The sequence below is a fragment of the Chinchilla lanigera genome, unplaced genomic scaffold, assembly GCF_000276665.1.
Source record: "Chinchilla lanigera isolate Chin_1 unplaced genomic scaffold, ChiLan1.0 scaffold00007, whole genome shotgun sequence".
Lineage (NCBI taxonomy): Eukaryota > Metazoa > Chordata > Mammalia > Rodentia > Chinchillidae > Chinchilla > Chinchilla lanigera.
Genome location: NW_004955408.1, coordinates 2,329,969 through 2,453,561, shown reverse-complemented (window position 1 = coordinate 2,453,561; position 123,593 = coordinate 2,329,969). Strand labels below are relative to the sequence as shown.

The 123,593-nt window shown below is 50.4% G+C and overlaps 5 protein-coding genes and 1 pseudogene across 13 annotated transcripts in view; 2 read left to right on the top strand and 4 right to left on the bottom strand.

Annotated features, from left to right (window-relative positions):
- Positions 1-4,135: 4,135 nt before the first annotated feature.
- Gm2a (GM2 ganglioside activator) lies at positions 4,136-11,156 on the top strand (the record flags this gene model as incomplete). The annotated part of the gene is given in 3 exon segments (XM_013508167.1): positions 4,136-4,297; positions 9,221-9,403; positions 9,737-11,156. Coding segments are annotated over 3 exon segments (501 nt in total), but the record flags the coding sequence as incomplete, so codon positions are not given.
- A 14,399-nt stretch (positions 11,157-25,555) lies between these two features.
- Positions 25,556-26,427, bottom strand: LOC102013388 (annotated as a pseudogene).
- Positions 26,428-29,764: 3,337 nt separating this feature from the next.
- Slc36a3 (solute carrier family 36, member 3) lies at positions 29,765-58,517 on the bottom strand. The gene is given in 11 exon segments (XM_005376056.2): positions 29,765-30,675; positions 34,167-34,336; positions 38,182-38,348; positions 38,737-38,835; positions 43,585-43,803; positions 44,637-44,692; positions 44,695-44,720; positions 47,433-47,528; positions 50,250-50,338; positions 52,656-52,746; positions 57,786-58,517. Coding segments are annotated over 11 exon segments (1,530 nt in total). The 5' UTR covers positions 58,034-58,517; the 3' UTR covers positions 29,765-30,406.
- Positions 58,518-61,351: 2,834 nt separating this feature from the next.
- Slc36a2 (solute carrier family 36 (proton/amino acid symporter), member 2) lies at positions 61,352-90,146 on the bottom strand. Of its 4 annotated transcripts, XM_005376052.2 has the most exons (10): positions 89,340-90,144; positions 86,591-86,681; positions 85,954-86,042; positions 85,245-85,340; positions 83,335-83,419; positions 79,829-80,047; positions 78,420-78,518; positions 66,559-66,725; positions 64,060-64,229; positions 61,352-62,872 (listed from the first exon to the last, which is right to left on the bottom strand). In XM_005376052.2, the coding sequence occupies exons 1-10, from the start codon at positions 89,501-89,503 to the stop codon at positions 62,601-62,603; spliced, it is 1,452 nt and encodes a 483-aa protein (XP_005376109.1). In that variant the 5' UTR covers positions 89,504-90,144; the 3' UTR covers positions 61,352-62,600. The 4 variants fall into 4 exon arrangements, with proteins under 4 accessions (XP_005376109.1, XP_005376110.1, XP_005376111.1 ...); XM_005376053.2 differs by lacking the exon at positions 85,245-85,340; XM_005376054.2 differs by lacking the exons at positions 85,954-86,042; positions 86,591-86,681 and having other exon boundaries at positions 89,340-90,146.
- An 18,849-nt stretch (positions 90,147-108,995) lies between these two features.
- Positions 108,996-115,052, bottom strand: Irgm (immunity-related GTPase family, M). 5 transcript variants are annotated; one of them, XM_013508143.1, is made up of 4 exons: positions 114,523-115,052; positions 113,289-113,480; positions 112,125-112,377; positions 108,996-110,408 (listed from the first exon to the last, which is right to left on the bottom strand). In XM_013508143.1, the coding sequence occupies exons 3-4, from the start codon at positions 112,161-112,163 to the stop codon at positions 109,200-109,202; spliced, it is 1,248 nt and encodes a 415-aa protein (XP_013363597.1). In that variant the 5' UTR covers positions 112,164-112,377; positions 113,289-113,480; positions 114,523-115,052; the 3' UTR covers positions 108,996-109,199. The 5 variants fall into 5 exon arrangements, with proteins under 5 accessions (XP_013363597.1, XP_013363598.1, XP_005376106.1 ...); XM_013508144.1 differs by having other exon boundaries at positions 112,125-112,374; XM_005376049.2 differs by lacking the exon at positions 113,289-113,480.
- Positions 115,053-121,463: 6,411 nt separating this feature from the next.
- The window catches only part of LOC102013908 (interferon-inducible GTPase 1-like), a 12,522-nt gene continuing 10,392 nt past the window's right edge, over positions 121,464-123,593 (top strand). The window contains exons 1-2 of one of the 2 annotated variants that reach the window (XM_013508135.1): positions 121,464-121,857; positions 122,360-122,507. The gene's annotated coding sequence lies outside the window, so the exon portion shown is untranslated. The remainder of the gene's footprint in view (positions 121,858-122,359; positions 122,508-123,593) is intronic. The other variant, XM_005376045.2, reaches the window with a different exon arrangement.

The following is a 123,593-nucleotide window of genomic DNA, read 5'->3' as shown; positions in this document are numbered from 1 at the left end:
GGGGAGGGTCTGCGCTGCGGGGAGGGTCGGTGCAGCGGGGAGGGTCGCTTCGCTCCCTGGAGGGGAGCCCTCTGCGCTCCCGGAGACGAGGCGCGTTCCCCGAAAGCGCTCCCTTCCCCGCGTGGAGTCTCTCCGCTCGCAGCCCGGCCCCCCCTGGAGGCCTAACGCCCGGCCCTGCGTGCGAGGACAGCTCCCTCGGCAGGGACGGGGCGCCTCCAGACCCCGCCTTGGGGGGGCTGTGCGCCGAGGAGGGGGACAACGGACGGGACGGGGTCTCCCTGGTCTCCCCCTCTGGGCTTCCGGCCTGATCCCTCCTGTTCGGATGCAGCGGCTCCCCAAGCCTGTTATTCCTCATCTGTAAGGTGCTCAGTGAAGGCGCCTGAGAAAGCTCCGAAATCTCGACCCGGTATAGCCCCAGTACAGCGGTGCCAGCCAGTGGGGCGGGCCTCACTTCCTGCCTCGGCAAAGGCAGGCACGCTTGACCTGGTGCAGGAAGGAGCGTGGACCTGTCCCCCGCACCGAGGGCGGGGATGTCGTCCCTGAGCGCAGTTTGGAACTGCTGCCGCTGGCTCTGGGCTTGGCCTGCGGCGCAGTCTGGCCAGGGCCCTGCCTTGCCTTTCGACCTGTTGTCCTGTGTGCCTCATCCACGAGCGTGTAGCCGGGGCACTGCTGATCCTATCTGCTGTTCCCTCGGCTTTCCTTGGGCTCCGTGATCCGGAGCCTGACCCAGTGATCGCGGCCCGATGAAAGCTGTGGGGTGGCAAGTGGCGTGCTTTAGCTCGGGAGCCCTGACTGCTGGTTCCTGTCCTAGTTCCTCTTCTGGTTTCTCCCGCGGTTCCTCCTCTAGTGCTGACTGGTCCGGTGACTGGCTGTGGTGACTGTCAGCTAACCGGAGATCGGTTAGCACTGCGGCTGGCATATGGTAGGTGTGGCGGAGTCTTTGGTGTTGTGTGGCGGCTGCCACTTTTGTACACACACTATGTGCTGTGTGTTGAGCCTTGTCCTATTTTTCCTAATAAACTTCATGGAAAAATTTTAGATTTACAGAAAAGCTACAAACATGGTAAGTATCGAGTTCCACTAAGAAACCAACCTGGGTGCTTTGCTGTTAGCTAAACTCCAGACTAGTTGGGCCCCGCCAGTTTCCCATGCATGCCTGCTTTCTGTTCCGGGGTACCATGTTGCGTGGCTGCCCCATCTCCCCCAAAGCTCGTTGGCCTGTGACGGTTTCTTAGTCTTCCCAATTGTTCGTGAATTTGACAGCCTTGAGTTGAGCCCTGTAATCAGGCTTCCTACTGTCACAATAGCTCTGTGAGAAGATGCATAAGGCCATTTAATAGATGAGATTGAGTCTCAAGGGGTTACCTTACCCATGACCTCAGCTAGTGAGAGCACCCAGGATACAGGGTTAACCCAATCTGACTGCCCGTAGATCTGTCCCCAGAGCCACGTCTTCCCCTCTGCCATGAGCCTCTTTTTGCATGTGTTGGTATGGACTGGCGTGGGAGATGCCTGGTGCCAGGCCTGACCCTTTGTGGACACTGCCAACCCCTTGTGTCCCCTTCCCAGGGAGGCTGGACTCAGCTGCAGGACCTTTCACCGTCGAGGCAGCCAGCCAGGAGCTACCTTGTCCATCTTCCCCAGCACCTCGGGAGAAGGGTGCTTGGTGGCTTCCCAAAGGGCATGCTGGGAGTGTCCCTCGGCCTGGATCCTTCCTTGTGCATCTGGCGACTTTGGCCCTGGGGAAGGCAGCTTGGGAAGTGGCTCGTCTCCTCTCCATCCCTTCAGCCTGATCCCAAACTCCAGACACTCCCAGCCCTGTCTCTTTCAGTGTGTGCACAGATCTTAGTGTGGTCTTAGTGTGGTCCCGTTGCCTCCTGGTTGTGACCCTTGAGGTCCTGCCGTGCCTCCGGCCTCCTCTGGGGACCTGGTCCAGCACCCTGAGCTTGTCGGCCTTTCCGTAATGCCTGGAGAGTGCCTGCTGCCTCCGCCCAGGTCAAATGCACTGCACTCGGCAGTGACTCCTCGTCCTGTGCTGTTGAAGGGAGTCTTTGCTACTCTCCGCATCTTCTGGGGGATGAGCAGGGGATGTTTGTTTACATCGGACTGTAAGCTCCACGAGGCAGAGCAGGAACAGTGTCTAATTGCTTGCCTTGACACATCCTGCAATACCCGTCCTTGTCGCTCCCTAAATATTTGCAGAATGAATGCTGAAGGAAATACCTGCTGGTTCCTACCCCAGCGTGCCTTAACCTTAGTCATGGTGTGACCTGTCATTCCGAGGATGAGAAACCCATTCCAGCAAGCTCCGTAAATGGAAGCGTAACCGGTGTGCAGGGACTCCTGGAACTGATGACAGAGAGTGGACGCTGGAGGCCGGGACAGGAACGTTTCTGGCTGTCTTCGTGAGCCAGCTCGCAGTTTGTGCGTGGCGCAGTGTCACGAGCTTTGCATATATGCTCGGACTCCCGTGACGGCCCCTAGAGGAAGGCAGAGATGCCGCCCCTTGAAAGATGTGGATGAGCAGGGGCGGTGCGCACACCTATAACTGCAGCACAGAGGGAGGCTGAGGTGGGAGGGTCACAAGTCTGAATTTCACCTGGGCAGCTTAGCGAGACTGTATCTCAAAATACAAAGTGAAAAGGGCTGGGGATATGGCTCAGGTATAGAGCACGCCAGGGTTTAATCCCCAGTACCAAAAAAAAAATTGATGTTAGCTGGAAATGTAGCTCAGTGATAGAACACTTGGCCAGCATATGTGAGGCTGTGGGTTTCATCTCCAGCACTGAAAAAGATGCAGAGATAGGCAGGGTGGCATACATGTGTAATCCCAGCACGTAGGAGGCTGAGGCAGGAGGAGTGCAGTGAGTTTGAGGATAGCCTGGGGTACGTACCAGTGGTGAGTTGGAAGTTGGCCTGAACCACGTAGTTAGACCTTGTATCACAAGAAAAAAAAAGAAAAGTGGACGTGGAGGCTCCAAATGGGTCCCTTCCTCTAGAATCACATGGTAAGTGTGGCTGAGCTGTGACTTCAGCCCAGGGCTGTTTGATTTCCACCCAGAGCCAGGCCTTTCCCTGCCGCCCTGTGCGGCTTTTGTACACAGGGTGAGCGACTCCATGGCCTGCCTTTCTATGGAAGGGCAGAGCACTTAGTTCTGGTTCCTTTTCCAGCTTTGAGTTGGTCCCAGGTCGCAAGTCCAGGTGCTTCAGCACCAACCCCAACTTCTGACTCTGGGTGGCCCCAAGCCCCAAGTCCGGGGTGCTGCAGCCGCTGATGTCTTAGTACCCACACGGGAGGGAGAAGCTCCGTCTGCCCTTTGCTCCTCCTCCTCTTCCTCTTGCTCTCTTCGGTGGGGGGTGTTGGGGCCGAGCGGGGTTTGTCTCCTTTGGGCCTGCTGAAGGTGGAGCTCACTGGGGGTGTGCGTCGCAGGTTTCTCTGTAAGACTGGGTATGGGTGGTGGGAGTGCTGACCATCTCTGAGGGCTGGAAGAGGGCTGAGGGGCTGGGCAGAGTCGCGTGTGGTGTTGAGGGTTACGAGGGCCTGTGGGAATGAGTGGATGGCTCCGCGGGGCTGGACAAGGTGGTGATGGACAGAGGGGCCTCCTCAGGGAGGAGAGGGGGATGTGGCATGCCTGCTGGGGTGAGGCTGCGAGACCCCACTGGAGATCTCTGGGCGTGTCCTGTCCCCTCAAGGGCAGGGTTTGGGGTGCCATTGTTTCCCACTGTGCTTTGTGCTCCCCGTTATTCCTGGCCCTGGATTGGGGCCGTGGACGTGGCCGTGAAGGGGGTTCCCCCAGGAGCTGGTTCCCCAGGGGGATCCCAGGCTGCAGGGAGAGGAGTGGGCAGATCAGGGGCGGCACCCCGAGACCGATGAGCTCAGCCCCTGTGATGTACTTCACAGTGTACGCATACTTTTGGGGATGTGATGACTTCTGTCTTTCACTAAAGCCCTGTCTATAAAACAGGCAGGACAGGTGCGGTCTCAAATATAAGGTGGAGTGAGCGTTCCAGGGGGATGGGGAGGGGCCTGTGACACCGCCGTAACCTGTCGATTCTTGGGAGGGTTGATTCTTGAGGTGGCTCCTTTTGTGAAACTTGTGCTTTGTTCCTCCCCTCGCTGCTTGGTTGCCTTCAGCTTTCCCGGCTCGGCGGCTTCTCCTGGGATAACTGTGATGAAGGGAAGGACCCTGCGGTGATCAAAGGCCTGACTGTGGAGCCTGACCCCATTGTCATCCCTGGGGACATGATCGTCAGCGCGGAGGGCAAGACCAGCGTCCCGCTCACGTCTCCTCTGAAGGTAAGGTCGGGGGAGGTGGCGTGGGGAGCAGCAGGCGCTCCGAGAAGCCCAGAAGACGTTGGAATCTTAAGGTCCCCTGGCAGCGCAAGATGGGTAGATCCAGAGCCCCGTGCAGGCTCAAAGTGACGGGATCACAGGATTACAGGAATTCCTGATGTCAGCCTCAACGATGCCCAGATCAGGGCACGAAGGACTGATGCTGGGTGCCTGCCAAGGCCGCCCCAGCCTTTTGTTTTCCTTGGTCTTTTTGAAGCAGGGTTTCACTGTGCTGTTCAGGCTGGCCTCGAACTCGCTATGTAGCCCAGGCTGGCCTCGAACTTGACGCGATCCCCCTGCCTCATCCTCCCGAGTGCTGGGCCCAGTCTGGTTGGTAACGGTCTTGCATCATTGTTAATTATAAAATAGACGCATCAATTAGCCAGTGATGTGTCACCTTAGAAAGCACAGGTGGTCAAAAGGGAAGGAAATAAATCGCCTGAGACCCTGCCGTCTGGTGAGGAGAGACAGGCCCTTTGCACACCCTGTAGGGTATTCTCTGCAGCTTTCCTTCAGACAAGCTCACCCAGGATGCACGTACTTATTTTAATAGCTGTCCGTGTGTGAAGGTAAGCAGTGCTCCTGTAGCCTTCTCTGAGAGGTAGTCATTGTTACCTGTGTATCCTGTCAGAATTTTTATGTGCTTGTAAATATAGTATATGTTCTTACATTCATGGGATTATATGACATGTGCTGTTAAACTTGCCATTTATGTTTTATTTATTTAGCATCATACTTGATATTTGGTACCTCTTTCCTTGACGTTTGGCATAGAACCACCTAGTAATTTTTAATGGCAGAAGTATCCTCTCGCGAATCTTTTATATTTTATGCAACAAATCTGTTGCTGGCCATTTCGTTTGTTTCCAGGGTAGTTTTTGTTAGTTTATTTTGGTCTTGGGAGGTTTTTCTGACTACTGAAATCACCTTGGTAGAAATTGTCCTTATTATGCATGTTTATATACTTTTCTGATTATCTAGGTACAGATTTTTTAGGTTTGTTAGTTTTGGTCTTGCTCTAGGGATTGAACCCAGGGCCTTGTGCATGCCAGGCAGGCGCTGTACCCCTGAGCACCTTTACATGCACATTGCAAGGGTGCCTGCCGGTGTTCTAGGCAGCCTGCCTCCTAACAACGGATTTTCCGTTTTTCCACACATTCGGCAACTCTGAGCATGTTCTAAAAACCTTTGCCGGTCTCTTGTGCTATCCTAGTGAACTTAAGTGTCTTTGTGAGTTTAGCCTTCTGTATTCACTTGGCAATCACCGGTTTTTGTCTGTGGCCCATTCTTCACAGAACAATAAGGGCTTTTATTGCAAAGGGTGGGCCCATTGCATCATCGCTTACTGCCTTCCTCGTGCTCTGGTCAGGATCCCCACGCTCCTAGGATGTTCTTACCTGCCCTGCAGCCTGCTCCTCCTCCCCACTGCCTCTGGAACCACCTTTCTCTGACTTGAAACCTGCGTCCCAGTGACCAGCCTCGACTTGGCGCAATCCCAATCCCTGCCTCCTGGGTCTGGCTTGAACGTGCCTGAGTTAGTCATATTGCAGAGTGCCCCGCGCAGGACCTGCCAGTTCCTGCCAGCCCTTGCCGGCATTCCGAGTGGCATCAGCCTTTGCCTGGAGCCCCTGGGACCCAAACACAGGTGTTGTCTGTGCGCCAGCTTGCTACTTCCCGTCCTCCTCAGGCCCTCTCTGGGCTGGATGGCCGCAGGTTTTTAGCTGTTACCCAGCGTGGGGGCAAGCTGGGGCCCTCTGATTCGGGACTGACTGGCTGGCAGGCCGCATGCACCGCACTCGGTGCCCTTTGCTGAGGCGGAGCAGCGCTGCCGTCTCTCCCAGAGGCCCGCAGGTTTCCAGGAGAGCCAGTCCCGAGACTGGCGAGGAAGCTGGAGGCAGCCCATCCTCCGCCCAGCCTGCCCCCCGCCCCCCCACCTGTGTTTGGGTGGGCTTGGTGGGCCGCTGCAGTGGATTTTACCCCCACTGCTTGGTCACCTGTCGCACATCTGGGCTAAATGTTGTCTTTGCTCTCACTTGTGCTTAGGGCAGATCGGCCTTGGATGATCTCGGCCGTCCCTTCGCGTTTCCAGTTCGTATATGTTTTGGGTTGGTTCTTCCCTCTCCCCTCGCCGCCCGCCCCAGCGCTGTGAGGTCTGCGCCTTCAGCCCCTTGGGCTGCACTGGCGCCTGTGACATCTTCCTCCTCTCAGCTGTTCCAGGGGAGTTGCCTTCCTCAGAAGTGGCCTCTGGGACCCGTGCTGCAGGGTTTTAAAGTTGCAATCCCCAGATCCCAGAGCCACGGACGAGGCCGGGCTTGCTCGGCACGCCTGTCTTCTGGCCCGCTCTGCAGGGTCCGGCGTTGTTTCTACCTCCCGTGCGCCCACTCCTCCTCCAGCTGCAGCCAGCCTGCCCAGCTTCCCGTGCCTGGCCGTTGCCTGCTGTCCCTGGCGTTTACGCTTGCGCATTGGGCGTCCGGCCTGGTGGGCGCCCTCTTCCCTCTCCCCTCACGGAGCTGCAGCGCTCCCTGCCTGGGGCTCTGGCACACGGGGTTGCCCAGAGGCTCCCCTTTTTGTTTCTTTTTATTGTTGAGTTAGAGTTTTAAAATTTATCCTCGCTGTGAGTCCTCTATCAGGTGTATGGTTTGTAGATATTTTCAACCTAAGGAACGTGCAGAGAAGGAGTGTCTGAAGGCTAGCTTGTGTGTTGGGGTGAGGGGCAGGGCAGCGGGCACACAGAGGTGACTGAGGCGTTCAACGGGGCTGAGGCAAAGGAAGGTTTTAAAAGCGGTGTGAGGACCATCACATAGTTTGACCACTGGTCCTCAAGAGATGCAAATTAAAACAACGCTGAGGTTCCCTCTCACCCCAGAAAGAATGGCGGTCATCAAGAAACCAACCAATAACAAATGCTGGCGGGGCTGTGGGGAAAAAGGAACCCTTCTCCACTGTTGGTGGGAGTGTAGACTGGTGCAACCACTGTGGAAATCAGCGTGGAGATTCCTCAGAAAAACTAGGATTAGAGGTCCCATTGGACGCAGCTAGTCCCGTTCTGGGAATCTCCCCTGAAGAATTAAAAGCATTGTACCGCAGCAGTACAGGGCAGGGGATCGTTATCAGGGGCTCTCTGTGTGCCCGGCTCTGTTTAGGCACCAGGAGCAGGAGAAGCCATTGTTTTCCAAACTGCAGGCCCCTTCTGTTCTTAGGCTGTCGTGCTGGTAGGTCGTCCTGCAGTCATGGGATCTGCATACCTCCGTCAGGGTGGGGAAACAGGCCTCGACGGGGTGGGGGGCGGATGCCAGCCTGGGGCTGGGACCTGGACACCTGCCCTGGGTGCTGCTGTCGCCTCCTGGTGGGAGCTGGGCGGTTGATTTCCTTGTGCCGTGAAGTGCGAGCAAGTCCCGGAGCGGAGAGTTCGATGGCACCTTACGGCTGAGCCCTGCTTGCTTCTCGGAGACCCCGTTATGGAGGAGACTGAGAGTGGGGAGTGGGTCACGCTTAGTCCTTCCCACGCGGGAGGCGAGCTGCCCTAGGCTTTCAGCGCAGGAACAGCTGCTGTGGGGTGAGGGTGGGGATGAAGGAGGCACCCCTCTTTCCTGGGGGTTCTCCTGCGAGGGTGTAAGTGGCTCAAGCATTTTCTCTGGGGCACTTGGGAAAGGAGAGGGAGTGTCTGCCAGGGGAGAAGCCGGGCCCCGCGCCCTGTGCCGGGCATTGGACCCTGGGGAGCGGTGGGCATCAGTATACTCCACTCGGGGAGCTGGCGAATGCAGATGGAGGTGGGGTGACTCCCCAGCTACTGTGCCTGGAAGTCGTGGAGCTGACCTTTGACCTTGGCCCTCCGACTGGGCCTCCCAGGCCTGGAGCGTGTGGCGGGCGGGAGGGGGCCGTGGAGGTCTGCGTGGGCTGGGTGGTGGCAAGGCGCCCACACAGGACACGGGTGGTGACTCCTCCCTCCTCCCGGGCCTGGAGTGCCGAACCAGCCCGAGCCCAGCAGCCTCCAGGGGAAGAAGAGTTTGATTTTAGAAACAAAACTTCAAGTAAAGCAAGCCCCAGGGTCCATGGCGCGGTGGACTCTGCCCAGACTCGTGTCTGTGAGAGCTAACTTCATGGCGCCGTCCCGAGGGGCAGCTTACTCTGCAGGCTGCTCCGCCTGCGCCAGGTACGGGGCCGGTCAGCCGTGGGGCCCGGCTCTCCGCCCAGGTCGCTCCCTCCTGCGGAGTGGGAGAGGCTGGGCAGTGCGGGGCTGTGACGCGCCTGCTGCACCTCTTGTGCAGCTTCCCACAGGGTGCGGGGCCCTTCTACAGCATCCCTGACAGCCCAGGGAAGCTGCCGCTTCTGGAGGAAGCCCCATCGGTCTGACCTGGCAGCGATGCGGCCCGCAGACTCATCTCAGCGCGGTTGTCCTTCATTCTGCCTCCCATGCAGAAGACAGGGTTTCAGGCCGGAGCTGGCTCCGGGCAGTGGCTGGCGGTTGCCCCAGGCCAGGGTGGAAGGAAGCTCTGCGGTGAAGACTGGATGGAGAGGGAGCAGAGCCGAGGGATGGCCACAGTTACCCATGAGTGGGACTTCCGTGGGATTTGAACTCATGACCTCACACTTACCAGGCAGGCACTGTGCCACTGAGCTATATCCCCGGCCCCCTGACTTTCTTTTTGTTTGGTTGGTTTTTTGAGACAGGGTCTTGCTATGTAGTTCAGACTGGCCTTGAACTCACTGTGGAGCTCAGGTTGGTCTTGAACTCGCAGTGATCCTCCTGCCTCTGTCTCCCGAGCGCTGGGATTACAGGGCTATGCCACCATGTCTGGCTTCATACTGGCCTTTTAAGGAGGCAGGGGAGCTGGTACATGTGCCCCGGAATTTGCTTTTGTGACTTCAGCACCTCTTTCTCCGCAGGTGGAGCTAACCGTGGAGCGGGAGGTGGCTGGCCTGTGGATCAAGATCCCGTGTGTGGAGCAGCTCGGCAGCTGCACCTACGATGACATCTGCAATGTGCTGGCCACTTACATTCCCCCCGGGGAGCCCTGCCCAGAGCCCCTGCACACCTACGGGCTTCCCTGCCACTGTCCATTCAAAGAAGTACGTCCCGGGCGAGGGCGGCTCGGCCCTGTGGCTAACGAGGGGTGGTGGGAAGAAGGCCTTTGCGCCCCTGCAGGCCCAGCCCACTGTCTGCGGGTCTGTGAGAATTGCTCGTCTTTTGAGCGCCCGTCTGTGAAACGGGGGCTGTGACCCTAGGTGTGACGCAGGGCCCTTCCCAGGGACCCGTCCTCTGTAACAGCCTGTGCTGTGCGGCGCCACGGCCAGTGTCACGCCGTGCTCCTAGGCGGTGGGAGGGGGTCCTTCGCGGCTGCAGTCCCGGGGAGCAGCCCCACGCCCAGCCTGCCCTGACCTGGGCTCCGCTTCCTCCCGCAGGGCACCTACTCCCTGCCCAGAAGTAACTTCACGGTGCCCGACCTGGAGCTGCCCAGCTGGCTCAGCACCGGGAACTACCGCATCCAGAGCGTCCTGAGCCGCCGCGAGAAGCGGCTGGGCTGTGTCAGGATCTCCGCTTCTCTGAAGGGCAAATGACGCGGCTTTCGCCTCAGCCGAGCGAGGGACCGGGCGGGCACTCCTGTTCCTCCGCCTCGGGTTTGCTGAGGCCCGGCTGCAGCCCCCGGCTCTCTCTGCACGGTGCTCCGCGGGTCTCCGCCGCCTCGCTTGTGCCACTGCCCTTCTGTTTCCGGCTGGGGCCAGCAGCCCCACCCCAGGGGATGCGCCCGGCAGCTCCTGAGCGCCCCGCACATCTGCCGGGCTGGACCTGCTCCCCCCACCCGGGGACTTCCTTTCTCTGAGCTTCTTTCATTTCCAGAACCGCCAAGTGTTTCTGACCCCTGACTTAGAAGTAGAGTACCAGTATTAACCCTGGTCTTTTGTCCAAGCTCCTCCTGCAGGAAGGAGCCTGGAGGAGGCCCAAGTAGGTAGCCTGTTCCTCCACTAACCTCTGGATTAATTTTGCATTCACTCTTGGTTTGCCTGGTCAGCGTGGCAGGGAGTGTGCGGGAGAGGCGGGTGTGTGGCGAAGGCAGCCCCACAGGTGCTAATCATCGTAAGAATAGGCGTGCAAGGTCGTTTAGGAACTCGGGCGCCTGCAGGGCCAAGGAAGATTGGGAACAGGGAGAAACAGCTTACTTCAGGTGTGACTCCTTGTTCCTGGGTAAAGACAGTAGATCCCTGAGGATTCCCACCGCTGTGACAATAACCAGGCCATGTGCACTGACGAGACATCTGCAGTCCAGTCCGCGGTGGGCGCGGGGCAGCCGCCGGCTAGATGCGGCCAGTGGGGACCGCGGAAGAACGCGACGGGTTCAGTGTGCCCAGGGTCTCCGCTTCCCTCCCTGGAGAGACCCAAGTCCAGGTTTTATATGAAATCTTACAAGTTTTAAATATTGGCAGCTATGTTTGGTACAGTGCACAGGCTGGAGGCTTGCCTGGGGTGTCCGGCTCGTGTGTGCCTTGTCCCCGGACCACGCCTGCCTTGTCCCTTCGGTTGCCAGGCAGCTCCCCGCTGAGCCTGTCTCCCCGCAGGGTCAGATCCAGCATCGGGGCCCGCAGAAGGCTCTGGCGGGGCTGAGCAGGTCCGAGTGGCCACTCAGGCGCAGGCTGCGGGGCTCGGGGCCGCCGGGAGTGGTCCCCACCAGCGGCTGTGCGGGCAGCAGAGATCCAGGGAGGAGAGGGTGGCTTCCGTGCAACTGCCAGACCGTGCGGCTTCCTGTTGTGTGTGACAACCTCCTGGAGCACAGAGCCCGTGTTCTGGGCTCCTTTGGAGCAATAAACCTTTTTACCACGCTGAGAAGTCCTGCTTGGTCTTGGCTGCAGTGTTCATTGGTCCTGCCTGGGGATGCAGGGCTGGATTTGCGTGGCGGCGCTGTCGGGAGGATTCGGGGCAGTGGCACAGGGACTGGCCCTCCTGCCTGTCTCTGAGGCTGCTGTCCCTTTGCGGCATTGTGCTGGGTTAGCACCCAGCTCCCAAATGCTGTGCTTTCCGTAGGTGACCCCTGCGGCCCACCCCTCCCCAGGCTTTCAGAGCTTCCGGTTCACACCTTGAGAGCAGCCTCACAAGCTTGAGTAACCCTTCCGTGGAAGGCTCAAACGCTGCCCAAGGGCCCTGGGGGTCTGGGGAAAGCAGACTTTTAGTAAGTGGCGCTCAGCCGACCGGAAAGTCACTTGGAGGAAGCTGAAATGAGGCCCATACGAATAAACTCCCAAACGGATGCGACATCTGAAGCTGAGACAACAAAGCCAGCAAATATTAAAACGTACCTGGAGATTCAGCTGCAAGAAAAGCTTAATAAGTTCGATTACATGAAAAGGGGGAAAGTGCTTGGCAAAGAATATCCAATGAAAAAACTGAGGGAAGGTATTTGCAGCATAGATTTTTAGAGGGTTAATACTTCTATTATTAGGGAATTGAAAGCTACAGGGCAAGAGACCAAAAATGTGATAGAAAAGTTGGGAAAAGACAGGGACGTGAAGACTCAAAGGTATAGAAATGATACAGAGCACATTCACCGCAGCACGCTCTGCTAGACAGGGCTACTGAGCCTTGGGTGCTCACGGCCAAGGGGATGCAAATGGGTACCACCCGCTGTGTTTCTTTTTTTGAGGGGCGTGGTGGTACTGGGGAGCAAAACCAGGGCTGCTCTGCCCTTGAGCTACACCCAGTCATTATTTTTATTTTGAGACAGGATCTTGCTAAGTCACTCAGTTGCTCAGGCTGAGCTTGAACTTTCGATCCTCCTGCCTCAGCCTCCCAGAGTTCTGGAATTATAGGTGGGCATCACCGTGCCCGTTGCAATTTCTTTTTTTTTTTTCAGAAAATTTCTGATTTGTGATTGGTTGAATCCGTGAATGCAGAACCTGTGGATACAGAGGGCTGATTGTACCTAAAAACAAAAACAACAACCAAAAAACCCTACAAAAACCTGTGCCTTCCCCTAACAACATCGCCAAAAAACAAGGATAAATGCAGGGATTACCTATTGCAACGTTGTGACCTCAAGTATGGGAAACAGTGTAAATATCCCAGTGCAGGCCGCTGGCTGGAGGAGCCAGGGCATATCCCAGGACGGGTTCTACTTAGCTGCGCAAAGCATGAGAAAGATCTCAGAAGGAACAGGGAGTCCTTGTCAGGGTACGTTGTCACGTGCAAAGCCAGAGTGCAAGAAGTATAATGTTCTACTTCTCATGTTTGAAGGAAGTGGATATAAGAAAAGATGCACGAACCTGCTGCTGTGTGCAAAATAGATACGGGAAGATTTGCCTGATGAGATTAAATTGAATAAGATTAGATAAGGAAGGATTCACCTGATGAGATCTGTTGCCCGTGGAGGGAACAGGTGTCAGTGACGGCGTGGAGGGAGAGGGAGCGGACACGTCTGGGTACATCTTTCTGCGTAACTGAGTCTTAGTGATGTTTTTCATACCCCCCAAATGAACAGGATTTGAGCAGAGTTTAAAATGAAGTTTAGTAAGGAATGAACTGTGTTTTGAATGAGTAATAAACCACATGGAAGGGGCTGGGGAAGAAAAAATTACACTGCAGTATTGTGACAGGTTAGTACACCGTGGAAGACACAGGGGGCTGCAGGTGGTCCATCTGCTTTTCACGGGTTGGGGCTGGACAGCTGGAAGCGTTTTATGCGTATGTGTTAGGAATGAGAAGATGAGTATGTGGTGGGTAATAGAGGATGAGGGAGTTTATTGAGAGGACAGCAACTTTTTTTTGTTTTTCTTTTTTTTGTCCTTTTGAGACAGGGTCTCGCTATGCAGTTCAGGCTGGCCTTGAGCTCACTTTGTAGCCAAGGCTGGCCTTGAACTCAAAATGATCCTCCTGCCTCAGCCTCCCGAGTGCTGGGATTACAGGCGTGCGCCACCACACCTGGCATGGACAGCAACCAATATGAGGGAGCTTTGGATGGGTAACTCTTGGGCGATCTGAGCAATAACATAAATAATGACAGTGTGTTATAAGCCATGAAATAAAAATATACAATAGGACCTATACACAGCAGGCTCTCAATAGTGTAGGAGGAAAAGTAGAAAACAATTATCACTGGGCAACACCAGAGGAATAATTCTTACAAACAAGAATGAAGGATGCTAAATTAGCAGATAAAAGTATGATGAGAAACAAGGTTTTGCATGGTTAACAAATATCTCCTCACAAGACACTAATTATGAAGGGAAAAATAGTCCCTGTATTTATGGTACAGAAACCCTGCACATACAACCTTAACCAAGTGACTAAAGTAACATAATCTGTAACAGGACAGTGACATCGGTAACTCCTCAGATAATACCCCGAGACGGTCACTCTTCGGGATTCTTGTCAAAAGTGCAAGATCTCAGTGTACTCATGAGAAACGATCAAATAAACACAAGTTGAGAGATACTGTACAATATTCTTCTACAGGGTCAAGGCCATGGAATAACGCAAGGCTGAGGGGAAGTCAGATACTGGAAGAGAATAAAGAAATATGACCACAAAATACACCGTGAGATCCTTGCATGCTGGGTTAGAAAAATAACCAGAAACAGCCATTTCACCAGTGACTGTGTTTTCTTGACAATTGAACCATGATCAGGCAAGATGCCGACAGTGAGGTAAAAGGAACATGGAAACTGATGTTTGCCACCCTTTGCAAGTCTAAAAGTTTTTCACAATAAAAAACTAAAGCTATGTTGCCGAGGTTTACCCTTCAGGGGAGGAAGTAGTTATGTCTGATCGTTTCTCATGAGTACACTGAGATCTTGCACTTTTGACAAGAATCCCGAAGAGTGACCGTCTCGGGGTATTATACCAGGAGTTACCCAGGTCCCTGTCTCGTTACTGACTATGCTCCTGCCCCGAAACACAATCGCAGGGCAGGCCGGGAGGCAGCACGGCTGCGGTGTGTTACAACACAGAGGCTGGTGGCGGGACAGGCTCTGGGTGACCGGGCGAGGTCGGAGGGGGTTTTCCTGAGGAAGCGGAGCAGGATCCGAGGAATGAGGAATGAGGAGGGTGGGGAGAGGGGAAGAGGGTTCCAAGTGATGGAACTGAGTAGGCCCACGCCCGGGGAGGGGCGGCAGAGTTTCTGAGGGGAGCTGGACAAAGGCTGGTGTGGCTGGAGGTTCGAGGGCCTGAGGAGGCAGGAAGGGCTGGGAGGCGGCCAGGGACGACTGCCCAGAGCCTTGGTTCAAGTGTGAGTTTCCCTGACCCTCAATCCCAGCTGCCTAAGGCCACCTGGGAGATTTTCCTTGAGGGAGTCAGTGTCAGAGCGATTGGACTTCCCGGTCGAGTTGGCATGTCATTAGGGAAGTTGTTGTTGTTTTTTTTTTTTTTTTACTTTTGAACTAGGATCTGGTACCTGCTTAGGGCTCCCGGGGAGGTTGAATCGGGCACGGCCTGGGTACTGTTTGTCAATAACCTGTCTCATAAACCTGTTAGTTTGGATGAAGCGTCGCCCTAAAGCTCACAGCTCCAGCTCTGGGTGCTGTTGGGAGCTGGCGGAGCCCTAAGAGGTAGGCTTGGTGGAAGGAGTGAGGCCACTGGAGGTGTCCTTGCAGGGGGCACTGGGCCTGGGCAGATGTCTCCTCTCTTCAGTTCTAGGTCTCCACACACGCCCCGCCGTGATGCTCAGCTTCACCGCAGCCCGTGTGGCAGGGCCAAGTGGCCAGGGACTGACACCTCCGGAACTGTGAGCTACGGTAAATATGCCCGCTTTTCCTCTGTTTCTCCCAGGCGTTCGGTCACAGAGAAGGACAGCTGGCTCACGCAAGATGTAGGAGACTGTCAGCTTTGTGCCCAGGGCACCGCGGCTCACTGACCACGGCCTGGTGCTCGCGCTGGTGACTGCCCCCCTTGCGGAGCTGGTGTGAGCTTTCGCTTTTGTGCTTTCAACTCTACTCGCTTTCCTTCCTCTCTCTGGGCCTGTGGAAGAGCCGAACCCAGCTTCTTCCTAGCCGGCTTTTCTGTGTCATTTCTTTATTTTTTTACTTAAAGAGAAAAGAACAAAAACACAATAACAAAAACAAAGACTAAAGCAACACAAAAACAATAAAAACGTTACAGAATTTCAAAACAAGACGATAGGAAATTGACAGTGGCCGTTGTATCGTACATTGTTATCTTCAGAGTAGTGGCCCGGCTTGTGTGTCAGTCACTTCAGTGTAAGCCTCAAGTGTGGCCCAGGGCACGGCGCATTCGTCTGGTAGAGAAGTGCTGTGGGAAATGACTTGGAAGCCTCAGTGTCACAGACCTCTCCCATCTTCTGTATCCCCCAAACTGTCCTGTTTCAACTGCCCAGTCCAAGTTCTAGCCAAAGAGGTGCAGAGCAGCAGAGATTGCCGCAACTGGAGTTTATCAGTGGGAGTCCTACCAGCGACCCCTGGCTACAATCAGAAAGCATTTTCTGTGTGTCACAGAGTGACCCGAGCGCCCTTATCTCGGCTCACTGCCCTTTCCTGATAGCACCCGCTTCCACAAGCAGACCTGGGGGAGGGTGCGCTTGCACCATCTGTGCGTGGCTCAATGCCATGGGAAGCAGAAGCTCTTGCTTGCCTTCTCCAGAGTTCTTTGGGAGCCCGGGGTCTACTGACTCATGGGGCTTGTGGCTGTGCCCAAAACCGCAGGTCAGGTTTAGCACGCTTGCATATATGTGGTTTTTGTGGAAGGAGGAGCCGTAGCTTTGATTAGAACCTCCGCAAGGTGGATGATCCCCACCCCCAAGCTCTTTAACCACGGCCTCACCTCCTGCTGGCTTGTGTGAGGGAGAGTGTGTTCCTCTGCACCTCCGTCCTTTGTGATCCCCAGCCACCGCATGGCTTTCCTCAGGATTGTGGAACTTCTGTTTTTTACTGGCATATATTTGCTGCACATAATAATTATATTTCTCTTGGGGAGCTAGTGCACACATGTGTCACATCTTAATCATGCTGAATCCCCCCCCACACCCAGGGGATCTCTCCTCCTCCTTTCCCCAGATTCCCTTCCCAACTCCACAAAGTCCACCTCTCTTCTGTCATCTCTGTCTTATTTTGTTCTTTAAATTACAGTATTTATATCTTGGATTTCTCATATAAGAGAAAGAATGCAATGTTTAATATTCTGTGCCTGATTTATTTCACTTGGTATTATGGTCTCAAGATGCATCCATTTTCCTATAAATGAGTCAAATTTATCCTTCTTTATGGCTGAATAATACTCCATTACACATAGATATACCACATTTTAAAAAATCCCTGGATATACCACATTTTAAAAAATCCCTCTGTTGGTGGGCATATAGGCTGCTTCCAAAATTTAGCTTACATGAATTGTGCTGCTGTAAACATGGGTATGCGTGTATCACTGTGATGTAATGTCTTTAACTCTTTTGGGAAGATACTCAGAAATAATATAGCTGGGTCAAATGAAATTTTTATTTTTAGTTTTTTGAGAAGTAACACTGATTTCCATAGTGGTTGTATTAGTTTACATTCCCACTAACGTTGTAGAAAGGCTCCTTTTCCCATCCCATCCCACATCCTCTCAGTATTTTTTGTTTGTTGAGTTCTCGATGCCAGCCATTCTTTCTGGAGTGAGATGGAATCTCAGTGTTGTTTTGAATTTACATTTCTCTATTGGCCAAAGATACTGAAATTTTTAATGTATTTATTGGTCACTTGTACTTCTTTTGAGATTTTATTTATTTCAGTTTTTGATTGAATCTTTTATGTTTGGGGCCCTAATTTTTCTGAGTGCTTTATATATTCTGGGTATTAGTCCTTGGTCTGACGGGTAGCTGGTAAATTATTTTCCTATTTGATAAGTTGTTTCTTCGCTTTTGGTTGATTCCTTTACTGTGCAGAAGCTTTTTAATTTTACATCCTATTTGGTGATTCTTGATATTATTTCTTGTGCAATTGCTGTTCTGTTCAGAAGGTACTTGCCTATGCCTTTACCTTCAAGAGTTTTACCTAATTTATCTTCCAGAAGATGTAGTGCTTCTGTTTCAATATCTAGGTCTTTGATCCGTTTGATTTGGTTTTGGTACAGGGTGTAATACAGTACAGGTCTGCAGTCATTCTTCGGCCTGCTGGTCTCCTAACCAGCTTTCCCAGCTTCATTTGTTTTCTTTTGCTTTTTTTTGGGTCTTTTTTGAGACAGGGTCTCACTATGCAGTTCAGGTTGGGCTTGAGCTCAGTTTGCAGCCCAGACTGGCCTCGAACTTGCAACGATCCTCCTGCCTCAGCCTCCTGAGTGCTGAGATTACACGTGTGTGCCACCATACCCGGCCCCAGCTTCCTTTGTTAAAGAGGCAGTCTCTCTGCAAACATATGGTTTTGGTCCCTTTGTCAAAAATCAGATGGCTGAAGGTGCTTGGGGTTGTTTCTCCATTCTCAGTTCGATTCCATTGGTCAGCATCTCTGTTTTCCTGCCAGCACCGTGATTTTTTAAATCCCTGTAGCTTTGTAGCATAGCTCAAAACCTGGAACTGTGATGCCCCTTACTCTGCTCCTCCTGCTCAGCTGGCGTTAGCTCTCCTGGGTCTCTTCTGATTCCGTATGAATTCTAGGAGTGTTTTTTCTAGTTGTGTGAAGGATTCTGATGGCATTTTGATTGGGACTGCGTTAAATCTGTACATCATTTTTGCTAATATGACTATTGTGATGACATTGGTTCTGCCTAACCAGCAAGGTTCTGCCTTGCTATTTTTAAATGTCCTCTTCAATCCCACCCCCAGTATTATAATTTTCACTACAGAGATCTTTCGCTTCTTTGATTAGGTTAATTCCTAGTTATTTATTTTGTTTTGAATCTGTTGTGGGTTTGTTTTCCCGATTTCTTTCTTGGTGATTTCATTGTTAATCCACAGGAATGTGATTGCTTTTTGGACGTTGATTTTGTATACTGCCACTTTACTGAATTTGTTTATTAGTTCTAAGAGTCTTTTGGTGGAGTTTTTCTGACTTCTATACAAAGGATGATGTCACACATGGATAAGGATAGTTTGAGTTTTCCTTTTCTACTTCTATTTGTAGCCCTTTTATTTCTTTTTCTTGCCTTACTGCTCTGGCTAAAGCTTTGAGTTCTATGTTAAACAGGATTGGTGAGAGTAGACGTCCTGGTCTCGTTCCTGGTTGTAGAAGGAATGCTCTCCATTAGCTCAGCTAACGTTAGCTACAACCAATTCCTTCCCCCCATGTAGTGTGATGCTGCCCGTAGGTTTGTCAGAAGTGGCTGCTATCAGTTTGGGGTAAGTTCCTTGTACATTTACTTTCATCAGGGTTTTGCCATGAATGAATGCTGGATTTTGTCAAAGGCTTTTTCCACATTTGTTGATCATCATGTGATTTCTAGCCCTGCTTCTGTTTATGTGTTTTACATAATTTATTTACATATTTACATTTATTGATTTACATATTTGAATCATCATTGAATCCCTGGGATAAAGCCCACTTGGTGGTGGTGTATGACCTTTTATTTTTTATTATTTTGAGACAGAGTTTCACTACATAGTCCAAGCTGACCTTGAGCTTGCTGTGCAGCTCAGGCTGGCCTCAAACGCTTGGTGATCTTCTTGTCTCAGCCTCCCAAGTGCTGGGATTACAGGTGTGTACCAACACACCTGGATGTATGACCTTTTACATGATTAGTTGCATTCTGTTTGCAAGTATCTTGTTGAGAAGTTTTGAATCTCTGTGCATTAAGGACACTGGCCTATAGTTTTTTTTTGAGTAGCTGTTCTGTTTTGGTACAAGGCTTTTTAATATAAACAGTCAGTTTTGGCAGCACTGTTTCCTGAAAAGGCTGTTCTTTCTTCACTGCTTTGCCTCTGTGCATTTGTCAAAATCAGCTGCCCACACACATGTAGAAATTGTTTCTGCGTGTGCTTCAGTCCGTTGATCTATTTGTCCATCTTGGCGTTAATGCCTCTGTTTTCTTGTTTATTTTGCTGTGCTGGGGCCTGAGCCTTGCGCAAGGTGGGCAAGCCCTCTACCATGGAGCCACCACCTCCTCCATTTTACTTATTTATTTTTAATTTTTTTTTTTGGGGAGGACGGTACCGGAAATCAAACTCAGGACCTCGTGCTTGCCAGGCAGGCGCTGTGCCGCTGAGCTTCATCCCCAACCCCCTGACCCCAGTTTTATTTAGTACATCTTGCAACTTTTGAAATGAGAGAACGTTAGCCCTCCAACTCTCTTGTAACTTTTTAAAAGATATCTTGGATATACTAGGTCACTTGCACTTACACATACATTTTAGAATAAGCTGAACTATTTATACAAAGGAAGCCTGCTGGAATTTTAACTGGGATTGTGTTGAACCTGTCGGCAAGTTTGGTGAGAATCGACGTCTTAACAATGATGAGTTTTTGGGCCATGTGCAAAGTGTATCTCTTCATGTATTTGGATCTTAATTTCTTTTAGCAGCTTACCTCGTCTTATTGCACTGCATTGTGCTGAATGTGTGCACCCCGCACTGTTTACACATTGCAGGCTGTGGCAGCTTCTCACGCAGCAAGTCTGTTAGCGCCACTGACCCACCACACATGTTCACTTTTGTCTCCCTTGCATGATCTCAAACTTTTTCATTATGTGGTGATTTGTGATCAGGGATCTTTTATGTTACTGCTTTCATTGTTTATGCCAAATGGTTATCCAAATTGTGAGCACAAAGAAAAAGTTCTTGAAGGAAATAAAAGATTTATTCCATTGGACAAATGAATGACGAGTAAAATAGCCTTCTTGTGAACAGGGAGAAAGTTTTAGTAGTCTGGATAGAAGAGCAAACTGGCCACATTGCTGTAAGCCAAAGCATAATTCCGAGCATCAGAGCAAGGCCCGGTCTGCAATTCTGTGAAGGCAGAGAGTGGTGAGGAAGTTGCAGAGGAAATATTTGAGGTTAGCAGAGGCCGGTTCAGGAAGCTTAAGGAAAGAAGCATCTGAACAACCCAAGAGTTCAGCATGTAGCAACCAGTGCTGCTGGAGAAGCTGCAGCGAGTTATCCTGAGGACCTAGCCAAGGTGAGAGGCGAGGCTGTTGCACGAGACAACAGCTCTTCAGTGTAGATGAAACAGCTTTATATTAAAGAAGATGCCACCTTGGACTGTCATAGCTTGAGAAGAGAAATCAGAGCTTCCCTTCAAAGCTGCAAAGGACAGGCTCCTCCCTCGGAAGGGCTAATGCAGCTGGTGACTTTATGTGGAAGCCAGTGGTCATTTGCCAACCTGAAAACCCTAGGGGCTTAAGAATGATACATCTACCCAGCCTGTGTCCTCCGGAGGGAGTAACAAAGCCCGGAGAACAGCACAGCTGTTTATAACATGGTCTTCTGAATATGTTAAGTCCACTATTAGGACTGATTGCTTAGAAGAAAAGATTACTTTCAAAATGTTACTGCTCCTCAACAATGCCTCTGGCCACCAAGGGCTCTGATGAAGATGTGTAATTTGAGATTAATGTTATTTTCATGGCTGATAGCGTAACAGCTATGCTGCAGCCCCTGGATCAAGGACGAATTTTGACTATGTTTTCTTTAACATTAATATTCACTTTAAACCAATGAAAAGTTCAAAAGTTCTCAAATCTTTTTTTTTTTTTGTCTTTTTGAGACAGAGTCTCACTATGCAGTTCAGGCTACCCTTGAACTTGCAACGATCCTCCTGTCTCAGCCTCCCAAGTGCTGAGATTACAGGCTTGAGATTACCATGCCCAGCTCAAATCATTACTTCTTGAATTTGCCCTTCTAAATGATCCTCAGACTGCAACTCCTAGTTTGCAAATATTGTAAGAGAATGCAAATGCATTATATTTTGAGGAAGGGTGACAACGTTGAGCTAACAGACTTCTGGACCTTTTCCTCTTTCCCTTTCAACCTGCTTTATGCTTCCTGCCACTCTGCATACTGATGAGGTGAGACCCAAAAGACACAACAGATCCAGTATACTCAGGCTCTTACTCTGAAAAATGGTCTGAAATGTAGGAAAGTAAACTAGTGGTTGTCCTAGGATGGATCCAAGGACTGCAGAGCAAACCATTTTATTACTCAGAGTGCAATCTCAAACACAGACTTGGTCTGAGGTCTGGAACTTAGTGCACCAAAAATATCTAAAAACACAAAGCAACAAGTTAATCAAAACTGTTCAAAATCTGAATGACAGATTCAACAAGGATATGGAATCTTTAAAAAGATGTCAGGCAGAAATACCCAAGATGAAAATGCTGTATAGAATTCATACACTGCAGAAATGGCCAATGTGAAGACAGCGTGTCTAATATTCAGGGCAAAAAAAGTGAATTATGATAAAGATCTCAAAGAAGAAGAGGGAAAAAAAAAACACAGAGATAAGTAACTAGAAGACCAGTCTAAGGTGATCAGAGTTAGAGAAACACTAGACGATAGCACAGAGGGATGCACTAGAGGCTTACAGAAATCACAGAATGAAATTTCCCAAATATAAGAAAAGAGTTAAAATACGAGTAAGGGACACTTGTAGAACACCAAACAATTATGATGAAAAAAGAAACTCACCAAGGTGTATGCTTCTTAAATTACCAGACACCCAGCAAACAAACAAACAACCCCAGAATTTCAAAGGTAACCAGAGAAAAACAAAAAATCACATCATAAAAGCAAAGCAATTAGAATCACAACAGACTTCTCAACACAAACCCCAAAGGCCAGAAGAGCTTGGAGCGAAGTATTTCAAGACCTAAGAACAAATAACCCAACCCAAATTAACATACCCAGCAAAGCTACCCTACAAAATAGATGGAGAAATAAGTTATTTGCATGAAAGAGACCAGCCCAGAAGATATATGAGTGCTAAACCAGGTCCAGAAAAAACAGTTTAGAATATCCTTGACAGGAAAAATGAACTGGACACAGATTAAAACACAGGAAAGAGCCGGGTGTGGTGGTGCATGCCTGTAATCTCAGCACTTGGGAGGCTTGAGGCAGGAGGATCATTGCAAATTTGAGACCAGCCTGGGCCACAAAGTGAGCTCAAGGCCAGCCTGAACTACATAGTGAGACCCTGTCTCAAAGACACAAACAAAAAACCTCACAGGAAATTAGTGAGGTCAGTGGACAAACAGCAACAAAAGACATCAGGAAAGGAAAAAAAAGGATACACCAACAGATAAAGAAGGCAATGACAGTAAATAACCAACACAGCGCAGTAATATTTACCAATGTCAACAGCCTCGACTCTCCAACTGAAAGACATGGATTGGAAGTCTGGATCACAAAACAGCATCCAACAATATGCTGCATTCAAGAAACTCATATAATCCAAAAAGATATTCACAGCCTAAAACTTAAAGTATGAAAAAGTGCATTTCATGCACCAGGACCCTGAAAACAAGCAAGGGTAGCAATTCTAGTATCAGACATGGTAAACTTCAATCTAAAACTGATCAGAAGAGACACAGACATCATTACATACTGGTTTAAGGGACAATCCAACAAGAAGAGATAACATTGATAAACATATATGCACCAAATACTGGAGCACCTATTTTCATAAAACAAAAACTGCTAAAATTAAAAGAGCAAATAAACATTGACACAATCATAGTAGGGGATTTTAACACTTTTACAAAGAGATAGATCAACTGAACAAAAAAAAAAACAATGAAAAAATTTCAGAGCTGAACCACACCCTTGAACATACAGATTTATTGGATATATGCAGAGTATTCTACCCCTCTACAACAGAGTATACACTCTTTTCAGCAGCACATTGTAGTTTTTCCAAAATAGATCATGTGCTAGTCCTCAAAGCCTGTTTAAGTAAATATGAAAGAATAGAAATCAGTCTGTGCTGTCAGACCACTGTGCAATGAAAGTGGAAACCAATGCCAGAAGAAATTTCAGAAAAGGTAAAAGTTCCTAGAAAATTAACAATATACTCCTATACAGCTGATGGGTCCCAGAAGACATTTAAACTTTTCTGGAAATTAATGACAATGATGGTACAACTTACAGAAACCTCTAGGACACTGTGAGGGCAGTTCTAAGATGAAAATTCAGCACAATCAGTGCTCCTTAGGAAAACAGGGCAAGCTCAAATAGACAACCCTATGAGAAATCTTAAGGCACTTGAGAAACAACAAACCAGCCCCTAACCAAAATTAAGGAGGGAAATTATAAAAATGAGGGTAAAATCAATGAAATTGAGACTAAAAAAAAAAAAAAACCACAAACACCAAAAAACCAGTAAAAAAAAAAAAAATCAATGAATTGAAGGACTGGTTCTTCAAAAGAATAAATAAAATAGGTAAGGTCCTAGCCAGACTTACCAAGAGAACAGGATAAAAGACTCACATCTATGCAATTAGAAATAAAAAGATAACATCACAACAGATGCTATTTTATCTTTCCAGGCTCTGACCAGAGTCTCCAATGTAGTTTATAGTGCACAGGGGCTGTCTCTTCAGCGAGTCTCTCAAAACCTTTCCAAATTAATTCCTAAGTCACATGGCTAGGCAGCGTCACAGCGATGACCTCACTCCTGGTACCAATTTTGTTGTAGTCAGGGTTTTACTAGAGAAACAGATACAACGTAAGATATACAAATGTATAAGTGATCACAAGCTTGGCTTATGATGGTCAGCCACAGAGGCAGGTGAAGAAGTGTGCAGAGGGTGTCTGCACACTGGTGATCAAAGGATTCAGTCCAGGGTCTGGGGCTCACTGCAGGGTAATGTGCAAGTCTGTATCAGGAGTCCAATGGGTCTGCGACAGAATGCTGAAGGATCTACACAGGAAGGTTGAAGGATCCAAGGTGGAAGTCGAAGAGTCTGTGCTAGAAGCCAGGAGATGACATCCAAGTTGAAGGTGAAGAGAGGAGCTGCTCCCTGAAGAACAGAAGCCATTCTGTCCTCATTTCCCTTTTTATACTGTTCAGGCAACAAGCTGCCCTAGGTTGGGTCCTCTACACCCTGGGGTGCAGACAGATTCTGTTTTAGTTACTTTCCCCATTACTGAGACAAAATACCTGACACCCAAGGGTAAGGAGGAAAGGTTTATTTGGTCACAGTCTGTAGAGGTTTTGGACCATCACCGGCTGGCTCCAAGGCAGGGCAGCATGGCAGAGGGGTATCATAGAAGAGAAACAGTCCATGTGGCAGAAAACAGCAAAAGCAACAAGAGCAAAAGGGAGCGAGGACTCTCTTTCTGTCTCTCATACTGTATGTAGTCTAGGGCAGGTGCAGCACTCATACCCATAATCCCAGCATTGGACTGAGAATCAATCACAAACTATCTTCAGCTGCCTCCACCCCCATGGCACAGGAGGCATTGGGGGACATCTAGACACAAACTATAACAAGAGGGAAGGGGGAAGAAGGGACAAGGGGGCTTAAAAAAAGGGAAGCAAGCTGCTGTATGTACATGTACCCACTCCCCAAGACCACTATAAATGGCACAAACTGCAAATGTGTACTAATAAAATAAAAAATTAAAACTTAAAAAAATACGAACACAAAGCCCGTGAAGGTTATTCTGCCATGTCCAGGTGGTACCACAGCCACGCCAGAAGCAGCCCATGCCCACAAATGATGATAACGGATGACACAAGTGTTTGAAGTATCAAATATTTATTCACAGCGCCACCCTTCCAGTTACAAGGAGGCTTACAGCTGACATCTTTACCCCCGGCTCCACTCTGAGGCTCAGCGCTTCAGGTCCACCCATAATAATATTGATCTACAAAATCTGCCCTTCCCTGGGAATTTGGGGTAAGTTCACTGATCTAGCCAGTGATACTAAAGTTAATGCCTCTGCACTCGTGCTCAGCTGAAATCTAACAAAACGTTGAATGGTGTAAATCCCCTAACCCTCTTCAACAGCAGACAGTGTGGTTTGGAAGTCGTCATCTACCAGGGTCATGCCCGCTGCCTCTTTGCAAGCATCTGTGCCCGTCTGGCCCGCCCACTGTGACTCCAGTGTAGATTTAATTTTCATCTCATGTCCTAAGCTGGCTCTGTAAAACACTGCAACATTTGGTACTATCTGTGAAAGCCGCTGGCCATCCCTGGCATCCATTTCTATTCCTGAGACCGGCTGGGAGGTTTTAGAATATAACCCCAGATGCCTGGCGATGGCAGTCTCCTGTGACTCTCCAGTGATCATGGGTTCTTGCTATGTAGACCAAGCTGTCCTCAAACGTGCAACGATCCTCCTGCCTCAGTCTCCTGGATGCTGGGATTACAGGCGTGCGTCACCACGCCCGGGATCCAGTGATCATTTTTGTAGATACTCCTGAGGCAATGAGTGTTGTAACAACTTCTTTCACACCAGTTCTGGGAGGATGAAAGATTCCCAGGAGCCAAGAAATGTCAGGTTCCTGGTTCAGGACCAGACGCCAGAGCAAGGACTCTGAGCCCTGCTGAGCCTGGGCGCCTTCTCTTGCCGGCAGAGATCTCTGCGCTGTGTAAGGACCGAGGTCTGCCCTTGGCTGTGGTTTGTCGTACCATACTTGGTCATCTGTTCACCCGCACCCTTATCAAACAAACCTCTGGTCTGTCTGGCTGTGTTCGGGTACACACTTAAGAGCCACCCATGTGTGCTCAGAGGTAAGGGGTCTTCAGCTCCTGTGGTATGGTCACGCTGAAGGCCAGCAAGACCCATGTTCATGGCAAGAGCAACTGAGGCTGCTTCTGTGGGCCTCCCCGTGGGAATGCTGCTCTGACTCAGCGCGCACACAGCTGCCTCCACAGCTGTGCCGGCAGCGGGGTTACGGAATCCGCGCACAACGTCACCAGCAGCCACTGCCCCAGCCGGGCTCTAGCCGACGCCGGGCGCCTCAGCGCACAGACCGTCCGAGGTAAATACGCGGGCAGCAGTCCCTGTAGCCTTCATCGGTGTTCCAGGTTTATCCGAACAGACCACACCACAGCAGCCTGGCGTTTCAACCACAGGCGGGTTTCTTCACAGTAGCCCCTTTCTCCGTCATTCTCTAACACCAAGGGCCAACAGTGACCACAGTGAAGACCTGCAGGATTGCAGCTCCTGCCACACTTACGCGAAGAGCACAACCCTCATGCTAACTGTTCCTTGGAAACCAGCCGACCAGCCTGTTCTACGAAAGGAGTAAGAGGGAAGCTGCTTTCCTAACAGCTACTGTGATGGAGATTTAAAAATATAAAAATCAACCAGTAGTCCGACGCCATGCTAGGGCAAAATAAGATCACGCAGCCTGCTATGTAGCCCCTCTGTGAGACTCGCTCAGCCTGGACTCACTGCACCAGAGGTAACCCGACCCTGCTCAGTTTGACCGCACAATCTGTACTTTCCCACCCGAAAACATACCATTTGCTAACCTGTTTCAAGGACTTCCTGCTCAGCAATGAAGAATAATTGCTGCTACCCAATAAAAATTCACCATACTTTAGAAAAAAAAATTTTGGGTACCAGGAATCGAACTCAGGATCTTGTGCTTGCCAGGCAGGCACTTGTGCCACTGAGCTATATGCTCAGCCTAATGCACCATACTGTTAAGCCTTTGTATTTCCCGCTTGCAAACCTATATAAACTAAGCCCAAAGCTAGCTCAGGGCTGATGCTTTGGGAGTGATCCCCCATCTGCCCACTGGTGTAATAACGTTGGTTACCTTTCAGCTCCTTGGTGCACAGCGTTTTTCCATTCAGTTTGGTACTGGCTCCACAATACAGCCAACACTAACAAGAATTTAATTATAGCACGCGAGGATGACTTCATGGGAGGAAGTAACTGCAGATGTGGTAGAAACAGCAGGAGAACTAGAAGTGGACCCTGATGATGTGACTGAACTGTTGCAATTGCATGACACAAATTTAAAAGAAGGTTTTTATTGAGTGATTAAATAAGTGATTTCTTGCCAGGCATGGTGCACGCCTGCAATCCCAGCACTTGGGAGGCTGAGGCAGGAGGATTGTTTTGAGTTCAAGACCAGCCTTGGCTACAAAGTGAGCTCAAGGCCAGCCTGAACTGCGTAGCGAGACCCTATCTCAAAAAAAAAAAAAAAAAAAAGAAGTGATTTCTTGAGTTGGAGTCTATTCCAGGTGAGGAAGCCGCCAACCTTGTTGAAATGACAATAAAAGATGTCTAGTATTACATAAACTTAGTTGACAAAGCAGCATCAGGTTTTCTTAATAGGATCAAGTCCAGTCTTGAGGGAAGTTCTACTATGGGAAAAATGCAATCAAACAGCATTGAGTGCTACAGATCAGTCTTTTGTGAAAGAATCAACCGAAGCAGCAAACTTATATTTGTCTTCCTGAAGGAGATGCCGCAGCCACCCCAGCCGTCAGCCCCCGCTGCCACACAGTCACGGGCAGCCGTCAACATCAAGGCGGGACCCTCCACCAGCAAGGGGACTGGGGCTTGCTGGGGGCACGGATGCTTGTTCATGGTTGGAGTGATAAGATATTTTATTTTAAAAATTAAGATGCATACAATGGGTTTTAGACACAGTGCAACTGCACACCTAATAAACTACCGTATATTGTAAATGTGACGCTTATATGCACTAGAAAATAGGATTACTTTGTTGGAGTGACCTGGAACCAAACCTCCTGCATCTCCACGGTGCGCCCGCGTCACCTTTCACAGCCCTCATCAGATTTGTTCTCACTTAAGGTGTATTTTTGAGGCTGTTGTAAGTGGTATTTAACTATTTTAATTTCGAATAGTTTGCAACTAGTATGTAGAGATTCAAGTAGACTTTTTGTATTGGATTTTTGATATATATCATGAAATTTTGTAAACTCAATTAGCAGCAACTTTTGTGTAGATTCCGAAAGATTTTTCTGCATTTTGACTCTTTCTTTTTCAGCTAGCTGCTTTTGACTTCCTGTTTCCACTCTAATTTCCCTGTCTGTAACATCTACTCTGTCTTGAACAGAAGTAGGGAGCATGGTGGCCTCCCCAGTGTGGTTTCTGGTCTTACTGGAGCAGCATTCAGTATTTAGTTGCTGTAACAAAATACAAGAGGCAAACTGACTTTGTGAAGACAAATAGATGATTTAACTCAAAATGTGGGGATGCTGAAAGTCCAAATGACTTGGTGTATGTTCTGGTGAAAGCTACCTTCGGGCTGTGGCAGCTGGTAGCTGATGGTAATAACAGGAGTGCATGTTAGAGGAAGCGGTCACCTTTAAAACAGGAAGCCAAAGAGTCACAAGGGTCAGGATCAGGCTTTTATAAAAACTAGAATATCTGTGTTGACACAGGACCTTGGTCTTTAGCTTTATTTTCTTATGGTTTTGCTCCATAGGTCTGTAACTGGCTTTTGTCCACTAATAAATCACAAATGTATATACTTATGTGTCAATTGATATTTTGAGGATATTTTGAGACTATTTGAAGAGGATGCTAGTATTTTCTGGATTAATTATAATTAATTTTATCATTTTATCTAAATGTGGGATGCATATGTCTAAATTTTCTATTTCTTTTTTTTGAAATTTTTTCTATTTCATTCAGTACAAACACTTTGGGTGAGTCTTTTCAAACACAAAGGAGTCTTAGGATGTATTTCCAGAAGTGCAATTGGTGAGTCAGAGTGCTACACATTTTAAGACTTCTGTATTGGGAAATTGTCCTCGAAAAACCCCCGTAATAATGTACCCTCTTGATTACAGAGCATGAGCTTGTCTTTTCAGATCCTTTTCTCAGACTAAACACTGCAGATCAGGAGTCTTTGCACATGATGAATCCTCTTCCCCACAAAAACAGTTCATCCTCAACAGCCTAAACACTGACTGGCTTTAGAATATCAGGGAGAAAAACGTGAAAACAAAAACAAAAACGGTGACCTCCTTCTAGGCAGGGAAGTCACACCTTCTGAGGTATTAACAGGAATGTAAATTTTTGCTGAAAGAAAATAGTATGATGAAATACTGCTAAAAACAGGTTTTTACTCCTTAACCTATTCATATCTCCAGGGCAGTAGATTAAGTTGGCTTATGAGGCTGCAGGAAACAGATCAAACACAGGAAGAACGGCCCTGAGAAGGTTAGGAGGCAGTTTATTACACTGGTGGGCTTCTGACTAGGATCTCTCCCAAAGAGTCAGCCCCACCCAGCTGGGTTTCAGGGCTTTTAAAGGGAAAGTGAACAGAGAGGTTCAAAGGCAGATTTGGTGCACATGATCAGAGGTTTGGGTGACATCGTGGGTTGCTAAAGGAGTTTAAACATTTCAGGTTACATCACAAGGCCATCAGTTATACAAAGAATGGGTTATACAGAGGAGGAAATGTCCTGTTACATTTTAAGTTACATTGCAAAGCCATCAGTCACACAAAGGCATCAAAGACAGGAGTTTACACAAAGGGAGAAGTGTTCTGTTATTGGGCCTGCCGGCTATGTACACCTGGTTCTGGTGGGCATTCTTGAGAGGCATTTTGGCAAGCCTTTAGGCAGGCCTTTATTTAAAATTTTAATTTTCCCTCCAATGAGAAATAATTTTCACACACACATTTGGAGGATAAATTGTAAGTGTATTTTTTTCACTTTCAGAACATCAGCATTGGAAGAGCCCCTGATGACCAATTAGTCCAACCCCGCATTTCACACAGTGGGAAACCAAGGCTGAGGGGAGGGGAATCTGCCCAAGGCCTCGTGGGAAAGCAGTGGCTTAGTTTGTGGCTAGAAGGAAAAAGTGTGAAGTTCTGTTATTTTCTGTCTGCGACCTTTCCATTTAGAACATCTGATTAGAAGGCTCCCTTCCCCCAGTCTATGCTTTCGTAAAACTGACAGGGCAGCTTCTGCAGTATATGGAAAATATTTCCTTTGTATTTATGTGTGGTTTTCTTTTCCAAGGGGGAAAGGTGTTGCTTCCCCATTAAATGAGAGTGATAATATAAACTATTGGATGTGATTGAATCAGCGGTACAAAAGACCGCCAAATAAATCCAAAACCAGAAGCCCGAGCGGCCTCAGTACTACCTGTGTTATCTACGTTTATCTTGGAAAGATAGAGAGACTGCTGATGAGCATAGAGACGTTGGGGTTTGAGGAGAGGTGTACGACGTCTGCGTGGAAATGGACATGGGGCAGGGAGGGGCAGTCACTGGCATGAAAACAGACAGTCACACGTAAACACCTGTGAAGTTGGCCGTGGAGTGGCTGGTGGGTTGGGTCAACTCGTAGAGGGCTTGGTAGACTCCCAGGAAGCACCCCAAGAGGCCCAGGGTGCTGATCACGATGTCCTTTGCAATGGTCACGCAGCTCATGTCCTCGGGGTAGAAGGTGATGATCTCCAGGAGTGGCGGGATGATGAGGGCCAGGGCGCTGCTGCTCACGGAGCCCACCAGGGAGAGGACCAGGTCCAGGCGCGGGACGAGGATGGGGAAGACACCTGTGTGTAGAGGGAAGACTTAGGCTTCCGTGTGAGAAGGGATCTGGAAAACAAACCACTGCATTGGAGCCCAGGAGCTCTGCGGAGCCCGAGAAGCTCTTCGGGGAGGTCTGAATGGCCGTTCGCCAGGCACCAGACTCTGGATCCGCACTCCTGTCCCAACAGTCAGTGCAGAGGCTTCCTTTTGTGTTTCATCTACAGGCTTCTTCACACGTGTTTACAAGGTCTCCTCTACCACGTATATAGACCATCTTCTCCTGGCAGGGAAAGGTAGCGCTCTCGAGCAAACTCTTCCCAGGGCACACAGAGTGGGGCTAAGAGTCCATCTACGAGGTGTGATAAAAATGCCTACTTAAGGTTTAAAAATTTTTTACGGTAAAAGATATATTACCACTTCCCCTCTCACAGTCCTGCCCCGCACTTGGAACACCCAGGCGGTTGTTTGTGCCTCTTCCCGACGCAGCTCTGCAGTCCTCGCCAGTGAGGTGAGCTGCGGAGGCTGCCTCGAGGTCCTGGGTCAGTTCAAAAGATTCCTCCTGCACGGCCATTTTGACTTTGGAGAAGAGCCAGGGTCAGCGAGAGCCAGCGCCAGTGAGGAGGATGGGCACACGCTGAGGCTTCCCACCTGCTCCCCACTGGACGGCCCTCAGCGGCCGCGTTCACTGGGCTTCCTGTCACGCCCTGTAAAGACCCTCACGGACCAGGACTTCCAGAACTGCTTCAGCAATGGCAAGAACCTCGGGCTGAGTGCATGGGAAGCGAAGGGGGGTCCCTGAGGGGAATTAACGGCAATATGTCTTCACTGTAATACATCTGAAACATTTAAGCTTTCACTCTAAGCAGGCATTGTGCCGCACACCGGTCATTCCAGTACTGTGGGAGGTTCCCAGGTTCGAGCCCAGCCTGAGCAGTTATTAACTTAGTGAAACCCTATCTCAAAATAAAAATGGGGCTCAGTGCAAAAGCCCTGAGTTCAATCCCCGGTACTGCAAAACAAAACAAACAACAACAACAAAACCACTCACCGCCTATTTCAGTCACACTTTGTAGATGTCACAGCTAAAGGCCGCCCTGCTCTACTGGGTGTGTAGATGCCTGACTTGTAAACCCAGACCTGGAATTAAACTTTGTACTGTCTACTAATACAGCTTCTGTCTAGAAGCAGGGATGAATTGAGAGGGGGAGAGAGAGAGAGAGAGGGAGGGAGGAAGGGAGGAAGGGAGGGAGAGAGAGAGACAGAGAGCGATCTGTTGTCATCCCAATCTCAGCCGCTTGCCTTCCTATGTGTAAGAGGATTCTGGCAACTGAGCGGGACATGTAACTGAAGACTGCTTTGGGCTGGCCGGCCTCCATCTCTTTCCTCCGTTTCTTTCTCCGAGCACTCTTACATCTCCATCTCTTCTACGTACAATGAACATATATCGCGGATTTCCCCGAAGGAGTCTCATTTTGATAATGCTTGAGTAGATACACAATTTATATGACAATTTTATATATTGTGTGGTTTTGTAGGGCTTTTCTGTACAATATCATGTTGGAAGCATCTATCCATGGTTGCTGGATTCATTTTCTTTTGTGGTGCTGGGGGCCAAACGCAGGGCTTCACGTTTCCTGGCAAGCGCTCTGCCACCGAGCTACCGCCCCAGCCACCTGTGTCTGAGGTGGCTCCGCGTTCAAGGGTCGCACAGTGGGGGCTCCATCTCCCCCATGCCGGGGGGCTCCCTCCTCACAGCTTTCCTGTGTCAGATGTCCAGTAAGCTGCTGACCACAGAGGGGCAGAGCCAGTAGGCCCGTGCTCCCGGAGTGCTCCCCCTGACCGCGGGGGAGGCTGCGCTCAGAGGGCTGTCAAGCACGCCGGACCGGAGGAGAGCCCAAGGCCTAGCGCCACTGAGGGAGCCGGGAGCTCGGCCCGGGCCTGCGCATGCTCAGAGCTCACCTCTCCCGCTCCCTGCTGCTTCGGGCTCTGCCCAGGGCGCGATGCCCGTCCTTGCCTCAGGACGGCACGTGGCCTGCTCCCTGCACATATGCCTTCTTCACTCTGCCATCTGCCTCCTACCTAACTTCTAGGCCTTCCCTGAAGTACCCTGCCATGGAAAGGACCCCGCGCCAGCCCAGGCCAAGCGATGGGACCCTTCAGAGCAGAGGGTGTCCTGTCCAGACAGCCCGAGCTGGGACACGGTGCTCTGTGACGCACATCGTGACCTTCATCGCAGAGCGCTCTCGTTCTTTGCACGCATTTGTCCATCAGCTGTGGTCTAGGGAGGCGGGAGCTGTGTCTTCATCATTATCCATGCTTTATCCCTGGTGCCCAGGCTTGCAGGAGGCGCTCCACAAGTGATCGTGCAAGGACGAAAGTCACCAGAAGGGACGGATGGGTAGAGGAGGAGGTGGTGGTCACTCAGGAAGCACCAGAAACAGAGCACGCCATTGGAGGGTCAGCTCTCTCTAGCCACTCTCTCCCTGATCTTGAAGGGCCAGAACTACACAGTCTTTCTCTTCAACTTATGCTCTTCCTAGGAGGAATGACTCCAGAACATCACACGTGCAGGTTCCTGGACGTCTCAGGGTAGACTGGGAACTCTCTCTAACCCCTCAGCCTCGCAGGGGTGCTGTTTCTGCTTGAACTCTGGTGTCTCAGACTGCTGCTCTGCTGCCCTGTGCTCTGCTGGACAGCTCCAGGAGGCACGGCTTCTCCCGACCCTCCACTGAGACTGGGTGGCTCTGGCTTAAGCGCTGACTCCTGGAGCTTTTCAGACTGCGGCTCTCTCCCTTGTGTGTTCGGGGCACATACAGAAATTCCCTGAGCTTGTGGTTGTCTAGGGAAACACTCCCAGTTCTGCTCACGGGGAACCTTTTCTGATTTCTCTGGCTGTGCTCCAGAGAAACAATTCTCAGCTCTGTTTGTAAAGTTTCCTAAAGACCGCAGCAGTGCCCAGTGGGAATGAACGGGCAGACAGTGAGAAAGGAGGGAGGGACGGAAAGATGCCCCTCAGAAAGACCCTCGAGAATTTCTCAGATCAGCCCTTGGGGCTTTCTTTACAATTAAGCACAGCTTTACGGTGGAGGACTTGACTCACCTATGGTGGAAACAGTTCAGCACAGCGGAGCCGGGCTTTGGTGCCACATAACCTGTGCTCGTGCCCCAGCTCGCGTCCTGTAGCGGGGCAGGACCCGGTCAAGACTCCTTGACCGGCCGGGTTACCGGGCTGGCGGGAGTACTAGGTAACGTCAGGACAACACCTCGCATGCAAGAGTGATTGGACGAGTGATACTTCACCCTCCCATAAGTCAGCCCGACTCCAGAGATCACGATAACATCTACTATGTGGTAGTTTTTGAAGCACACATTTTTAGGTGGAAAAGTAGGGGTCCCAGAGAGATGAAGTCTCCTGCCCTAGGAAACAATCAAGACCGAACCAGTGGGGGCAGCAGGGTGGGCGCCAGCATGGCACCTCGCAGTAGATTTGGGCAGTGCCCTGTGTCCTACTCACATGTCAGACAGACCAAGGCTGTTCGGACAGACAGGTCCACAAGCAGCGCCCAGCTCTCTGACGCCTGGGAGATGGCGAATGGGATGGTGATCTCGGCTGGGACGTGGAGCTGCAGGGCGTAGGTGAAGAAGATGCCAACAGAATACATCACCTTGGCCGACTGGTACAACCTGCAGGCAGATCACCCAGGGGACGTGAGATGTGGTGGCTCCTAGGAGTGGCGGTTAGGACTCACGCGGGCTTGGGAGCTGGCGCTTGTCCTGGAGTTACAGACTTGGCTAACGTCCCGAGACTCAGGCCGGTCTGCTTGTCAGAGCTCGGGAAGCTGGTTACGCGCATTCCTGGAGGCCCTGAGTCACACGTGTGCCTTGAGCGTCTACGCCGTTAATGTCTTAAGAGCTCATGTCTGCACAGAGCAAACTTCTCAGTATGGAAGTCGCACCGGCCAAAGGACCTTTCCTACCTTCCAGTTTTCCTCCCACAGGCAGCCGCTCTACGCTTTCTTGTGGCCTTCCAGACACCCTGTGTGCATACACGCTTACACAGGACACAAAACCCACATGTGCGCACACGTGCACACACGCACACGCATGCTGACATGCATGGTGGCCCACTCACCACACTTCTGGCCCCTTTCTCTTAGCGAATATTTCTTGGGGATTGACCTTTATCAGTACACATAGATGTCTCTTCTATTTAACAGCTGCTTGACATTCTAATTGTGTGGGTATAGTACAACTTTTACGCTAGTCACTGATGCAGATATTTAGATAATTCTGTCTCTTGCCAAGGAGACAGTGCTGCAAAGGATGCCTTTGTTTCGTATTTGTGCATATGTAATATACAACTCCAGAAGGCCACGTGCTGGCTAAGAGGACAGTGTGTGATTGTACATTTTGATGGCGACTGACCTATTGCTCCTTTGTGGTCCTAGCCAGGTGTACAAAAGTCCCTGCGTGTCAAAAACAGTGTGTGAGATGTGGTCTTTTTGTACAATTGGAGTACTACTCAGCTATAAAGAAAGATAAACTCAAGGATTTTATAGGTAAATGGATGCAACTAGAGACCATACTCATGAGGAAAATAAATCAGACCCGCATGTGTAAACACTGTATCGTCCCTCTAGTGTAAGAAACTAAAAGAGTAAATAAGATCCAAAAGGTACAATAGATACTGTGAAAGGGAAAGAAACTGCTCAGAAGGAAAGAACTGGGATGGGTGAAGGGAGAAAAGATAGCTAAGATAATTGCACTACTAACTGCTATTAGTTTATTGGAAGGAACAGTTACTGCTTATATTGTTTGGTAAATGTTACATGCCTATGTCTGGTAATCCAAGGAATTGCTTTGAAGATAGCAATACACAGTATACTAACCATTGTTAATTTCCTCTCATCTTGTTTTGAAATTCTGTATCTTTTTGTTGTTTTTTCTATTCTCTTCAAAAAAAGTGTGTTGTTGCGTGCAGGTTCCTACCATTGTGTTTTTTCAAATGGACTTTTCTACTGTTTTTTAAAGCTTCTTTGCAAATATAGAACGGTCATTTTTCCTTGCCTGTGACCTGTCTGCTCACATTCCCCCTCTCCCATCTTTCTGAGTTGTTGGCGCTTTTCTCATTGCGAAGGGCTGTTTGCTTATGGCTGCCATGGAGACGCGGCCGGGTTCACATTCGCAGGTGCAGAGTCTGGTTGGAACTCCGGTCATGTTTTGTAGCTGAGGTCCAAGAAAGGAGATTAGCTAATGGAGCCCAATTTTCTCAAGGAATATTAGGATGAGATCTTACTTATGAAAAATAGAGCGCCGCTTCAAAGAGATTCCACACTGACCACCTCACTTGGTCATTAGCACGTGGGGGCTGTGCGCCTGGCAACATCTTCCTCATTTTACATTGCTGGCTTTTGGGAAACACACACTTCATTCCCCTACTAAGCCCAGAAGCAACAAGGCTGTGGGGACACATGACATGGCAACACTAACACTTCACGTGGGCCTACTATGTGCTGAGAACTTTTCTGTGCATCTTTGGAATATTAAATCGGTTCATGCTCATAATCGCTCCCTGAGGGAGGATGGTGGTCATATGAGCCACTCACCAAAGCCCTCTACGCACTTTCTTGGCTCCTGGAGAACATGGAGGGCGGAAATGTGAACGAGAGAGATGCCCCCAACCCTGGGGGAAGCTCTGTGGCCACTGTGCTCTCTGCCATGGCAACCAGCAACCCCTTGGAGAGTAGCTGTTCCGCCAGTGTTGCCTTGGCTGCCCTGGTGTGGACAGTGACGAATGCAGACTTCTGTGAACAGCCATGGAGCAAGTTTGCCCCTGGAGCAGGACTTTGTCTATCCTATTGTTAGGGGACAAAGGGAGGGGGTGTAAGGAGAGCAGAGGGGGCATGGATGGCACTGACATGTGTCATGTGCACGTGCAGAGAAGTCACATTGAAAACTGGTATTTTATACAAAAAATAGTCGCAGTGGGCTACCTAGTGAGTTCGAGGCCAGCCTGGACTGTATAACAAGACCCTGCCTCAAAAAAATGGTAGGCTCTAGTAAAATATATCGTAAAAAAAATGAAGCCAGATGAATAAAAAAGAATGCAAAAGTGTTGACTGACTATTTGCCAAATTAAAGCATACTTCTTTCTTTTTTTTTGTCTTTTTGAGACAGGGTCTCGCTATGCGGTTCAGGCTGGCCTTGAGCTCACTTTGTAACCAGGCTGGTCTCGAACTCTCAACGATCCTCCTGCCTCAGCCTCCCTAATGCTGGGATTACAGGCGTGCGCCACCACGCCTGGCATTAAAATATACTTATTTCAAAAGTCAAAATTTTGCACATAAAAATGGATTATTCTGATTGAATTTTTAAATATATACGAAAACACTTGGAGAAGCTCGGATCTAGAACTTTTGTATAGAAGAGAGTAGTTTGTGCATTATTTGGTAAGAATATTTAAATAAGTAAAAACAAACACCTTCACATGCCTAAAATAAATAAATAAACTTAACTGCTGACATTAAAAAATAACCTGTTCTATGCAGACACGCCCTGTGTACATACAAGCTTATACAGAACACAAAACCCACACGTGTGCCCACGTGCGCACACGCACACACGTGCTTACATGCATGGTGGCATTCTCAGCACACTGTTGACCCCTTTCTCTTAGCAGATATTTCCTGGAGATTGACATTAATCAGTACACATAGATCTGTCTCTTCTATTTAACAACTGCTTGACATTCTAATTGTAATTGCCTGATACAAACAGGTACTAGAGTCATCCTCATTTTATGGAGGGTGGGTAAGGTATCCTGCCCAAAGTCTCACATGAACCAGGATGCAAACTCACTGATTCGCTTCAGAGCCTGTGCTCCTGAACGCGTGGCCGTCCCGACCCCTTCGTCACTACACGCCCAGTGCTGCCATCACAATAGCAGCTACCACGTGACACACGCCTACTACGTGCCAGCCCCTAGAGTCCTTCCGGGGCGTACGGATGAGGGAATGAGCGAATGAATGAGCTGACCAGGCTCCGCCTGGCTCATGGCAGTGAAGCTTCACGCTAGAACTGGGGCCGGAAGAGCTGTCTACCTCCGAGACTCCGGTCACTGCTTTGAGTTAGACTTTTGTCTAACTTGTCAGCCTCACATCATTCCTGTTTTAGGGACTTTATACTTTAGGTCAAATTGGATACAAGTTTCAGCTTCTCACAGACAATGTGGCTGGGAAAGTTACACGCAGTCTCTCAAAATGTCAGTTTCCAAGTCTATGCCATGGAGATGATAATGATAATGATAATAATAATAATAATAATGATAATGTTAACTCATAGGAGTGAGGTTAGAAATTAAAGGCAAAAGCGCATATTGCCGGGATCATCAAACTGACCTATTATTATACTAGTAAACTCTAATTAATTAATCCTCACATTAACACTTAGCACTTGCTAATGATAACCAAGGCATTGCCATTCTGTAACCCTTGGATCCTACGCTTCTTCTGATGCCCAGAGGGCCGTACCAGCAATTAGGCAAGTTGAGGGTGATGCTGGCCTGGGTGTCCGACCCAAACCTCATGTAGCCCGGTGTCCCCAGGCAGATGTAGAGGGCAGTGACAAGGGACATCCCCAGGTACAGGACAAAGGAAAACTTCTGTGGATTCTTCATCTGGTTTTTCAGAGGCAGAACCTGGGGGCAGAAAGTGTGGGAAAGAAAAGGTGGAAAGACGTGGGACATCGTGAAGATGCAGCTGCCCGCACAAGCACGGATGTCCTCCTCTGGGTTGGCTCAGGCTCAGGAACGGGCCTCCCAGGCCACGCTGCTTTCATTTTCTCTCATGCTCGCTCCTGTCAGGGATGCCACACTTGGCCCTGGCTGGTTAGTAAATTCTCACTTGGCCTTCAGGGCTTACCGTGGTACCTGGACCTGCAGGCACGCTGTGCACATATGCTAACTTTTCCTTCCTCGGGCAGTGATACGCTTCACTTTTCATAAATTCTACTAGACACCTGGAAGTAAAAACTGGCCTCCCCAAAGAGCAGCAGGGACTACTCACATTCAGACTCATGAATCTTACCATGCCAATGCTTTCAAATGTGAAGATGGTTGTACCAAAGAATAGAAGCAAGGTTTTCCAGTTTGCCATCAGGGGTAGGTTGCTGGGATATGGAATTCCCTGAAAAAACACAAGAGAAAGTCATTGGCTTTGCCATGGTGTAGGAGTCATCCCAAACCTTTCCTCCTAGAAGCTGGGTTAGACCCGCCTCACGAGCACTGGAGTCCCCACTGGGTACCTAGAACCAGGCTGAGCTGCGGAGATCATGATAAATCAAGGGCTTGCAGACTCCTGTCAAAATGTCATCAGTGAGCGGCACGTGACAATTAAGCTGCATCTGGTGGCAGGCTTTAAACCAGAATCCAACACTTATTTTAATCTGTGCGCGGTTTACCCATTATTTTATTTACCACGTCTGCCCATGTCTCTTTCTTGCTCTATGCGCTTATCTCAGCCACAGTTTTGCTAAGTCCACGAGTAACCCAAGCTCAAATGAATGAAAAACAAACATCACTGGACAACTTCTTTGAATGGGGTGGGCGGAGAAATCCAGTGATGAGATAGCAGAAGACGCTAAGACTGCCGACAGAAAGAAAGCGGCATTTAAATGAATACCAAGAGCGCTGCTTAAATTACAGGTTCACTGCAACAGATGATTCACATTCTCCAAGCCCGCTCTGTAAAATGTGATGACTGCTACGCAACGAAGCCACAAAACCTTCTAAACTGCTTTTCCACATGGAGACCAAGCACCCTGTATTAAAAGACAAGCGTTTGGAAATTTTAAAAAGATAAAAACATGAACATGAGAAACAGAAGCAACTGTTGAATGCCACCACTTCACCAAGTGTGCCTGCACTGAGCGCAGCACTTTTGTGTTTTTGTTTTTGGTTTTTTTTTGGTACCGGGAATTGAACTCAGGATTTTGCACTTACCAGGCAGGTGCTTGTACCGCTGAACTACATCCCCAGCCCCGAGTAGCATTCTTAGTGTTTAACTGCTTTGCTAAAGCTAAGAAGCCCTTTACTGTTGGTGAAGAGTTGCTCCTGCTTGCTGCTGAGGACATTTGTCATGAATGTTTCAGAGAGGTTGCAGTTGGAAGAGAGGCGTAAATTGACGAAATAGCAGTGGACCTGAGGCACAATTGCTTGAGAGGATTGGTGAGTCACTGTGGTTGGTGATTCTGTCCGTGTTGATGAGTCTATCTGTGCTGACAACCGGCAGCAATGCTGATTTTCATGTGATACATTTTTCAGGAAGATGTGCAAGAGGATACGTTATGCGCACCCCTGTTGCCAAACAATAACCACAGTTGTAGGGTTATCCAAGTACTTGAATGATTACATAGCAGGAACACCGAATGGGTTGTTCTGCGGCAGTATATACACAGGCAGAGTGGTTCCCTTGCATGCATGGCTTGCTGGTTTCACTAATGTGGTCAGAGAAGCAGCTTCTGAATGCGAGTTTATGCTTGGTGTCATCCAGGGGAAAATGCTGCTTAGCCAAAAAATGTCACCAGAACTCAACAATGTTTTACAGGGTGTGATTATCAACTGCATAAGTACCTGCCCTTAACTCACATCTGTTCACACAGCTCTGTGGGGAGCGGATGCAGACTACACCTGTCCTCTTGTACACAGGAGCAAGATGACTTTTTAATTGTGGATCCCAGGCCTGAGTTTTGAGTTATGAGAGCCACTCTAGAAATTTCTTTTAGGAAAACACAACTGGGAGCACATTTTGGTGACACGGAATGGGTTATAAAAAACGCTTACTCACGTGACATACTCAACCTGCTCAGCAAACACATCCTGTCACTTTGGAGGGGAACAGCAACTGTGTTCAAGTTGGCAGATAAAGTGGATGCATTCAAAGCCAAACTGAAATTAGGAGGGTGACAAGAGAACACTGGGATTTGTGATGAGTTTCAAACATTAGCAGAGATTTCAAGAGAGATTGAACCAGAGCCTTCTTTCTCCCAGGTGATGTATGATCACCTGTCTCAGCTTTCAGAAGAGTTTGTGCACATTATTTCCCAACCATAAAAGACCCCTGAACTGGAAAGAAATGGATCTGTGACCCCTTTGTGAATAAGCCAAGTGAATTGATTTTAGTTTTTTTTTCTGGTACTGGGGATTGAACTCATGACCTTGCACTTGCCGGGCAGGCGCTGTGCCGCTGAGGTAAATCCCGAGCCCCTTAAGCCAAGTGAATTGAGTTTGTCTGTGTTAGAGGAGGAGCAACTGCTTGAGGTCATAACTGATGGTGACCTTAAAGTATGTTTGAGGCAACTTCAAATCTCCATATATTCTGGATTAAAGTCAAGGGGGAATGTCCTACTATTGCCACAAAAGCACTGAAAAGCCTGCTTCTATTTCCAACATCCTGTCTTTGTGAAGCAGGGTTTTCTGCAGTGACAGCCACCAGAAAGAGACTACAAGACAGTTGGATATAAGTAACACACTGGGTGTCACTGCCCACTCCCCCAGGTGGGATGCTCTAGAGGCAGGAGAACAAGCTCAGGGCTTCTGAGTGTGCATTACGGGGCACTGTGTAATTATTTCATTATATGTTCAATGTCATAATGATAGAAATAAAGTGCACAATAAATGAAACACGCTTGAATCATCCCAAAGACATCATCCTGCCTCTGTCTGTGGAAGAATCGGCTTCCACGAAACTGGCCCCTGGAACCAGAAAAGCTGGGGCTGCCGGTTTAAGTGAAGGGCTGACTCATGAAGCACCAGGTAATGAGAGGAATGCAGCTCCAAGCTCATGTCGGGGCAGAAACTGGTCCAGGTGGGAACGGGAATCAGTGGTGCTGAGTAGGGTACCTTCAGGGAGAAAGGGATTCTGAATAACATCGTGGTCACTGAGCATGAGGGATAATGAAATGGCATCTGTATGATTATTATGGGACGTGGACAGTAAAGACTGCTCAGGAGGTTTCGCGGGGGATAGGGACTCTTTCAGGAACTGACTAGAGCCCATGCTTGTATGTACCTACACCTGCAACCACTCATTTACATTTTGTCTATGCCCTGAGGCTGCATGTTTATCTGGCAGAGGAGATCCCAAGGCAGCACAGCTTCCAGACTTTGAAGCTGTCTGGTGCACAGGGAGTGGAGGACACTGTGTCCATGGATCTGGACAATGACGGTACAGATGTGCAGGAGCTTAATGAGAACCCTAGGAGGAGCTGATGATGGAAGAATCGCTGAACTCCAGAACGAGCAGCAAAGCCGCTTGTGGAGGAGTGGAAGAGGAAGAGGAAGATAGGGAGGAGGTTGGCAGTGGTGTGATGAAATCCACTGTGGGAACATGGAAGGAGCACCAGGATTTCTTTGGGAAGCACTACGAAGCAGACCTGAGCAGGACTTAAATTAATCAATTGGCTTTTCATGTTCACTTGTGAATCTGTCCAAGGCCTAGGTTCCTTATCTGGAAATAGTGGACTCACAGTAAATGAACCTCTGTGAGAACCTGCAGTGGTGGATGAAGCCAGAAAGCCTCAAAGGACAAGCCTAGATCACAGCCAAGGACACCTGGATCAGATCTCAACTGGATAAAGACCATAGCCTCAGGCACCTCATTCTTCAGTAGATTAATTTAATACCTTACTTAGAGAAGTCCTTGAGTGGTTCCGCCTTTCTTGAGTACTCCCCTCCCTTCCTCTGATAACCAAATAAATACAGGCCATCCAGAGAAGGTCTTGGTCTTAGCCCTGAGAGAATCTTGAATTGTGTGGGAGGGCTTTGATTCTCCTGGAGACCTGAAATCATTTCATTTGTCTCTTTTTATTTTGTCTTCCCAGTACACTCATTCAGGAGATTGCAGACCAGATCAGCCTGCAATAACTAATGGATATTATTAACCTGATAAGCACCACTCCAACATAACTGTAATGCACAGAGTGTTGAGTCTGATGAATGATAATGTGGTCTTTCCTTTCCAGAGGGTCATTCGGCATAGGAAAAAGTAAGTGATAGTAGACAGATTTTTTTTTGTCAAGATTGACTCTGCAGCTAAGGGACAAAGAAGAGAGGATTGCCCTGCAGGAGACCTTTCTATGTCCTTATGGAGAGGACTCTCCCTGCAAACAGTAACCCTTCCCACCCACCTTCCCGTCCTCCACCCCAGAAGTCACCTCTAGCAAGGTTAGTGTTCGTGAACCGAGGCACCACTGTATTTGTCACAGTGGCAATAGGGAACTAATCTACCATAAAAACTTTCAGACCCAAAGAAATGACACTGTGAAGGCAGAATTCAGGACCTGTGAGGATAGGAGAGCACAGGCCTGGGAGGCAAACTGACTGGAATTAGTGGGAAAACCTCTTTGTATTTATTGAGCTCCTTGTCTGGAAAGGAGATGAGGATAGCCCTCCCCAAAAAGTATCACCGTGAAGATCCAATGGGATAAAGCACTTGGCAGCAAGAAGATGAAGTCCTTTTATCATCTAGGTATCCCTGTCCAACTGCTACTGTTACAGTTTTGGGTGGTTATTCCCTAAGTGTGACTCTCCCCATGTGAATGTGACATCTGTGACAGTAGACACTTAGCTATTTTTTCACTTGCCGTTGAATTCTAGTCATCCCTTGCACAACACCAGGTTACAGAAGGTATTCAGAAACTGTGAGCTGTGGAGTGACACATTGTTGTCCGATATGACAATGAGGAGGAGGAGGAGGAGGAGGAGGAGAGAAGGACGCTGATGATTAGTTTGACAGCTCAGGGGACAGAGGTGTTCTTAGATATACCCTTGGCAGGGACTTCTCAGAGCAAGGGCCACCTTCCTCACCTTCACCTGCCCATTATGAGCTCAACCCTCCCCGAGCCTGACCCCCTTCCTCCATGGCTTCAGACAAGACCTGGATGATGTACTCGAAGATCAGGGCCATGCTCCCCAGGGTGGTGATGTTGGCCAGCATTGAGAATATGGACAGCAACCTGAGGTTCTGGATAAACGCCAGTATGATCAGGAAGGGCAGGATTGTCAGCATGTAGAAGCGCATGTCCAGGATAGGGGTCAGCATCGGGATCTCCCTGGGCTGGCAGGTGTTGGAGGTGATGTGAGCTTCTTCCATGACCTGAGTGAGAGCATAATGAAAGGTGGGGTGGTGGTGATCAGCAGAGGATGCCCAGTGCAATTAGAATTTCAGATGATCAGCAGATAACTTTTTAGTACAAACACACTCCAAATATTGCATAGGTCGCACTTAAAGTGAAAAGAAAATAGTACTGTTTATCTGAAGTTCCATTTTAACTGGGTGCCATGTGTTTTTATTTTCCAAATCTGGGTACCTTAACTGCGGTGCCCATGAGTGTGATAACCAGAAACACTTAGAATCATAAAATCTCAAGGCTGAAAGTTCCTTTTGTCATCTCGCCCAATCTTTTCCTCCCCACCTAGTGGTTTTCTTCTGTATAACTAGGTGAAGGGAGCTCATCACACATACACATCCTCTCCAACCTTAGCGCTATCAGTTGGAAATCTGCTTGAACTGCCCTTCTCTAGAGCTGATCGGAGGTCTTTCTGGCTGTGTGGACATGCAAAAACAGGTGTGCTCCTCTGTCCCACAAAGCTGAGGAAGAATGCTAGGACCAATTTGCAGAGTACATTAGAGATGCAAGGAGGGAAGGTTGCAATTGATTTGCCTCATATTTAGTTAGTTCCGCATCTTTTACATGACATCATGGGATAGCCAAAGTGCTTTTCAGGCTGAACATCAAGTTAACTTGGCTCCTCTCTCATCCCTTCAGAATGTGATTCTCAGGACTGATAGAACTCCAATTGTGGTCTAATCAGGGGGTAGAAGTGAAGCTGTCACCTCCCTTGACATAAATGTTATGCTTTTTCTAGTGTAACTCTAGCAGTGAGGAGTCTGCTTTCCCCCAGGCTGGTGAGAAGAGGCCTCTTTACCTGTTGTAAACTGTCTGCGATAAACATAAAATAAACACTGCAGAAACCCAGCTGGTAATGATTAATAAGAAGCTGACAGTGTACCTGAAAAAGAAAAGAGGCAGAGAGAGAAAACAAACATTAAAGTTATTTTTAAGAGTGCTTTTTATATTTTTTTAACAATTACTATAGTTTTTTTTTTTTCTTTTGACTGCTTCATGTGGTTCTGGGGATGGAAACCAGTGCCTCTTGCATGTTAAGCAAGTGCTCTACTATTGAGCAATGTCTCCAGTTTTATACATAGCATTATATTAAAACCCTTAAAAATTTTAAGTTGCTATATTCTCCTTGCTCTGTTTTTTTCTTCTGTGCAGACTTTTACTTTGTGGTTGCTCTGAAGACCTCAGGTGTCTGTCTTGTAGTACATCCTGCTTCCTGGATTTGGTTGATGACTTCCTCATGCCATCATCTGTCTTGTTCCTCTATCCCCTGTACTTCTTGTAAACTGGTATTAGAGCCCATGATTTGATTTGATGACATCTCTTCATTTATTTTTTAGCAAGCATATTTCAAAAGTGGCATTTGTTCCTACACCTGCTACAGTCCATGACAAGTGTGCCTGGCCATCCCCTGTCTAAAGGCAGTGCTTGGTGCTAAGCTTAGTACACAGGCCTGGGGCAGCAGGACTGCTTCCTTCATATTCCCACTGGCTTTTCGCCTCAGGCTTGCTCATGCATGAAACATTGCCTGTCTCGGATGGACAGCATCCAATCAAGCTCCACAGGCATATCAGGTACACTCAAAATTACAAATCACTGGTTGAACCAAAATTATTTCCCCAAATGTTTCCAACTCCCTTTAAGCCACTGTATATCCAAATAAATGGCACAGTGTGAGCTTGATGTGTGGGAGCTCCACGTTTTGGGTTCTGCTCCTTGGTCTACCACTAAACTCCTGTGTGATCCTGAACAACGTTATTGCCCTCTGGGGTTCATTACACTGTTTCTGTCTCAGCAGGCATGAATAAAGTAAACTCTAAAACCATTCCTGCCCTAAATGTTTATTCAGTGTCATCAGAAATTGATCATCGCCCCGTCTGTCTGATAACTAGAGTGACTCCTGACTGGGAGGACGAGCTCCTGAGAATCCAGGGCAGGAGAGGCAGAGGGTGGAGGCAGCCACAGCGTCGACTCCTGCTTCCCAGAGGGCTCTGCTGGGCAAGCTGCAGTGTGAGGGTCTTGGCAAATCTCTGCTTCCCCACTACCAACGTCGTTGCCTTGGATATGGTATTTTATCAGCTCATTGTGTCCAGGACAATAAAATTCCACTCAGCCAAGTGTGGTGGCGAACACCTGTATCTCAGGACTTGGAAGGCTGAAACAGGAGGATCACCGTGATTTCAAGGCCAACCTGGGTTACGTTAGCGAGACCCTGTCTCAAAAACAAAATAATAGCAACAAGAAAAATCCCGCCCTGTCTACCTCGCAAGGTTGTCAAGATGATCAGCGATGCCAAGGTGGAAAACCGTTTTGTACGTCGTTCACTTTTTATCAAGCGAGGGAAGGCCACCCGGTGGGGCTGAGGAGATTTCCCAGAGGGTGGGTGGGGACCTCAACTTCTCCCCACCCGCAGGGCAGGCAGTAGGCTCCCGACTTGAAACTTCAGGTTGTGTTGGTGAGAGTCATCGATTAACGAGGCGGAGTTAAAGAAATCACACTCAGCGAATAGAGCGTGATGTAATCAGGGAGAAGTGTGCTATGGGCTGGGCAGCGACCCTGTGCGTTCTTACTCTGTTCTGGGTGCCGTGCTTAGGACAGACGCCCTCAGACGTGTACCCCCAGTGTCCGCAGGTTGCTGGGGCTGACAGGTGAGGGCTGGAATGTGAACACCCACAGTTTGCATTCTGGAAGTTTACAGATGTGGTGCCCCGTGGACAGCACGCTGCTCTGAGGTGCAGGACTGTGGCATCCGTGAGCGGTCAGCACTGGAAGAAGAGCAGGGGCCGAACCCACAGGAGGAAGGCTGGGGCCAGTGTCCAGGCTTAACGGGTCCTTCAAACTCGTGGGGATCTAGGAGTGAGGAGCCCAGAAGGGGGACAAAGCAAAACCACCCCAGCATTTAGGGTTAAATAAGCAGGTATTGTAATCTTAGGTAACTTTTTGTTCTGCAGGTGCAGTTTTCTTAAAAGTCCAGTTTTTTTTTTGTTTTGTTTTTTGTTTTCTGGTACTGGGAATCGAACTCACGACCTTGTGCTTGCCAGGCAGGCGCTGTGCCGCTGAGCTAAACCCCAGCCCCCAAAGCCCAGTTTTAATAGTATGATTTTCCTGTCTCCTTTCCGTCCGTCTTTATTTCTTCTCTCCTGCCCACCCCAGGATCAGCCTACGTGCTCACACCTTGGCGGGAGGAACAAAGAAAACCGCGGTCCACAGCCACCCTGGGGAGCACCGGGCGCCTTAACGAACAGTGGGCTGCGTCTGTCTGTCTGTCCCGCAGTGGAAGGCATGGAGGCACAGAATTTGATGAAAAAGCACATTTCTAAAACTATGACTCTAAGTAAGGCGCAAGAAAACATGCAGCAAATTATAGATGTCTACCGGTCAAATTGTACAGGTCGAAGGGCGTATTTACGCGCTGGGTAGGAACTACCCCGTTTGGATGAAGGGGTGAGGAGAGGGCTCCGCGGGCGTCTCGGCACTGTCTGCTGACTGCCAGAAGGAACACATTCATTTAAAGCTTGTGTGAACAGAAATACAGTCAGGACAGGAGAGAACAGTCACGACAGCCGCTATCCCTGCAACCCCGAATCTGAGGATCCACCTGCCCCACTCCGAGTGGGTCCTCAGCCAGGGGCTCGAGCAGCTTTCCAGGCTGTACATTGTGGTCTCCCCGTAGTTCACAAAGGTCTTCTGCAGCCTGGAGGGAAGGACACAGACTGTGTGACTGGAAACGTTTCTGTGGCAGGACCGAGCACTCCCCGAGAGAGCAACTCGCACACACGAGTGTTCACATGGGGTGCGCGGATGGTTTCCTAGCAATAGTGCAGTTTATATGCTTTCTGGAGTTTGCCTTTTATTCTTTGTTTTTTTGCAGTATTTTTTAAAGCACAAATACTTAAGCAGACCTCACTGGATAGAGTCAACAGTGGCTTGCAGGGATTTAGATCAGAAAGTGACAGAGGGCGCGGGCAGGGGCAGGAGAGGGGAGGGGGCGGGTGTGCCTGGCCCCTCACCATCTCTGGATTTCCGCTCCTCTTTCCCCTCTCCCAGGGTGCGTGATGGGCTCAGACACCCGGCCTGGACCGGATCCAGGCAGACACACCCTGCTAGGATGCGATGCCCAAGTCCCAGGCTCTCCCTCTTCCTGGGTAGACCTCACCAAGGCAGGTGAAGGCCCGGCTATAGAACCATCTTGGTTCTGGGCAGGTGGAACTTGGGGCAGCCACAGGTCACTAAGGCCCAGGAGACTCTGCTAGTTGCAGAACTGCTAAGACTCAGAAAAGCCCCAGGCACGTTGGGAAATCAGGGTTTGAACCCCACATCCCTGCAGACCACTGGGGACCCAGAACCATCTAGTTCCAGGCTTCGCACTTTTCCTGGGCAGTCTAGGGTTGGGGAGAGACCGTGAGGGGTGGATACGGGGTGCGGTGGAGAAACCTCTTCTGTCTGCCTTGGGGATGGCTTTGAACACAGCTGTCTCCTTCAGCCAGCTCCTGTGCCTGAGCTTTGGTCGGGGTTGCAAGCAGAGCAGGTGTCTGACTCCCGTGGCCTTAGCGAAATGGTTGCAGGTTAAAAGAATAGGGCCAGGCATGGTGAGGATGCCGGGATTCTCAGCTACTTGGGAGGCTGATGCAGGGGGACAGTGAGTTTGAAGTGAGATCTTGTCTCAAAATTTAAAAAAATAATTTAAAAGAGGCCTGGGACGCAGCTCAGCAGTGGAGCACTGGCCTCGTGTGCACAAATCTGCGCTCAATCACCAGTATGGTGGGGGCAGGGCAGGGGGAGAAAAGAAAGAAAGAAGGAAAGAAAGAATAGGGTGTCATGTTACAGTGCATGTACCACTCCCTGCAATGAATGCGGTCATTAGGTACTGCAAACATGTTCTAATAAGAATTTTCAAAAAGAAAAAATTTTAACGTGCAGTCTCCAGGCTTTTAAACATTGGCTTAAAAAACAAACCCCAAAGGCTGCCTGAGGGCCACAGTCAGCTCATCGGCCATCAGCCTAAAAACTCTGCGTTAGGAATGGGAGAGAAGTCACAGCAGAACCTCAGAAAGAGACGGCCACGAGCGCCCAGGTGTCAGAAGCCTGCGTGGCCCGCAGCATGGTCTGGGGAGGGCAGGTTTACAAAATGCACAAGAATGGAGTCAGACAGGTCTCCGAATACCAGTTCCGCCGCTTCTTAGCTGCGTGACCCTGGGCAAAGCAGTTAAGCCTCACTCAGTTTGCTCATCTGTAAAATGAGAACAAAGTGCCTACCATAGAGGGTCGCTGGAAGGCTCCGCCGTGCTAACCCGCCTGGCAAACTCACACAATTAACGTAATTACTGGATAAGCAAAGGCTCCTAAAGGTGTTTCCCGGGCTGCAGGGTGCTCCTGGATGGCCGGCCGGGGCTCCAGGTGCGCCTGCTTGTGCTCCATGGATTTGGCTTTATAAGGCGTTTAATTCAGTGTCCCCTCTTACTTGAGCTCTTTCCCCTTAGGAGACCTACTTGGATGTGAAGGCTTTGGGAGCGCTGAGGCCCGTGATCTCATTAGTATATTTGCTCACTAGCATATTTGTTTTCATTGCAATTGTCTTTTCTCTCAATAAATTATTATAATCAACAACACACACTAACTGTACAGGTCAACGGGGTCGCTACGTACCCGGATGTACCCATCCCTACTTCTGCTTTTGGCTTCTCTTTCTCTGGTCCTCTCCCCCTCCCTCCAGTGCCAGTCCCAGGGCCTACATGTCCCTCTTAATCTTTTTCTATCCTTTCTTCCTCTACCCGTTCCTAGCTCTAGGGGCTGCTTTTCTGGCTCGTACTTCCACACAGTTGACGCATTGGATTCTGTAAGTGGTTGAGAACGTGCGCTGCTTGTCTTTCTGTGCTTGGCTTTTTTCACCCAACATTCTGATCTCCAGTTCTAATCACGTTGCTATGAATGGCAGGACCCCATTCTTTTTCATAGCTGAGTAGTATTCCATCATGTCTTTTCTTTCTGAGATTGTTTTTTGCATTAAAATTTCAAATGGCTGAACCTTGAGTGTTATGTGGACTTTTAAGGGCTGAAGTCGTTGTAAATGACTCATTTCATTGTAAGTATGTGTATTGCTTTTACTAAGTTGTCCTGAAAGGGGTTTGCCTGGAACAAATTACCCTGGCAAGGGGTGGGGAGATTAGAAGGAAAAGCAGGTAGGTCTAAGCATCTTGCATGTACCTGGTGGTTCATGGGGTGCTTCTGCATCTACTGGGGACCCAGCTCAGGGGGTATGGGATGCCAGTGAACTCTGTCAGCCTGTTTAGCACCTTTAGGATGGACAGCAGTTGGGGAAGGGGCTGGGGAGGCAGCCCCCTCAGTCAGGCCTGCAGTCAAGGGGTTTGACTCCCCCGGGCGCAGTGGTGCTGGGTGAGAGGGAGGCGGCCCTGACCTCCGTGTGAGGCGCTGTGTGCAGTTCAGCAGGATGACCATGCAGTGCACCGTGAGGATCCCCATGGCCAGCAGGCTGACCAGCCCGACCTGGGGAGAGGACAGGTGGACGTTAGCTGCCGGCCCGCCGTACCTTCCCTGGCCTCTTCTTAGAACGCTGCCTGGGACGGGACACCTGCGGAGTGCCCCGGGCCCTGTGGGTTCTGCACCACCCCAGGACCCCAGCCTCCCCTCCAGCGACAGAGCGCGGCACTCCCCACAGCTGTGTCTCTCCTCCTCTGCCTCCGGGGCTAGCCTGTGAGCGTCCTGACGGCAACTTTAACCCCTGTATGAGCCCTGGTATAGCAGCAAAGAAGGCCAAGGTAGATAGAAATTGACGTGTAGTCAGACAATCACTGGGCGGCCAGGAAGTCAGCACCAAAAAACAAGGACGTCAGAACTGGGGCCTGAGGCAGTCTGAAAGAGCCAGGCCCCCACCGAGGGGCAATAGCCAGGCCTGCGGCAACTTAGGGTTGCACTGTGATTAGCACCACCTGGCCCCCTGGGCCCTGAGAGGCCCCCAGCGGATAGGTGGGGATCAGAGCATGTGTGCTGCCCTCTCCTCCCTTCCCAGGGATTCCTTTGATCCTTCCCTGCACCCCTGCTGTGGGACGTCTTTCCCTGTTGGAGCAGTGTTAGCTGAGCGGCTCTACTGCGCCTGTAACCCCTCAGGTTGTAGTCGGGCCCACGCTGTCCCCACGTGGTGACTCTGCTGTGGGAATTCCCCCCACTGGGGGTCGCCCTGTCCCTGAGGAGCTTTCTCTCAACCACCTTTTCTACTCTTAACCACCTTTGTCCCTTGGAATTCGTTCCTCCGCATCCGGGTAACGCAGACTCAGCACATCGGACATCCAGCAAGTCGGGAGGTGCAGTTTTCCTCTGTCGCTAGCTCTCACCTCCCCTCAGACACTGGAAGACCAAGGTCCCTTTGATGACCGAGTTCCCTTCCTTTCTGCGTCCTTAGCATCGGGGCTGTGAGGTTCTGCTGTACGGAGTGGGCTGTGCCTTGTGGGTAGCTGAGCAGTGTCCCTGGCTTCTGCTCACCAGCTGTCAGGGGCCCCCCAGGATGTGACAATCCCGAATCTCTCGCATTGCAATGGGGGGTGCACACCATGATCTTGGTTGGGGGTCACTGCTCGTTTGTATCCAGTTGATCCATATTGCTTTAAAAAAGTGTGGCCAGTTTTAAATAATCTCCCAGATGCGATCAGCAAGGCCAAAAGGGGGATTCTCCCCCTGCTTTGCTGTGGACACCTGTGCCCTGAGACAACATTATCTGTCACAGAGGAACAAGTGAAGGACCAGGAGCACATGCCCCCGGCTTCCTGTGGTGGTGCCTCCTCGGGCACAGGCTTCCCTGTCTTGTTGGCTTTTGTACTCCCAGGGCCTGAGGCTGCACATGGTAGATGCACAGTAAGTATCTCTCAACCGGATGGGGGTCAGGGGTTCTGGGGGAGGTGGGGGTGGAGAAATTGTACAACAACTCTTAGGAGGAACATTCCAAGTCTAAAAGAGCCACCTTAACAGGCCCCACCGCAGGGCAAGGACAGTCTGGCTGGAGGTGAACTGGCTCCACGCCTTTCCTGCAGGCCCTTAGGGCCTGGAGGACTGCAGAGGACTGGGTCCCAGCTCTGGGTTGGGACCACTGCAGGTCAAGGCAGGGCAGAGGAAGCAAGGGCCTTGCTGTACTTTCCTTAGAGCTGGGGGCCCCTTGCAGTGCGAAAGTGTACATTGGTATCAGTTCAGTGCAACGGACATTGAAGGGCTTCGTGCATGCTGGGCAAGGTGTGAAGGGAAGCCAGGCTGCTGGGGACCTCACAGCCTCCAGTGAGGTCAGGAAGAAAGCTCCAGTACACAAAGAGGCACCCCTCACCTCAGTAAGCACCTCAAGAATTTAGGGGAGGCAAACATAGTGGTAGAGAAATACAGGGTGAGGGCAACACGGACATTCGTAGGAGACAGTGCAGTTGAGAGGGGAGGCAAATGTCAAAAGCAGAAGAAGCGAGGATCAGGCAAGGGCGCAGCCCAAGAGACAGCTACCAGGTGCGGGGAGGTGCTCCTGGGGCCCCCGTCACACACCAGCAAATGCCTTAAACACACCCGAACCTCCGCAGGAGGGGCTGTGTGAGTGAGTGAGGTGGGTGACAGGTAACTCTGGGGGCTGCCCGGGACAGTGGCAGAGGTCAGTGGGGCCGTGTGACCCCTCAGGGATGCCGGGCCTGGCTCAAGGTTGGCTGCAGGACACGGAATAGCACGCTTCCTGTGGAGCAGGCACCCCCAAATTGCCCACGGAGGAACTACAAAGGCCCTAGAGACCCGCTGCCCCCGTCCAGTGGGCGCCTCGCTCCCCGCCCGCGGTGCTCCTTACCAGCAGGCCTGCGTTCTTTATGGCCAGGGGCAGCCCCAGGAGCCCAGCGCCGAGGCTGCACTTCAGCAGGTGGATCAAGGTCTGCGTTGGCCTGGGAGGGGAAACGGAGAGGAGAGATGCTGTCAGGGGGCGCGTGTGGGCTCCACGACTGCCGGGAGGTGGACAAAGCCGGGTGTGCGGGCTCCATTGGAACCCTCAGCCCCCGTTCCCGCGGCTCAGCCAGTAATGCACACACCGCAGGCTCCAAAGAAACTGTGAATGCAACGCCCCCACTCCTGGAGAATGCCCCAGTGCCAGCTGGTTTACTAAGTCTAATCATTTGTTCGTGATTTACTCACTCAAATCTTATTTACTGAGATGGGTACTTATCTAACCTTCGGACAGACAAAATCAGTAAGAACCGCTGCAATTTTCAGAGTGTTTGTTTCAGAGTGTTTCAGGGTGTTTCAGGGTGAAAGCCATTCTTTGTAGCACCAGGTCAGTTTTAACTCACCCTCCAGGAAAAAGCCCCGGAGTCCTCTATGGAGCTTTTAGTGGCTCTAGTTCACCTCTCAGCCACTGGCTCAAGTGATGTTCACTGTGGACCTGGATTGAGATAGACACAGCTCCGTGGGCTGTGTTGTGTTAGAGCTATGCTACGCACTGGATACGGGTAAGGGTAATAATTTAATAGCTGCTGCTGCAGTCCACATGGAATATTCGCTGAGTGCCAGTGTTGGGTACCCAGTTCTGTTCCTCACAGTGGCACTGACACGGATTGTGGGGGGTGGAGAGTAGGACCTACGAGAGGATTCACAAAAGGGACTGAAGGGGATGGCGACTCTTAGCGTATCATTTTAAGATAGAATGATTCTAGTCTTAGTACAAGCCTCAAAATGTGTCTTGAGAAACATCCCAGAGGGGTTGTAAAGAGTTAGCTTTGCAGTCCTGACTTTGCCCTGGGAATGCTTCTCCAAAGACAAAGAACACCCCGGCCCAGATAACCACCTATGACCCTGCCTGGGTTATTTCATCCCTTCCCTGGGCCTAGATAAACACTGTAACCATGAAGAAAATGTATGGTTATCTAAAGGGCGAAAGATTTATACGATGTGAAGAGAAACCAGAGTATGTGTATGGTTATCTAAAGGGGGACATATAGAACAGAGTACAAGAAGTGTATATCATTGTGATTGGGCTCGTGACCGGAGCCTGATCCAGTCACGTGGCACAAGGAAAACAACGTGTGGCCAGGGCTACAACATTCCTATCTGTTACCATGCAAACCAAAAATGTATATGAGGCAGGAACAAAGGCAGGCAGGGGCCCACGTTCCTGCAAGTCAGGGATGAGGGGTGACTGGTCTAAATTTATTTAATAAACTCTGTTTGCTGTAAATAGAGTCCTCGGTCTCTTGTGGAATACAGCCTGATTTTTGCCGTTACAGGACTGAAAGGAAAAGTGAGTACAAAAGCCCTGAATTCAGAGGCTGAAGCCCGACTCTGAGTTCTGGCTCTGCTATTCCCCTGATGCATTTATTATGCCCTGGGGAGCCCATCAGCGGCTCACCCCCTTGGTCTCCTCATCTGTCAAGGGCATTGGCGATAATCCTGGCCCTGCCTATGCCCTCAGGATATGTAAGAATGAGGAGGTCACAGCATCGCAAAAAGCTGCCCAGCTGTGGACATCATCGTCTTCAAGGTCACCACCAGTGTCTGACCTTGGCAAGTCACCAGTGGCAAGGCCACCGCCAGGAGCAGGTAGAGTTGCTGAGGGGGAGAGGAGGCCAGGGCTGTGTGACCGGGAGGGAGTCCCCTCGCCTGGATGCAAGGCCCCGAGGAGGAGGCTGTGGGGGTCTAATCTCCTCTGGGGCTGCGCCACCCACAGGCCCGGGGGCCACATGAGAGCAGAGAGCAGCTGCCCAGCCAGTCCAGCACAGGGGCCTCAGGCCCAGGGCGGCGTCTCACCCTTTGGGAAGTGGAGGCCGCTGTGTTTCAGCACTACCCCGGGATGCTGGGGTCAGGAGCACAGGCGGCCCCTTCCCTTCTGAGACTCACCAGTCACAGTTGTGTCTATTCACCCAAGAATGGGAGGCACCAGTTATCCCCAGGCCTCCGAGAAGCAACTTTTTTTTTTTTTTTTTTAATTTTAAAGAGTAAAAGAAGGATAACATAATAATGGGGGGACTTAGCAAATTACAGACAAAATGGTAGGAAATTATCAATGGCTATTGTTTTACATATTGTTACCTACAAAATAGTTTCTCAGGAAAACAAATAGACAAATAATAGTGAGTTAGAGACAAAAGAGGTAGGAGATTATCAAGAGTTGTTGTACTATACTTTGGTATCTTCAAAGTGGCTTCTAAAGAAAATAAATAGAACTATACATGAGTGACCTATTGAAAAATCATTAACTATTCTCAATGGTTGTTGTAGGAAACACATAATAATAAACATACATCCATTTATGAAATAGGATAGGAACATTACAAACTTTACACAGTTATGGATAGATTAGTAGGAAAATATCAATGGCTACTGTAATACATGGTGGTATCTTCAAAGTGGTTTCTCAGGAAGACAGAGATATGCAAGAAGGATCTAATAAGTAGTTACAGCCTAAGGGTTGTCAAAAATAGCATATTACCTCCTCACCAGAGACTCCTTTCACTGAGGTATGATGGCTGGAAGGAAGGCCAGGATTGAAAAGAAGGACCGAGAGACTTGCACCTGTGACTAGTAACAGGCTGTTTTCTTGTTCCTCCATAGTCATGATTACCCAGGACTCCTAGATGGAGATGACGGTCTGGCCAGAGGGCGAAGGCAGAGTATGCCCCAAGCCCTCTCATTCCTGTTGGACTAACTGGTAGCATGGGTCTGAGCTCTGGGGCCTCCACCTCAGAGGGCAGACCGATCTCCAGTGGTCTCCTTTGCATCCAGGGCATGGCCCATTGGGCCTCCCAGGGCAGTTCCTCTTGAGGTGGCCCGGCTTTTAACAGTGGTAGCAGATGAATGCAGTTCTTGAGTTCTTCTTGGGGCCCCGGGAATCAGACCTGGGATCTGTTTCTCTTAGTGGTGCAGTAAAAGCAGCTGCTTTTTCTCGGTCTCTTTGTTTTCTCTCGTTGGCCTCCTCCTCATCATGGCTATAGAATACTGAGGAGGCAACTCTTACTAACATCTCAAGTGAGCTGTCTGGGGTGAAAGCCATTCTTTGTAGCTTTTTCTCTCCAGCTTCCCATTGCTTTGGGACCCCACAACCAGTTAGTGTCCTCTCCCCAACTATCAACACAGGCAGCAGGAATCTTGCTGCAGACCTCTCCAGAGCTCCACCACAGCCTATACTGTCAGGGGAAGAATGGCTTCCAGAGAGTCTCCACAAGTTTTGTGCAAGGTCCTCCTGGTTTACAGCTTCCAAATGGCTTTCATGAACACAGTCCAGAGGACCTCTGACTCCTCGGGCTTAGTCTGTATTCTCATGTTCTCCAAGTCCTTGTTCAGCAGCTGCTCCTTCGCTGACTCTGGACCTTTCTGGTTCTCAATGGCAGGAGCAAGAGTGACCTGTTGTATGGCATGTATTCCCAGGGGTTCCTCCATGTTTGAATGATTCAGACACATCTGTGGGTGGGCATCTGTAGCTGGTGCATGGTGGGCCAATTGTGTCAGTGTTTCTCTGTGTCATGGTAGTTCTCAACGAAGCAGTGGTGGCCGGCCTGAGGGCTGGCGTGCAACAGCGCTCACCACCGTGTGGCTTCCTGTGCACCAGAGCCCCTCCTCCCAGGTGGCCATTAGGCTGGGGGCTGGCCCAAGGGCCAGCGCTCCCAGCCCTGTGGCCTCCCGGGCACTGGGGGCCCTCCCTCCAGGGGGCTACGAGGCAGGAAGCTAGCCAGCCAGAAGAGCGGAATCCCACGCAAGGACTGCTGAGCAAACCAGCCCTCAGCCAGCTTTCTCTATGCATAATATGCACTACACGTTTCCACCCCTGCAGATTTACTTGTAATGCTGAATTCTCCAGTATGTTTTTTTTTTTTTTTCCTCCGGTACCAGGAACCGAACTCACGACCTTGCGCTTGCCAGGCAGGCGCTTTTGCCGCTGAGCTAAATCCCCAGCCCCTCTCCAGTATGTTTATACCACACTTTAACCATTCCCTCTGACAGGGTCTGGATATGTAGCCAGAAGGGCCTTGAGCTTGCAATCCCCCTGCCTCAGTCTCCCAAGGGCCGGGATTGCAGAGGTGTGCCACCACACCCGGCTTTAGCCATTCTTATTGTTTCCACGTTTTCAGTATTGTCATCAAGCTTCAGTAAATACCTTTGCTGTCATGAATACCTGTGCTATGATCTCAGTGAAAAAGATTCCTAGAAATGGCATAATTGATAGAAGGGTGCATTTATTTCCGTTTAATTATACTTAAGAACAAAGCGAGGTGGTGACACAGCAAGAAATTCAAAAGTTAAAACAAAACAAAGCGCAGTAAAAACCTCGGGGAACGAATAGAAATCTCTCAGCCCTGTCTCTCAGCCTCCTGACTTCCTTCCCCACAAGGAGCTACTGCTTTCCGTTGCATTTGCTCTCGTGTGTGACACACCTGCTTTCCAAGGTAGCACACGCCGAAGAAGAAGCTGTGTGCTTTACACGAGCAGCATTTTAGGGTTTGATGAAGAACACTGTCCACCGGAGAGGTGCTAATCTGACTCTCCCCCAGAGGCGGGCACTCCCAGGGTGCTGGTCGACGCTGGCACAGCCGCAGAGAGGGCACAGCTCACAGTTACCCAGTCTGCTGGCTGGGGAGCAGTCCTGCTGGCAATGAAGTCCTAGAGGAAAAGTTCCGATTTGGGGCAGTAAAAGTAGGACGTGGAGTTAGAAGGTGAGATTTCGTCCTGTGTTTCCTGCAGGAAGGGTTGAGGGGGGAGACAGAGAGACAGAGAGACAGAGAGACAGAGAGACAGAGAGATAGAGACAGAGAGACGGAGAGATAGAGACAGAGAGAGCCCAAAATGGAAGACAGAGAGAAGCGCCTCAGCCTGAGATAGGAAATTGTTCCTGGAATCACGCAGTCCACGCTGGGGGCGCTGTTCTAGCTGAACTCCAGGGGACGCGAAATAACCACAGAGCCGCAAGGCCCACCCTCTCAGGTCCTGAGCATCTCACCAGTGAGGGGGAGGAGCCGCTGAGGTGCGTGGGTCCGGAGGGCCGTGTCTACTTAGGACAGTGCACTGGCTTCCCCGGGAGGAGGGTGGCAGCACTCCAGGGGGCCGTGGGTGGGCTGCCGGCTCTGCAGGCTGCTGTGATCCTGTCCCAGCAGCGCCGTCTTTGACGTGGTGGTGGGCACCGAGTCTGAGGCTCTGCTCTGTGGCGGCCTGGGAAGCCGTGGATGGGTTTTTCCCCAGACCAGCCATGCTGCAGAGCAGGGTCCCTGGGGGTGCTGGCCCTGGCCCAGCCCCAGAGCATGCAAGCTGGGAAAGAGGGGGCAGCTGGAGGTGCAGGTGCCCTGGGGCCTGGGGGCAGTCTCTTCTCTGGAGCCCCGCCGCCCCTCCGTTCTCAGGTGCTGTCCGGGACTCCTGGGCACCCCGTCTTTCCCAGTGTGGCCCTCGATGACAGGGAGCTCAGCGCACAGTGCGGCTGGGAGGGAGAGGGGAAGCGTTTGACTGGAGGTCCCGGTGCTCAGCCAGCTCTGGCAGAGGAAAGCAGGGCGACCTCACAATGGAGGCTGCCCGGCCAATAAGCTGCTCAGAGCCCCAGGGGCCAGGTGGCTCTGCAGCGGTCACCCAGTGCCACCTCCTTCCTCTGTGTGGGGTGAAGAATAGCACAATGTCCAACTCAGATGTCACCTGTGCAGACCTTCCGCCTGGCAGGCATGTATGGACCGCACTGTGCAGGAGAGAGTGCACGTCAGCTCTAAGCAGTCGTTTGTCCCTCCAGAGAGAGCCTTGTCCCTCCAGAGAGAGGCTTGTCCCCCCGTCACGTTGTTTTTGCTGTTTCTCATGACCTTGAACTGTTGTCCCTGTGCCATGTGCCACCCTGCCTTGAAGCCAGCTGATTGTGGACCGAAACCTCCACAAACTGAGCTAAATCTTTCCCACTTTAAAAAAATCATTTTTTCCAAAATTATTTATTGAACATATAATATATGCTAGGAACTGTTCTCCATGCTGGGAATATGTTTAGGTAGAAAACTTACAATTTCTTCAGGCTGAGTTTATAGTCTGGTGTGGTCCAGGGAGGACAGGGAGAAAAGAATTTGTTGAGGGTATGGTAAACCAGGGCCTGTGGTGGGTACTTTGTAGTCCCAGCTACTTGGGAGGCTGAGACAGGAGGGTTGCTTGAGTCCGGAAGTTTGAGACCAACCTGGCAACATAGAGAGGTCATGGAGGGATTTGAGCAGAGAAGGGACACAAGTCACAGTGTGACAGCTCCTCTGGCCACTTCATGGGATCAGATCAAAGGGGGCAAGGGCAAAAGCAAGATCAATTAGCAGGCCACTACCACAGTCCAGGAGGCTCCTGCGGTGCTCCAGGAGACAGAAAGTGGGATGACAATGACACATAAGAAGTGACTGAAGTCTGGGCTTTTGAAATGGAAAACCATGCCGGGTGTAGTGGAGCATGCCTGTCATTCCAGCATTGGGAGGCTGAGGCGGGAGGGTGGCTGTGAGTTCAAGGCCAGAGTGGGCTACATAGCAACACTCTGTCTCAAAAAAAAAAAAAAAAGAAAAAGAAAGAAAGAAAGAAAAAGAAGAAAAGGGAGGGTGTGGAGGAAGAGCTGAGGCAGGGTGGAAGGGAAGAAGAGGAGCCAGGGTGCACGCCCCTCTCTGGACGGGCGTCACCCGAGCCCCGTGGGAGGCCCTCTTTGCAGACCACATGGTGGCGTGACTGCGGGGTGTTCTGGGGTCCGGGTGGGGTGTGGGAGGGTCACAGTGTTTCATGCACAAAGTGGATGGATTGAGCAATAATTTACCCAGGGGGAAGGGGAGCTCAGGGTGCTCTGAGCGCACACGTCATGTAACTCCCACCGCAGGCTTCACAACACTTCCGGGAGGTTCTCTTCCTCCCCTGGCCCTACAGCGCCCGGCCCCTGGTAGCCACAGCCACAGCCCGCCTTCTCCAGGACAGCCTAGGAGCACACTCAGCGGGATGACAGCCCCGTCTGCAGCTTTCACTCAGTGCAGTGCTGCCGAGATTGGTCTGTGTCGTCAGGAGCAACAGCAGATCTCTCCCTTCTGAGAGCTGAGTGATGCCCCACAGCTGGGCTGCACCTCAAAGCGCCTATCACCCACTCCATGCACATGTGGACCGCTTGCAGGCTCGAGGGACAATGACTACCCTTCCTACTAATGGTCATGTGCAGCGCTTTGGGTGGTGGAAAGTTTTTATTTAGCTGGCCAGGCTCTAGCAGAGCTATTCATTGGCTGCATGGTTTGAGAGTACAGCTGCTTGGTCACACTGGAAGTGCATGCACTGTGCCACACCGCCCTGCCTTGGAGCCAGCCGACTATGGACTGACGTTCTATGAACTGTGAGCCAAATAAACCTTTCCTCCTTTAACTTTGGGTGTCAGGTATTTTGTCTCAGCAATGAGAAAAGTAATTAAGGCAGGTAACATTCATTTTGATAGGGATTAATGGCAATGTGTTTTTTACAGTATGCTAATAAAATTTTAAAATGTAAACACTATTTTTTGATAATACTTCATGTATTTGAGTCAGACTTTCCAATCTTTTTCACGTTCATTTCATATTGAAAGATCTTTCTTACTTCAAAATTATAAAGTACTTTATTATGTCATTTAAAAAGTGCTTATCGATTTTTTGGCCTTTGAATCAGTAGTACTTGTCTATCTACAGTTTTGCTTTCCAGTTTCAGTTACCCGCAGTCAACCATGGGCTGAAAATGTCAATGGAAAATTCCAGAAATAAATGATCATAAGCGTTAAACTGCCATCCTGAAGAGTGTGCTCGTGAGCTGTCCTGCTCAGAATGTGAACCACCCCTTTGTCCAGCATATCCACCCCTCAGCGATTAGGGAGGAGAGAGAAACAGAGAGAGAAGAGAGAGAAACGACGGCCCACCTCAGCCAAAGCGGGGTGTGGACACCTGCGGGGCTGACGAGTGTCCCGCCTCCCAGCAGGGACGCTGCGGATTCTGGTGTGTGGATGGTCAGCCCTTATCTCTGCTGGGTGGGACTCTGGCGTTTGTGAGTATCTTCCAGAAATACAGCTAAACACAGAGCAGGTGGCCAGGGTTTGGGAACTGGGGCAGCGCCCCGTCCTCACCCTCCTTGTCTTTCCTAAGCTGCACAGAGAAGACGACGGAAGGGAAGAAGCAAGGGGGGCTTTTTCAAGTGTTGGCACCAGGCTGAAAGGAGCGCACGTCACTCCCATAGGCCTCACAGAGCGTGATGAGCCCCCGGGCTCTGGGCTGTGGACCTGCCACCTTCTACTTGGTTCACCGGACCCGTTTCCTGAGGGGTAGACACGGGGTGGGGAGGCAGAGAGCCGTCACCGCCTCGGAGGCTGAGGTGGTGTCTTAGGTCACCCGGCCCCGCCTCAAGCCGCGGTCAGACGTGAGGGCACACGGGGCTGCCGGGGCCAGGACGGCAGGAGGCTGGCACCGTCCTTGACGGACAGCTGCGTGTGAGGTTCTGTTCTCATTCACCAGTGCAGCCCCTTTAGCAAAAGTCACAGAGCAGCGAGCTTTTCCTGCATAAAACACTTACACCTTACGAATTAAAACCACAGGCTTTTATTATTCCTCACGATTCGGGGTTTCTCTGCACACCGTTCTGGCACTGGGCATGGAACCCGAGTGCTGTGCACGCTGAGCGCATCCTGTGCCGTTTGGCTTCACTGCCCCCCGCAGCCACTTCTGCAGATTCCTATGGTTTGGTTCAGGTTGGCTGGAGCTGGGACAGCTGGCTTCACTCAGGCGTCTGGCCGTTGACAGGCCTGTTGCTCTGGGCTCAGGGCTCGAATGGAAGGAGGAGTTTTGGCTCCACAGGCCTCCCGTCCTCCAGCAAGCTGGCCTGGGCCTTTTCACTTGGTGGTTTCAGCTCCACAGAGCGGTAAGAGATGGGCTGTCCACACGTAAGCCACCACCAAGCCCTCGCCTTCATATTTACTGCTGTCTCATCTTGCCAGTGCAAGTTACAAGGTGAAGGTCAGACTCACGGGGCAGAAGTACAGACATCTCACCTCTTAACGGAAGGAGCAGTGCGGTCGCACTGTCCAGAAGAAGTTATGGGCAATTTTCCAATCTACTGTAACAACCTTGCCTTATGCCTGGCACACACAGGTGACCAAGAACGGCTGTTGCAGGGATTATAGGATAAAGTCTATTCAAACGACGTCGTATCTACTCCTTCCTGCGCAAGTGCATCTGCTTCAGTGGGATCTTTGAGCTGAGCTCCTACTTAATCCAGTGGCTTGGAAGCCTTATTGCCCCTCACTTGAGCGTGGACGGCTCCTTCCTGAGAGTTGTGGCTCACACAGCTCCTCATGGCCCCATGCAGCCTGACACTGGAGTTTGCATGACTTGCTGAGCTGTGGATTAGGTCCTTGCACGGCTCAGGAAATGGGGAAACCTGTCGTCTGCAAAGCACATTCCCCTTTCCCTAGCGCACTTCCTTCTGCCCGGTGCTGCCATTTGGAGCCCCCTGGTGGCTTCTCCTCGTGTAGGCCGCTGGAGGTGCGACACTCACCCCGGCAATGACCAAAAAAGAAAAAGTTGGGGAGGATCCAGAACCTTCCATGGGAGAGTTCTCAATGTAGTGGAAAGTGAGAGATGGAAAGAAAAAGGAATAGACAACAACAGCAAAAATTAAACAAAAATTATCATTTAGACCTTGTAGCCGGCGAGTCCTTGCTTGTTTTACTGTGCCCAGAGAGAAGACAAAACAGCAGCATAGAGTGTGTCAAAGAGATCCACGCCACTGTGAGCCTTGTGTTGGTGGGTGTGGAGCGGCCCCGCTCTCACTGAATGGGGAGGGTGGCATTGGAAGGAGGGAGAGAGTCCCCTGACTCGATCAGCTCGTCCAGGGCCTGGTAAGTCCCCGCCACGAAGCCCACAAAGCCCAGGATGCTGATGAGGGTGTCCTTGGCGAGGGTGAGCGGGCTCAGGCCCTCGGAGGAGTAGGTGGTGACCTCCAGGAGCGGCGGGATGATGAGGGCCAGGGCGCTGCCGCTCACGGAGCCCACCAGGGAGAGGACCAGGTCCAGGCGCGGGACGAGGACGGCCAGGACGCCTGACAGAAATGAGAGGGAGCAGATGGAGAACCCAGGCTTAGCTGAGCTTCTACAGTGTGTTCCTAAAATCCTCTTCTTAAAACAATACATGAGACAGAGGTTTCTCAGAATTCAGTTGCAGACAGTAGAGGTTAAGGTCCGCTACTGCCCCAACCGCACTCCTTAGAGGAGAGACATTAACATCTTGCCGTGTCTCCTCCTAATTGTTCAAATACACACATTCATAATGCTGGGAAGAATAGCCCTTTTCTGCCAATTTCGGCTCCATGCTTGGGGTGGGGGTGTCCCCAGTTGAACTAATAATAGAAATATTAGCAGGAGGAAAAAAAGAAAGCTTAGTTTTGAGCTCTGGAGTCTTTGGATGATTTGGACCTGCCAAAGACGCCTGCTCGTACAGCCACTCATGGTGGGGAGGGGAGGGCCGGCCTCTTCAGGGTGCCAGCAGTCGGCTCTTCCATGGTAACGGTTGGCCTCTTAGCTGGCTGTCAGCCCCCCAGAAGGGGATTTGTGGAGGCTGCGTTTCCCCAATGCCCTCCTTAATTCTGCAGGAGAGTGCAGATAAAGCTTTCTCCTGCGGTTCCCTTCATTCAATAATCTTTATGTCATTGATGTGCGTATTTTTAATGTTGGCCCAGATTCATACAACTCTGTGAGGGTCCAACAACTCCTGTTGTCAAATGGACCCTGTTTACCCATTTTCAATGTCTGCTAAGGAGAAGGACTCCAGAGTTAGATGACTTGGGTTCAGATCCTACTTCTGACACTTAACTGGCCAGTTAGGTATCACTCCCTATCCCAGTTTCCCCTTTTGTGAAGGAGGGATTAGCGTAGTTCTACTTTATGAGGGTTCTTGGGGGGGCTGAATAGAATATTTTGAGTTCTAAACTAGGAAGAGCCTAGCACTGTGCAGGCCGCACGGCAAATGTTCAGTTAAGTTGATCTAATGACTATTATTTTGTAAACTGTGTCTTTTGACTGGAAATGGAGAAATCTGCCTCAGTAGAGGACAAGTAAGAGCAGGGCTGTCCCCGTGAGGTAATGCGTGTAAAGCTTTAGAACAGTCCTTGAAATGCAGTAAGCGCTTAATCAACGCTGGCTGTCACGACTGTCCGCTACCAATCTGGTTGAGTCCTGATGGCCCTGAGGAAAAGATCCATGGAAACCTCATGTTCTGCGTTCTACTCACAGGTCAGGCAGACCATGGTGAGGCGGATGGACAGGTCCACGGGCAGTGCCCAGCGCTCTGACACCCGGGAGATGGCCCAGGGCAGGATGATTTCTGCTGGGACGTAGAACTGTAGGGCGTAGGTGCACAGGATGCCGATGATGTAGAGGAGTTTCACCGACTGGTACAACCTGCAAAACAAACCAGAACCATGCTCTCCAGGGTGCTGGGGATCTGCCCTTGGGATAACCCCCGGGGCTGCTGTGCCCCGTCTGAAAACGATGGAGATGGACCGCCTACGAGTTGGGGAAATCACAGCAGAAAACACGGTGAAAGCGGAGGGCAGCACAAAGGATTCAGTGCAAACGGGTGCAAGGTCACCTCTAATGAGGAGCAGCAGACTTGAGTACGGGCCTGCGTGGCACCTTTGCCTCCCTCTCACTTGGGGCTTGATTTCAGAGTTTAGGAGCGAGGCCCAGCTAGACACTTTCCCAGGGAGACTCAGCCAATGAAAACCCTGGATCTAAAAGATCCTGGTCCTTTTTGGACTCTGTCAGTCCTTAGAAATTCTCTGGGTCCCCAAAGCCCTCAGCATACACCCAGCTCTCAGAGAGAGAGCTCCTGCTTGCTTGAGAGAGCTGCAGAGCCCCAAGTCTTGAGGGGAAGAGACAGTGCATAAATGGGTCGTGTGGAGGCCAGGGCTGAGGGCTGGGTTAGGGAGACAAGGTTGCTGGCAGGCTTTAAGACAGAGAAAGAGGGTGTGCAGTTTCAGGAGACACGAGTTCTCTCAGGAGCTCATGGATATAACTATTTTCCTTTAGCCCACTAACCTAGTAGAGCCATTTACCACGTTTGAGAAGTGTGTGTGTGTGTGTGTGTGTGTGTGTGTGTGTGTGTGTGTCTAGGTCACTCCTTAAAGAGGGATAACTTCTGTGTTTTTGTGTTTCCTGCTTACACCAGTCCTGCTCCCTGGAGCATCCTGTGTACTTCTTTTCCAGAAATACAAGCACTACTGATGCTTTGAAATCCTCTCTTCTGAGCAGGTACCACCACTCAGATGCTCTTAGACATGGCCCAACATAACCCGCAAGATAGCTCTGCCTCATAGGTGAGCAAACTGAGGCTCGGAGGGGCAAAGCAAACTAGCCAGGAGTGTAAGTCAGTCTGCCGTGGAGTTGGGACTGCGACCCAGAGTACTGAGAGCTGTTATCGGGCAGCCAGTTTCCCTGCTGTCCCTTTTCTTTCTTTCTTTTCTGGTGTGGCAGTGCTGGAGATTGAACCCAGGCACACACTCCACCACTGAGCTGCACCCTCACTTCTCTATATTTTGAGAAAAAATCTTGCTAAGTTGCTCAGACTGGCCTTGAACTTTTGATTCTCCCGTTTCAGCATCCTGGGTAGTTGGGATTACAGGCATGCACCGCTGTGCCTGGCCCTGCTGTCTCATTCTGTTGTGCCTTCTTTGCTCAGAAATCTCCAAGGCCTCGCCGGGCATGGTGGCACAGGCCTATAATCCCAGCATGTAGGAGGCAGAGGCAGGAGGCTCACTATGAGTTGGAGGCCAGCCTGGGCCACACAGTGACTTCAAGACCAACCCGAACTATGTAGTATGACCCCCTCTCTCTCTCTCTCTCTCTCTCTCTCTCACACACACACACACACACACACACACAATCTCGAAGACCAGTTTGTTACTCTAGAGGATATGGTAGAGTTTGTGTGCATTCACTATGTCCCTCTCTGCCTCTACCCCATTGCTGATGAAGACAGAATTCCACGATCATAGTCCACACCCTAATATGTCTAGACTGGCATCTATGTGTAGTAGCTGGTTGATGACTGACATTTATAACCTTGGGGACAAGCCCCATTTGGGCAAATTAGACCTCCAAATGACCATCTGCTTAAAAAGAGAGGCCTCCTGGAATCAATGACCTGTCTCTGTGCAGGAGAAAATGATGCACAGGGGCGTGTGGGGTCCTGCGTCTATTGAAACACGGCCCTGTGGGAGTTGGTGGCATCACACTGTCCCATGAGCTGGGCACACTGGACATCAAATGCTTACAGAATCCAGCGGTTCCCCCAAGTGGGTGTTTGCTCTACACCTTTTTAGCCTGGCCTCCCTGATGGAGGGGATGTGCACCGTTGGCCGTGCCAAGCCAGACTTGGTCACAAGGCTCAGTGAGCAGCACTGGAAGCATTGGAAGCGTTGCCGCCCCAGGCTCGCCTCCCTCTCGCCCTCCTCCGGCACTCGTCCCTTCTCTCTTTCGGGGACCAGCGGTTCTCACTTCTGTCCTCTCTTCCGGGTCACGTCCTCCATCCCCCTGGGCTGATACAGCCGAACTCAGTTTGAGAGGCTGCTGCCAAAGGATGAGCTGGGGAGCCCAGGATTGCAGTGACAGTGCTGCCTCTCCCCTCTCAGCTGTCCAGACCTCGGCTCCCGGGTGTGGGGGGAGGAGGGAGAGGCCCCATGTTTCCGTCCAGCCCTCAGTCCCGCCACCTGAGAGTCCGCGAAGGTACCAGCAGTTGGGCAGGTTAAGGGTTATGCTGGCTCTGATGTCCTCTCCAAAGCGCAGGTAACCCAGAGCCCCGATGCCGATGTACAGGGTGGTGATGATGGACATTCCCAAAGACAGGATGGCAGGGAAGCGGCGGGCATCCTTCATCTTGTTTTCCAGAGGCAGGACCTAGAGGAATATCACAGTGCAAGGAGAGAGGAAGTGAGACAACCAACTAATCGACGACAAAACAACACCATGAATATATAAATAAGAGAAAGGCACACCACTTCTGGGAATATATTCAAAAGAATTGGAAGCTGGGACTCGAAGAGGTATTTGTACACTCATGTTCATACAAGCATTTTTCATAGTAGCCAAAAAATGGAAACAATCCCAGTGTCCACCAACAGAAAATGGATAAACAAATGTGGTATACCTGTGCAAAAGAATATTATTTAGCCTTCAAAAAGAAGGAAATTTGGATATATGCTATAATACGGATGAACCTTGGGGACATTCTGATAAGTGAAACAAGCCAGCCTCGGAATGACAGATAATAAGGCTCCTACTGAGAAGAGGGATCTGGAGCAGTCAGATACATAGGGACAGACAGCAGAATGGGGTTTCCAGGGACTGGAGGCAGGAAGGGGTGGGAGTTACTGCTCAGCACTGAGGTTCAGCCTTCCAAGATGAGAAGCATTCTGGAGATGGATGGTAGCATTGGCTGGACAACAGGATGAATATATTTGCTGAACCCACACATCGGAGTAGTTAAAACGGAAAATTTGATACTAGGTGTATTTTGCCACCATGAAAGAAAAAAATGAAATAAAGGGAAAAAGAAGGGAGGAGAAAAAGGAAGTAGAGGAAAAGGAGAAAAAAAAAACAGGCCAGAAAGAAAGGGGGGAAGTGAGGAAAAGGAAAAGGAAAAGAAAAGGAAGGCCCAGAATTACAAGATGAGTCTGGGCCTCCAGGAGATTCACAGATTACCCGGATGAAAGAGCCCAGGGCCCTGGGGAAGCCAGTTCTGGCCAGCAGGAGGTGCACTCTGTCCAGACAGCAGTAGTCCTTACTTAACCTTTTATTAGCATGTATTAATTTACACATTAAGAGATATCTCCATACACAAATACAGCATGGACTGATCACAGCCAGTCCTCCCCTCCCCCGCTGCCAATCTCTAGTTATCACTGGTCTGCTTTTAGGTTGACATTTTTTAGTTTCCTTTTATGAAAGAGAGTAGGCGCTTATCCTTCTGTGTCTGGCTTACTTCATCTCACACAATGACTGCCAGTTGCACACATTTTGCTGCAAAGGACAAGATTTCCTTGTTTTTCTGGGCTGAATCATGTGTACATACCCATTTCTTTCTCCATTCACCATTGAACGGCACATAGGCTGATTCCATATCTTAGCTATTGTGAATAGTGCTGCCGGAGTCACAGGATCGACAGTGTGACTTCGATGTGCTCACTGCATTCTCTTACTTATACACCAAGAAGTGGGATGGCTGGGTCACCCGGTAGATTGAGTGTTAGCTTTTGAGGAGCTTCTGCTGTTCTCCACAATGGCTGTGCTAATTTACATTCTCACCAGCAGGGCATAAAGGCTTCCTCGCCCCGCATTCCCACTAACATTTATTTTTTCTTTCTTTGGATAACTGCCATTCTAACCAAGTGAGACGATACCTCACTGTGGTTTTGACTTGCATTTCTCTGAACACTAATGATAGCATTTTTCCATACATTTGTTGGCCATTTGTATTCTTTGTAAAATACAAATGTACTTGGGGTTTCTGTTATGATGCTTCTTGAGCTCCTGTATATCCTGGATAGCAACCACTTGTCAAGTAGCTGGTAGATACTCCCACCCTCTAGGCTGTCTCTTCACTTGTTTGCTTCCTTTGCTGTGCAGAAGCTTTTAGTTTGAAATAATTGCATTTGTCCATTTTTGCTTTTGTTTGCTGTGCTTTGGAGTTCTTATCCAGAAAACCACTGCACCAATATCTTGAAGTGTTTCCTCTGTGTTTTCTTCTAGTAGTTTCAGAGTTTGGGGTCTTACCTTAAAGTCTTTGATCCATTTTGAGCTGATTTTTGTGCAGGGAAATAAAGGTCAAGTTTCCAGTTTCTGCATATGGCTGAGCATTATATTGGTGAGTTTCCTGATTTTTCTTCTCTATCTCCCAATTTAAACTCAAAGGAAGTCCAAATCCTAAAACTACGCAGTCGGTACAGACAGAACAACACAAAACAAAACACTCTAAGAGAAACCTTTTTATTGGCCAGAGGGGGAATAAGGACCGCTGTGAGAGACAGAGCCTGAACAGTCCCTATTTTTCTGTTCTCTCTAGGTCATTCTCCCTTGGCCAGTCCAGGTTTTGCATCAGCAACTGTGGTGTTCACACAGGCACCTAAAGATCTGAGATGAAGTACTTCTCTCTGAGCCCAGGACCTGGGAAAATGGGCTCCGGGAATCTGAAGAATGTAGGGAAGTCAGGACTAGGTACATCACTTACAGGGCTTAGTATAAAATGAAAACTCAGTGTGCCTTGTTTAAAAGTCAGGACTGTCAAGGTGGTGAGAGCAGAGCATTGAGCCACGTGGGGCTCTTTCTCTAGGTGCGGCTTACGAGGCTCTGGAGGTTGTCTGCCATGAGGTGGGTTCTGGAAAGCATCTCTATTGTTTATTTCCTCTTTCTTTGCTGTGAGTGTTTAACTCTAGAGGCAGAGTTCCTGAGCCATGGGAACATGTGAAAGTGCAGGAAAAGTACAATCCTGGCTTCCTAGACAGAAGACCAGAGCAGAGAGATGGCGGGAGCTGGTGAGCATGCGGGAGAGCGGAGGAGGCAACTGCAGAAAGCGATTGCTGAGCACGAGGTCCTGGGTGCAGCTCTGAGCTGACACGGGTCGCGCTGAGGTGAAGCAGCAGAGCACAGGCTTTGAGAGCTGAATTACTGCAGACTGCTTTACCCTCAACATGCAGAGAGCCAGGGAAACCTCAGCGACTCTCAAGGGAAGAGACAGTAGAGCCTGTGCCAGCTGGGTGTGATCACACACTACAGTGGACAGAGAGATGCCTGGAGAGGAGACCGGCTATGGAGGTGCTGTTCTCACTCCTCAGTGGTTGATCCCTCACGTGCACAGGGCAGCGACTCACTGGGACTGTGTCTTTGGAGGATGTCGTCTCCGGTTCTGTTCCCCGACTCTGCTTCTCAGCTACCAGGAACTCGCAGCTCTGCTCTACCATGTCCTTCTGCTGCAACGTGTCTACCTGGGAGCCAGTAGACCATGGTCTGGACCTCTTAAACTGTGATCCAAAATCAACCTCTCCTCCTTTACAATGTGGGTATCTGGTATTTTGTTCCAGCAATAGAAAAACTGACCAATACAGATGCCAACCCTAAGATGACTCAAATGTTGGAAAGATCAAACAAAGACTTTAAAGTACCTATTGTAATCATGCTTCATAAAGTAAGGGAAAACACTACTGAAATAAATGGATCAAAATAAGTTCTCAGAAAAGAAGTAAAAGTAATGTGAAAGAACCAGATGGAAATTGTAGAACTGGAAATGAAATAACAACTTTAAAAATAGCTTACTTTAAAGGCTTGATAGCAGAATGTAGATGACAGAAGGCACTCAGTGAATTTGAAAACAGATCAATAAGAAATGATCAAATCTGCCAGGTGTGGTGGTGTATACCTATAATCCCAGCTCTAGGGAGGCTGAGATAGGAGGATTGCCCCAAGTATGAGATCAGTCTGGGCTACATAATGAATTCAAGGCCAGCCTGAACTATATAGTGAGACACTGTATAAAAAAAAAAGTAAAGAAAAAAAAAGAAATGATCAAATTTAAACAGAGAAAAAAATTTGAACAGATTCTCAGAAACGTGAGATATATAACAAAAGGTCTAATGATTAGGCCACTGGAATCTCAAAAGGAGAAGAGAGTAAAGGTTGGTTTGGGAAAAAACTTGGAAAAGTAACGGTTGAAAACTTTCCAACTCAGGAAAGAGACATACATTTGCAGATTTAATCAATTGAGTGTCATTTAGAACAAATTCAAAGGAAAACTTTGCCACATACAACTATTTAAAACCAGTGATTAAAAAAAATCACGAAAGTAACCTGAGAAAAACTGTATTACACAGAGTGAACAATGATTCAAACAACTGCAGCCTTCTTGTCAGAAATGATGGGGCCGGGGACTTAGCTCAGCAGCACAGTGCCTGCCTGGCAAGCACAAGGTCATGAGTTCGATTCCCGGTACCGGAAAAAAACAAAGAAACAAACAAACAAACAAAACAGAAATGATGGAAGGCAAAAGGCACAAAAACTGTTTTCAAACTGATGGAAAAACTCCTAGGATTCAATATTGTGAACATTGTGCCTTTCAGGTGAAAATAAAAACAATTTCAGAAAAAAAATTTCAGAAGAAAAAAAAAATTTCAATTTTTTTTTTTTTTTTTTTTGCTAATAGACCTGTTCTCAAAGAAATGTTAATGGAGATTCACTTAAGATTATGGCCTTGAGGTCTCTCCATTTTCCTGTAAGCGACCTCTTTATGGCTCAGTGGTACTGTATGGTGTATATATGCCACATTTCCTTTGTCCGTTTTTCTGTTGATGGGGCACCTAGGCTATTTCTGTGGTTTAGCAATTGCGAATAGCAATACTATAAACTGGATAGGCAAATATCACTGTAATACGATGGCTTTAACTCTTTTGGGAATATATCCAAGAGAAATATAGCTATGTGAAATGAAATTTCTGTTTTCAGTGTTTTGAGAAATCTCCATACTGATTCTCCCATAGTGGTTGTACTAGTTTACATCCCCACCAGCAATGTAGAAAGGTTCCTTTTCCCCCAAATCCTTGCCAGCACTTGTTTTTGTGTTCTTAATAGCCATTCTTACTAGAGTAAGGTGATAGCTCAGAATTGTTTTCTTTTGCATTTTCTTAATGGCATAATAATAATAATAATAATAATAATAATAATAATGATAATATGAATAGTTCTTTTTAGGCAGAGTCTCACTAACTGTCCAGATTGACCTTGCACTTTACATCCTCTTGCCTTCCAAGTAGCTAAGATTATGGGTGTGTGCCACCATGCCTGGCTTCTGGTGGTGTTTATTGGACATAGATGTAATACACATGGCAATCTAATATAAAAGGAGGAAATGAAAGAGAGCTATATGATGATAAGTGTCTCCATCCCCAGCCCTCAAAGACTCAAGTGCATCCCTTTATACAAAACACACTTAGTCCATCTCTAAGAGTTGCCAAAGTGCTAACAGTTTCAGCATTGCTGAAAAGTCCAAAGTTTCCTCTGACACTCAAATCAAACTCTTAGCTGTCAGACCCTGTAAAAATCAAAAGAAAGTTAAACACTACCTACATACAATGGCAGAGGGGAAACATTCCCATTCCAAAAGGGAGAAATAGGAAATAGAAAGGAATGGGAACAAAGCAAGAAACAAGCAGGGAAAACGTTAAATACCATAGTTCCATGTCCAGCACCCAGAGCAAAATGTGGCCAATATAGGAGCTCCAAATTGTTTGGCCCCATCCCTACAGCATTGCTAGCAGTTTTAACCCTCAAGGTTTCTTTCTTGGGCTGGCTTTGCTCAACCCTGGCAGCTTTCCTCAGATAATCCATGTTCCTGGTTTCCCCAACATTTTGGGGTCTCCACTGCACCTTTTCCTTCACTCTCCCAGCTTCACTCACTGCACTCTCAGGGACACACTGCCTGGCCTCCCAGGCCTTCTTCTGAAATCCGGGTGGAAGCCTTCCCGACCCCACAACTCTTTTATTCTGCATGTACCTAAAAGTAACACCTGTGGATGATGCCAATGTCTGCTGCCAGCTGGAGTAGTTGCTGGCCTTTGTTCTGTCTTGCCAGTGCTCACCGAGGCCTTCATTTGCCTGGACAGCTGGACAGGTGAACTGAATCCCTGGGAACTGATTCACTAGGTGGCCTTTCTCCAACAAAGTGTTCTGGGACTCTCTTCTCAAAGCAGTCTTTTGCAGGCGAAAGTGCAGAATCTTGCTCTTTCCTGATATGGCCCTTAGGCCACTTTTCCTGTTGTTCTGTTGTAAAGTAGTTGGCTTCTTTTTCATGCTAATCTTTTTAGCAACCAAGCTCTCTTCTGGTTCATCTTTGCAGGCCCCAACTTTACCTGAGCTTCCTTTCTGGCCAAACTCAAAACTTTTTAAAATATTCAGCTGTGTTGTTTGCTTTTGGTTTTCAGTATAAACCTGGCTAAAAGCAGTAAGCAGTCTCCATGCTACAGCTTGAATGTTTTACTGTCTTGAAATTTCCTTTGCCAGGTTAGTCTGCTGCTCTTAATCTCAGGTCTCCCACAAAGTCTCAGGACAGGAGCAAAGTGTAGACAAATTTTCTGCCAGAGCATAACACATATGGCTTAGAGTCCAACAGCCAATGGAGTCCTTGTTCCCTACAGAAACCTCCTGAGGCCATTCTTTACTGTTTGCATTTCTTTCACCATTCTGGTCTTCTGATCTCTGACCAGAATCTCCCATCCAGGAAGGCTCATAGCAGTCTAAGGCTGCTTATTTGCTGGCATCTCCAAACCTTTCCAAATCCCTCCCAAGAATCAATTCCAAAGCCTTCTAAACCACACGGTTAGGTAGTGTCACAGCAATGGCCCCACTTCTTTGGTATCAGAATCTAAGTCATATTCCTCATCGCCTCTGGAAAATACCTGACGCCCACAACTTAAGGGAGGAGTTTATTGTAGCTCACAGTTTGCAGGGGTTTCAGTCCATAGCGGGCTGGCTCCAAGGCAGCGTGTCCTGGCAGAGGGGATGGCACAGAAGTGTTGCTCATGGTATGGTGGTGGGAAGCACAGAGAGTGAAGGGAGGTGAGGAGAAGAGATAAACCTTTCCCAGGCCCTACCCCCCATCAGCCCCCTCTTCCTACCAGACTCCACCCCCTAGCACAAGTCAGCTAGAAACTCATCAGGGGACTAATTCAGTGATGAGTATCAGCCCCCAAGATCCAGTCACCTCCCCAAAGCCTTGCCTATGAGTGCATGAGGGTTTGGGGGGACATCTGGATATAAACCATGACAGTAAGATTTGTGCCTCTTACTAGCAAAAATAAAATATAAACTCAAAGTAAACTGTGGACAGCTGTAGATGTATGTTATCATTGCTAGAATAACCACTAAAAGCATTTTTAGAAAGATATATAGTTAAAGAGTTGGTAGGTAAATTAAAGGGACATTAGAAAGCATGGGAGACATGCAGGGTGGCACACTCTGAGGCAGGAGGATTGCAAGTTTGCACTTAGCTTGGGAAACTTACAGAAACCTTATCTCAAAATAAAAAAATAACAAAGGCTTGTGCTGTAGCTCAGTGTGAAGGCCTTGTGTTCAATCTCCAGTACCTCAAAAAAATCAAATAATCCAGAAGAAGGCACAAAGGGAGAAGAAAAACAAAAGGAACTGAAAACAAATAATAAAACACAGACTTAAATCCAGTCCTAATAATTACATTAACTACAAGTGGTCTAACGGTACCAATAAAAGGATAAAGATTATTAATGAATTAAATAACTGGACTCAACTATATGTTGCTTCTAAGAAACATAAATTAAAACAAGATAAAATAAACAGGGTTGTATATTGCAAGAAACAAAAATATAGGTCAACATTCCTATGAATATAGATGCAAAATTCCTCAATAAAACACTAGTAGACCAAACCCAGGAGCCATATTAAAAGGATTTTGTATCACGATCATGTGAAATTGACCCCAGGAGTGCAGAGGTATTCAATACATGAAATAAATTAATATACTAATAGAAGGAAGAGGAGAAAAAACATATGATCACTTAAATTCCTGAATTGATGCACAAGGAACATTTAACAAATTTCAACACCATTTCATAAAATACTTCACAAACAAGAAATAGAAGGACATCTGCAACCCAATAAAAAGTATCTAAAAGAAATCTAAGGTGAGCATCACATTTAACAGTGAAAGAATAAAAGCATTCCTAGGATCCAGAATAAGGCAAACATGATTGTATCTGTTATTTTTATTTAACATTATACTAGAAATTCTTGTCCAGCTGATCAGACAAGGAAAAAACCCAAAACAAAACAAAAGGAGACAGAGAGAGAGAGGGAGGGAGGGAAGGAGAGAGGTGCCCTATTGGCTACTGCACAAGTTTGACAAAGTTGCCTGATACAAAATAAATGTACATAAATCAGTCATATATCTATATACCAGTAAGGAACAGTCTGAAGAGGAAATCAGAAAGACAGTTCCATTTACAATAGCACCAAAAAGAATAAAATACTCAAGAATGTATTTAACCAAGAAGGTACAAGCATTGTACACTAAAAACAACAAACTACTCATGAAAGAAATTAAAGACCAGAGAAATGCAAATTACTACAATGGTGAGATTCTTCTTAAGAAAGAATGCCTACCATCAAGAAATCAAATAACAAATACTGGTGAGGACCATACTCATAAGTGAAGCAAATACTGGTGAATTACTACAATGGTGAGATTCTTCTTAAGAAAGAATGCTTACCATCAAGAAATCAAATGACAAATACTGGTGAATACTGGGGAAAAAGGAACCCTTTTACACTGTTGGTGGGAATGTATAAGAGTACAACCACTGTGGAAATCAGTATGGAGAGTCTTTAAAAAACTAAAAGTAGAAATTCCATTTCACCCAGGTAGTACACTTCTAGGTATCTTCCTGAAAGAGTTAAAGGCATCATATTACAGTGATACATGCATACCCGTGTATACAGCAGTACAATTCATAATAGCTAAATCTTGGAAGCGAACTACTTCCAAGTAGTAGTGCAAATGTACTACTCTGCCATAAAGAAGAATAAACCTGAGTAATGTGTAGGAAAATAGATGCACCTTGAGATCATGTTAATGAAATAAATCAGACACACAAGCTCACAGGTGGCATGGTTTCTCTTAGATGAGAAACCAGGCCATAAATAGATCAAGGAGAAAAATAAAAGACAGATAACAGGACACAGGCAGATGGATGTTTTGCAAATTGGAAAAGGACCATGAGGTGAGGGATGTGGGGGAAGGAAGGGGATATAAAGAAATTATGATGTGTTGTGCATGTGCACCAGCTCCCCGCAATGGGTGTAATCATTATGTACCACAAACACGGGCTAACAAAAATAGAAGTTAGAAAAAAGGAAAGACGTAGAAATAGTCTGAGGAAAACAGAAATATCAGAAACAATGGGCTTCCCTGAACCTCGTCTTTTCAGAAGGATCAGCTTGGGCTTTGGAGTCAGAGCTCAGAGGCGCAGCACTTGTCTAATGTGCAGGAGCCCTGGGTTCCATGCCTAGCATGGCAAACAAAACAAAAGAACCCCCAAAACAAAAACAACAGGCAAGTGCTAGCCCAGATGCAGGACAACTGGCATGTGCCTACATCCTGATGGGAAAAAAATTCTGAAAACTGCTGGGTAATTTCTTAAAAAGTCAGATACCCCATGTCTATCACCATGAGCTAAACTAAAGTCAAAATGGATCAAAGATCTAAATATTAAAACAGAAACACTAAATCTACTGGAAAAGAAAATAGGTCCAAATCTTGACGACATAGGGGTAGGCAGAGACTTCATGAACAAAAAGCAAACTGGGAAATACTTCAAAGAATCAACAACTGGGATCTCATTAAAAAGTTTTTGCACATCAAAAGAAATCACCAACAAATTGAAAAAAAAATCCACAAATTGGGAAAAATTGTTATCCAACTGTCCATCAGACAAAGGACTTCTATCTGGACATATAAAAAATTTAAAAAATCAGACCCCCAAAATTCAGAGACCCTATACAAAGATGGGCATCTGAGATGAACACACACTTCTCAGATAAAGAAATGCAAATGGCAAATAAATATATGAAAAAATGTTCAACATCATTGGTCATCTGAGAAATGCAAATTAAAAGAACACTGAGATTCCATCTCATCCCAGAAAGAATAGCTATCATCAAGAAGTCAACCAATAACAAATGCTGGCAGGGCTGTAGGGAAAAAGGAACGCTTCTCCACTGTTGGTGGGAGTGTAGACTGGTACAATCACTTTAGAAATCAGTGTGGAGATTCCTCAAAAAGCTAGGAGTAGAAGTCCCATTCGACCCAGATGTTCCCCTTCTGGGTGTTTTCCCAGAAGAATTAAAAACATCACACCACAGCAATATATATGCACACATGTTTGTAGCAGCACAATTTGTAGTAGCTAAATCTTGGAAACAACCCAAATGCCCTTCAACTGAGGAATGGATAAAAGAGATGTGATATTTCCATACAACAGAGTACTACTCAGCTGTAAAGATAGATAAACTCAAGGCTTTTATCAGTAAGTGAGTGCAACTCAAGACCATACTCATAAGTGAAATAAACCAGACTCATGTGTAAACATCCTATTGTCTCCCTAGTATGTAAGAAACTGCAAAAGTAAATAATATCCAAAAGGTACAACAGATACTGTGAAATTGAAAGAAACTGCTTAAAAGGAAAGATCAACTGAAATGGGAGAAAGGAGAAAAGAAGGAATATGTATATATTCCACACACACACACACACACACACACACACACATACACATGGTAGTTAAGATAATTATACTACTAATTTCTGTTAGTTCATTGAAAGGAACAGTTAGTGTTTATAGTGTTTGATCAGTCTTACATGCCTATATCTGGTAATCTGAGCAACTACTGTGAAGATAACAAAAAATGCAATATAATAACCATCATCTTGTTTTGAAATTCTGTATCATTTTTGTTTTTTTATTCTCTTTAAAATAAAATTTAAAAAAGTGATACCAAAAAAAATCAAAGATACGTTAATACGTGACTTTGTAAACCTATTCCTAAGGAAATAAAAGCTTATGCTCACACAAAAACCTGTACACAGTGCGACAGGAGCATTATTCATAATTGTCACAAATAGAAACAACTCAGATGCTCTTCAGCAGGAGGCGGATAAAACATGCTCCCGCCCTGCCGTGGAGAGGAAGAAGCCACCAGTCAGCAGTGACGTGGATGATCCTAAATGTGGGAGGCTGAGTGGAGGGGAGACCAAGCCTCAAGAACACCACACTGCTTGACCTCATGCTGATGACATTCTAGAAAAGGTAAAACAACAGCGGCCAAGACCAGCCCGTGGTGCAGGGTTAGGGGTGGGGAAGTGGACCAGAAGTCGTGAAGGAGTTGTTCGGGTGGAAGGATCGTTCTGTGCCCTGATCTTCGTGTGTCTATGACTGTGCACTTTTCAATGTATACCTGTGGGGCTGGGGATTTAGCTCAGTGGCAAAAGTGCCTGCCTGGCAAGTGCAAAGTCGTGAGTTCGACTCCTGGTACCGGAAGGAAAATAAAAAAAAAAAAAAAGAATGTATACCCACTAAAGTTAATTTTATCATATGCAAGTCAAAAGTAAATTAAAAATATATGGATAGCACTACCATTCCTCCAATGTAGAAGTACAGACTAATAGTACTCCATGTAAATATACAATTCTTTTCAGTTTAGGACTTCATATTTAATCAAATTCTTTCATTTAAATTGTTTGCCACTGTTCGTCTTAGTTTTAAAAGATTACGATTAGGAAGCTCAGGTTGACAGGAAGATGGACACTTAATTAGACACACTGAGACAAAAATAAGACTGCCTTGTGACAGCCTCTCTGTTGTAACCTGATTTTCTTCTGCCAGTGACATGGCCCCAAGTGAGGCCGGGGTGACTTTCACCCACGTGTTTCCCAGCAGGCCCAAAGGGAGCAGGCAGGATGCAGACTCAGAGCTCTCCCTGCTTCCGGAGTGCCAGGCGATCAGCCCGGCTGAGACTCACCACGCCGATGCTTTCGAAAGAAAAGATGGCTGTTCCGAAGAAGAGCGGGTAGGTCTTCCAGCTCGCCACCAGTGGCAGCCGGCTGGGGTCTGGAATTCCCTGAAGGAGAGAGAAATGCCGTGCCAGCGCCACTCTGAAAGTGCGTGGGAGCTCCTTTGGGAGAGACGTAGCCCAGGAGGAGAACTGAATTCTTTTGAATTGAGTGTCAGGATGTTTAGAAAACTTCAAAAGCAAGTAGGCAACCATCACCATGGATTTTAACAGGGCACCGTCAAATCCTGAAGGCGAGCATCTCAGAGAGGGCGGGAGTTCTGTCCCTCAGAAGCCTCCAGAGGAATCTCACACATCACTGCTGGAGCTGGCCTACAGCGCTACAGCAACTTTAAAAGGCCTGTGGCCACTGGTCTTGGGTATCGCTGCCACTGTAGCTGTAGACTACACCAGGAACCCCAAAGTAACAGTGAAATGTGAAAATCCCCTTTTCTTTTTCCGTGGGCAGTAAGCTGAAGGGGAGGCATGTTTTCAGAGTAAATACGCTATGTGCCCGCTGACCCAGGATGTGAAATATCACAGAAACATTTTTCTCATTGAATAATCTCTGGAACTGTCCAAACATAAATCAGAAGTAGCTATCTCATTTGGAAATTCAGTTTTGTAGAATCCATCATTAACTCTTAAGGAGTATAACACTGACCTGTAGTTTTTCTAAAATGTTTGTGTCATTTATTATTTTTACTAAGTTCCCTGGACAGTGTAACTTTTATTCTCTCTTGTGGTCTCTGAAGATTACGGGATATAGCAAGGATTTTCTGGGGCTTACATGCCTAGGTAGTATTGTCTACTACCAAAGAAAAATTAGAAAAGATAGGGGGAAAATTGAGGGAAAATTTAATATCCATAACCCAAAGATATGGTCATTAACATTGTAATAGATTTGTTTATGGTCTTTGAGAATCTGTTTACACTTCTGTCACTAACTATTAGGTCTTTTTATTTTTCCTACAGTGTTCCTTAGGGGTAATTTTGGGTGCAGGGAACTGTAGCCCAGAGGATATGAGACTATGGTACAAGAAGCTACTTCTCTCCTGTCTTTTACTGCTGGCCGGTCAGCGCAGGAATGGTCTGTAGTTTACTCAGCAAGGTGTTTTCCTTACAAAGCAAGTGCAATATTTTTGAAAGCCAGAACTTAACATAAAAACAAGTATTTGGCGGAGTAGCATGGATGAGTCCATACCTGGCTAGGTGAACAGCACAGACACTCCCGGGGAAGTGATTTTACAATGAGGTGCGTACTAGGCTGAAGAGTGAGCAACACACTCACCCCTCCGTGGGCGGCCCCAGATACCTAGACACTGGTCCATTCCTACGCAAACGCCTCCAGTGGTGTCCGCTGTGTGGCGTGCACTGACCTGGGCGATGTACTGGGTGATGATGACCAGGCTGACCAGCATGCTGATGTTGGCCAGCAGGGAGAAGATGGTCAGGACGCGGAGGTTTCGGAGGAGGACCAGCAGCCACAGGAAGGGCAGGAAGGCGAGCATGTAGAGACGCGAGTCCATCGTGGGCGTCAAGGTCACCGTCTCGTTGCTGCGGCAGTTGTTGGTTGTGCCATTGACAGCTTCTATTACCTGCAGAAGGGACGGGAAAAGCAAGAGAGAAAATAGATCTGGCTGCGTGGTGAGCTCAGCGCGCTGCTCGTAATCAGACTTCCTTGACAAGAGTCAGGCTGAATTTAGAACTTTTTGTTTTAAACCCTGTGCAGTATATTTCTTCAAAGGAGGCTACCGAAATACATCTAGTAACAATTTATTTAATGACTAGGCTTATGGCAGGGGTTTGTTGGCCTTTGGCACTGATTTATGTGCCACCCGAGTGCAGCTTTGGAGGGCCATAAATCACAGCCGATGGCAGAGCCTTTGGCTAAAGCTGGTGTTTTACAATCTCTGCCAGGAGTCTGAATGGAAATCTCAAGTCAAGCCACAGAAGGACAGAAATAGAAAGGGTAAAAATTAACTGGAAGAGTGGACCCCTTGGGAGGGTACTTGATAGTGGTTCTGTCCAGTTGCTGTGTTGTTTCCTGAGTACTACCTTCTAATTCTCTGTCATTTTATGAGTTACTAAATCCTTCCTCTAGGCACATTTTCTGACTGCATTCCCCAGAATCTGTTTCTTCGGCTTTTTCACTAAAAGACCCACCCTTTACTGTTTCTTAGCTGACTCTAATTACTATCTCCTTTTCTGACTGATTGATTCATTGATTGATTGATCGCACTGCATTGTGGGAACTGAACTTCAGCCATTGTTCTACCACTGAGCCTCATCCCAAACCTTTAGTGTCTTTTAATTGGACCAATACTAGATTTTTTTTGCTTTGTTTTGTTTTTGAGACAGGGTCTCTCTATGTATTTCAGGCTGGCCTTGAACTCACTATGTAGCCCAGGCTGGCCTTGAACTGGTGGCAATCCTCTTGCCTCAGCCTCCCAAGTATGGGGATTACAGGCGTGTACCACCACACCAGGCTCAATACTAGAATTTTAGATGAGAGAACTCTTCCTTGTATGAATTGGGCCATCCACTACAGAACATTTAACACCCCTGAATGCACCCACCGAGACTGTTCACATCCTGCACTCACAGTAATGAGAAAGAATCAAGAGCACCCTGCCCTAAATGCACAGCATGTAGACCTCTCTGGCAGAGTCACTGATGAGTGAATGTAGGTTTAGAATGCCCATGACCTAACGGGTACAAGCAATACAATTGTGCATGCAATGGAACAATTAGAAACCAGAGTTAAGCAATAAGGAAATATTAAAGCATTGTTAATTTCTGTGCACATGGGCAGTCATGGTGACACCTTGCAATCCATTCATCTATGTATTTTGTGTACAAGGTCACAAGTTATACATATGGCACACACTCTATCTTATAAAATAGCAATCATAGCACCAACTTGTTTTGAAATCCCCTTTCCACTTAATATGCACCATGGAGACGTAAATATGAATCAGTAAGTCTTGAGTCCTTGTAATACCTTACGATGGTAGGAAGAACACCTGGGCGATTAGTGGGCATTCCAGGGTCTCTGTACACGGCCCTACCCAGGCTCAAGGTGCTTGCTTTCTCTTAGCGGGCTCTTTCTTCTGTAAGCAATTGTGGCTTCCCTTGCACAAGCCCCATATGTCCCCCGGTCTAGGTTTTTGCCTATTCCTTCTCCCGCTCTGGTGGCCACCACTTTCCCTCCCAGCTGCCCATCCATGCCCAGTGTAGACGGGCACCCGGGAGGGAGACACCAGCGCACTCTGCAGGTGCGCACGAGGCAGCGAGGCAGCTCCTGGACCCAGGGTGCTGCCAACGGCAGGCTGATCTGGCACCAAAATATCACAGTGATGTTTTGATTTTATGTTTTAGAACGTATCCCACTTAGTCCATAAACTCCTCAAAACAATGCTTGCTTTGGTAAAAAACATAGCTGGTAAATAAACCAATAGCCAATAATAGGCATAGAGGATCACAAAGGTCCACGGATGTTGGGTTATTTTCTGAAGAGCAGGCTGGCAGCATGCTTTAAGAGCCTTCGAAACAATCAAAATCTGACTCAGTAATTTCACAGCTTAATATCAGGCATAGCTCAGAAATCGAGCCCTTGCCTAGTATGTATAAGGCCCTAGGTTCTGTCCCCAAGACAAATAAACAAAAACAACAAAGAACAGCACACAACAACAACAAAGAAGGAAATAAAGGGCTGCACAAAGACTTGTGAAAGACTCGTGTGTCCCACAGCAGATTATAGTGGTAGAAAAACAAAAGTAAATAAATAAACTCTCTAGCCGTAGATGAGCGATTGTGTTATGGTCCACCTATGTGATGGAGACCCTGTGTTATGAAAGTATTAAAATATCATTTAAGAATGTAAGGGCATTGCCGCATGGTAACCAGTCGTGTGGTCAGCTTTCTGGTGTGACGATGGAGTACATGAGATAATTAGCTTTTCAAGGAGAGAGACTTGTTTTGCCTTACAGTTCTAGTGGGCCCAGTCCGTGTCAGTGGGCCCATGGCTTGGGCTGTGGTGAGGCAGTGTCCCCGTGGGAGCTCACGGGCTGGTGGAACACACAGCCCATCCCATCAGGCCAATTCTGTGGCCTTACTGTTCTTCCTTCTTCTTCTTCTTTTTTTTTTTTAATTGGTCAAGACAGGGTCTCACTATGCAGTTCAAACTGGTCTTGAGCTCACTTTGTAGCCCAGACTGGTCTTGAACTAGTAACGATCCTCTGCCTCCCGAGTGCTGGGATTACAGGCATGCGCCATCATGCCCAGCTTCTGTTCTTCCTAAATTTCTGGTGTTACTGTCAAAAGCAGAAAAAGAGCTCTAAAAAGTAGTTTTTCTTGTGTAAGCTGTTGATGAAGGACGGCTGCTGCTAGTGCCTGTATTCTTCTGTTCTAATTGCGGCAAGATAACGTCTAGCTTAGGTCAGAAGGACTCCTGAGAATGGCCACCACTAAGCCATGGGCTAAGTTGCTAAAGGCAGAAAAAGTCCCCAAAGATTAGGCATCATGCACACACGCACCCCAGGCCCGTATCAGCTTTAGAGCCCTTATTACAGTGGAGTTCCAAAAGAAAAGAGGACTGACAAGTCCCAAGGGTCCTTCCCAGGATTTTAGAGTCAACCTTGAGGACAAACCCAAGGTCCTGGGCAAAGGGTACTGTGGCAAAATTAATCGCGTGCACAAATGTGCAGCTGCCTCTGCTGAGGGTGGCTGGGTGCTCTGGTAAAGTGTCTCAAACTTCCTTCACTGTGTTGAGGAGAAACCAAGGGCTGCACAAATGTGTTACCCAGCAGCAAAGAAATGTGTTACCCAGCAGCAGAGCCCACCTTCCATGCTGCCCCCTCCGGTCTTGTCCGGAAGAGCCTACCTGTTTCAAATTATCAGCCAGAAACACTATGTACACGCAGCAGAAACCCAGCTGGGTGATGATGAGGAAGAAGCTCACCACGTGCCTGGAAGAGAGCAGGGGAGAAAAACCCGTGGTGAGAAAAGCTGGCTTTTCAGTTCCATTCCTTGCCATCCTGCCCTCTGTCCCCAGAACTTGGCGGCCCTGTACTGCCGCCCTCGGGCTTCCCACCACAACCAACAAAGGCGGGTAAGAAGTGAAGCAACAGTAGTTCTTTGTAAACAGCGGTTTTCCAACTCCCTCACAGGCGGAGTGCAGTGAATGGTCAAATTCTTCTAGCCCAGGGGTCGCCCCCAATCTGGTCTGCTGCGGGCATCCCTCTCCCCGGGGTCACTGCTGGCCCAGGGCGGGAAACCCGAGGCTTTCTCAGCTATCCTTAGCATTGAAAATACTTTTCCTACCAAGTGTCTTCAGGCGGTGAGGACACACAGAGAAATGACGTGTGGCCCTCCCCTGGGGCTTCACAGCCTAGTGGGTGAGAGAGCCTGTGATACTATGTAAGCAATGTGATATTAGCACTGTGATATTGTAAGGGCTGCAGCAAAAAGGACATTTTATTCAAATTATAGGCAGACAGAGAGCCTTCTTGGACAGACCAGTGCCTGAGTGAGTCCCTAGGGAAAAAAATGAGAGAGAGGGGAGAGAGAGACACAGACACAGAGAAACAGGGACAGAGAGAGAGAGGAAAGAGAGAGAGACAGAGAGAAACAGAGAGACAGAGACACAGAGATAGAGAGAAAGGAATAGAGACAGAGATAGAAAGACAGGGAGACATAGAGACAGATAGAGACAGACAGACAGAGACATAGAGGATAGGAAGAAGAAGGAAGAAGAAGGAAGGGGAGAAAGAAAGCATCTCAGCAGAGGGAGCGAACAGATGTCTGGAGCTGAGGAGCATGGAGTTCATTGGAGGAGTGAGAGATGCGACAGGACGGGGCTGGGGATTTAGCTCAGCCGCACAGCGCCGGCCTGGCAAGAGCGAGGTCATGAGTTTGATTCCCGGTACCGGAAAAAAACCAAAAAAAAAAAAAAAGAGAGAGAGAGGCGACAGGAGATTCTTTCAATAACAGAGGTGAAGAAGCCGGGACAGAGATGTCTGTTAGGACCAGCAAAACATTGGAAAAGACCCTGGGACACCCATTCACAGTCTGGTGAGCTCTACTTCAGGGCTCAGACGGAGAGCGAATGCCAAGGGATTTACAGGCCTTTGACCCAGATAAGAGCAGGAGTGTGGGAGACCCAGAAGGAAGAGTCCTTTTTAAGGGACAGGGAAGACAATGCAGCCGGTGGCTGAGCTCCTGAGCTGGCCTGGACTCAGGAGATACTTGGGAGACAGGTCTGTGTGAGGGCCTGGCCGTGGTGAAGGGCGGGCCTTCACAGCGGCTCGTCCTCCTCCCTGGACGGCCCACCAGGCCCTGCCTGGGTCCGAGTAATTCCTCATCCTGCGGGGTTTCTTCCTCAGAACGCCTGCTAGCTCTCCCCTCCTAGGGAGCCCCCCAGCCACGTGCACCCCCCCATCAGTTGGTAATAACTGCTCCTCCTCTCCTTTATCGCATTTATTCTGGCGGTTATTACGGGCTCTGTGACCACCAGTCCTGGTTGTTGGCCTGCTTCCCCACGGTATTCCCAGGAACAGCTGGACAAAGGTGGAGTAATACATGGGAGTAACACTGAAGCTGGGTAATGAAGGAGTGCGTGCACTCTCGCTGGAGGTAGTCCAGGAAAGGGGGTGACCAGCGACCCGCTCTCTGTGGAATGTCTGACATCCTGTGCCACACGGGCTTGGGGGGCTTTTCCAGGGGGAGCAGCAGCGTTTCCTCCTGCTATGTCCCACCCCTCTGGGGACAGAGCACAAGACCCAAACCGGATACCTGCCCCAGCGGGCATGGTTCTGCAGCCAGGTGCTGGGGCTGGCTTCCAGTGCGTGCATCACCGTCTCCCCGTAATCCATGAAGGGCTTGTTCAGCCTGCAGGAGAGAGCGCATGCGCAACTGCAGGTCACACACTCAAACGTCGGGGACCAGAGCAAGGCAGACACAGCGGAGGGTGCCGAGCACACGGGTGCAGGCTGAGAGCTGACAGCGCTTGGACCCCTGGCAATCACTCCGTGGTGCCGTGTTCTCCTTACCTGTCAAAAGAGGCAGTTACTACACCGCAAGAGCAACAGTAAACACTCCCGAGGGCACAGAAACCCCTGAGCCCTCAGGACAGTTCTCAGAGGCAGGGTTAGGCAAGGATCATTTGTATCCCATTCACAGGGGAGCCAGGCACGTAACAGAGACCTGCCTGAGACGAGCACTTTGGCTTTGAATGCTTTTCTCCTTTCCTTGGCCTTACTGGAGAAAATTAAGAAGTAAACTCTTTTTGTATTGGGGACCGGACTTAGGGACTTCGCTCTGAGTTGTACCTCCACCCCCTTTTTCTTTTGAGCCAGGTCTCCTTAAATCTCTAGGTTGCCCAGGCTGGGTTCAAACCTGCTATCCTCCCACCTCAGCCCTGCAGAGTATGTTCCCCACGTGTAGGGTATGTCGGGGATGACCCGGGTACCCATGGAGTTGGCCCAGGGCACTGCCCTCCTACCTGCGGCAGAAGCGCTGGGCACACCTGACCAGGATGTGCATGCAGTGGCAGGCGACGAAGCCCATCGCCAGCAGACTGAGCGGCCCCATCTGCAGGCCCGGAGGTGGGGTGGGCCAGAGAGAAGAGAACGGATTTATGAAGAGCAGTGATTCGCTCATACAGGGACCACTGGAGACAGAACACTTCCCAACAAACCGCTTCCAAGGCATTTTTAGCAGTAACAGCTATTCTTTCAAACATAATCTCAGGTGGGATTCCAACAGAGTGCAGAAAGCAGCTCCAGGGGCGTTGCGGGAGTAGGGGACCCAGGTCCTGACCACGTATCCCTTGGTGACCCCTGTTGGGCTCCCCAAAGAGACCCAGGCTCTATAGAGCATGATTGGAGCATGATATAGCTCAACCCTTGCACTTTACAGAGGAGGTAACTGAAGCCGGAGAGCGGCCTGGTGATCCGCCAAGCCCACGAGAGCCTGTGGTGGGGCAAGAACTCAGACCCAGGCAGGGAGTCTGAGGCCAGGTCTGGACCACGTTGCCGCCCAGAAAGAGGGGCCCCGCAGGCTGTCCTCCGTGGTGAGAGCCCTCCTCCGTCCTGCCCTGAGGCTGTCTGAGGGGCGCCACCTGCAGCCGTCCCTCTTACCAGGATGCCTGCGTTCTTCACGGCCAGCGGTAGGCCCAGGATGCCCGTGCCCATGTTGCCCTTCACCAGGTGGACCAAGGTCTGGAACCCTCTAAAGGAGAGGGGCTGGCGTGAGGACACGGCGTGGGTGATGGGGGGATTCAGCAGTCAGCAGCGTTCCGGCCCCGGTTAAGCTGGGGAGTGACTCCTGGTGGTCTCTCCATCCCCGAATCCCTAGGTGGCCCATCTGGGTCTCCTGTAGGGGACCGAGCACCCCACTTTGCCCAGAATCGCTCCAGTTTCAGCTGCTAACATGCCCTTGCAGTGCTTACTAGATGAGACACTCTGCTATGCACTTTACACATATTATTTAACCTTCTTGTCAAGACTATGAGGTCTCGGCTGGTGGGGAAACGGAGGCATGGAGGTTTTTTTTTTAAAAAAGATGATTTGTCCAAGGATATAACTGGGAGCCACGGTTTGAACCCAGGGCTTCCTCAGGTCCTGGTGGCACGCTCACTCCTTCTGAGCTGCCTCCCGAGACCCAGACAGAGAGTAAAGGGATGGCCTTGTTTCATCACGGAGGAAACCGCAGCTCAGTGTGGAAGCAGCTGCTAGACCAAGGTCATAAACCAGCGGTAGAAACAGGGAAAAGGGAAAGGAGCAGGCTGGAACCAGAAGCTGCTGTGACTTCTGGATAAACAGGCCAGATGACCCAGGTCACTAGGGGATTGGGCTCCGGGAGGTTTTTCTCCTCTCAGTCCAGAGCGCCAAGGCTGGAGACTGGCAGGTCCCCAAGCCCCCCACAAAAACAGAAACGCCCACTCTTGAAGACCACGGTGAAGGTTGATCCAGAGGACAAGGTCTCTAAAGCATCGGGGGAAAACGCGCTCTCTGCCAGTGGATTATAAACCAAGCTTGCGTCTATGCCTCCTCGTATCTGAGCGCTGGGTTTATACCTTCAACCGCAGAGAACTTGGGAATCACCAAGAAGCGCCTTCCCGCTAGGAGACAGTCGGAAAAGCAGCAGAGGGGTTCTGGAAGGAGCCTCTTCTTTGGAATTGGACTAACCAGGGGTTAAGACAGAGCCACTACGTCACTAGCTGCTCATCTTGGTTGATGAGCTCAACTTTGAACCTCTGCAAATGTTAGGAGTAATGATATTGGAAAGAACCGCCCCAAACATCTGTCTCTGTGTCAAGCCCTCCGGCTCTCCAGCTCCCCGAGGCCCCGCCCATGGGCTGGCTGAGGGTTAAGGAGAGCGGTGGGGGGGATGGGGCGTCTCCGCGTGCCTCTCCCCTTGTGGGTGTCCACACTGCTGACCGGGCACTGCACCCTGCGCTCCCCAGCCATGGCTTGTTTTGCAACTGGGAAAAGACGAATGGGTCACTTAGGAACTTTCTAACTAAAGGATTTAGGAAATCAGCCGTTAGCTTCCAGCCGTCCAGCCAACTTACAGAGTCAAGCCAGGGTCCAGACTGGGAGCTGGGAGACCCAGGTTCTAGCTCTAGCTCCTTCGGTGACCACGGATTGTCATCACTGTGTTCAAAGAAGCTGATGTGGACAGGCGCTGCGCTTGGGGCGTCGTGTTGCCGGCACCTGAGTGGCCACTCTGGGAGGCCTGACTATCACTTCACAGCCACGAGGAGTTCTGCCCCTTAACCCAGGGGTGACCCCATAGGTGTCACACCCACCCAGCCCCCAAGCGACAAGGTCCCCTCTGGCTCTCACTTGTGACTGCTTTGATCCTTAAGAGGCTGAAATTGCCCTTAAAACTATGTGTCTGTTTAGGGTACCAGAGCTGGTTGGTTCCCCTGCGGCCTCTGATTGAGAAATAGCCCCACTATGCAGAAGAGGCCCCGGCCGACAGACAGCCCTCGGTCACTAACACTTAGCACCCCGCAAGTGCCCTCACTGTGTCTCCCCTGCAGGGAGTGGCCCTGCAGGGTGGCTGTGGAGAGGGCTGCCCCTCCCGGCCGCACAGCATCCCGCATCTGTATGTAGTGTCCGTGAGTGTCGGCCTTCAACTCGTCAGAAACTCCCAGCAGAGAGGAGCAAGAGCGCCACTTGAACTTGGACCTTCTGGAGCCGGATCCAGCGCTCTTGCCGCTACAGCGGTGGTGTCCAGACTGTCTTAAAGCGGCAGAGCCTCTCCGCCTTCACGCCCAGCACCGCTTTGCCTCAGCTGAACTCGCTGGACTGGTTTGCCAGCGGGTCAGGCGCAGGGAAGGGGAGCTGGACCCCTGTTTCCAGGCCTCCTCCTGTGTCAGGTTTGGAGAGGCTCACAAATATTCTCCCAGGAACCCTACCCTGGAAGTGGGGGAAACCAGAGCCACCCACACACTGCTTTTCAATGTTGCACTGCAGTTCTCAGCGGAAGGAGAGACCTTGCTGCTGGAGGACGCAGTGCTTGGCTGTCAGGAGGTGACTTCCCGGCCTCCTCCATGAAGCCGGGGATGCTGCTCCCTCCTGCACGTTAACGCGAGTGGCCAGGAACAAAACACTGGCGTGAGAGCCAGCCCCGGACTCCAGCTCCCGTCCTCAGGCCTCAGGGCGCAGGGGCCTTGGTTGCCCCACGTATCTCCCTAAAGGCTTCTCTGTTTCCTCTCCTGCCCCTCTGTCCTGTCACCTGACACCACCTCGGATCGCACCTCTGGCTCCTGGTTTCCCCACTGCACATGGGCTGAGGAGCAGACACAGCCTCCTCCACAGTCTGGCCAGCGTGCAAACATCTGCACTCTGCCGCGGGAAGGCAGAGAACAGCACTCACGTTATGCCCTTGGCCTTCTCCAGACCCGAGGACCCAGAAGAGCTTCCATCCAAGAGACTGGAATCCTTGTTCTGCAACTTCTTGGTACTTTGGGGAGATGGCACAAGGTCCAGGGTGAAGGTGGCAGCTTCCTGGTGGCTCGCAGCATTCTTTGTCCCAGGCATGACTGCTGCAGAGAGGGAGCTCTCAGGACAGCACGGAGGCCGGGCTGGAAGCGGGCAGTGGGAAGGTGGCCGGAGCAGGTGCAAGCCCAGCTGTGTGGCTTCTGCCGAGCGTGCCCTGGGAGGCTGGAATAAGGCCCCTCCCTCCTCTCTGAGGGCCCAGCCTCCTCCTCCAGCCCAGAGAAGCCAGTGGAGGAGGAGGGGCCAGGGCAGAGGAGGCCGGGTCAGAGGGTTTGGGAAGGGGTCAGGAGCCGTCCTGGTATCACCCAGTGACAGGAGTGGCAACAGCACCCACAATCTGGCATAGGCATTCCTCCGCTTGCTTCATCTGCATTTTCTCGTTAATCCTGTAGTTAAACAACTGCAACTCTGTAGTAAAGGCATCTGGCTGAAGTCACAGGCTGGCAAGTGACAGAGTTGGGACCAGAGCCACCTTGTCCGGGTTCTTAACTGATATCCTATCTCTGTCTCCAGGAACATAGCTGCAGATCCCCTCTCTGTGCATCTCAGGGTCCGGGCCCGCTCTCAGGGGCTCCACAGTTTGCATCCCTCCCGGGAGCTTCCCTTCCTCAAGCTGGAAGGAGGAGGAGAGGTCTCCAACTCCTAACCGTGCTCCGCTGTGCGAGGCGCCATGGCGGGGAGAAGGGGATCCAGGACGGGGAAGCAGGCAGGGATTGTGCAACCCCCAGTGGCATTTTACTGGGCAGGACGTGGCTGCAGGACAGGGTGTAACTTACGGAGAGCTACTTACGACTTGAGGACAGACCTCGGCAGCTAAAGATGGTGTTTAGAGTCCCTCTGAGTTCCCCTTCTCTGTCATTATCTCAGCTACTGCAGATCAGCGAACCAAAATGTCCTCTTCCCACGAAATTATAGCATTTTACTCCCACTGTGCAACTCTGTCTCCATTGTCTCCTTCCCAGCGCTAACACTGGTGGAAGGCTTCCTATGCACCAGAGGCTTTCCTGAAATAATCTCGCTGGTAAATGGCAGGTCCGGGCCAGAGTTCTCAGGGCCCTCCCTGACTGCCACGGGTTCCATAGAAGGTCCCCCATGTGCAATTTTGAATTTGTGGTTTTGCTGTTATTTCCTAAGGGATACTCTTTCTTTTCCTAATTGCCCCTCCTGACATGCCCAGTAGTATAAGATCCAGGCCTCAGGGCGCAGCCTGGGGTAATGGGGCCTTGGTTGCCCCACGTACCTCCCTAAAGGCTTCTCTGTTTCCTCTCCTGCCCCTCTGTCCTGTCACCTGACACCACCTCCGATTGGTGGTGTCAAACCCAGCTACTTTTCTGGGTAGCTTCGTTGCTTCATTTTTGCAGATGTGGAAACTGAGGGGTGAAAAGTAGCTGGCTAGAGGTCACAGTCAGTACTTGCCGGACTCCAGATTCCAGCCCATTTTGGTTTAAACGCTGGCCCCACCTTCCAGTTCCTGCCCTGAATCAAAAGAAGCACTCGGTGTGGTTTGTGAAATATCCTCTATTTGCTTGTCTGGCACTATTCCGTGGGGCTATTCCTGGTTTTCCAGTAGCGGGCTGTGCTCGGTAACCTGCAATTGAGATTCCACGGCTTGATTCTAAACTTAGATCCCGTCTCACTGATAGAAGTCGTTCCAGCTCAAGCAATATGATCAGTAGAATGGACTCAAGATGTTCGCTGATGAGACAGTTTGTGCTTTCCTCTCCAGGTCAAGAAGTACGTTGAGTTCATCCTCACTTCCTTTGGAAAGAGGCTGCTGGAGCCCCTCGGAAGAGTGTTTGGCGGGGACTCTTCCCAGCCATCATCAGCAAAAAGCGCATTTGTTGGGGCAGGGGTAGGGCTGTAGACCCTCAACTTGTAGCCACCGCTCAGCATGCGAGAGGGTTTCCCCATGGCGGTGGCCTCCAAAACTGCCCTCCCAACTCTGGCCCAGCCCTCCAGAGCGGCGGGCTCCACCGTGGCTCCACACAAAGCCACTGCGATGCTGGGAGGAACCCGGTCCCTCTTCAAGACGCATTTCCCCTTGCGATGTAGGCATTAGCCGGTCGATGACTTCCGAGGGCCTGAGGACGGGGCGGCCGGGACTTGGATGGGGTCCTGTGCAGCGCTGGGGCGCAGGCTCGGCTCGCCTTGGGTGGGGTTGTGCAATGGGGCGAGCACAGCGCGCACACTTGGCCGTTCTGAGGAAGGTGGGGCTCGAGCTCCAGGCCCCTCAGAGCGCCTCTGAGGCTGCCGCTCAGGTGTCTCTGTTTCTGTCCTGTGCGCCGCGCACACTGCGAGCTGAAATGATTAGAACCCTTCCACGGGCGCTATGTGTGTGGTTGGGGACTTCGGTATTGCACGCACCAAGCAGTTTCCAAAGAACTTTTAGGGACTGGCTCCGATGGCCAAATTCCCATTTCTCTCTCCAGAGCATCGCTATGATTTTCTCAAAGGCAGAACATTCCGATCCCCTCAAGTGGGAAGACATAACCTCAGGGTAGAGGCAGCATCTCCCTATTACCCTTCCTCACCCGTCCGGGGGGTCACCACGGCCCTCCCGCAGGGCTCCCCGGTGGGGAAGTGGGGACAAGTGGGTCTGTAGGCAGGTGTGAGGGTGAAATGACAGAAGGAAAACGTAGGGCTCCAAGTCACAGTCAGCGTCCCCAGAGAGGGCAGCCGCTTTTCGCAGATCATTTTACTTCAGAGGTCACCAGATGGACTTGCATTGTGTTGCTGATTGGGCAGCTGAGGCCCAGAGAGAGGAAGGGACACAGTGAGTGGACGGGGACTTGAGGGTGGGATTGGTGCGGGGACCCACGTCTCTTGAGTTCCAAACCCCACTGCTCTCACAGCTTCTCAGAAGCTCTGAACTGCATGATGACCGGGAAGATTCACTCAATCATTTGATCAGTCCCCACCGCAGTCCTGCCCAGCAGGAGTGGGGCGGTGAGGCACAAATCGTGCACCTGTGACTCAGCCTGCCACAGCTGCAGGAACAATACCATCAGCTGGTGTTTTAAGCAACAGACATTTACTTTCTCACAGTTCTGGAGGCTGGAAGTCCTGGGTCGAGGTCTGCAGGCTTGGTTCTGGGGAGGACCCCCTTCCGGCCTCCTCCTGCGTCCTCATGCACATGACGGGGTGGGGCCTTTCTCACAAAGTCTCTCTTCTCCTAAGGACACTAAGTCTGTTAGATCAGGGCCTCATCCTCCTTGCCTCAGATGACTTTAATTGCTTCCATAGAGGCCTCACTTATAAATACAAGCACCTTGGGATTAGGGCTTCAGCATATGAATTTTGGTCACACTAAAATATTCAATCCACAACAGTCTATGAGCCGGATCTCAGTCCAGTGGGGGAAGCCGTGAAGGTTTAGTAGAGGATGCAGTGTCACGGTTTATTTTTTTTTATTTTTAAATTTTTTGTCTTTTCTTCCGATACCAGGAATTGAACTCACGGCCTTGCACTTGCCAGGCAAGCGCTTTGCTGCTGAGCTAAATCCCCAGCCCCAGTGTCACGGTTTAAATGGGACTCATTCCCCTGAAGACTCCCGTGTTGAAGACTTGATTCTCCACACAGTGATGTTCAGAGATGGAGCCTGGAGAGGCAAGTGGCTCATGAGGGCCCTAACTTCATCAGAGGATCAACCTATTGATATTAATAACCAAATAGGCTACTAGGATTGGGGGTCAAGCTTGAGGAGCTAGGTTGTGGGGGTCAAGCCTTCAAAGAGCACGTCTCTTTCTCTTTTTTCCTGACTGCCCCTGCTCTCTGCGTTCCTCCATTGTGCCCTCCACCATGATGTTTCTGCCTCTGGGCCACGGACTGAACCCTCTGCGTCCAAACAACCCTCTGCTCTTTTAAGCTGTGGAGTCACGTCTTTGGTCCCATCAGTGGCAAGGTGACTAATACCGCAGTCTAATGGGGAAAGGGAACAAAAAGACAAGAAACAAGTAGTGACAAACTGAAGTTTCAGCCTTAAAGGGAGTGGACTTGACACAGTTATGGAGGGCAACAGGGAGGAGGCCGCGTCTGAGCCAGGACCGAAAGGGGAGGCAGTTGTGGAAGGTGAGGGTTACGTATTGTGGGTGAAGTGTGGGCAGCGTGTTCCAGGCAGAGCGGGTGTCAGGGAGAGGGCTTGGGGTGGGAGAGGCCAAGGGTTCCAGGAGCCAAAAGGGGCCAGGGTGTATTAGCAGCCCTTGTCATGGCCCCAGTTATTGGGGACCCCTGCAGTGAGCCCCTAGTCCCCTGACAGGTATTACAGCAGGTGGGAAGAACAAGCAAGAGACAAAATGGAGGTGCAGCAGGGGCCTGGGATGACCAGTTGTTCTCAAGGAACCCAGACTCCTGGTACCGATTGATCACATCTGAGTCAGGGACAGTGGGTGCAGGGCAGTGGGCGTTTCTGGGAACAGTAAAGGCGGCTGCGGCGGGCTAGGAAGATCAAACCATTCCTGCAAGGACAAGGACAAGGATGAGAGGGGAGCAATCAGGAAACTGCAGCTTGGTGCCTTGTCCTCTGTAGCGGATCCCATCTTGCCCCATGAGGCCATGGCAGTCCCTAGCCCTAGGGCTTCCAGCTGTGACCAGAAAAGAGCAAGGAGTGTCTGCATTCCAATCTGGCCCAAAGGGGCGGGACAAGGACAAGCTTGGGCGTCCCCTCGACTCAATTTAAAATCCATAGTCCCCAACAAGGGTGGCTGAGTCCTGCGAGTGTGGAGAGGAGTCTCAGATAAGGGCAGCGGCGGGCCGGACTGTGCGGGTTGGGACAGTGTCTGCGTGGCTTTTTGTTGTGTGCTTGGCCGTCACTGAAGGGTTGGGAAGCGTCTGTGAGGAGAATGGGTGACAGAGCAGTGAGAGGAGCCGGGAGATCAATGAGGAGGTGGTGGTTGAGCAAAGGAGGGATGTTGGGGGCCTGGGCTACTAGGCTACCCAGGAGACGGAGGTGTGTGTGTGTGTGTGTGTGTGTGAGAGAGAGAGAGAGAGAGAGAGAGAGGAGGAAGAGGAGGAGGAAGAGGAGGAAGAGGAGGAGAGACACACACCTAAGAAGTCTGTTCAGTGACATAGCATTTTTCATGTGAATAAATTAAATCTAACCTCCAAAAGTCCATCTGACCGGCCGCGGCCTTTGTAGAATGAGATCTACCCCTCAGGTCCCCTGAGTGCCTGCTCACATGTCCATGTGTGGGCGTGGACGCTGCCCGTTCTGGGTTTCTGAGCTCGCTGATGAGGGTGGGCACAGAAGGGCAGTGACCACGGCCTCCCCAGAGGCTCCTTCCTTCTCTGGGTGGGTGGGGACGGGGACCAGGTGGCTCCTCATAGGGGCTGAGGAGTGAGCTCCACTCATGTGACCCAAATGGTTTCACGCAGCGGTTTGTTTCCGGCGAATGCTAACAATGACAGTCATCACCCTCATCACCGTGCCAAGATGAGAGCTACCACTCACCAGGCATTTTCTGTGTGCCAGGGACTTCATTCTCAACACGCTGCCTAACATCCACGGCAGTCCTTCCTCTCCGCGCCTCCAATCTCTTCCAAGCCAGCATCATCTCTAGGAAGCAGCAATAGGTTCCTGGGTAGTTTCCTCACCTCCGCTCTTCCTTTGCCTAGAGCCTATTTCCTCACCTTCACCAGCAATGAGGCCACGCCCCTGCCTAGGACCTTTCCCTTCTCCAAACTGCCCCACACCGCGGTTAAGATTCCTCGCCACCACCCACAGTGCCCTTTGCAATCTGGCCTCTGCCGTTCTCCCAGCCTAAACTTGTCTGTCTGTCTCTCTTCCTAGAACATTCCACTCCCTACCACTATGTTTTATTTTCTCATAAGCTCTTCTTTGTTCTTCTTTTTCTACATCCTTGAGGTACAACAAGGGTGTTTAGGTTATATATGTTTAGGTTATATATGTCATAGAAACATAGGGTGGCTCCCCTATGAGGAGCCACCTGGTCCCCGTCCCCACCCACCCAGAGAAGGAAGGAGCCTCTGGGGAGGCCGTGGTCACTGCCCTTCTGTGCCCACCCTCATCAGCGAGCTCAGAAACCCAGAACGGGCAGCGTCCATGCCCACACATGGACATGTGAGCAGGCACTCGGGGGACCTGAGGGGTAGATCTCATTCTACAAAGGCCGCGGCTGGTCAGATGGACTTTTGGAGGTTAGATTTAATTTATTCACATGAAAAATGCTATGTCACTGAACAGACTTCTTAGGTGTGTGTCTCTCCTCCTCTTCTTCCTCTTCCTCCTCCTCTTCCTCCTCTCTCTCTCATCCCTGGCACAACAAATAAGTTGCTTACTTGAAACCTGTTTTTTTTCTTCAATATTTTGGATGGAAGCCAGGGGTTCACATGTGCCAAGTATTATGTTTTATGTGTAAATGTCCCCCCAAAGCTGCATGCATTCACCGTTGAGGCTCTGGGGCAATTGGCTCACGGAGCCGTGATCCTGTCCACGGTTAGTGCACTGATGAATTTAGAGCTGACTTGCTATTAGGGGTTGGGGTCTGTTCAGAAGAGGTGGCTCATGGGGGGCTGAGGCCTGGGAGAGTTTGTGTGCTCTCTGCTCCTTTCTGCTTTTGCTACTTCCTGTCTGCCACCCCATGGGCAATCCCCCTCTGCCATGCTGCGAGGCCTTGGAGCCCCTTGATTGTAGACGGAAACCTCTGTAAACTGTGAGCTGAAGGAAGCCTTCCTTCTCTGAAGTTGTGTGCGCTGGGTGTTGCGTCTCAGTGATGAGAAAAGTGGCTAGCACAGATTCCAATCCAGAGAAGTGGGGCCATTGGCATGGCTACCTGACCGTGTGGTTCAGAAGCCTCTGGAACTGGTTTATGGGATGAGCTTGGGAAGGTTCCTCCATTGATCGCTCCCTCTCTCTGCTCTGCCTGCCAAGCCATGAGCTCTTTCTTGTCTGCGATGCCCTTCTTCTGTGCTGCCCCGCCTGGGGGCCAGGCACCTGTGGACTGAAACCTCTACACACTGTGAATCAAAACAAACCTTTCCTCCCTGAACTTGTGGGTATTTGTATTGTGCCTCAGCAATGAAGGAGGCAATAAGACACTAAGCAAGCACTGTATCACTGAGCTGTATTCCTAGCCCTTTTCTGTTCTTTTGTTGAAGAAAGCAATCTTCTGATTGCTCTTTGTTGCTTTTGCTGTATCCCATAGGTTTTTGTATATTGTGTTCCCATTGTCATCTGTTTCAAGAAATTTAACAACTTTTTTCTAAATATCTTCATTGATTCAGTGACTGTTCAGGAGTATGGAATTTAATTTCCATGTGTTTTCACGGTTTCCAAAGCTTTTCTTGTTATGGATTTCTACTTTTATTGTATTGTGGCCAGAGGAGATATGTGATATGATTTCAGTTTTTTAAAATGGGAAGCCGGGAGACCTCATGATAGGTTAGAGGCTCCTGGAAGATGCCCACAAGATCTGCAGGGACTTGGAAATGGGGGTGGAGGTGGCTGAAAAAAACCACTGGAAGGAGAAGCCCACCAGATGAATTTTAGTATCAAGGTGTTTAGAAAAAGCAGCAGAGCAAGCTCTCTGTTCGGCACTGCTCACAGCCTGGGTGCAGTGGGCACATCATCTTGGGAAAATGGTGCCAGTCTGCAGTCAGTGTCCAGTGCCCACCTGCCCTCTCTCCCATGGGAGCTGGAGCCCAGTGAGTAAGCTACTCAGAGAGGGTCTTCTCAGATCAGGGCAGGAAGGACAGCATGAGCCAGGGCATCACTAAGAGGCAATGATGGAATTAGGCCTGGCGGGAGCCCTGGTCAGAACGGAGCCAGAGAAGGGCACTGCTTAGGGATCTGGGGCCAGGCAATGAGGAATCCGTGAGCAGCGCCAGAGCAGGCACTCATCCATCACCCCAAGCACCCCCAAGCTCTGTGCCCAAGTGGTTTCCCATCCACAGCTAGCTTCAGGGTGCCACGTGCATGGCACCCATTCAGGGTCTCCCCACCACCAAAAGTCACTGAGTTGTGATACTTTAAATACTGATACAGCCAGTAGCTGTTCTCTCCTTGCAGTGCAGTGACCAGGCCTGACCCTAATATTCAGTCGAGCTGAACAGGTGCATGTACACCAAAACAACACCAAAGCCAAGCACATCAGAGACAGGCACTAAAAATACCTTCACAACAGCGACAGAGGTCTCTCCCCTGATTTCAACCCTCACACAGAAACAACACAAACACGAGCAGAAAAGGCAATAAGAAGGCTCAGAAACTCTTATTTCCCAAAAGCCGTTCTCCTGGGCACTGAAGTGAAGGAAGTTTCAAACTAAGAATTAAAAAACCAAGTGGTTCAAATATTTGAATAGATCAAAGAAGAAACAAATAGGCCAATGCATGAGCTCAAAGAGCATGCAAATAAGCTAAGAAAGTTTCAAACTAACAGAATATTCAATGAGCATAAAGAGCACACAAATAAAGTTAAATGAATTAAAGACAATGAAAGATATGAATGACCACTTTAGTAATGAATTAGAAATTATGAAAAGGATTCCAGCAGAAATCCTAGATATAAAAATTCAATTCCAAGTATGGACAGCAGGAATGACCAATTTGAGTGAAGACTGTCAGGACTTGAAGACAAAGCTGATAGAGTAGATCATGTACTCAGTGATAACCTAAAAACAAGATATCACAAAAGTTGGAGCCAGCAGCTACTAGATGCCTGCCCCAAACTCTAAGAATTATAAGAGTTAAGGAAAGCTTAGAAGATGACAATTAAGATACAAAAATTTATTCACTGAAATTATAGAAGAAAAATTTCCAAATCTAGAAAAGAATTCTAGATGCAGGTAAATGAGACATATATAACCCAAAATAGCCACAAGCAGAAAAGATTGTCTCCATGACACATCATAGTCAAAATCCTAGAAATTCAGCAGAAAGAGAAAATACTAGCAGCTGTCAAAGAAAAACATCAAATAACTTAGAAAGGCGAACCTATTAGAATAACAGCAGATTTCCCAACATAAACTTCAAAGCCCAGGAAAGCTAGGAGTGAATTTTTCAAGCACTAAAAGAAAACAAATGCCAACCCAAATTTCTATATCCTGCAGATTTATCCTTTATTGATAGAGAAATACAAAACCTTCTACAGGAAAGAGAATCCAAAGAAATTTATGACCACCAGACCAGCACTATGGGAAATTACTCTAGGGTATTGTAAACAGAGATAGTGAGGCCAGCGTCACCAATGAACCCATAGGAAAGAATACATCTAACTGGGAGAGTAGTTAAACAAAAGGAAAAAACAAAGGCATCACCATTGGATAGACTATACAATGATAGGATTTGGTAAATACCTTTTGATAATAACGCTCAATGTCAATGGTCTTAACTCCTCAATCAAAAGACGTAGATGGGCAGATTGGATCAAAAAGCAAAACTCAGTTATAAGCTTCCTGCAAGAGACACCTCTCACTTACAAAAAAACACATAGATTGAAAGGTAAAGGTTGGGAAACAAGGCTCTAGGCAACAGGAGCCTGACAGCAAGCAGGAGTAGCTGTCATCTTTTCAGACAAAGCAGACTTCAAGCCAAAACTGACTGAGGAGGCAAAGGTCACTACACACTGAAAAAGAAAACAATTCAACACGAAGAGATAACAACTGCCGGCATAAACGTCAGCACATCTGATTTCATAAAACAAAAGCTGTTGGACTTAAAAATAGATAGACACCAAGACAATCAGCCGAGGCTTCAGTGTCTCACTCACAAATAGATAGGTCAGCCAGACAAAAAATTAAAAAAGAGCTATTAGGGTTTAACCACACCAGTGAACAAATGGACTTAACACATATCTACAGTGTTCCATCCAACTGTAACAGCAGATGGGCTGATTTTCACAGAAGACCAAAGGATTCATTTTAGGGTAAACAGAGTTTATTGAATTTAGACTGGTCACTGTACATCCCGGATTGGCAGGTTCAGAAATGGCGGCCCCATCCAGGTCTTTGTTTCCATCTTAAATACATTTTTGGTTTCCATGGTAACAGAATGGAACGTTACAGCCATTGACTCAGGTGGGGCATGCCGTTTTCCTCGTCCCGTCTGGCCCCCAGGCGAGAGCCTAACCGTTAGGATATATACTTCCTGTGCTCTGCTCTGTTTGTTCCCCTTTTTACACCTATACATTCGTTTAGGGTTACAGTGTTTAACTAGAGCCAAGGAACGGATGAAACAACCCAGGCAGGGTCATAGGTGGTTGTCTGGGCCCAGGTGTTCCTTATCTTTGGAGAAACATTCCAGGGCAAAGTTAATCGCAAAGTTAGCTTTTAACAACCCCTCCGGGATGTTTCTCAAGACACATTTTGAGGCTTGTACTAAGACTAAAGCTATTCTACCTTAAAAATGATATGCTAAGAGTCACCGTCCCCTACACAACAACAGCTGGACACATATTTTTCTCAGCAGGACTTGGAACGTTCTCCAAAATAGACCATTTCTAGGTCACAAAGTATGCTTAAATAATACGAATTATTGAAATAATTTCTTGCATGCTATTGCATCATAGTGGAATGAAACTAGAAGTCAATAGCAAGAGAAACCCAGACACTATGCAAACACGTGAAGACCGTGTAATACACCCTTGAATAACTAATAGATAGCAGAAGGAATCAGTGAACAAATTTAAAAGCTTCTAGAATCAAATGACGATGGCCACAGAACCCACCCAAACCTATGGAACACAATGAAAGGAGCTATAAGAGGAACATTTGCAGCCGTCTATACCTATATTAGAAAAAATAAATAACACAAATAAATAATTTCATGATGCGTCTCAAGATGCGGGAGGTGAGGGAGGAAAGCGATGCAGAACAGTGAAAATAAAGCCCAGAGACTACCGACATCACTGCTGAAAGTCAAACAGCTGTGAGGTTCTCAGACTGAGCACATCCCCAGGTATGGACCGTCGCTGGAGCCAAGAGAGGGACAGACGTGTGCAGCTCTTAATGGCAGGAAGCTGGAGGCTGAGCAAAGCAGGACAGAGGCTGAGCCTGCGCAGGCTGGGTGCAGGGTCCTCGCTCACACAGTGAGTGGATTCGCTCTCCATCGGTGTCTTTGGTGTCTTTGCATCCTGTAGGCCTCCTCTGTCCACAAAGACCCACTTGACCCAGGCGACGTCTGCTGCAGGAAGGACAGGATGGAGTCACCTCTCATGCATCTGTGCTAGTGAGGGTATTTCAATGGACAAGCTTACTGATTTTTCCAATGCTTTATATTAAAATTAGAACTTATAAACACTTTTGGATTGTGAAGCCAAACTCACAGAATTAATATGGAAATATATTTTGAGAGACGATATGATATGCACTAAGATAGAGAGCGGAGAGGAGAACGGAAGCCCAGGCGTCCGCCCGTTGCGCACGAGGACGGGTGTCGGGCACTTCGCTCATCTCTGTGAACTGAGGTTATTTCCACTGAACTTGCTTTGAACAGCGATAAGAAATCGTCTGTGCCCAGTATGATGTCCAGCATTAGGAAGGCTGAGGCAGGAAGATTTAAGGATCCCGCTGGGCAACCTAGCAACTTGATGAGACTCATCTCAAAAGAAAGAAAGAAAGAAATCAGAGAGCTCAGTGCAAAGGCCCTGAATTCATCCCCAATAGCAGGGATGTGGCTCAGCGCAGAGCGCTCAGTACTTGGGAGACCCTGGCCCACTCTCCAGCCCCCACCACAAAATAAACAAACAGCTGCACCGCACAAATTAAAGTTAAACAACAGCAAGAGAACCAGGGGCCAGGCCGTGGTGAGCAGCCGTGGAGCGCGAAGTCCTGGATTCAACCCCTTGTCCCCCGAAATGTGTTGTTTCGGCCTGTGATTTCTTCCAAGGGAGGGACACGGAGGGTGTGACCTCAGACCACGCCTCGGCCTCAGGGGGGAGCTGGGTTTCTGCCCTCCAGGCCCATGCCCAGCCTCCATCCCCTTGGATGGAGGGTCACTTGGGTCATGTTTGGCCACCCCTGCAATCAGCCGCCTCTGTCCCTCCTGTGCACTTGTGGCTGCCTGTGGGTTTTCTTTTCAGCGGTCCTGATGGGCGGTGTCACCTGTGGGCACAAGGGGGCAGGTGAGGCTTCAGGTGGCTTGAGGCCACCAGGGAGGGAGGCTGCGCTGGGGATGGGAGTAGGTAAGGGAGACCGGGCGGCTTCTCTGTCTGGACCGGTAGAATCTCCTCCAGGACCTGCTTATGGCCAGAGAGATTTCTCTGTGCTTCTCCGAGTTTTTAAGAATTTATGTGCTGGTTCTCATTTCACAGGAGCGGTGTGATGGGCCCAGCAGAGGGGAGTCAGAGGGGAGTCATGGCGTCATTGTGCTGTTTCCCTGTTCCTTGAAGAGCGTCTGGCCCGGGCCTCACGGACAGCAGTGCCGCCCAGGCTGAGCCTCGGCCAGGGTAAAGCTCTCCACTGACCAGTGTGGGAGCTCGTGCTCCGGTCAGCATCGCGGTCCTCGTCTTCCGCCAGGGAAGGAGAGCCAAGCAGCGTCCTGCAGTAGAACAGCATTTGTTAGGGACAGTGAGGAAAGGGGATCCCCTGAGCACAGCACTTCCTGCGAGCCTGGCCAAGGTGGGGGGGGCCACGCCTTTAAGTCAGTAAGTGAATCAAGCAGCCCAGCCTTTGCCCATTCAGGGAAGGCGGGGAGGAAGAAACAGGCGAGTGAAGGAGCAGAGTAAAACGCTCACATGAGGTGCGCCGCTCAGCGGCACCGCAATGGTTCAACCCCCACTGCACAGACAGGCCCCACAAAAGTCCCCCGTGAAAAGCCATAAGCAAAATAATTCCCCCTCCCCCAAATTAAGATTAAAGCACCTGCCTGGGAGGCTGAGGCAGGAGGATCACAAGCTGGAGTCCAGCCTGGGCAGTTTAACAGTTTAGCCAGAGTCTGTCTTAGAATAAGAAATCAAAAAGTCCTGGGGTATGCAGCTCAGTGGGAGAGCACTCAGAGAGGAGCGCTTCTGCTGCAAGCAGGCTGGGGGCTGCGGGAGTCAGGCCCCATTTGAACCTCACAGCAGGATCTACCAGGTTAGCAGTGGGGCTGGGGAGGAGCCCTCCGGCAGGAGCCCCTGGGGTGTCCGCAGCCCGGTGCGCTGAGTTTAGGACAGTGCATGTGGCTTCCCAAAGTCCGGTAAGGACCCTTTGCCCCACCTAAATACAGTGGCTCCAGGAGCAGCTCGCAGTCCCAAAGGCGAGGACCACAGCGTGGCGGTGCTCATGGGAGCGGATGAGGACAAAGGGACCCTGGGCGCGGACCCGCGGAGACCCACTTCCAACAGCGGCTAACCAGCGCTGTGTGCCGGCGCGTGACGTGTGCACCCTTCCCCGCGCTGCGCGAACAGCGAGGGAACGGCCCGGGTCGCGGAGAGTGGGGCGGTGCCTTGGGCTCCGGTGGCACGGCCCGGGGCCGCCAGCTCCTGGAAACCGCCCCGGATCCCCGAAGCCAGCGCCCAGGGAGGCCCAGAAAACCCTGCCCGCTGGAATCGCTCGGCGGAACCGCGGTGCCCGGAGAGGCGCGGATGGCTGGCTTGGTCCACGCGCTGCGGGGGGGTGCGGACCAGTGCGGAAACCTACGAGGCCTGGCTTTGATCCCACAGACACAAAGGAAAGAAGGAAAATTGGAGGAGGACAGAAGAATGCGAGCTTTAGAGCAGGGTGGGGTCACCGAGGTCCCGCGGAGGAGGCAATTCGGACAGGCAGGGTGCAGGGGAGCGGCTCTGTGTCTGGGTGTCTGGGGTCGCGGGGACATTTGTACACGTGTTGCTGACCTGTCTGTGTGTTCATGTGTGCTCGTGTCTTTGTGTGTTATATATATGGTACCAAAAGAAAAACGAGTGGACCCTGGGGATGGTTGTGCCCTGTGTAATCCCAGTTCTCTGGGAGGCTGAGATCGGAGGGTCTCAAATCTGAGCCTATTCTGGGGCATTTAGCGACATCCTGTCTCAAAATGAAATACAAAAAAGGATGTAGCTCGGTGTGAAGGCCCTGGGTTCAATCCTCAGTTCTGCAATAAACACATAAATAAATAAATAAACAAAATGCAATTTAAAACTACACTGTGGGTTACATTGTATTTCTCCAGGGCTGCACGGCTCCCGGACAGGACAGTGGGTCCTGCAGCTGCCGTCGGCTCTCACCGTTGTGCCGCTAATTAGAGCCGGGGTCTGGCGCGCTCCCTACATTTCCATGGCAACCGGAGGGCTGTCATACTTCCTCCACTCGCGGAAACGTCTGTGTGCGGCTCCTACCCCAAACCGCGTGCGGAAGCTGTCGGCCGGAGTCCTCTATCCCGCCTCTCTCTCTGAAGACACAGTGGTGTCGCGGACCCCTGGGGAGGCAGCGGCTTCCCAGCGCATCGACAGATCCCGGAAGACACCGCGAGCTCCTTTCTTTGTGGGGCGTGGGGCGCTCTGCCCACGCCACCCTGGAGCCTGCAGAGCTGCAGGAGCCTGGATGTGGCTTTGGCAGCGCCCGCTGCTCCCTGGTCCCAGCCTCTGCAGGGTGACGAGACTCTCCCGGGGATTCCTCACCGGCTCGGAGCGCGGACACACAAGCCGGGCCTGACTGGAGACTGCCCAGTGCGTAAGCGACTCCGGAGAGGAGCTGCGCTTGCCCCGTCCCTGTGTTTCATGTGACTCATCTCCTAAGTTTCTTCTCCCGAGGTTATCGCTGGGGTCAGAAAACTGTTTGAACCGGGTGTGGTGGCTCGCACGGGTCATCCCAGAGCTCCGGGGGCTGGGGCGGGAGGACCACGAGTCTGAGCTGAGCCCGGGCAACTGTGTCAAAATAAAGGATTTTAAAAAGCGCTGGGAATGCACCCTGGCGGCAGAGTCCCAGGCTTCCGGATGTGCTGTGTCAGGTGGCGCCCTCATCCCCAGCCACTCACGGGGAAAAGTTTTCTTTTTCTGCGTTTTGAGACAGACTCTCACTACATAGTCTGGGCTGGTCTTGAACTCACGGCACTCCTCCTGCCTCAGCCTCCTGCGTGCTGGGATTATAGACGTGCACCACCACATCCAGCTCACTTTGCAAATGTGTCAGCAGAAATCAGTTCAAAAAGATGTGTGCATAAGGATATTCACTGAAGCTCCAAATATTCAAGACACACTTACCTGTGTGAAAAGTGTGAGCTAAAAGGGAATGCACAAAGCTGAATTTGGCGGTCTATGCTCGAGTGCAGGAAGCGCGCTGGCAGGCTAGTTGTTGCTGCGTGTGAGTAGGTTTGTGAAAGACACAGCGCATGCGCAACCTCAAGGAGATTCGGAAGAACGGAGGAGGGCGGGCCCTGGGGGCTGCGGGGAGCGCAGGCAGGGGAGGTGAGGGCTCCTGGGCAGGTGAGTGCCACCTCCTAGCCACACCACTGCAAACCTCGCTCTAGAATACTTTTTGAACACTGGCTGGGGATTTAGCTCAGCAGCACAGCGCCTGCCTGGCAAGCCCAAGGTTGTGAGTTTGATTCCCAGTATGGGAAAAAAACAACAACAAAAAAGAAAGTGGCAGGTGAACACTTTTTTTTCTTTCTTTTTTGGTGGTACAAGGGTTGAACCCTGGGTCTTTGCACTGAGCTACCTCCCCAGGCCTTATTCATTTTTTATTTTGAGACAGGGTCTTGCTAAGTTGCCCACCATGGGCTCAAACTTGCTGTTGATTCTCAGCATTGCCTTTTTACAAAACCTACGATAGGAAAGTGCTCTTTAAAAGAATATAGTAAGCATTAACAATAAAGGAAAATAAACCTTTGATGTCATTAAAACCAAGAACCTGTATTCACCAAAAACTGGGTTCGTTTTTGGCAGGTGCCGGGGGTGTGACAGATCTGGGGCCCTTCTGCTCCCCAATTGCAGGGAGCCTCACTGCAGCCATGGCTTTAAAAAAAAAATTAAACCTATGCCATTGGACTGAGCTATGTCCCCAGTCATTTTAGTGCATTTAATTTTTTACTTTGAGGCCGGGTCTCCTTAAATCATTAAGTTGCCCAGGCTGGGTCCAGCATGCGGTCGTCCTGCCTCAGCCTCTCAGGGTGCTAGGATTACAGGCGTGCATCACCATGCCCAGCAAGCCATCCCTGGGCTTTCCCAGATGCTGGAAAGAAGCTGGGAAGCATGGAATTCAGCTACGTTTCCAACACATCTGGAGACTGAGGCAGAAGGCTCCAAGATACAAGCATAGCATGGACAAATTAGTACATACAGTGTGATCTTGTCTCAAAATTTAAAAAGAGTAAGAAAGGGTTGAGGATGTAGCTCAATTTGTAGGCCCTGGGTTCAACCTGCACTACCACAAGAAGAAAGAAAAATCTGGGAAGACCTTCAAGGAACCAGAGTCAGTGCCTCACCAACTTAGAATTATGCTCATCAGCTGCAATACAAAACCCCCAAGGATGTGTGCTGAATTGATCTGAGGTGCAAAGGAGGAGAATTCCAAAGTGGAGCTGGGGGTAGAGTTCAAGGGTGCAGCACTTGCCTAGCAAGGAGGTGGCCCAACACCACACAGGAAAAAAATCACAAAGTGAAAGGCCCACTTCATGTGTCACCAAGATTCTGAGAAGCACTACAAGAAAAACACCTTGTGGTGAAGCTCCTAGGCCGTGGAATCCTGTCCAGATGAGAATCCACAAGTGATGCCTCAGTTCATTTTCACTGGTAAGCGAAGCATTCCCGGCAGTATGTAGCCAAGAGTCAAGGCTGAAATCACCTTTGCTGATGTCTAAGTTAACTATTTTAATAAATTGATGATTGGTTATTTACAAAAAAAACTGGATTAGCCAGGCCCAGGGCTCCATGCCTCTAATTGGAGCAATGTGGCAGCCAATGCGAATGTCTAGCTTCTGGCCAGCCCAGGCCTGAGGATGCAGATAGCGCTCTGCAGCTCCGAGGCTAGCGCCTTAAAAAAGCAAAGCAAAACAAAAACAAGCTCCACCACCCGGAACAGACCCGACACACCCGTGAACATTAGAATTTAGTGACAAATCTTACTAGGTCCAGAGGTGTCACGGCTGTGTCAAAGCCTCGTGCTGTCACAGGGAGCGCTTTTCAGAGGTGGCTGGATCTGGAGTGTGTGGTGCAGGGATCAAGGGTGTGGGATGACTCAGTCAGTCCCCTGAATGGTTTAGCACAGTTCTGGCTAGGACTGAGGGTGTGAGTGCTACACTCTGGTGGCCTGCATAAAATAGAGGGGACAGAAAGAGGGCTGATACGTTCTCCCCGCTGCGATGCCGCCCTGCCTTGGAGCCAGCGACGATGGCTGAAACCTCTACAAACTGAGCCAAACAAACCTTTCCTCCCTTGTGGGTGTCGGGTATTGTGTCTCAGCAACAAGACAAGTGACTAAGGCAGTTGGTAATCACAGCAGTGGCCCTGTGTCTGGTAGCTTGGAGAACTGGAGAAGCAGCCACTGGCCGGAGACCACTAGCTGGAGAACACTGCTGACCCCTGAGCAGAAAAGAGGGAGAGGTGTGCAGGGATTGCTGGGACAGATAAAAAAAAAAAAAAGAGATGAAAAGAGAAAAGGGGAAGGAAGGGAGGTGAGGAAGGTAAAGGGTGGGAAAGCAAAAAGAGGAGGAAAAAGAGAGGTAGAGAGGGAGGGAGGGAGGGAAGAAGCAAACAGGCAGACTGTTCAAAACACCACTGAAAGATAAAACAATGGAAAAGCTTGAGAAAGTTCTAGGGGTGGGGGGTGGGGCTGTAGCGGGGCGGCTGAGTGCCTGCCCGGTGGGTTCAATCCAAGGGTTCAGTCCTCACTACTGCAAATGCTGTGGAGGCTGGTCAGGCAGCACGAGAACTGCTCCCTAGCCACGAGCTGCTGGAACGGATGTCGCAGGGTTGGCACCGCTTTATGGCTTGTGTCTGGATGTCCCGCAAAGCCTCATGTTGTCATGCGGGGGGGAGTGTTTTCAGAGGTGGCTGGATCTAGAGTTTGTGACTGCTGGGGTTAAGGGTGTGAGTCCTACGCCTGCCTGCCTGGGGCGAGTGGCCTGCACACAATGTAAGGGCCAGGAAGCGGTTTGTCTCTCCCTGCTCGCTTTTGCTGCCTTCTGCCACCTGGACTGTTTCTCCTCTGTGATGCCCCTCTGCCAGGCTACCCCCCTTGGAGCCCGCTGATGGTGGGCTGAAACCTCCACAGCGTGAGGTAAATAAAACTTTCCTCCTTTAACTTCAGGTATTGGGTATTTTATTCCAGCAACGAGAAAAATAACTAAGACACACCTCTCTGCATACATTAGCATTAGAATTACCAGTTATCTCCTGTAGCAGAGAAATTAGGGACCCCTTAATGATTAAGCAGGACAGCAGGGAGTGAGGCCAGAAGCTTGCTTCTCTCTGCTCCAGCAGCCGCACAACCCAGTGAGATGAGCTCCGCCACCTCAGCCACAGCAGCAGCCTCCTCTCCGCACACAGCTGCCACCCCCAGCCTGCTCTGCCACGTATCTGCTCGGATTTCACACCTCTGAGTGCATCCTCGGAGGGCTCACGTGCTGGAAGCCTGGGCCGCAGTGTGGTGGGGTCGGGATGACAGAAGCTTCGAGAAGCCGGCCTCGCATGAGTGATCAGGTTCTGAGGACCCTGCCCTTAGAAAGACTGTGACCAAGGTCTAATGCGGAGAGAGTGGGTTGTTGTAACACCGGTGCACCTACCTGTGAGCCCCTCAGACCTCCTGTTTCACAGTGAAGCTCCCACCAGAGACAAAACTGATGCTGGTACTCAGCAGTGACTCCAACATTGTGTGTTAATAAACTTTGTTTCCACTTGTACAACCCACTTCAGGTATTCTGTGTTTTGTTTGGTTTTGTCTAGAGACAGGGTCTTGCAGTGTATTTCATGGTGATCCTCCTGCTTCAGCCTCCCGAGTGCTAGGATTATAGGTGTGTACCACCACGCCCGGATAGGTATTTCCTTTTAAGAAAATAGAGCCAAGCGTTGCTGGGTGGGGCCTTGCTGCAGTTCAGTCAGGGGCCAACACATTCCCTTCGAGGATCCTGGCATCTCTCTCACCCGTGCTCCTCATTCACGGGGAAGCACCTGTGGGGCCGGAATCTGGTCCCCAACACTGAGCAGGACAGAGGTGACCAGGCCAGGTCCCCCTACACTTTCGAGTGCCCCTCTGCCGCCAGTGCCCGCGTTGAGTGTGTGCAGGAAAAGGAAGGAGAGGAGGAACACGGGAGTTTCAAGGAAGAAGAATTTACTGTGATTTACTTCAGGGGGAAAAACAGACTGGTGTAGATCCACATACAATTACCACTGAAAGCAAAATTTCCACCTCCTAGACTGAGGAGACTTGGTTAATGATTTCAATAAGTACATTTTCCTCAAAGGAACAATGCATTATAATTGAGGCTAGGAAAATGAGCAATTTTTAAAAAATCTGCATAACCTTATATTCCTTTTTTTGTGTGTGTGGTACTGGAAATCGAACTCAGGACCTTGCACTCACTAGGCAGGCGCTTGTGCCACTGAGCTATATCCCCAGCCCCTACATTCCTTTTTTTTTTTTTTTTTTTTTTTTTTTTTTTTTTTGGTTTTTTGGTTTTTCTCCGGTACCGGGAACCGAACTCACGACCTTGCGCTTGCCAGGCAGGCGCTTTGCCGCTGAGCTAAATCCCCAGCCCCCTTCCCTACATTCCTTATACGTAGAAGGTAGTTGACATTTCTTGACTTCCGGTGGGGAAGAGGATGAGCAGGCAGCCTAACTTCCGCGGGGCACGAGGACGGGGGACGAGGACGCCATCCGCTGGCAGCCTGGCTCAGGCAGGACACGTGGAGTCGTCCAGGATTTTCCTCAGGATGGCCTTGGTGTCCTGGGCAACTAAGTGCAGCATGCGTCTATGTGTCACGCGCACGAGCCAGCGGGCCATGCGGCGCCCACAGCACGGGACCCACGGCAGCAGGCAGAGCAGCGCCGTCGCCACGGAGCAGGTGGACAGCCTCAGTTTCCAGTCAGCTCTGCGGAGGCCGTGCCAGTCCCGGGACGGCAGGATGGTCCTGTACTCCGACACCACGCTGCCCGTGCTCCAGGCCACCTGCTGCAGGGACTCGTCGTCCACCCCGAAGCGCAGGCGGTAGGCCCTCAGACACTGCTCCAGGTCCTCCGCATCCCCCACGCCAAGAGCGTCCTGGAGGTATCTTCGGGACACTTTTGCCTTCAGGGAGGCCGCTTTCTCATTAATGACCTCCTCGCAGATACTGGAGAGGGCCTTCAAGGGGCCGCAGCACCTGATGCTGGAGATGTCCACTTTCAGCTTCCTCCTCAGGGCTGGGAAGTCGTGCAAGGAAGGGTCGAGGCTGGATACCAGGAAGATGGGGGGATCCCGCACCCCTTCCTTCCGGAGACACTCCAGGATGTTCTCTTGGATAGTCTGCAGGAGGAGGACCTTGGAGAGCGGGGTTGTGCTGAGGTCCCTGTCCACCTTGGTCCAGATGACATAGAACCTCTTTCCACACTGCTGGACCGCCTTGGCAAGCCTCACGTGGTGCGCGCTGAACTGCTCGGACGCGATGATGAGGAAGAGGTCATACTGGCCGAACTGCAGCTCCCCCAGATAGTGGTCGAGGCTCTGGCCTGAAGCCCCCATGCCCGGTAGGTCCCACAGGGACACGTCGGGGAACCTGGGGGAGGTGTACCTGGCCGGGGTCAGCGTGGTCCTCACCACCCCCGTGGGAGCTGAGGCCGTCTCCTCGTGTCCGATCTCCCGCAGAGCGTTGATGAAGGACGACATACCATTGCCAGAGTCCCCCGTCACGGCGACGCTCACCTGAGCTCTGGACACTGTCTCCACCGTCTCCCTGGCCACAGAAGACACTTCCAGCAACTTCCCTTCTCTCAAGGCCTTCTCAAGCCTCCTGCTGACCTCAGGCGGGACGCTGTAGCCTCTCTGATACGACGCCACCGACGTGAAGGAGGCAGAGAGTGGAGTGCGATGGTCTTCCGCCATGGCGGGCAGCAGAGGAGCCACCTGTGGAGGAGCAGCGCAGGAGTTAGAGCGTGTGCCACTCAGGAAGTGACACGCTTCACACCCAGGGCCAGGGCCCCAGGTCTGCAAGCAAAGAAATAGTGAAGACACCCTGATCTCAACAGCAAACAAAGCGTTCACTCAGGGACGGACACAGTGCTGGGAGAAGGGAGACCCTGAGCCCGCTCTGCAGCTGTCACGGCAAGGGCTGGCCCACAGCAGGACTGTGGTGAGTGCACCAGCACCCTTGGATCACAAGTGGGTGGGCAGGACTGACCGGGAGGTGGCAGGAGGACCTGCTTGTGGCAGCTCTCCATACCCAGTCACTTGCCGAGTGTGGTGGCACATGCCTGGAATCCCAGCTCTGGAGAGGCTGAGGCAGGAGGATTGCTATGAGTTTGAGACCAGCCTGAGCTACATAGTGAGTTCAAGGCCAGTCCGCACTGCATAGTGAGATCTTGTCTCAAAAAAAGTTAGACTTGTCCATACCCAGCTGCTCACTGCTGAGGCCACAGGAGCCCTCCCTGGGGTTGCCTTTCTGCACCAAGAATAGTTAAATTATTTTTTATTCATACTGTGAAAAGGGCTTTACTTTTTCTCAAGATATTTTTTTTTTTTTCCGGCCAAATTGGGACAACATCTGCTAGTAACTGCATGTATGGTGAGTACCTATCCTACCCCCTTCAGTGGAGAATTCAACACAACCTTCCCAGCCATCTCCTAGGATTTTTAAGTAAACACTTGTTTGCACAATCCTGTGTATAAACGTTGGTAGTCTGGTTAATAAAGGTATCCAGGCTGTGCCAGGAACATGTGTCTGTCTTGTTGGCTATCTTTTTTTTTGTTTATTTTTGTTCTGTATTTAGCTGGAACTTTTAGGAAGCTCTATTTAATTAATGGATTTATTTAGGTATTAAGTTTATTGGAACACTTTAGGTATACATAATGATCACATTCATCGTAAGGAATTTGTACCTGTACATGATATAACTTGATTTTTTTCCTATACCCCCCACTCTCCCTTCAACCCCTCTTTTGACTGAATCTTTGAAATGAGATTGAAGCATTTGTGAGGTAGGACTTGGAAAAGAATTGTTGGGATTTCCCACTGGAGTCTATTCAGGCTTCTAAAGTACAAATTGTTCCCACCTGCAGGATTTCACTATCCCACTATTCTGGCTGACTGCTGCCTGACTTTCCCTTTAAGGTCTACGCTATTCCCCTTGTGCATGACTGCAAAGGTTTAAAAATACTAAAACTCAAAACCACGTCTTTGGCTGAGGAGCTGCTCTCTGAGCCTCTCTGGTAGGTGAGGAACTCCCTGCCTCACCCACCCGTGGGGGCTTGTGAAGCAGCTGGCAACTCATCCTGTCCCCGCACTAGAGTGGCCCAGTGCTGCCCCGCAAGGCCCACCCTTCCACTTGTGGGGCAAATTTCATGGCCAGGGCAGGGGCCACGGGGTGGCTTTTTGCCTTCCACAAACTCCCTGAACACGTTCCCCTCCCCTCACGCTTCTTGGGGAGCCCCTGCTAGGGCTCCGCACAGCTCCCACGCCTGCCGCCACTCATCCGGCCCCAAGGCCGGGACTCTGCCTGCCCACAGAGGGAAGGGGCGGAGAGCCTCTCCTCTGGTGGAGGGTGCGCCCGCTCTGTGGAGCACAGACGAGTTTCTGAAGCCCCGGTTTCCTGCCCGGTGTGGTGGGCAAGTCCTGCTACCCACCTCCCAGCGTTGGCGGGGGTTTCGCTCTACAGGACGCATGTGGGGCTCTCCGCACGCTCTCAGCTCCTGCTCTCAGGGCTCTCTGGGCTTGTGAGGACGCCCGAGGAAGTCGTTCCTCAGAGAATTCTCCCTTCTTTCTATTTAATAGTACCGCGAGGAGGCCTCATGAGTCTGTCTGGGCTTGGTCGTTTGTGTGCCTCGTCTCATTTAATCTTCTTCCAACTCAACTAGATAAGTGTTATTAGTACACCTGCTGGTGGAGAAGAGGCAGAGTGTTAGGAATGTGCAAGTCCCGGCTCACTCAGCACGTGCATGAGAGATGAGATGCGTGGACGCCAGCATCTCCGCGTCTGTCCAGGTGGCAGACAGTCCTGCGGAACAGAGCTGGCGGTGGCCGCGTGCTACGACACTCCTTTTGGGGACAGTGGCCCACTTAGGGCAGTCAGTTCTCACCCACCCTCGCCAGGATGCACACTTCATAATTTGGGGAGAGAGTGGGAGCCCGTGTTTGCTGCCCCCTCGTTCTCATTCCCACACTGGTTTTCAGGGGTGCAGGAAGATTCCCCCTGTCTTAGCTATGGTACTTCCCTGTCGCTGTTTATTTTGGCTCACAGTTTGTAGAGGTTTCAGCCCATAGTTGGCTCCAAGGCGGGGCAGCGTGGCAGAGGGACATCACTGAGGAGAAAGAGCTCATGGCAGGGCGGAAGGAGGCAGAGAGACCAAGGGGTGGGGCGGGGAGAGACAGAGCCTTCCAGGCTGTGCCTGCAGTGACCACCTCCTCCAACCAGGCTTCACCTCCCAGCATCACATTTGGCTATAAACTCGTCCTGGACTCATCCACATCCCCACGACCCAGTCACCTCCCAAAAGCACCCCCCCCCCGTGAGTGCATGAGGCGCTGGGGGGACAGCTAGATAGAAGCTGTAACACCCACGTTAGCCCCACTTCTCAGAGCCTATTCTAGGCTCACCCCAGGGTCTTCACGCCTGGTAGGAGAGGGAGATGTCTAGTGAAATGACAGAACTGCCAGGAGTTTGGAGGGAGGGAGGGAGGGCTCATCATCACACATCACACATCACACATCACACATCACACATCACACATCACATCACACACCAGGTAGGCTTTGGAGCCATAACCCGCTGAGGCCACCGACCGCACTACCTAGAGTCCTCCTCCAAGGGTCCCTGTGACGGTCCCAAGGGGCCGAGATCAGTCGGGTTGTGCGTCCTGCTGTAGGGAGGCAAGGTCCCTGATCTGCGTGGAGGGGTGAATGGCTGGGTGCTGGGTTGGTGCACAGGGGCAGAGCTGGCGGGCAGAGCTGGCGGGCAGAAGCCAGGTGAATGGAATCCAGGCCTGGGCCAAGAAGGGAAAACGCGATGGGAGGAGTGACCAGAGGGAAGGAGCTCCTGGCACTGAGCACCACTTTGTTTTCAAGCCTAGCTCTGGTTCCCTTGCCTGTTGCTGTGAGGTTCGAGTCCAGTGTTTGACGCCCTTTGTGTACTGTAGGTGTTCCTCATACGGGTAGTTTTGAAGGACGGAGTTCTGCTCAGGACAGTCGAAGGAAATAGACACAGAGCAATGAAGGACTAACACTTGCCAACCGGGAACCAAACTAGTTCTTCCCGCCCTTAAGGTGTTTTTCTCAGCGTCTCTCCCAGCAACGAAGCACTGACCAACACCCCAAGACACAGCTGCCTGTCCGTGTTTATTACAGCACCGTCATGAGGGCTGAGCCACGGAATGAGCCTAGGCGGCCATTGGTGGGTGTGACTGCAGAAAATGTGGCACACACGTGGTGGGAGATCCAGCCAGAAAGAATGAAATGCTGTCATTCACAGCAGCATGGATAGACCTGAAGGACACTGAGTGAGATAAGCCACACTCAGAAAAACACAAACACGAAAGAAAACCCTCCACCCTATTCACCTACAAATAAACGAGTCGGTGCCCTGCAAGAGCCAGTGTTTTTAAAACAGATAAAATACTTGAATTCACTCATTGGAAAAGTGCAGGCTCTCTCAGATGCTGCCCAGGGCTGGGTCTGTCCCCGTCCCCATAGGGAAAATCAAGAGAGTCCACCTTAGATGCCAGGAGAACCAGGTGCCACATCCTGCCCCTGCTCTCCAAACTTGGCCCCTGCGCACTCCCAGGAACAGGCCGGGGAGGGCCAGCGCTGTGCCTCCATGCTGGTGGGTGGGTGGGTTTCTTTCAGCAAGAATACTGCTGTGCTGTGTGGTCCCTTAAGGTTGTCGGGGCGGGGGGCCCTGTCGTGAACACCCTATAAGCGGAAGAGGTCAGACCTCAGACTCTCCTACCATGGCACCAGGGCCCCCCTGTAATGCCTTTGTATTAGCAGAGGTATTAGCCCAGCTGCCGTTCAGAGCTTTTCACTCACCTGCTTCAGAGGGTTGAATGTGCTCAGGTGTCTCTGGCCTTTCCTGGAAGTCATCCACTCGCGGGGTGAAGGTCACCACCCTCAGGTAAAGGGCTGCTCCTTCTGGAAAGACCCAAAATTAGAATGCAGGCCAAATATAGTCAGAAAGGACAGGCGTGAGGCCTTCAGGGCTGAGCTCCTCCTGGGAAAAGCCAGCAATCAAGCAGGGAAGAGGAGCAGGAGTGGAGAGGCTGCGCTTCCCGGGTGTCCTCCCAGACCCGGACCATGGCTCTCTCGCTCCCTGCTCTGCTATTTCTAGGCCTGAGTCCTGCCTGCCCCTTCTGGCAGGAGCGGGCTGTGGCGAGCCCAGCTTTCAGTTTCTGTTCCTGGAAATGCCCAGTTTCCCGGCGTCCGCTGGACAGTTCCCGCGTTCTCCTTCAGGAGGGGTGAGAGAGCTGCACTGCCCGTGTGAGCTCAGCTCTGGGGCGTCCCAGGTCTGCTCTGGGACCGGGACAGCAGAGCACAGGGCTAGACACTCCTGAGTCTGACCCCGCTGCTCCCCACCGCAGAGCCCGCTCAGAGGAGGGCGTCTACCTGTGCAAGGCCGCTGTGCAGGCCCCAGAGGCCCAGCCCCTCCCGTAGCCGCTGACGCAGCGCTCCCCGTGGTTGTCTTCCCTGGTGACCTGTGCACCTGCTGCCTCAGCCCAGCCGCAGTGCTCCCTGCCCTGGGGGCTCCCTGCCCTGCCCTGAGCTGTCACCTGCCCTGGGTCAATGTGCTTGCTTCCTCCATGATAAGCTAAGCACTGCCTCCCATCGACCTCAATGTCTCCGGGATCCGGAAAGATTCACGGCTCCCAGCTCACCCTCTTCCTGTCCCCATAACCGAGGGGCACTGTCCGGGCGATGTGCTCATTCAGAGCACTGCCCTGGGCCACCGATGTGGCTGGGCACGGGGAGGTGTCTGCCTTCCCCGAGTCACCCCGTCGCTTGGTGGGTAGAGCGACGCAGGGTTGCCCGGTGAGGCAGGGCGGCTGCCAAGGCGTGAGGTCCTGAGTGGGGCCTGTGTGGTCTGCTGGCTCCCTTCCGGCCCTGGCACTTCCCTCCCACCTCCAGGGCTCACCCCGCCTCTGCGCTCCCCTCCCGCACCCACGCTGTTCCCTCCGAAGGAAGGACTCCCGCGGCTGCACCTCCTCACGCAGCCCTGGCGCTCCGGGTGTGGAGGCCCACAGGGCAGCGCCACAGGGTCTTGGGCTCTCAGCTCCTGCCTGGCTGCTCTGCTGGGACAGGGTCTGGCCGCACTGCCAGCACTGTCTGTGATCCTCCCCGGGCTGCACACTCGAGGGTCCCAGGAGGTCCCATGTCATGCTCTGTGTCTCTTGATTCCCTGTGTGCTGACCTAGGACGAGGGCAGGACAGACCGCAGGCCCTGGACAGACCGCAGGCCCCCCCACCTCCTGTGGCCCTTTAACCTCCCTCGTAGCTCACCTCCCCATTTGGTGCAAGCAGCGGGAAGAGCTCCTCGGGGTGTGTGGTCAGCCTGGGGGCTGGGACGCAGCGGTTGTGGCGTGACAGAGTGAGTCAGTTCTCTGGGTTTGGGGGGCAGAGATTTCACTTGCTGATAACTTACGCACCCTTGATGTGGGATTTCAAAAGTGACTGTGGCTGTGAGATTTTGAAAGTGACCTCGCACCCTGGATTTCTCCTTTCACTCAGCGTGGCGGCTGGAAGCCCATTGCCACAGGGTTCTTTGTGGACCGAGCAGTGTGGGTAGGAGGTCAGTGAGGAGAGGACCAGGCCGCCCCACTGTTTGCAGAAAGCGAGCAGAAGACAGGAGTGCTGTACGTCCAGCCTCTCCTGTCCTTGACACAGATGGGGACATCTGGTGAGCATCCTCTGTGAGTGACGGGCACCCCACTGCAGGGAAACTCGGGCGACAGGCAAGGAGAGCTAAAGGGCCTCCGTGAGGTCTCTGGCAAGTAAGGAGTTAAAGCAGAGAGAGAGACAGAGAGAGAGAAAGAGAGAGAGACAGAGACAGAGAGAGACACACACACACACACACACAGAGACAGAGACAGAGGAGGGAGAGGCAGAGAGAGAGGAAGAGACAGATACAGAGACAGAGGAAGACAGAAAAACAGAGAGACAGAGAGGAGAGACAGAGAGAGAGGGAGATGAGCGAAGAGAGAGAGAAAGGGGGAGAAGAGAATAGATGCATTCATGGATCAAGTAGCACAGCAGAGTGAGTCTGAACAAAGGATATCTAGATGCTGATTATACGGTATTTTAGTAATTGTAGAAAAGACAGAGAGAGCCCATAAGGCCCCGGCCGGCTACCAAGGCTCAATTCCTTGCTCGCTCCACCTCCAATTACGCACAAAAGCAGCAAAGTGGGGAGGGGGCTACCTTACAAAGGCTCACTTAGCAAATCAAACACACCCCTGTGTGTAAGTACCTGTGCATCTCGTCTCTCTGTAACAGTACACTAGGCCGTGCGGCACCCCCTCCCTCGGCCTTGCGTGTGACTCTCCTGTGACTCTCACAAGGAGGGCCCCTGCCCAGCACCGAGGCCACAGGGGTGCTTGCCCTAGGGTGTACGCGTGGGCAGTGGGAGGGATGATGGCCACGCCGGGGCCACAGAGCCCGGAACAGCCGGCCGCACTCAGAGGGGAACAGTCCCTCTCCCACCCTGTACCAGGGAGGCTGAGATCAGACCCCGTGTGACAGCTCTGAGCTCCTGGTCTTCCTCTGACGAGATAGCTGTCTATCTCCTTATTTCTCTCTTTTTCCCAGAAAGTGATCCTCTTTCCCTATTTTCAATAAAGTGATTTTGCTGTTCCTTCTAAAACTTGTATCACTATTGTATTGGTGTAAAGTTTTACAAACCTCGGGAAGGCTCTACCCTCGTCAGACACAACACCTCCAAAGAGGGTAGGACAGACCTCAGGGCCAGACTTGGCCACAAATTCCCCAAGAGAGTCCTTTCCTGCCCCTGTAGTTGGCCTCCACCTGCCCCACGTTGTCAGCAGCGCGGCAGGTTGAGGCAAGAGGGAGGAAGACGACTTCTGCCCCTGCATCAGCTGTCTCCTGTGAGGAGACCCTGAACCGGAACAGGGAGCGGCGGCTCTGATTGCTAAGAGTCTGGGGCTTATTAGACAAATGCGTTTATTAGACCCAGGACTGGTCACCCTGAGTGTGGCACATGGCATGGGCAGCCGAGTGACAGTTCCTCCCCTGGAGGAGGACAGCCTCCTGGCACGGGGGGACACAGGGCTCTGCAGAGGGGGAGTCGCGTTGCTCTCGGAGGGGCCGGGGCAGCACTTCATCCCTCTCGCTGTTCTGCTCCAGCCTGCTGTGAGTGCTCCTCTCAGAGCGGGGTAGACAGAGAGCTCAGTATGTCCCATGGTCGCTGCGGAGGAAGAGGGACCCCAGCGGCTGGATGGGGAGAGACAGGACACTCACACAGCACCGCGCTGGCCCCAACCCTGCCCCTGGGTGCTGGGCACATGTCTCCTCCTGGGGTTCCTGCACTGCCTGGAAGTTTGGCTGGGCGATTCTCCGGGCACCCAGAGCCCCAGTCCTGCCCCAGCAGCATCTACCCTCCCCTTTTCCTCTGAGCCACCTGTTACTGTGGAAATCAGCATGGAGATGTCTCAGAAACTAAGAGAAACTGCCCTGGACCCGGCTGTACCTCTTCTGGGATGTGCATCTGATTTGGGAAGGACCTGGGAGAGCGCAGGAGCTCACACTTGAATTCTCCCGATATGAGGAGCTCTCTGCGTTCCTCCTCCAGGGTTGCTGTGCAGACCCGCCGGCCACAGTCACACGCCCTTCCTCAGCCCATCTCGCTGGCCTCTGTGCAGTGTGTCCAGCTGCAGGGGCACCTCCACCAGCAGCGCCCTCAGTACATATCGACACCAGCCATCAACCCAGCATCCTCCATCCCCACAGGTGGTGAGCTGTGTCTGGTCCTGGTCCTGGTCCTCCCATTACCAAGCCTAACCTGTGCGGCATCCTGGATTCCTTACCCTCCTGCCTCCCCACCTCCGCAGATCCTGAGCCCTCACCCTCTCCCTGCTTTCCGCATGGCTCAGTACCTCACGTCTGCCCTTGCCGCAGCACCACTTCCTGGGGCTCGGAGGGCACAGAGTGGAAGCCAAACGGTGTCGGCCGGGCAAGTGCCTTCTTTGGTCAGGTCCTCACCCAGCCACGCACAGCTTGTATCCTTCTACACCGCGCCTAGGGCCTGAGCTGTCCCCTGGCATATTACTACCAGGTTCTTGAGTAAAGGTAGAGGTCATCCCCATCCCCAGCAATGCAGGGGACAGAAAAGAGCAGGACCCACCAAGTATATTTTCTACCTGGAGGAAATTCAACATTTTCAGGCTAAAGTCACCCAGTTCTACATATATTGCTCCACACATCCATGTATGCACACACACAAAATGTTCATACCTCGGCATAACACTTCCATGTACACGTGCTCCAAGCGCACATGCAAACCTAGGCACAGACAGGCACAGAGCTGACCTTCAGTCAGCCCTGCAGTTCTGTGGGCAACTTCTTGACTGATGAGAATAATCAGTAACCACTGAGTGTGTGGCCGAGCTGACCGAGCTCCTTGACACATTTCTCGGCTGTGTGCAGCCACGGAGGCCTGGGGATGTCCCAGGCACCTGCATTAAGCTTAAGCTCTTTGTTTAATCTTATTCCATTAGGAAAGAAGACAGAAGAGTATATTACTGCCTGGTACCTGCCACAAGCACTGCCCATCTGACCCCCTCATCGCGCCCTCCAGCGTCCTGTGCGGTCTGGACCTCTGCGGCCTCGCCCTCGTTCCTGCACCAGTGCTCTCCTGACGCAGTTGTGATTGTCGCTCGGTTTTCACAGCAGTTCACCACTACACACAAGCACCTGCCTCTTAGCGCCCAAAAGTGGAGGAGCGTGGACACCCACGAACACACCTGTGCACACACACGTGTGCAGACATGCACGCCGACACAGAGCCCTCTCTCTCCTGTTGGCCCAGGTGACTTCATCGCCTGGGGCGCCGTTTACTCCGTAAATGATTAAAGGGCTCTGGTCTCCCTGCACAGACCCCGGAGGTGGCTCAGCTCTGGACAAAGCACTTCCTGTTTCCCCCAGGTGTGGTTCGCACAGCTGACCCTGACTCCTGCGTCTCACCGGCCCGCTGCGTCGCGATGCGCCCGAGGCCCTGCGGGAACAGCCTGTCCAGGTCTCCGGGTGCCCAGGGGCAAAGCTGGCCTCCGTCCTCTCTCCCTGCTTGTCCTACACAGTACCTGGAAGGTAATTTATCACAGGCTCATGAACCAGCCCGGCCCAATTCTTCAGCACCTCTCCAATTTGTACTCTGACTCCCCAGAAGAAACCGAGGCGGTATCATGGTCAGGACACAGACTCGAGTTCACTTCCCAGCAGGTGCTTCCCTCCGGGTTGTGCCGCAAGACTTGATGCCGACCCGGGGGTTTGGGCTGCAAGCATCACGAGGCCGACCCGCATGCTGACCTCGCTTCAGGCGGTCGACCCTCCTCTGGCCCGCTCGTGGTGTGATTTAGTCAAAATGAATCAGTACTTTGGTTAGAAACAACGGATCTCAATTGTCTGTGTGACGGAAGAGACTGGGAGGACCGGGCTAGAAGTCACAGATTCACCTGCTTCGGCCTCTGCCTGCCAGGAAAGGTCTGCTGAGTGAGTGCATGTGTACATTCAGAGACGACAGGGAGCTTCAGGAAGACCTGTCTTAGGGAACAGCCCAGACCTCACCAGGTCATCGCCTTCTCTCAGTGATCACAAAACATTTGGCTCCTCAGGCTCCAGAGAGCCCGAGGGGCATTCACACCCATTTGCCAGGGTAGTGGTGAGCGTTCAGTTCAGCCTTTGGCCCTCGTGCGCTCTGCTGTCTCCGTGGACACTGCCCCTATCTTCCTGTGTGCAGTTACCCTTGGCAGACTTGCCTCCCTTTAGCCTCAAACTATCGATCCACATTTCAAGTGTCCTGGGACCCTGGGTTCAGGTCCACTCTGTTTTGCAGTTGTTTGCAAAACCTGTTTCTCACCTTGGCCTGCACCACACACATGGCTCAGGCCATGATGCCGGAGGGCTGCTTGGGGCCTCCTCTTTCTTCTGCATTGAGGCAGCTCACCGTGTCCCTCAGGTCTGATGCAAGACCCGTGCTTCAGCTCCAGCCAGGACTTCAGGGAAAACTGAAGAATGCTGGGCACTTCCTCTGTCTGGTGTTAATTATATTTACATTTATCCTTAGGAGAAATATCCATATACCTAGCTCTTGAATAGTTGGGGATTTTTCCTTCTGCTTTTGTCAAACTCAGAAAGGCCACAAGTCAACTCTGCTAACCTGGAGGAGGACTAGACCTGTTTGAAGACAGCTCGCTAAGCCCCAGACAGCTGGTTGCTCTGGTGCTTCTGCACAGGACTGCCTCCTTGTGTCTGCCGCCGACCTGGGAGCGGGGGCGTCAGACCTGCAGGTCCACAGTGCTTCCTAAGACCGCACCTCGCTGAAAGCCACTGCCAAGGGCCAGGCTGTGCACAACCTCCAGGGCAGCATGTGCGGAGGAGACGTCAGCCCCAGGACCTCCCCATTTTCCTCTCTGCATTTCCCCCTTGCTGTCTTGCCTGGTTTCCCCCAAGTAGCGTGCGGCTGTCCACAGCACACGATCAAGCCCCTGTTTGCGGGGTCTCTTGGGAGCCCTGTCCCCAGTGACGTGTCAGGGCCGTTGGTGCCAGTGTTGGCAAAGTGGCAGCAGCGCAGTACCATAGAGGGAAGGGCACGATGAGACAGAGTCACTGGGGCCTTCTCTTCCTGCGGGAAATCCTCTCACCGGAAGGTTTTGAAACCTGTCCACTTGTCCCCGCTCCCTCTTTGGCCCTTGAGAGCCCATCCCTTGGTGTCCTCCTAGATGACCTCTCAGAAGCCGTGAAGAACCTGCCTCCTGTGGTTGAGACCAGCTTTGACCGCTCCTTCCTTATACACGCTGCAGTCACAGACTGTTTAGTTTTCTTTTCCTGAAAATGCTCTTGCTGACCAGAAAGAGCAGAAAGCCTTAACTGTGTGCCTTAGCAGTCCGCCCAATCCCCGCGGAGGAGGGGCCCCAGGCAAGGCTGTGGGAGGTGCTTCCTTCTTCCTTGCACACTGGAGCTCATTACAGCGGCACACGGGCACACGGGCACGCACTCTTCACCTCCTGCTCTCTGCGCTGGCCCAGGAGGACACCACCTTGCTCTGCTGGGCTGTGGACGGCAGTGAGCACTTTAGGCTCCGCATTTCTCCTCCCCTCGTGGACACGGAGGGTCTGTCTTCCAGCAGCGACCTGTCTGCCGGTGAGTGAGGGGCTGGGCTCTGGCTCTGAGCATGGGGGCCGGGGCGGGGCTGTTTGTCTGGTGAAGGAGGCAAGTCAGCTCGTCCTCCTCACACAGCAGAGAAACGGGTGTCTCAAGGAGTTGTCATTGTTGTGAAATTGTGAGTAAATGAGGACTAAGCAGAATATTTGCTAGGTGTTCCCCACTGGAGACTGTGCAGTGTGCTGTCCGGAATATCCGGGTTTTATGACTCTAGCATGTCACTGGGGTAGAATACTTTACAAATCCGTTTTTCATCATTGATGATGCGGTCAGTGTTTCTCGACTGACACATAGGTAAAATCTTTGGAGGTCCAGGTGGCCCCTCCTCCAGGCAGGCAGCACTCTGTCTGTGGGTTTGCACTCGCAGAAACGCACTGGAGGGTGAAGGCGTCCACTCCTCGAGAGCCAGACAGAACTCGACTACTTCCAACACCTGCCGTGTTACTTCAGTAACCATTGCGAAAACTCGCTCCTGTTGCAGGGCCAGCAGGGACCCCTCGGAGGGCTACAAGACGCAGGCCCTGGAAGAGGAGGTGGAAAAGCTTTGTGGTTTGAAGCTGACAGCCTGTGGTTTCACACTGGTGTCTGTGTAAGCTGCGCTCCCCCCGACCCGCCCAGTCTCCCTCCAGGTAGGTAACTCCCCCAAACAAGCTGCTCTGGAAAATTCCCCGATAGCCCACAAGACGAACCCCTAACAAGCCCAATATGTAATTAATAAAGCATTGACCTTCAGGGGGTGGAGATGGGACCTCTACCTTACAAAGCAGGACCACCGCCCCAGATTCAGGGGTGACCCGGCTCTGTGCACCCCCACTCCTTCGCCAGGGTGGCTTCCTAGGATACCCCCAATAACAGTACTTTTGCTCTGCACTGGTCCTCTCCCACTCCTCTTCCTGTTTCTGTGAGGGAGTCAGGCCCGGCACTGGTGAATCTGGGGACCCCTAGGCCCCAGACCCACCGGATGTAACAATGTGTTCATTCTATATTTGTTTGAGAGTCATGATTTTTATTGTTTTGAAAGCCTGCATCTTAAAGATGCAGTAGGATTCATCTTTTTTTTTTGGTGCCGGGAATCAAACTTACGACCTTGCACTTGCCAGGCAGGTGCTGTGCACTGAGCTATATCCCTGGCCAATACTGATTTTTTTTGTTGTTGTTGTTGGTACCAGGAATCAAACTCAGGACTTTGCACTTTCCAGGCAGGCACTTGTGCCGCTGAACTATATCCCCAGCCAGGATTGATCTTTTTTTTTTTTTATTATTTTAGAAGTGAAAGAACAAAAACATATTAAGAAACAGACAACCATTTACAAAGTAGCACAAGAATAGTACAAACACTACTGAATTACAGACAAGGTGACGGGGAATTAACAATGGTTGTTGTATTACATATTGATAACTTCAAAGTGGTTACTCAGGAAAACAAATATAGACATGCAAGATTGATCAAAATAATTAATCATTAACTGTTCCCTCAATAAAGTGATAGAAGTCAGCAGTAAAACTATGTTAGCTATCCTGTATATACATATATACATAATTTTCCCCTTCTGTCTTTTCTCTTTTCCCACATCCTGGTTGTTCTTTACTTTTGAGCAGTTTCCTTTCATTTCACCATGTTTATCATACCTCCTGGTTTTTATTCACTCTTTCAGGTTCTTACACTAGTGAGACAATATGTTGCTTACACATGCAGGTCTGATTTATTTCACTTA

Coding starts and splice junctions, on each gene's coding strand:
- Slc36a2 (XM_005376052.2), bottom strand. CDS start 89,503: ATGCCTGGGACAAAGAATGCTGCGAGCCACCAGGAAGCTGCCACCTTC. Junction 86,682..89,339: donor GAGAAGGCCAAGGGCATAAC/GTGAGTGCTGTT, acceptor CCTCTCCTTTAG/AGGGTTCCAGACCTTGGTCC. Junction 66,726..78,419: donor CTTTCGAAAGCATCGGCGTG/GTGAGTCTCAGC, acceptor ATATTCCTCTAG/GTCCTGCCTCTGGAAAACAA.
- Irgm (XM_005376048.2), bottom strand. CDS start 114,576: ATGACTTCCAGGAAAGGCCAGAGACACCTGAGCACATTCAACCCTCTG. Junction 110,409..114,522: donor CATTCAACCCTCTGAAGCAG/GTGAGTGAAAAG, acceptor GCTCCTCCACAG/GTGGCTCCTCTGCTGCCCGC.